Source organism: Capricornis sumatraensis, chromosome 10 (genome assembly GCF_032405125.1).
Source record: "Capricornis sumatraensis isolate serow.1 chromosome 10, serow.2, whole genome shotgun sequence".
Taxonomy (NCBI): domain Eukaryota; kingdom Metazoa; phylum Chordata; class Mammalia; order Artiodactyla; family Bovidae; genus Capricornis; species Capricornis sumatraensis.
This window is the reverse complement of record NC_091078.1, coordinates 71556767-71700945: the sequence shown is the minus strand read 5'-3', so window position 1 is coordinate 71700945 and position 144179 is coordinate 71556767. Positions and strand designations below refer to the sequence as shown.

General features: G+C 38.3%; 1 protein-coding gene across 3 annotated transcripts; it reads left to right on the top strand.

Annotated features, from left to right (window-relative positions):
- Window positions 1–25602: 25602 nt before the first annotated feature.
- On the top strand, window positions 25603–117405 carry CHL1 (cell adhesion molecule L1 like). Of its 3 annotated transcripts, XM_068982721.1 has the most exons (26): window positions 25603–25693; window positions 30533–30638; window positions 33681–33868; window positions 45388–45510; window positions 46537–46707; window positions 47672–47719; window positions 49807–49927; window positions 54945–55129; window positions 63737–63868; window positions 74259–74399; window positions 75070–75181; window positions 76986–77152; window positions 81476–81641; window positions 87649–87773; window positions 91911–92012; window positions 92186–92383; window positions 93721–93791; window positions 98716–98938; window positions 100720–100835; window positions 101073–101277; window positions 101482–101604; window positions 106652–106831; window positions 110026–110187; window positions 110805–110936; window positions 112742–112814; window positions 117189–117405. In XM_068982721.1, the coding sequence occupies exons 1-26, from the start codon at window positions 25603–25605 to the stop codon at window positions 117403–117405; spliced, it is 3678 nt and encodes a 1225-aa protein (XP_068838822.1). The 3 variants fall into 3 exon arrangements, with proteins under 3 accessions (XP_068838822.1, XP_068838823.1, XP_068838824.1); XM_068982722.1 differs by lacking the exon at window positions 47672–47719; XM_068982723.1 differs by lacking the exon at window positions 110026–110187.
- The last annotated feature ends 26774 nt before the right edge of the window (window positions 117406–144179 follow it).

Below are 144179 nucleotides of genomic sequence, written 5' to 3'. Positions count from 1 at the left end.
CATTTTTTTCTTTAAATTACTTTCTCCATAAATTTATTACCCTGATCACAGTTTTTGACCCATGCTTTAATAAATTCATAACCACAGAGGAAGAGAGGCTTTGGACATTCTCAGGCTATCGTTTTCATTACTCACACTTGGGTCACACATTCACATATCACAATGACCTGGAGAGGTTAGATGTTGGGGATGCCCCACCATAGACCATGAGCCCATACCTGGGACAAAATGGGTGGGAAGTAATTTAAAATAAAAAAGAAAGGTGGGATGCAGACACATGGTAGCTATTTATCATATCATGAACAAAAAAAACCCTGTAAGAGGGGCTTGTAGACTTTAGAGCAGAATAGTTACGCTAATGTACATAACATTTTGTAGGTTGAAATATACATGCATAATGACATCCCTAAAGTGCATGATGAAGTCAAGGGGGCAGGGTGAATGATAGGAAGCATGGGGAGGAGAAAATGTACATTGGGGAAGAACAGAAAGAGGTGTGGAGAGTCCTGAAGTTAATAAGTGAGGAGAGCACAGATGGGAGAGGTACCAACTGAAAGGACGAGGACAGAGAGCTAGCTAGAGGATGGAGAGATAAATATGAGGGAGAAAGACAAAGATAATGAGAGAAAAAGACTGAAGACTGACATAGGGGAAGAGAGAAGAGGTCCTAAGAGCATAATTTGTGGTTAAGAAAATTACTGATATCATCTTTGTATTTGTTCTTTTTTGCTGAGTAGAACATTTCCGCATTATTAGGCATAGTATACTTAGGGAATTGTGGGTAACATTGATTTCATATTTGTAAAATGCCTTTCAGTATAGTTTGAACCAATGTAATGACAGTTCTCAAATAGAGGTACTTTTAGTCAATGGGAGATAGAACACTATATTTTTAAATTGTACAATACTTCAGACACTCAAGAGAGAACAAAACTGTACCCAGTCATGCATGAATGGTGTATATTTTAGCAATACTCGTTCTAACAGAACATTTCAAATACATTTGGCTATTATTTCTCCCTGGGTTTGCTTTGTATCCCATGGAGATGATCTGAGCTTAAGCATTTGTTTGCTTCAAAGAGAGCTCCGTTCTTGCCTCATCTCTGCAGGATTGAAGAAACAGACCCTTGGTTAACAACAGGAAACCGCATTGATTTTAATATTGTGAATTTTTTACTCTGATGCAGGAAATGTTTCTGAACCATCACAGTGGGCTGGTGGTTATGGAGCTGAATGAGACTGAATTTCAAATTGGAGCTGAGTTTCAAAATATAAACCAACTCTGTAGGTCTTGTATAGTTGTAAGGTGCAGAGGCCGTGTATTAGCTGGCCCACTTGAAAATCATCTGTGATTATGTTAATGGGCTCCTGAGTGGGCTTATTTCCATCTAAGTGTATAAAACCAAACTTGACTGTTTTCTTTGCTTATAACTCCCCAGAATGGAATGTCAGCATATGTGTGTTGGTTGGGTAAATCCAGTAAGATCTCTCTCAGAATTTCAGTCCCATTATGCTCAATAGACGTAAAAATATGTTCTTTTAGGAGATAATCCTATTGGAGGTTGAGATAATCCTATTGGAGTTTGAGATAATACAGAGGGTGAAACAGATAATCACAGATCTCACCCAATATAGCTTGACTAATAATTTTTTAACATTTTTATATATTTGTTACTTCTTAGAAGAAAAAAAAAACAGCTTTCTGAAGATCTAATTCACATATCACACACTTTACTCTTTGAAGTGTACTTATTTAGTGGTTTTTAATATATTCAGAGTTGTGCAATAATCAGGAATCAGCTCTAACTCCAGAACATTTTCATCTCCACAAAAAGAAACTTTGTAGCTGTTAATAGTCACTTCCCATTCCTCCCTTACCTAGCCCCTGGCAATCAGGAATCTACTTTCTGTCTCTGAATTTAATATTTTGGACATATCATATAAGTGGGATTATACAATAATCATACAATATATAGTTTTTGTGTTTGACTGTTTTCATTTAGCATGACAATTTCAAGACTTATCCACGTTGTAGCATGTTTCAGGACTTCTTTCTTGTGACTAATAATTTTAAGGGTACAGATAATCCTAGGGCACAGGTGGAACCTTTTGTAAAACTGGACCCCTTGAATGCTCTGAGGCAGCAAGAAAGACTTGGGAACGTCACTGGAGGTCAAGGACTTCTTCCTGCACCTCCATGATTTCCTGAGGGAGATGTACTTGACCTCTGAAGTTCTAAAGTCTTTTCATGCTGCTTTGGAGTATGCATGGGGCCCAGTTTCATGTAGGGAGTCTCTAAGTGATGTGTGCTATTTTCATTACTACTACAAAGCAATATTTAGATCATAAAAATCTGCATTTTATGTTCATATAATATAGCTTTTTTCAATAGACTATGTCCCACCAATGTTAGATTCTGGGTTGTTTTACCATAGGCAGTGCTAAAGACAGTCACTTCATAGAAAAGGGCTGTCACTAGTCAATGCTATTAACTTACTTGCCAGGAAGTCTGTTACTACCATGTTTAACCAGAGATTTGACTGGATCGCTGTTTTTATTTCTAAGGGGTGGCCTCTTGGTGAAGGGAAAGAATTTGAATGGCAGATCTGCTGTTTAAGCATGTTGTTGTTCAGTTGCCCAGTCATATCTGACTTTTTGCAACCCCATGGACTGCCACATGCCAGGCCTCCCTGTCCCTCACCATTTCCTGAAGTTTGCCCAAGTTCATGTCCATTGCATTGGTGATGCCATTCAGTCATCTCATCCTCTGATGCCCTCTTCTCCTCCTGCCCACAACGTTTCCCAGCATCAGGGACTTTTCCAATGAGTCAGCTGTTTGCAAAATGACCAAAATACTGGCGCTTCAGCTTTAGCATCAGTCCTTCCAACGAGTATTTAGAGTTGTTTTTCCTTAAGATTCACAGATTTGATCTCCTTACTGTCTAGGGCACTTTTAGGAGTTTTATGCAGCACCACAGTTTGAAGGCATCAATTCTTGGTGTTATGCCTTTTTTATGGTCCAGGTGTCACAATCATATGTGACCACTGGGAAGACCATAGCCTTGACTGTATGAATCTTTGTCGGCAGAGTAATCTCTCTGCTTTTCGACACACTGTGTAGGTTTATCATAGCTTCCCTCTCAAGAAGCAACTGTCTTCTGATTTCATGGCTGCAGTCACCATCTGCAGTGATTTTAGAGCTGAAGAAGAGGAAATCTGTCACTACTTCCACCTTTTCTCCTTCTATTTGCTGTAAAGTAATGGGGCTGAATGCCATGATCTTAGTTTTTTTTAATAATATTTAGTTTTAAGCCAGCTGTTTCACTTTCCTTCACTTTCATCAAGAGGCTCTTTAGTTCCTCTTTGCTTTCTGCCATTAGAGCGGTGTCATCTGCATATCTGAGGTGGTTGATGTTTCTCCCGCTTGTCTTGTTTCCAGCTTGTAACTCATCCAGTTCATTATTTCTCATGATGTGCTCAGCAAATAGGGTGACAGCAGACAGCCCTGCCGTATTGCATTCTCATTCTTGAAGCAATTAGTTGTTCCATACAGGGTTTTATCTTTTGCTTCTTGATCTGCGTATAGATTTTTCAGGAGACAGGAAAGATGGTCTGGTGTCCCAATCTCTTTAAGAACTTTCCACAGTTTGTTATGATGCACACAGTCAAAGGCTTTAGCATAGCTGATGAAACAGAGGTAGATGTTTTTCTGGAATTCCCTTGCTTTTTCTCTGATCCAGCAAATGTTGGCAATTTGATCTCTGGTTCCTCAGCCTTTTCTAAACCCAGCTTGGATATCTGGAAGTTCTTGGTTCGCATAATGCTGAAGGCTATCGTGCGAGATTTTAAGCATGACCTTACTAGCATGAGAGATGAGTGCAGTTGTCCCATGGCCGGCACATTCTTTAGTAATACCATTTTGGGGAATTGGGATGAGGATTGACCTTTTCCAGTCCTGTGGCCACTGTTGGGTCTTCCAGATTTGCTGACATACTGAATGCAACACCTTGATGGCATCATCCTTTAGGGTTGTGAATAGCTCTACTGGAATTCCATCACATCCACTAGCTTTACTAGTGCTTCCGAAGGCTCAGTTGACTTCACACTCCAGAGTGTCTGGCTCTGGGTGGCTAACCACACCATCGTAGTAATCTGGTTCATTAAGATCTTTTTTTGTATAGTTCTTCCATATATCCTTTTCATCTCTGCTTGATCTCTTCAGCCTCTACTAGGTCTCTACTATTTCTGTCTTTTATTGTGGCCTTCTTTGGGTGAAATACTTAAGTATTTATTCTTCCTAATTTTTTCCCTCAGTGATGTGGATACAGAGATTATTGAAACAGCCCCTGATCATAAATATTTTTACAATATAACGAGAGGAGTTGGAGAAGGAAATGGCAACCCACTCCAGTAGTGATGCCTGGAGAATCCCATGGACAAAGGAGCCTGGCAGGCTGCAGTCCATGGGGTTGCAAACAGTCAGACACGACTGAAGCGACTTAGCAGCAGCAGCAGCCTGGTAAATAAATAACACGCTGTGGCATTACATAAAATAAGACAAAGACAAATGCTATTCTTACTTAAATGTGTATATTCTCACTTATCTGTGGAACCTAAAAAAGCTGAACTCACAGAAATGAAGAGTAGAAGAGGGGCCGAGGTGTGGGTGCAATGGGGAGATGCTGGTCAAAGGGCACAAACTTCCAGTGAAAGGTGAGTAAGCTCTGGGGATCTCATGTAAAGCATGGTGATTATAGTTACCAATACCATATAATACACTTGCAAGTTAAGAGATTAGATGTTAAATGTTCACATCCCACAAAAATTTGGTAATTATGTGAGGTGATGGGGGTGTTAAAAAGTACACATACATTATGATATGTGTGCTTTAGCTTTCAGGAAAGCAACAAAGTTAGTCTCTAGAAATGTAAAATCAATGTATAAGTTAAAATCTTGAGACATGAGTAAGTCATTACTGGCTAAAGTAGGAAGATGCAGCTTTTCAGGGGGAGAGAGTTAGATGGGCAGAGCACGAGGGAACACAGTGGGCCCAAGGAGTTGTAAATATTTGTAAATACCACTGGTTCCTTTTTGTGTAATGAGGGGAGAAAAAGGTGGTAGGATAGGAGGAAATTACAACCAAAAAACCCCACCATTGCTACCAATTTTAAGAACTTGTGATGTTCCAGGTACAATATTAGGTAGAAATGTTGCCTCACTGAATTCTCATACCATATTTGGAGGATGTAATATCTTGGCTTTATACATATCAATCTAGTTATTTATGAAATATATAGAACTGTTTTATGAAAACCCATTCTCCTTCCATGAGTTTGCACAAGGAGAAAAGATGAGTTTGTATATTATGTTCCGAGGTTTGCACATTATACTAACCTGATGGGGAAGCAATGAAACCACATCAGCACTTATGCGTGGCTTCAGGACAGTTAGTCCCCACCTATAGTTTGCGTCTGTGTGTCTTCAAACAGGGTAACACAGATACCTATGAAGAGTGAACTTCCTTGGAAATACCATATAAAAAACTCCACTTCCCTTTTCCTTCTATCCAGGTTGCAGATCCTGGCCCCACTTTAACACTAAGTATTTAAGCACTTCTACCTGATTTCAGTATGGGAAGAAAAAGATCATTACTGGGTTTCAGAAAGATACTGGTCAAGAAACTGGTCAAGAATTTGAAGAAAGAAATGAAAGCTTAGAGAAACGGTTAGAGAAAAGTTTTAGAAGCCTGCTGTAATATGACAGCAAGTGAAATCATGAGAGAATCTAGAGAGGCAATCATAGATTGCATGACAGCAACAAAAATGAGTAAGATTTGTTGAGGACACTGAGGGGACTCAAGCTTTTAGCTCTGATCATGGTGGGTTGTGTGTGTGTGTGGGGCGGGGGGGATTGATGGTGCTGAGATGGAAATTGCCATAAGAGGAAAATGAATGCACCTCTGGATTTTCTGTTTAAGGAATCTAAATGTTGAGGTTTGAGTCTTTCTGATAGAGATAGCTTATAGGTAGGCAGGAATATGATCTGAAGCAGAGTCAACAGGGCTTCCCTGATAGCTCAGCAGGTAAAGAATCATCCTGCGATGCAGGAGACCCTGGTTGATTCCTAGGTCAGGAAGATCCCCTGGAGAAGGGATAGGCTACTCACTACAGTGTTCATGGGCTTCCCTGGTGGCTCAGATGGTAAAGCATCTGCCTGCAATGCGGGAGACCCAGGTTCAGTCCCTGGGTTGGGAAGATCTCCTGGAGAAGGAAATGACAACCCACTCCAGTATTCTTACCTCGAAAATCCCACGGATGGAGGAGCCTGGTAGGCTACAGTACAGTCCATGGGGTCTCAAAGAGTTGGACATGACTGAGTAACTTTACTTTCTTTCTTTCTTTCAGGATATTCCAATTGTTGATTGAGAAAAAGTGCACAATATAAGGGTTAAGTTTTATTTGGAGCAAAATGAGGACAGTGGCCTGGGAGACAAGATATTAGTTCTGAGAAATTGCTCTGAAGAGTTCAAGGGGAAGTTCAGTATATGTATGTGATTTTGGTGACGATGGTACATGCAATCAAGTCCACATTTTTTGCAAAAGGTTATTGCTAGTCACGAAAAGCAGATGTCACCATTTATCATCTTAGTGCTTTTTTAGATATGAAGGGATGCAAAAATTGGGCTCATAAAATCTCCTGAAAGTATCTAACTATCTGAAGTCCTATTCTGCTAGTTTTTCCCAGAGCACAGAGTGCCTCATTTCTGATCTCTACGCTGAGGTGGCAAGCAGGGTGTGTTGGAGGTCAGTGGTCACAGCAGCTTGTGATTTAATCCTCGTAGAGGCAGAAGGCAAGTACCAATTTTAAGTTGGCACAATGCATATAGTATTGTCTTTGGAGTCACAAAACAATATAAAGAAAATTTCTATAGTAGAGAGAATGTTCTTTGTACTTGGAAATATCCAACAAATGAGTTGTTTTAATGAACTTAAAAACGTTTATAAAACTGGCAGCGACACAGGTCCTAAGTATAATTTTTAGCCAGAGAAGTTTAAAATCTTTCAATTTTTTTCCAATCATTTTTTCCTAAACAGAAATGAGCAGAAAGAAATATCTTGCCCAGGAAAAGCCTCATGGTCTTTCAGGTGTTAGTTCTATAAATAGGACTTTATAATTTTGTTGCCTTAAAGACACACAAGATAAGACTCTTGGGTATAAGTTTTATTCAGCAACCTTACTGAGGACTATAGCCCTTAGGCAGCCACTCACTTAGCTATGAGAAAACTACTCTGAAGAGGTAGAGAAGAAGCAATCTCTCTCTCTCTCTCTCTCTCTCTCTCTATATATATATATATATATATATATATATATACACACACATAAACACACACACATACACACACACACACACACATATATATATATATATATATATATATAATCTCGTGTGCACACAATTTCAGTTGTGTCTGACTCTTTGCAACTGCATGGACTGTAGCCTGCCAAGCTCTTCTGCCCACCGGATTTCTCAGGCAAGAATACCGGGATGGGTTACCATTTGCTTCTTCAGGGCATCTTCTTGACCCAGGGATTGAAACTGCGTCTCCTGTATTGGCAGGCGGATCTTTACCACTGTGCCACTTGGGACACCCGTGCATCTATCTAAGGGTCCGTCTATCCAAAACACAGAGTGCCTCATCCTGTTTTTCATCCTGAATTCCTTTTGGTTGCACAGAAGGTGGGCAAAGGCAGTGGGATATGACTTAAACCTTGTGGAAGTGTTTGGTAAACCCACATTCTTTGGTTCTTCTTTGTTCACAACTTGCCTTTTCACTCAACAGAATATCATAGATGCATGATAGCATTTGTGTAAAAATAGATAAGTTATACATTATTATATAATATGTTTCCATAGAAAAATATCTGGAAGTGGTCATACCTTAAGTGTTGACTGGGGTGAGGAACAAGAGACATGTGTAATCTTTTCATCTAATTATTATAATTACATATTAATTATTTTAATATGTATCATATTTAATAATTTTCTATAAAAATTTCATAAGGGTATATTTTTGTTATAAAAAAGGCAAAAAACAAAAACTTTAAAATGGTATATGATAATATCCACTGAATACAATTTAAAAAGTATTAATATTAGAATCAAATGGCATAAGATTATTTCACATTGTTAACGTATGTGTTACAGAAGCCATATAACTCTACCACAGAAAGTTGTATCTAACTAGTTATAGTACAGATAAACAAGGTAATCAGTTGTGAATGATGTATAAGGTGATGATGTTTTCTTGTTCTTATTTCTTGTTTATGAAAAACAACTACAAGATAAAAAGGGGTTAGAGATCTAGGTCACCAGCCCAGGACGCTGCATTAATTCTTCTCGTAGGAGTAGAAAGGATTATCAGTCAACTTTGTCAGCTCTAATGCCATCTAATGTTTATAGTGCCATAATAAGAGTAATTGATAAGCCAAAGGAAATTGCAAGCTTTTTATAAATTTCTCTTAAGTACCTTGGAATCATACTTTGAATTTTATGACTTGAAGAATAGGATTGCTTTTTAGAACTTGTTTAGTGACCAGCTTTAAATTTCTAACATAACTAGGCATTTGTACGTCTATTAGACTTTTGTAAAAAATACTTACACCTTTTTATAAACTTGATTACAGAAATCCCACTTTGGCAACCCCTAGACTGTGACAAGGCATAAATATTATATCCTTACTGTGTCCCAGAACTCCCTGATCATAGTTGATTTGCTTCATTATATTGCACCTGAAAGTTTTGAATTGACAAGAATACTTTATGAACTACAAATTTAAAGAGAAAATAAGTTGAAAGTTATAGTAGTACTATATGGTTTTTAGCATTTTTAACCAATAAATTGCCTTGGATGCTTTTGCCTCAGAGAATGGAAAAAGAAATGTGGGAGCAAAGCAGAAAAGATGCAAACAATTAACAAGCGCTTGCGAGATGGCTGGATGGCACCAACAACTCAATGGACATGAGTAAGCTCCAGGAGTTGGTGATGGACAGACAGGGAAGCCTGGTATACTGCAGTCCATGGGGTCGCAAAGAGTTGGGCACGACTGAGTGACTGAACTGGGCTGAACTGAACTGTGAAATAGTATAGAGAGAAAATAAGCAAGATACCCCAAATTGTGGTCTAGTCATCTTCATCATCCAGTCTGTCCTCCCTGAATGACTTAGTAATGACTTGTCCATGTGCTTGACAGTCATTATCAATTATTAACAGCGATGACCCTCCCAGTCAGTATCAGAACCTTAAGTGCTTTTTGAATATTAAAGGAAAAATAAGACCATACTCAAGTGCCAGTGGTTGGAATGTATTCTTTATACCTTTGAAAGAAGCCAAGGTTAAGGTTAATGGTATATAACTTCTTCGGATTTATGAGTATCTTTGTTGAAAGTGCCTCCACCTAGGAAGTTCATATCATATAATAATTTCTTGCTGTTTGCATCCTGACCCAATCCATTTTTTTTCATCATTTTTGTAGATACTGATAGTTTCCAGGACTTAAAAGAAGATGAGAGTTTTCATTCTGCTCTCTCTCAATGTGGTTATCAGGTGCTTTGGGACATGGACAGTTTTAGGCGGAAGTTTCCCAGGGAAATAAATATTTATTAAGCATCAAATGTACACATGTGCTCATATATGTGTGTGCTCACAAGCATGCACACCACATTCAGTTATACCCTCTACTCTGTCAGCTCAGTGGAGTCCTGGGCACTAAACTTTCAAGGCATTGTGTTAGAATTCTGCAGGAAGGGTCCATAGAGGTGTTGAGTTGCTGTTCTAGTTGCTGTATTCAGCTGCTCTTTAAATTGGAAAGAGGAAAAGACTGTCAATGCAGGAATGAGTAGGATTCTTAGCCAAGAGTACAGTGGACTTGTAGGCTGTAGGGCTTGCTTGATTTTTATATCCTATTTATGTAGGGGTGCTTGTTTCTGGACAAATATTTCAAGTGAGTCCTTCTATATCTTGAACACTATTTGTTTTACCATGGAACATTCTTGTAACATTTTTCCTGGTGATGAACAAGCCATCTGATACTTAAAAAAATAAAGATAGCTGAAGCACTTGTAATGGCCAATTCTACATTTGATTAGAAATTGAGAAGAGTTTTGATTAAAACCTTTCAAATATTACCTAAACTATGCATGCATGTGTGCTTAGTCGGTAAGTTGTGTCCCACTCTTTGCGACCCCTAGCCCACCAGGCTCCTCTGTCCCTGAAATTTGCCAGGCAAGAATATTGGAGGGGGTTGCCATTTTCTTCTCCAGGGGCTCTTCCTGACCCAGGGATTGAACCTGAACCTCTTGCATCATAGGCAGATTCTTTATCACTGAGCCATCTGGGAAGATTATGGGTTAGAGGTGGCACTATGGTAAAGAACCCAGCTGCCAGTGCAGGAGTCAGGAGAGACTCCAGTTCAATCCCTGGGTCAGGAAGATCCCTTGGAAGGAGGGCATGGCAACCCACTCCAGTCTTCTTGCCTGGAGCATCCCGTGGACAGAGGAACTTGGCAGGCTACAGCTTATGGGATTGCAAAGAGTCGGATACGACTGAAGCAAGTTAGCACACGCACATCATATCTATGCAACTCTAACGTAGTTCATATTGAAGTATTCTAAAGTAAATTTTAGAAAATGTAGTACTTCACTTCTGTTGACAATTGTCAGAACCACTAAAAGCTATGCAAATAGTTGGCCTCAAATAAACCCTGATAAAAATTAGTCATATTCATTGAAAGTTCTACTTCTGTTAGCAGTTGTTATTGAAACAAGCCTAGCAATGTTTACATCAATGTTTTACATATACAAATCCTTGCTTAGTTTAATGACTAATTAGGAAAATTTAATTTCTGAGTTGTCTTTGAACGAACAACAAAAAAGATGTATTTAGAGTTTTATCAACATTGTACATTTATCCAGAATACATTCTTTTGTGAATGAGTGTATGAAATTCATTCATTCATTTATTTATAAAGGTTTATTGAGTGTCTCCTATGGTTTTGACATGCAGAATAAGGATGGATAGGATCTGGCATGTACCCCGAGGTATATAAAATCTCTTACAATATGTGCATGAAGCAAGGGCAAAAATAACTTGAGAACCCTTATTTTAGTTTTATAAGTAGAGCATGCACATGAGAAACATTTCACTAATACAGAAAACTAAAAAAGGCATATTAAAACCATCTAAAACCTATGTATGTTTTTAATTTTCTTTTTTTAAATATAATATTTTTTATAATATTGTATATAATTTTTTGTTTAAAAATTATAATTATACATGTCCCCCACCCCACATAACCCAGATGCCACCCTCATTTGGATGCAGTAGGCTAGAGGAACACAAACTGGTTTGCTCTCTTGGGAACTGGTAATCTGGAGTACCTCTAGGAAGGAAGCTAATATAATGCTTTGTGTCACTAGAACTCCCGAAACGGTTTGAAAAGTGGTGACACAAATTTATACATGTGCAAAAATTCACTGAGCTGCACACCTAAGTTTTGTATACTTTAGAACATCTGTGTTATTCCTCAGTTTTTAAAAAGTTCACTAGGTGATTATCACTGTGTAAAAGCTTTATGAGAAATGGCTCAGTACATGCGTTACATGTTGGGGTATAAGATAGATCATTTTCTCCATCGTTGTAGTCAAGTGACCTTGAGATCTGGTTCTTTTTCTTTTTCTCCATTTTGAAAGGATTTGAATTAGATATTGTCTCAGAATACTGCTTGGTAAGAATTTGGAGTTTATAGGTAAATAAAGGGAAAACAGACAGAAGATGTTAGATTCAGTTCTACTCCTGTCAGTGTTCAAGCACAGTATTTTGCTCTTTAATCAAACAAATGGTATTATATTAATGATATTAGTTTATCCAACATAATTATTAATTAATGGTGACATTTTCCCAATAAAATCAATTCGCTCATAGTGAAAATCTACATTTCTTTCATCTCCTGCAGGGAGGGTGAATTATAACTCCAAACAATTCTTTTGTCATGTCAGTGACATGAAACAGTTTGAATGGATTTAGCTGTAATGTACAATATTTCCTTTGTTTTCAGAGCAAAAAGCCCATTAACAGTTATTTCAGGATTACCGTGTTTATGACACTTGTAAATTGATTTATGGTATTAGCCAAGCATGTGAGTGAACAAAAGCCTTTTCATTTTCTTTGTGTTTATCCTTTCCCAGTTTCAAGGTGTTGAGTGATTCAGATCACACTTTAGGCTTATGGAAATATGCTGGACTTCCTCCCTATAAGACCTAATTTTGGAATGAAGGGAATCGTTTAGCTTGACAAGCACATAAAATGGAGTTGCGTAAAGGGGCACTTGAGGTCCTAGGGAAGTGAGGGTGACATCCACCCCATCCTGAAAATGTCAGATTGCTTTATATAAGGCACTTTGTGTTACAAAGTGTCACTAATTCTCAAGCCCTTACTTTTGAAAAGAAAATGCAATTTACATAATTCTATGATATGACACCAAGCCAGACTATTACACAAATCTATTGAGTTATTTTTAAAGCCGTAATTTGGATACCAATGTCATAATATATCTCTTCCTGATGATTATTTCAAGCTTCTTAGTTGAAAAATGTTATTTAATGATTTAGCATGCATGAAGTTAATTCCGACCCCTAGAAATCATGATGGCAGCAGCAACTTCATGCTGTTTCTCAGTAAAGAGGAATGTCAACACAGCACTTTTGGGAGCTGATTACCTTCTATGCCTTCTTTAGAAATGGCAGATGGACAGCCGCCGACATGGCTGCTTTGTGTAGCTGCTGCAGTAGAAATAAGGCTTTTAGAAACAGTGATCACGAGAGTTTTTTTTTTTCTTTTGAAGCTGATTTATTATATTTTCTCTTTAGAAATTTGACCTGAGCATGTTTGTGAAAAATTATTAACAGAAAATAGCAAGAATGTGAAAAATACCACCAAGATAAATTTTAGTATCTTGAACTAGCTGCCTTCTAAGCTGTTTTTGATCCATTACCTCACTGGTCAGATTCTGGTTCATTTTAAAAGGAAGTAGGAATATCTGTATTTTGAGATGAAATTATATGAATTTGTGTTACATTATTTCCTTCAAGGAAGAAAGTGCTTATAATTCAGTAGGACCTCTGGAGAACAATAGTGTCAGAGGTTTTTGAGTAAACATGACACCATTACTGTTAAGTGTAAAAAACAAGTGGCTGTTAGGAATGATTATTATTCAGAATATATTAACAAAAGCAACAAGACATCTAATTTTAAAATACTTGCGTTTCTTTTCAGTTTAGAAACGTAGCATATAATAGTTCAGTGTAAAAATGTAATCTTGATTTATTCTATTCATTTTTGCCTTTCTTATACTTCATTAATGGAATTTAAAGCAGACTCCAATAGAAACAATGCAAAATCAGTGAGTTAAGACTCAAAGCATGAAAGAAATACCAGAAGGCATCAAGTATTCTATTAACAGCTACCCAGATTAAAATAAATACTATATTTTGGGTTTATATTTTCTTTAGTTGGACCATGACATTACAAACTCATAAAGCAATAAGAAACAAGCATTGTGTTATATTATATAATTGTTGTTTAGGATGTGTGGAATAGAGATACACTTACCCTCAAAGGGATTCCAAATTTTACGAATCTAGTTCAAACAGAAGAGGTCTGGATAGCATGGTAGCCTTAAAGGAACCTTTCTTCCTATTGTCTTTTGTTCTACAAGTAAGCTAGTGGAAGTTCTCAAGACTTTGTTTTGCCTTAAGGCATCTCCTTACTGCTATTGGAATACTTCAGGATAATCTCTGATTTCCATTGATTGAATAAACATTAAAAAGTCTTTATTGTGGAAATATTAAAATATACCTCAAAATAAAGTATTTCCATATACATCTATTGCATGGCTTCCACATTTATCAATACTTTATCGATTCTTTCATTCTTTCTGCACTATATCGGTTAGCCCTTTCTGCGTTGCAACCATGCTAAAACAGATTGATTTCATACAATAAACATTTGTTATTGTTGCTTAGTCTACCGTTTGTTCCAGTATATAGAGGATGAAATATAAATATATATTTTTCCTTTACTCTTTTACTCCTCTTGAGTGGGTCTCTGAAACAAAAGGCATATTAAATAAAGTTGCATGTTTCTGTTAATCTAAGTTTTATGTGATACAGGAGCCCTCAAAAAGAAATAAAGACCTGAACAAGTAGTTATACCTGAGTTTTTTTCATGCTACATTTCAGAAAGAGCAGAAAGTTGTAGAAATGTGTTAGGAAAAAAAGGCATCTGAGCTAAGTGCAGTGACCTGCAGGGAACTTGGCAAGGTCTGTTTATTTCGATTCTTGGCAGCATCCCTCCATCTTCAGAGATAAGGATGTTCCTTTTTCTCGTGGTAGAGGGAGGGCAGCTCTTACATGAAGGTTTTATGAATTTGCTTCAGGGGAAGGTCAAAGAGTCCTTCAGTCCTTCCCATTCCTAAAATTCCTTCAGCTTAAAATAGTCAATACGTCAAAGTGCATGTTTGGGGGGAGGGTGTCCTGAACCCCAGGCAAGACACAAGCAGTTCTGCTGATCTTAACCAGTCTTGGACGGATACTGATCAGGCTGGCTCTTAGACGTGTGTCCAACTGGCAGGTCATCTGGGGCTGGCTCATTTAGGGTCCTGTCCTTCCACACTGGTCCTGGCTGGCTGTTGGCCAGGATTATAGAGGGTGATGGCAGAGATGTCACTCATCTTCTGGTAGGCTAGTGCAGTCTATACTGAGCAGAGTTCCAAAAGAGAGAATAAAACATGCATGAGTTCTTGAAGCCTCAACTCAGAGCTCACACTGTTGGTCAAAAGCTGACCAGATTGAAGAAGTGAGGAAATACATGTAAAGTCATCTGCCAAAGCATGTGGATGCATGAGAATGGAAGACGTTTTGTTATCAATCTACCATGGTCCACCCACACCTAAAAACAAAAAAACAAAAAAACTCTCCTATTTAGTAGAGTGTTTAAAATCTATTAATATTGTTTCACCAGTAAATACAGTCAGCACAAACAAAGACCGGGGGCTGACTGTGGCTCAGATCATGAACTCCTTATTGACAAATTCAGACTTAAATTGAAGAAAGTAGGGAAAACCACGAGACCATTCAGGTATGACCTAAATCAAACCCCTTACAATTATACAGTGGAAGTAAAAAATGGATTCAAGGGATTAGATCTGATGGACAGAGTGCCTGAAGAACTATGTGCAGAGGTTCGTGACATTGTACAGGAGGAAGGGATCAAGACCATCACCAAGAAAAGAAATGCAAAAGAGCAAAATGGCTCTCTGAGGAGGCCTTACAAATAGCAGAGAAAAGACGAGAAGAGAAAGGCAAAGGAGAAAAGGAAAGATATACCCATTTGAATGCAGAGTTCCAAAGTATAGCAAGGAGAGATAAGAAAGCCTTTCTCAGTGATCAGAGCAAAGAAATAGAGGAAAACAATAGAATGGGAAAGATTAGAGATCTTTTCAAGAAAATCAGAGATACCAAGGGAGCATTTCATGCAAAGATGGGCACAATAAAGGACAGAAATGGTACGGACCTAACAGAAGCAGAAGATATTAAGAAAAGGTGGCAAAAATACACAGAACTGTACAAAAAAGATCTTCATGACCCAGATAACCACAATGGTGTGATCACTCACCTAGAGCCAGACATCCTGGAATGTGAAGTCAAGTGGGCCTTAGGAAGCATCACTATGAACAAAGCGAGTGGAGGTGATAGGTTCCAGTTGAGCTGTTTCAAATCCTAAAAGATGATGATGTGAAAGTGCTGCACTCAATATGCCAGCAAATGTGAACACTCAGCAGTGGCCACAGGACTGGAAAAGGTCAGTTTTCATTCCAATCCCTAAGAAAGGCAATGCCAAAGAATGCTCAAACTACTACACAATTACACTCATCTCACATGTTAGCAAAGTAATGCTGGAAATTCTCCAAGCCAGGCTTCAACAGTACGTGAACCCTGAACTTCCAGGTGTTCAAGCTGGTTTTAGAATAGGCAGAGAAACCAGAGATCAAGTTGCCAATATCCATTGGATCACTGAAAATGCAAAAGAGTTCCAGAAAAACATCTGCATTATTGACTATGCCAAAGCCTTTGACTGTGTGGATCACAGCAAACTGAAAAATTCTTAGAGAGGAATACCAGACCACCTGACCTGCCTCCTGAGAAATCTATATGCAGGTCAAGAAGCAACAGTTAGAACTGGACATGGAACAACAGACTGGAAAGGAGTATGTCAAGGCCGTATATTGTCACCCTGCTTATTTAACTTCTATTCAGAGTACATCATGCGAAATGCCAGGCTGGATGAAGCCCAAGCTGGGATCAAGGTTGCCGGGAGACCTATCAATAACCTCAGATATGCAGATGGTACCCCTCTTATGGCAGAAAATGAAGAAGAGCTAAAGAGCCTCTTGATGAAAGTGAAAGAGGAAAATGAAAAAGTTGGCTTAAAACTCAGCATTCAGAAAACTAAGATCATGGCATTTTGTCCGATCACTTCATGGCAAATGGATGGGGAAACAATGGAAACAGTGAGAGACTATTTTTTTGGGCTCCAAAATCACTGCAGATGGTGACTACAGCAATGAAATTAAAAGACACTTGCTCCTTGGATGGAAAGCCATGATCAGCATACTAAAAAGCAGAGATATTACTTGGCCTACAAATGTTGGTCTAGTCAAAGCTATGATTTTTCCAGTAGTCATGTATGGATGTAAAAGTTGGACTATAAGGAAAGCTGAGTGCCGATAAAGAATTGATCTGTGGTGTTGGAGAAGACTCTTGAGAGTCCCTTGGACTGCAAGGAGATCCAATCAGTCCATCCTCAAGGAGATCAATCCTGAGTATTCATTTGAAGGACTGATGCTGAAACTGAAACTCCAATACTTTGACCACCTGATTCATTTGAAAAGACCCTAATGCTAGGAAAGATTGAAGGTGGGAGGAGAAGGGAACGACAGAGGATGAGATTGTTGGATGGCATCACTGATTCAATGGACATGAGTTTGAGTAATCTCTCAAGATTGGGAGTTGGTGATGGACAAGGGAAGCCTGGGGTGCTGCAGAACATGGGGTCACTCAGAGTCGGACATGACTGAGCGACTGAATTAAATAGTGAAAAGTGTTTTAAGTCATTATGATTTTATTACTCTAATAGAAGCCCTACAGGTTATCTATACTCTGAATCAAAATGTTATTACCAGAGGCTATATCCTAGTTACCACTAACAACAAAGTTACCATCAGTGTCACTAATAGTAAATTGCATTTATTATCCTGTCATGTACGCTAGGGCTTCGCTCATAGCTCATTTGGTAAAGAATCTGCCAGCAATGCAGGAGGCCCCGGTTCGATTCCTGGATCCTCTGGAGAATGGATAGGCTACCCACTCCAGTGTTCTTGGGCTTCACTGGTGGTTCAGCTGGTAAAGACTCTGCCTGCAATGCGGCAGACCTGGGTTCGATCCCTGGGTTGGGAAGATCCCCTGGAGAAGGGAAAAGCTACCCACTCCAGTATTCTGGCCTTGAGAATTCATGGGCTATATAGTCCATGGGGTCACAAAGAGTCGGACATGACTGAGCAACTTTCACTCATGCACTCATGTATGCTAAACGTATATTACCTCACTTAACACTTGCTAAGGATGCTTACATGGCGGCAACTCTTATATTCGTTTATAGAGGTGAATGGTAAAGGTTAAGTGAAGTGCCCATGGCTACGTGATTAGTGAGTGATTGCTTTGAAGTCACGATAAACTGACTCCATTCTCCATATTCTTATTTACTACATATTGTTCTCTTTTGTGGCTGGTTAGCAGGCCGCAGTATCTTGACATTTACTTACGGAGGCCAGGTGGAATGAAAAGGCTAAGCCACCTCTCCTCCAGTTCCTAAAGCAGAAAATGAATTTAAGTTAAGGGAGCAAGTTGTTCACAGATTTACCACAGTGAAGCTGTGTTAAGAACATGAGACAGATCTATGGGTTCACTTTCTAATGTTGTTGATGCATGTATGTTAGAGGCTGCTGTTTTGGAGAAGCAAAGACCTTCATTTTCTTATTGCGGTATTAGAAGCGTCTCATGTATGCGTGCCTATCCATGTTTCTGATTCTGTTGAAACCAATGTGTTCTTAGTTGTCATGCTAGTCATTCTAGAAAAGCTAAGGAAGTCAGGAAGGGTCAATTTAATAACAGTGAGACATCCATTTCCTTTTGAGTGAGATGTCATGAATATTTTGTTTCTTTCTGAGCAGGATCTAGTATGGCAGGAAGATATAACCCAATTGGTCCAGAGTCCTGAAAATTCGTTGGTTCTTTTTTGGATCTGAGTTAATGTCATTTAATCAGCTTTATGTACCTATGCCTCAAGAATAGTTTAGTATATTTTTTTATTGTCTTAGTGTCAGCACCATCCTGAGTTGCAATAATGACTTTTATCTTGAGTTCTGATGTAAAGCGTTAAATTCATATTCTTTCAAAAATAATTTTTCTTTAAATTTATGGCTCTGCTGGGTTGTGGTTGCTGCATAGGCATTTCTCTAGATGCACAGAGCCAGGGCTGCTCTCCAGCTGCAGTGTGCAGGCTTCTCATTGCAGTGGCTTCTCCTGTGCAGGCCTCTCATTGTGGTGGCGCACAGGCTCTAGGGCATGCCGACTTCAGAAGCTGCAGTAGGTGGGCTCAGCAGTTGTGGCTCCTGGGCTCTCGAGCACAGCCACAATAATTGTGGTACCATGGCTTAGTTGCTCTGGGGCTTGTGGGATCTTCCCAGATCACAGATCAAACCTGCTGCTGCTGCTGCTGAGTTGCTTCAGTTGTGTCCGACTCTGTGCGACCCCATAGACATAGACGGCAGCCCACCAGGCTCCCCCGTCCCTGGGATTCTCCAGGCAAGAACACTGGAGTGGGTTGCCATTTCCTTCTCTAATGCATGAAAGTGAAAAGTGAAAGTGAAGTTGCTCAGTCGGGTCGGACTCTGTGTGACCCCATAGACAGCAGCCCACCAGACTCTGCCGTCCCTAGGATTCTCCAGGCAAGAACACTGGAGTAGGTTGCAATTTCCTTCTCCAGTGCATGAAAGTGAAAAGTGAAAGTGAAGTTGCTCAGTCATGTCCTACTCTTCGCGACCCCATGGACTGCAACCCACCAGGCTCCTCCGTCCATGGGATTTTCCAGGCAAGAGTACTGGAGTGGGGTGCCATTGCCTTCTCCAGTCAAACCTGTGTCGTCTTCATTGACAGGCGGATTCTTTACCATTGAGCCACCACAGATTCTCTAAATTTGTATTCTTTGAATAAAGGTAAATGAGAATGTGCTTTTATTGTTACTGTACTGTTGTAAAACCTAATTACTAAATAATATGCCCTTTTATGCCTTTTGACTGTGAGATTATGACTGACTTTCCCTTTTCAGTATGAAAGCTGTTGGTGCTGTCATCATCATCACATAATGGAGTGTTGCTTGCAGGGGTTCATATTTTAACTTCCAGTGACCTTTATGTAACACCCTCTTAACATATAAGTCTCAGGTAAATTGAAACTAGTCCCTGCAGGTGATAAGGTCAGATATAAAACTAACCATTACCCCTATTCTGGAAACTAAGGATGTCATCATTGTTTGTTATGGGGCTGAATTTATATGCTTATTTTAAGCTAGGGCTTCAGTGTGGCATGCTTTTATGGGAGAGAATTTCTTGTATCAAGACCATGAGGTTAAAATCATTAAAATTACAAAAGTCATACAATCACTGTAGAACAATTCATATCTATGAGATATTTTACTATGGCGATTAGAGACAGTTGAGCTCACTAACCTAAATCAGTAATTAATTGAAATTAAGCCTGTTCTCACTTATTTGGCTGTCTAGTATTTTTATTCTCTAATTTAGGGTAGGATGATAGATTAATCTGGAAATTTGGTCTCACAATAGCATTTGAAAGCCTCACCTTCTATAGATAGAGGACCGCTCAAATACATAAAATACATTTAAATCAGCATTGACTATTGATGGAACAGAATATTAAATAATAAATTGCAGGTAAATGTTTATATGTAACTATAAACAATGAATTTAGATTACCATTTTCACAGTACTTCAAGAGAAGGAAAAGGAAAATTCGAAGGTCAAGGAATTAACATTTTCATCTTACTTTTTTACCTTAGAAATAGCTAAATGATTCATTCTCTCTCCACAAATAATGTAGAACTGAGTTTTTGTCCTCAGGCAATGTTCTGCTTTTTATATAATGAAATCAATTTTTTTCACATTTTATTTTGTTGGCTGGGATAATTCATTTCACCAGGAAAATGGTATCATTGAACATAATAACCTTTTTGAAAATAACTTTTAATTACCAATGTAAGTTATTTTTCATTTTAGGAAATATTCTGAACCACGCAAGGGTAGTTTTTTTTTTTTTTTTCCAATTTCTATTATACAAATGGGTCAAATGAGATCAGACAAAGTAAAACTGGCATTACTCTAAGAACAAAGATTCATGACATTTTGTGGGGAGGTTGGGAGTATTTTCCTTCATGATCAATATAACTTTAGTCAAAATATAAATGTATTGTTGTCATTTTAGACTTTCTGTTTTATAACAGTAACACAGTAGCATTAGTTACTACTTTGGATTTTACCTACTTGCATAAATGTATAGAGAGCTCTAGTGCATAATATCTTGAGGTACAACTTGACGGGAATTTTTAAAAGTCAAGATATTTGAAGTTAAATATAAATTAAATTGCTTATCTGACTCTACTTACATTAATTTTTCTACTAGTTGTAATGAATAAATAAGTAAATTATTTTTACAGAAAAAAATTAAGTACCTGGGAAAACTAATTATCACGTTTTAAAGCAAATTCATTTTTAGGGATACATTATATCATTTGCAGGTTTCCTCTCCCATTTAATAGATTGCCTTTTCATTGTAGCAGTGGTTTCCTTTGCTGTGTAAAAGCTTTTAAATTTAATTAGGTCCCACTTGTTTAATTTTGCTTTTGTTTCCTTTCTTTTAAGAGACAGATCCAAAAAATTATTTTAACAATTTATGTCAGAGAATGTTCTGCTGATGTTTCCTTTTAGGAATTGCATAGTATCTGGTCTTACATTTAAATCTTTAATCCATTTGAGTTTATTTTTATATATGAAAAAAATATTATAAGTTCATTGTTTTACATATAGCTGTCCAGTTTTGCCAGGACCACGTATTGAGTATTCTTGCCTGCTTATCATATATTTTTTCCTTCTTCGTTGTAGATTAATTGACCTTAAGTGACTGGGTTTATTCTGGGCTTTCTATTTTGTTTCAGTGATCAGTGTGTTTGTTCCAGTACCGTACTGGAATCTTCTTTCTCAAGATTGCTTTGGCTACTTGGGGTGTTTGTGTTTCCATACAAATTTTAAAATTATCCGTTCTAGTTCTGCAAAAATGCACTTGGTATTTTGATAGAGATTGCATTGAATCTGTATATTGCCTTGGGTACTGTGGTTATTTTAACAATATTAATTCTCCTGATTCAAGAACACAATATATCTTTCCATTGGTTTGTTTCATTTTTAATTTCTTTCATCAATGTCTTAGTTTTCTGAGTAAGATCTTTAACCTCCTGTTGTTGTTCAGTCTCTCAGTCATGTCCAACTGCTTCCCCATGGACTGTAGCCTGCAAGGCTCCTCTGTCCATGGAATTCTCCAGGCAAGAATACTAGAGTGGGTAGTCATCCCTTCCCCAGGTGATCTTCCCAGCTTAGGGATTGAACCAGGATCTCCTGCATTGCAGACAGATTCTTTACCATCTGGGCCACCACAGAAGACCATGTGATGGTCATATATGGCCTTTATTATGTCAGAATGTCTATCACCAAAAAAGAACACAAATAACATATATTGATGAGGATGTGGAAAAAGGGGAACCCTCATATACTGTTGGTAGGGATATAAATTGGTGCAAGCACTGTGGAAAACAGTATGAAGATTTCTCAAAGAGATAAAAATAGAACTAGCATATGACCCAGCTTTGTGCTCCTGGGTATATATCTTTGCAAACCCCAAAAGACTAATTTGAAAAGACACATGCACTCCCAGCTTTCATTGCAGCACTGTATACAGTTGCCAGGGTATGGAAGCAACCTAAGTATCCATCAACAAATGAATGGATAAAGATGTGGTACACACACATACGCATACATACATCCATACATACACACAGTGGACTACTCAGTCATTAAAAGAATGACATTTTGCCATTTGCAGTAACATTGATGGACTTGAAAGACGTTAAAGTGACAAATACTGTATGATACCACTGGTATGTGGAATCTAAAAAAACTACAACTTGTCAATAAAACAAAAGCAAGAAGCAAACACAGATATAGAGAACGAACTTATGGTTATCAGTGGATAGAGGAAAGTGGGGGAAATGGCAATCTAGGGGTAGGAGGATAAAAGGGTTATTAAGGGATTACATGAAATTATATGTGAAAAACTTAAAAATTGGGAATCACTGTAGAAGTTAAAGAATCATTCATTCAATAAAACAATTCAGGTCAGTTCAGTTGCTCAGTCACATCCAACTATTTGTAACCCCATGGACTACAGCACTTCAGGCTTCCTTGTCCATCACCAACTCCCGGAGCATATTCAAACTCATGTTCATTGAGTCGGTGATGCTATCCAACCATCTCATCCTCTGTTGTCCCCTTCTCCTCCCACCTTCAATCTTTCACAGCATCAGAGTCTTTTCCAGTGAGTCAGTTCTTTGCATTGGGTGGCCAAAGTATTGGAGTTTCAGCTTCAACATCAGTCCTTCCAACGAACACCCATGACTGATCCCCTTTAGGATGGACTGGTTGGATCTCCCTGCAGTCCAAGGGACTCACAAGAGTCTTCTCCAACACCACAGTTCAAAAGCATCAGTTCTTCGATGCTCAGCTTTCTTTATAGTCCAACTCTCACATCCATACATAACTACTGGAAAAACCATAGCCTTAACTAGATGGACCTTTATTGGACCTTTAATATCTCAGCCTTTTAAAATGCTGTCTAGGTTGGTCATAACTTTTCTTCCAAGGAGCAAGCATCTTTTAATTTCATGGCTGCAGTGACCATCTGCAGTGATTTTGTAGCCCAGGAAAATAAAGTCTGTTGTGGTTTCCATTGTTTCCCCATTTGTTTGCCATGAAATGATGGGACTAGATGCCATGATCTTAATTTTTTGAATGTTGTATTTTAAGCCTGCTCTTTCACTTTTATCAAGAAGCTCTTCAGTTCCTCTTAGCTTTCTGCCATTAGGGTGATATAATCTGCATATCCGAGGTTATTGATATTTCTTCTGGCAATCTTGATTCCAGCTTGTGTTTCATCCAGCCCAGAAGTTTGCATGATGTGCTCTGCATATAAGTTAAATAAACAGGTTGACAGTATACAGCCTTGACATACTCCTTTCAGAATTTGGAACCAGCCCATTGTTCCATGTCTGATTCTAGCTGTTGCTTCTTGACCTGCATACATATTTCTCAGGAGACAGGTCAGGTGGTCTGGTATTCCCATCTCTTTCAGAATTTTGCACAGGTTGTTGTGATCCACACAGTCAAAGGCTTTGGTATAATCAATAAAGCAAAAGTAGATGTTTTTCTGGAACTCTCTTGCCTTTTCAGTGATGCAACAGATGTTGGCGATTTGATCTCTGGTTCCTCTGCGTTTTCTAACTCCAGAGTGAACATCTGGAAGTTCAGGGTTCACGTACTGTTGAAGCCTGGCTTGGAGAATTTTGAGCATTACTTTGCTAGTGTGTGAGATGAGTGCAGTTGTGCGGTAGGTTGAACATTATTTGGCATTGCCTTTCTTAGGAATTGGAATGAAAACTGACCTTTTCCAGTCCTGTGGCCACTGCTGAGTGTTCACATTTGCTGACATATCAAGTGCAGCACTTTCACAGCATTATCTTTTAGGATTTGAAATAGCTCAACTGGAATTCCATCACTAGCTTTGTTCATAGTGATGCTTCCTAGGACCCACTTGTCTTCACATTCTAGGATGTCTGGCTCTAGGTGAGTGATCACACCATTGTGGTTATCTGGGTCATGAAGATCTTTTTTGCACAGTTCTTCTGTGTATTCTTGCCACCTTTTTTTTTTTTTGCCACCTTTTCTTAATGTCTTCTGCTTCTGTTAGGTCCATACTGTTTCTGTTCTTTGTTGTGTCCATCTTTGCATGAAGTGTTCCCTTGACCTCTCTAGTTTTCTTAAAGAGATCTCTAGTCTTTCACATTTTATTTTTTTCCTCTATTTCTTTGCATTGATCCCTGAGGAAGGCTTTCTTATCTCTCCTTGCTGTTCTTTGGAACTCTGCATTCAAATGCTTATATCTTTCCTTTCCTCTTCTGCCTTTCACTTCTCCTCTTTTCTCTGCTATTTGTAAGGCCTCCTCAGACAACCATTTTGCCTTTTTGCATTCCTCTTTCTTGGGGATGGCTTTGTCACTGCCTCCTGTACAGTGTCAAGAACCTCCATCCATAGTTCTTCAGGTAGTCTGTCTACCAAATCTTATCCCTTGAATCTATTTGTCCCTTCCACTGTATAATCATAAGGGATTTTATTTAGGTCATCCCTGAATGGTCTAGTGGTATCATAAAACAGTACATTATTATAAACTATTAAATAATATATATAATATAAACATTATACAATAAAATTAATATAGAACAGTAAAGTATAATAAAACAGTACATGATAAATAATGTTTGAATATGTATTATCATGTTTCAGAATAAAAACAAAATCAAGAAAGTAAGGAGAAATTTATATTTTAACCCTTAATATATTTCTGTCAACATGGAATGAATAAACTTTCTGCTGAAGTGGAAATTAACTGATGCACTTATGTTTTCTTGAGGCAAGTCTAGATTCATGAATTTTAGTTGTAGTGGCTGGTCCTTATCCATTCATTCTTCCTTATTCCTTTCCCTGTATCCTGCTATTTACTTTCTATTAGTGTGATAATTCTGAACATGAAAAGTTATTTTGCCAGGGAAATAAAATATTAAATTTCTGACAGTGAACAACTCAAATGAGGTTAAAAGCTTAAAATAAAGATTGAAAAAGAGTCACCTTTTGAAAGAAATTACCTAACTGAAGTTACTCTCAAAGCCACTGACATTCATTAGAGTGTACTAGAGTACATTCCAAGTAAAATTTCCTCTGATCAAAAAAAAAAATTATGGGAGTAGTTTATGGTTTACCATATCAACTGTCCTTTATTTTAAATACAAAGAGGAAAAACTTACATTTGTATGCAGTTATTTGAGAACAGGTTGATAAAGAGGAAATTATTGCCAACAGAAAAATATATTCAACTTCTGTTGACCATTTACAGTACATGAGCTCAGACTATGTGTTACTGTTTTGTTTGTTTGTTTCCAGGTTTGTTTGTTTGTAACCAGTTTCCGATCAAAAGTAAGAAAAGACATTACAATTTTCATTCTTTCTGGGCTGCCTCCTTCCTGAAGAGCAATGGAGGTATTGTTAAGTGGAAGAGGATTAATCACATCTCTAATTTTCTTCCTGTTAAAATTCTCAACAGCTGTTGATATACCACTTTCAGGTAAAGTGACAATATTCAATATTTACTTTGGAAGTCCATATTTGCATTTTGATTTTCAAGTTGAATAATTATATATTGAACATGTGATTTTTCTGCCATATTTCTACCAGTCTTATAGCAATTTACATGGAATTCATGTTCTCCTTTTAAATTTTTCAGAAGGCTTATACTTGGCTGCTTGCTATAATTAATTATTTTGCAGCTCAGGCTTTTATACTTGAAGGCAAACTTGGCACATAGCAAGAAATATAACCTATAGATCAGGTGGTAGTTTACCATGTAAGGTAATCTGCAATATTAGCAACAGTTATTTCTTTTAAGTGTTTGATTAGTTTATTTTAGAGAGAGTTGTGACTCAGAAGTTAATGGAATTCAACCAATCAGGACAAAAGAGGAACTGAATGAACTTTGTGTTGTTTCTGACAATAATTATCTATTCAGGAATGAAAATAATTAGAAAAATATTGAAAATGCATTTTCATAGTACACAACTAAAAGTGTAATATGATAATACCTCTGGAAATTTAAAGCTTTCTATGGAGTGAATTCATATCAAAATGTTAGTCATTTTGGGGGTATATGTCTTAGCATATGTTGGTATCAATAAAAATGGATGTAAATCTTTAACCATTATAAATCAACTTGAACAAGTTATAGTAACTAGAAGCTGAGAAATAGTGTACCTGAAAAAACAATTTATGTAATAATGTATCAAGTATTTAAAGTACAGTTTAGGAGAATTTCTTTTGTTTATAAGCACTTGGGATTATTTACGTATTTTTATGCATACAGTTCAAGTATTGATCCCTACTGTCTTCTTTTATATCTAATTTGGAGAGTCATAAAATAAGATATATTGATCATTATAATCTTAGCGTGGGAAATATTCTTTGCAGATCATGTAAACTTCAAAGGATTAGTCTTGACCTCAGACCTGTTGTACAGATGTACAAATTTAAAGCTCTGTTTTATTCAAAGTGAAAATCTGTTAGCCTACACATCATATATATTGGCCTATATGTACAAATACTGGTTAAAAACCTGAAATGACACATCTTTAGTTGATTCTTTGGGTTTGAATATGCAGTGCCAAATTAAGAGCAAGGTTCTTAGCGATCCTTATGGAAAAGAGGTTAATAATTACATTTTATTCGCAGTAGTGCCAAAGATGTACTGGGATTCCTGATTCAGATTTCTGAGCAGAGACTATACATTTTCCTTCCATCTTTTCTCATTTAGTTCATAGGTGATAGGAAATGTTGTATTAGTACATAAGACACATTTTTTTAAATTTCTGGTTGTCTCAGTTACTTATGCATTTTCATGCTGTAATGTCCTTAGACAACAATTGTTATAAAATATTAATGACATGTTTTCAGAACATCTGAAAATTACCCATTTATTTCAGTACTCTAGAGCTCTCATTGGCAAATGAAGTAAGGCAGGTATTCAGTTTGAATGTCAACGAGTCTGGTGTCTCTGTAATTGGCCTAATTATGGAGGAAAAGATTTATAATGTAGAATATATATTCTTATAAACACCCAAAGGTTATTAGCTTCATTCCCTGAATAATTAGTTATGGCTGAGACTTTACAACCTTAGCAAATTTAACAAAGAATAATGTTCTAATAAACAAGTTGTTCACAAGTTACTAGCTGATATCTTAGGGACCGTTGCTATTGTGCATCACTCCTCATCAGTTATAACTGTAATAACATTTAAATAATAGGAATTTGCAATATGCTCAAGACCTGCTCTACACAGAAAGAGGTGGTAGTCCGAACCAAGTAAATGTCAGTGAAGATTTGAATGTTTTCCACGTGTTATTAAAGTGTTTATAAATGTCCAGTTGGATAATCCTGAGCTTGGGCTAATGCCACTAAACTGGTAAAATTCAATTATCAGATTCATTAGGCAAAAGTAAAGAATTTTAGAATTGGAAATGGCTGAGTTGTTATACTAGGCTGGCCATTGGTGTTCAAAATGTGATTCATGGACCACTCAGAGTCACAGAGATTTGTTCAGGCAGTCCATTGATCAAATGTTGCATAATAATACCAAGCAAGATGTCACTTTTTACTTTTCCACCATGTTGATGTTCCACTATGCACTGATGTTGCAAAAGCAATGGTGCTAAACAGGCACTTGCCTAGCATAGATCAAGGCATTGGCACCAAACTTATGGAATTCCCAGGACCATATACTTACACTAAAATAACAACAACGAAAAATCTTAAAAACCACCAAAAAGTAAAGTTTTGCTTAAGACTGTCCTCGTTGAAACAGTTAAGTGTTATTGATTTTGTTAAATCTTCATCCTTGAGTACATTCTTCTTAATATTCTGTAGGATGAATTTGGAAATAAATATAAAATAATTCTGCTATGTAACGAAGTACTATGACAGTCTGTCTTCCTTGATTGTGTCATTATGTGAGTGCCAAGCCAGATATCATTTTTACTGATAGAAAAAATGGATTACTTTGATGGATATTTTCCCCAAAATGAACCATGGGAGCTTGTCACTTCAACAGAAATAACTGATAAAATATATATTGTCAATGATAAAATATGAGTGTTTAGGCACATATTAGAATTGTGGAAAGCTTGTATCCTCTACTGTGAGACTGACAGCGTCTCCACATTTAAGGCATTTCTAAGATCAGCGATATTAACAAATGTGAAATTTTAATATTGTGTAATGACATGTGTCAGTATTTGGAAGATTTATATAACTCAGTTAACTGATAGTTTTTCCAGATGAATATTACATGTCACAAAAACATGCATGATTTAAAAAGCACCCATGGATAAAAGATTTTAATGTGACAGAATATGAAAATATATTCACAGGGTTTCTGATTTCATATTGCAAGAAACCTTTAAGAAATTATGCTTGGTGAGTTTTGGGGTACTATCCAAAAACAGTGCCCACAGAAATCAGAAACTGAAAGTCGCTCAGTCATGTCTGACTCTGAGGTCCTATGGAATGTAGTCCGTGGAATTCTCCAGGCCAGAATACTGGAGTGGGTAACCTTTCCCTTCTCTATGGGATCTTCCCAACTCAGGGATTGAACCCCAGTTTCCTGCATTGCAGGCGGATTCTTTACCAGCCGAGCCACAAGGGAAGCCCACAAAAATCAGAAAGAACTATAAAATATCTCAGCCTTTTTTTTAGGTACACATCTATGTAAGGTTGGCTCTTCTTCATTTATTGCAACTAAACAACATATGGAATACAGAGGTAGATAGAATCCAGCCGTTGTCCCTTAAGATATTAGAGATTTGTAATAATGTAAAACAATGCCACTTTTCTAACTACATTCGGTATTTTTGATAAAATGTTGTTTAATGAATAATAGGATTGTTTTAAGTGAATAAATATTTAGAAGATTTTTCACTTTTAATTCTAATATGGTAAATATTGTTAAATACAACCTACCATTACAAAACCACTTGAAGATATAATATTTAAGAATGCAAAGGGATCCAATGACCAAAAAGTCTGTTTACTTGGCTTGAGTCTCTAATTTTACAAATGGAAAAAGTAGAGTGTGGCTCTGGGCCTGGCTTAGGGTCACAGGGTTTTGGACCTCTTTGTATCCACTGTGGAATACCACCTGTGTGTGTCACACAGAAAATGCTTTCTCAGAGCCTATTTGCCAAAGTCAAATTTCAGCTACTGAACCATTTATACTTTCTTAGGAATTCAATCCTGTTTTCTTACAGAGCTTGTTACAAATGTACTAAAATTGTAGTTTCTTCCTTTGAAAGCTATTGAATGCTCTATGACAGATTTTTAATGTATATCATGACTGGTGTCCTGTTTTAAAACTTAATCCAAGCTTGAAACTTCAGCATTAGGATGTTTATTTTATGGTCATAATTCTCAGAAATGCCATCCCTCTGCCTGAATTGGTGAGATACAAAGCTATCCTCTACTTTTTAAATTTGTCTGGAAGGTATTTAACATGTCAAAATGAAAAAAAAATCATCACATGAGGAAGGAATATCTGAATTTGAGGAATCCTCTATAAATAAACTATTATATATTAGCTATCATTTTCATCCTAACAATCATTAGTGTTAAATTCTATAAGGAGGAAAATACCCTCAAGTTCCCAAGATGGCAAAATATATTTAAAAATTTATAAATTGGAAGTGACAAATGAAAATCAAGCTCAGGGGAAATATAACAAAATCAATAAGTGGAAATAAAACTAAAGTGGAGGGGGTTATTTTTTGGTAATAATTAGCAAAATGTTTCATCATTTTAAAACGCTGTTATTCATTCATGGCATGACTGTGGGAAACCGCTATACTCATAGGTTGTTTGTGGTATATATCCTCTTAGACATGTTTATATTTATCCAGGGTCATTACCATTAGTATCCATGCCTAGAAATTTATCACAGGTAACTATTTCAATAAAGGAAAAATCTATATACTTAAGGAATGAAGAAATAGTCTAATTTCCAAAAATGAAATTATTAGGTACGTTATCAAATATGGTTAGTGACCAAACATTGTCAATTGTCAATGACCAAACCAAGTAAAAATGCATAAACACATCAACATAGATGAAATGCCAATATAAGTTGGATGTTTTAAAATTACATTGTTACATGATTGTGGGTTTTTAAAAAATATGACAACATAAATGGATGCAGTGAAGTATATTCCCTGGAGCTAACTACATTTTGCAAAGAGGAAGTCAGATTTGTTCTCTGGTTGTACTTACTAATATAGAAAGTGTGTTGAAATTATTTTTGTTGTAGCTAAACTAACTTCAACCAGTTTTTGGAGAGCACATTATTTAAATACTTATTTTAATATTTAGTTCAACAGGTTCCAACAATCGTGAAGCAGTCAACGGTGCAAGTTGCCTTTCCTTTTGATGAGTATTTTCAAATTGAATGTGTAGCTAAAGGAAATCCAGAACCAAAGTGAGTATTTTTTTCAAACTAAGTAGTTGTTTAAAATTATACAATCCTTTATACTGAATTTTATTCTAATCTTTATAAGCTTGCTAAACTGCTAAGTCACTTAAATCTACACATTATTGAAAGTAAAAATATCCAAGTGAATGATAGCTATGTCTATAAAAACAAAGCTTGGTTATTTTATGCATGTTCTTTTGCCAGCTAAAATTATTTTTATCATAAATCATCTTATGTTAAATATTTAGCATAGGCTTTGGCATTGTGGAAACATGCACCGATTATTTATGAGTGAACCAGCTAGATAGATAACAGAAAATACTTTATTCTATTTATTGAAAGGTGGCATTTATTAAACGAAAGTTAATATATTCATAAATGTTATTCTATGCATATTATTGCATGTCTTAATTGTGACACATATATTCAGTGAATAGGTTGTTACTTGATATTTTTAACTTTGTTATAAAGGTGTTAACTCAGATGGCAAAATAAAAATGACATGGCATATTTTATCTAGTATTTTATTATTAATGAAAAATTGTTGCTATAGGTAATTATAATCTCTAAAAGTTTTTTCTAAGTACCTACTAGTTTGGAGAGAAAGAACTGTGTGAGTACTGAAATTAAAGAGGAAAAGATATGAAGAGAATTCAAGATTTTAAAGTTCTAAATGATTCTAGAATGATAAGCAAACCTACAGACTTTCATTGACTTACCTGATCATTTTACATCCATTAAAGATGAAAGAATGGAAATTAATTATTTTAAATTGTTTTGTGAATAACATTTTTATTGCCTGATAATTTGATATTTTAAAAATTATTAGTGAATCATTAGCATTCTTAATTGTCATTTTTCTGTCTTTTACCAATTATAATATAATTCAAATATGTGAATATGGATAAATTATAATGGAATAAAGGAGAATGTATTAATCACTGCAAATATGGATCAATCAATATTATTATATATAAATATTGGTTAACTTGATTATATCAAGAGATATACCATATAATCATGGGAGATGATTAATGATGAGTTATATTTATCATGTCAATATCCAGTATCAAGTTTAATTATGAACTACTAATTCAGAATCATGAATAGAGTACCTGCTATTAGCAATATTTATTCTTCTCAAGTAATATCTAATATAGTTATGTAAGAATTTTTTAATGACTCTAGATATGGAAAGAATATTTAATACTACATTATTATTATCTTTATTAGATAATTGATATTCTATCTGAAAACTCAATAAAATTCAATGGACAAAAATAAAATTTTATACATATGAAATAAGTAGTCAATTTCTCTTTTTTTAAAGGTATAGTTAAATACCTTATTATATAAAACAGAAAATAATTAGAAAACAAGAAAGGAAAAAAATCCCATCATGATAGTAAAAGGAACAAATCCAGAAATTCCATTTGTTAGTAACAGCAATATCACTGAAAGTGATAGCAAAAACTACGTAGCATCAATTATGTAGCATGTATACTGGGTAGCAGGTTTAGAGAAACCTTGAATGAATGAAAAGATGCAGCATGGCACAAATTGGAAGTGTTTCATTTTGAATATATAGAGTTATCCTAGACAAGGTATTAGAATTTTAAAGAAAAGATTCTATATGTTATTTGCACCTAAAACCAAAAAGATGTGAAAGATGCAGAGAGAAAAGAAGTAAGAGAAGTTGTCAGGAGACAGGCATGCTCCTAAGAAAATTGTGTCTCCATTTGCTATTCTTTTTGAACAAGCGTCAGACTGTGTTCCTGGAGCGTATTCAAATTGGTGTGCATTATTAATATATAAAATAAAATCTAATTGGAAAGTCACTATATATCTATTAGGTTTTTAAAGATTAAAAAAAAAAAAAACTTTTTATAACCATGTCTTAGAATGGATACTGTTACATATGGGAGTGGGAATTGTCTATGTTTTTTCTGGAATATAATTCTTCAGTGCTTATCAAAAATGATGAAATTTTTTATATTATGGGTTTATCAATCTGACTTTTAAGGAATTACCATAATAAAATATTTGTAAAATTACCACCCAAAATAAATATGTAGAGTTTTTGTAACAATATTGTTCATAAAAGTGAAAATGGTTAGATAAATTAATTAGGAGCCATAAGACAGAAGATAATGTAGTCATAAAATTATCTTTAGAGAATTGCAATAATTGGAAAAACTTAATGGAAAAATTATATATTTACTGTGGTCTCAATTATGTTAACAAATATGTCTAAAAATATTGATAGACTATATAACCCAATTTGATAATAATTGCTTTGTGTGTTTTTGAATTTTGAGTGAGCTCTTCTCAAATATACACACACACACACATACATGGACATATTGTATATTTATATTTTTTAGTCTCCAAATACTGTAATGTCTGAAATATTAGTAAAGATCCTACATTATCTTTTTAACTGGATAAGTTTTAAAATATATCTTTAATTTTAAAAGAACAAAATGAAACCTATCTTTTTTTCCCCTTCCAATTGTCACAGCTTTTTCATGGCTTGTGTCTCAGTCAGTTCTGGCTGCTACAGTAAAAATGCCATGGACTGAATGGCTTAAACAACAGACACATATTTGTCACAGCTCTGGTGGTGAGAAGACCAAGACCAAGTCACTGACAGATTTAGTATCACCGGCAGCTTTGGTGTCTGGTGATGACCTGCTTGCTGTTCACAGCCAGTCATCTTCTTGTAACCTCACATGGCAGAAGGGAGAAAGCATGGGCATGACATAATCACCTCTCCAAGGCCCTACCCTCAAATACTATTACAATACATTGGGAAATAGACTTCAACATAGGAATTTTAGGGAGACATAAACAATTAAGTCTATAGCAGTTTATAAGATTTCTCAGATTATTTTAGATACCTTTTTGTATTGTTATATTCAGTTAAATAGATGTATATATATATATACTTTTTATTTTAAAATGCCTCGGTTTTCTTATTTCTGTATATTTATTTGTAAATAAGTTATGATTTCTTTCAGGGTTGCTAACTTTAGTTTTGTCTTACAGATTCTTGTGGAATAAGGATGACAAGCCTTTTAATCTCTCTGACCCTCGGATAATTGTATCTAACAATGGGGGGACTTTCAGGATACCAAATGATGGGCACATATCTCACTTTCAAGGAAAATACCGCTGCTTTGCTTCTAATAAGCTGGGGATTGCCATGTCAGACGAAATCGAGTTTATAGTTCCTAGTAAGTATTTCAGTGCTTCCCAGGTGGTTCAGTGGTAAAGAATCTGCTTGCCAATGCAGGAGACGTGGGTTCAATCCGTGGTTGGGGAAGATCCCCTAGAGAAGGAAATGGCAACCCACTCCAGTATTCTTGCCTGGAGAATTCCATGGAGAGAGGAATCTGGCTGGGCTACAGTCCATGGGGTTGCAAAAGAGTCATACACAACTTAGCATCTAAACAGCAGCAGCAACAGTAAGTATTACAGAGGAGATTTCATTTAATATTTTAGTGAAGTTTAGTAAGGAGTTCTACTAGGCTGCAATGAAATAAAAGTATTTAATCAGCTTATAATTGCTTTATATTTTATTTATAAGGGAAATTATCTTCCAGGTTTTGATATTTAGAAGTTGATGACCTTGAAAGCGACATACTTTCGCTGTGTTTCACTAATAATACATGTAACATGAGGAAAAATAGTATTTGTTTTGCTTCATCCAATGAAGTTAAATAGTTAGATTTGGCTGTGTTATGCTGCAGTCACAAGTAATCCCCAAGCCCTTGTGTTAATACAGGGTTGTTCCTTGATGAGGCAGTTTGCTGTAGTTCTGGCAGCTCTTCAGAGCAACTGTTCTCTATGTAGATTTTCAGAGATCCTAACTGATGGATATACCATCATCCTATCTCTGCACCATGTGAAACTTGTACCATCTGGGTCAGAGAGTGGGGGTATAGAACACTGCTTCCCAGAAGAAGTTATACAGGCAGCTTCGTTAGGTGGGGCAAAACAAATGGCATAGCCCCACCTAACCTCAGTATGAGTGCCCAGTGATATTAGTATATGTTAGTAATATCTTCCATAGATCATAACCATGGGAAACTACAAGTTCCCTTACCATTAAAGCTGTTATTTATCAATAATTATCCCCAAGAGTAAGCAACTTCTTTATTACCAGATCTGATCTCTGTGGCATGGGATCTCTGATGACTGACTTTCACATTTGGTCATTTATTTTCCTGAATTTTAAGGTATCCAACATTACTTGATTCTAACCAAAGGCTTTAAAGGAAAAATTCTTGGATATAAACCTGCCGAGAGGTTCTATTTTGCAATTACTTCTTGCAGAGTTCTAGACCTTTCAGGATATGGACACCTTATGCTGGGGGAGTAGAATGTACACAAACCTGGGAAGAACAAATAATGAAAAACATGTGTGTCATCCTTGAAGCTGGAACAGGAAACTGGGTTTAAATTTGTTTAAGTTTTCTGTATTGTTCTAGAGGAGAGACTATAACTCAAATTCAAAATCTTAACAAGTATATGTCTTAAAATGTATAGAATAGTTACAGGATACATATAGAACAAAATAGGAGTGATTATGAAACTCTGGTATCAAGAAGAAAAAGAAAAAGGCAAGAAAGGAGAGGAAAAAAACTATAGAAATAAATCTAAACATATCATTAATTAAAGATGAAAGTAAACTAAAAGCTCCAAAATTTAAAAAGTTATAAGCTATTTACCACATTACACATCTAAAGCATGAGCAGATAGAACTGTTGAAACTAAAAGGGGGAAAAGATGTTCCATCTTTTAAATAGATAAATAGATATCTTAAATAAATGCTGTTCAAAAGAAAAGTACATATGGCTCTATTAATATCAATCAGAATAGACTATTTTATAAAGGCTCCCTGGAGATGAATGTACCAGGCATATGTAATATGAAGGTGTATGGAGAAGAAATAGAAGTACAAGGAGAAATAGACAAATCTACCATAGTGATGAAAGATGTTCACATGTGTGTTTCATTATTTGGGAGCTCAAGCAGAGGAAACATTAGAAAAGCACATGAAGGATTTAAAGAACCCAATCACAAACTCTAGCTAATCAGCATGTTTAGAACATTATACCTGAAACTGCAGAGTGTTTTTCAGTATTTGATGATACGTAAGCTATAAAGTAAATATGTCCAAAATACAGTTGAGAAATGGGTATTTAAAAAATAATCCAGCAAAAGCATTACCAATGAATATAACTGAAGATGATATTAATGTATTTATAAATAATTTTACAGATCTCTAAGTTGGAGAAAAGACCCTGATGCTGGGAAAGATTGAGGGCAGGAGGAGAAGGGGATGACAGAGGATGAGTTGGATGGCATCACCAACTCAATGGACATGGGTTTGGGTGGACTCTGGGAGTTGGTGATGGACAGGGAGGCCTGGCGTGCTACAGTTCATGGGATTGCAAAGACTCAGACACAACTGAGCGACTGAACTGAAATTGGAGAAGGAAATGGCAACCCAGTCCAGTAGTCTTGTCTGGAGAATCCCATGGACAGAGAAGCCTGGCAGGCTATCATCCATGGGGTCGCAAAGAGTCAGACACAACTTAGCGACTAAACCACCACCACCAAGTAAAGAGCAAAAAAGGAAGTGGCAAAAGATTTAAACTTGCACCTCAGACTGCAATGGCCAATACAAATATAAAAATGTGCTTAATATAATTAGTAATCAGAAATAGATCTATGGTAACGTAAATAATACAAGCATTTGATTCCTGCAAAATTGGGAAATACAGCAGAGTCTGAAAGTAGCAGTTTTAGGTGGGACTTTGCGGCCGGCATAACAGGTATTCACTGTGGAGAGTCCAGTTTACTGCTTGGCCTGTGGAGGATATTGGTTGCTGCCTACTTAGTTAAAGATACTCTCTCCAGTGACCCAGAAATTCCTCTTTGCTCATGTGCACGTGCCCCTTACCTGTGAGCGCCAGGAATAGCTGTGGCAGCATTGTTTCTGTTTTAGAAATATACTGAACAAAAACACAAGTTCATTTGCAATATAATGAAATAATTGTGGCATATTCATACAAAAATTACTTAGCAGTGAAGACTGATGAACCTTAGAGATGTGTTGAACAATGAAAGCAAATCTCTAAAAGAAACATAAATGTGACTTCATTTATGTAAGGTCAGTATATGTTAAAATGAATACAATATTGTTTAGGATTATAATTTCATATGGTAAAATCATAATGCAGAACATTAAAGAGAATGATGAAAACAAACTTTAGGACAGTAGTTACCTCTAACGGGATGTGGAACAGCTAGGATCTACACCAAATAGAAAGGTGACGGTGCTTTTATGTTTCTCTTATGATGGGTGATGGGTCAAGAGTGTTGCATTTCTTTCTTTTTATTCTTTACATTTATTTTATGCGGTCTTTATATATACGAAGTTAATTAGTATGTAGCATACTGATTTGTCTTAGACATACTGAATTATTGAGTTGATGTTAGAGCATAGTAGTGGGCACAGCAGTGACGTACAGACTTGAAAATTTGCCTCTGGAGTTTGGGTTTAAAATGACGGGAGGGAATGTTCTTGAATTCTGGGTCAGAAAATTGTAATTGAGAATCATAAAATCATACAGATATAACTAACTATACAGCTATAGTTATTGTTCTATATTATAGATTATATTATTATAAACTATAATATAGTGTATAATATAAATAAGTAAGTATATAATAAGTATAATAAGTATATAATATAATTAGCAAATAAGATGAGGAAGTAGGAGACAGAGGGAGAGGAAAGGAAGATATAAAAAAATCTGTTATACAAGACAAGGCATTAGGGTGATCCCTAACCTGAATTCTAGTGGTTGCTATGGAGACACAAAGGAACAGGCATTTGCTAGACCTATAGCAGAGAAATGGCACATTTTAGTATAAGGTTCTGCAATTAAAGGATTTTGAAAAGAAAATGTTCTCTGTCATTATCAAAGCAGACCAAGTGAAGGCATGAAAAATGTAAGGGTAATTCTGGCCAGAATTGGCTAGTCTTGTAATTAAGAGATGAGAGTTGAATCTGAGCTGTGTAGTGGATAATTGTGCCATTTTTTCTGCTGCTGTAGAAAAGAGGAAGGTAAATTAGATTTCTCATGCATCATTTCCAGCTCCTCCTAAAATTACTTCATCATCTAACACCTTTCTGCAATTATTTATATGTTGAATAGGACCATCAGCCCAATTCTTAGGAGTTTATAAATCAGAGACCATTAAAGGCTTCCTACAAGTTTTATCAATTGATTCTTCTCTTAAGGTGAAGAGAATTGATTCTTCATTTATATTACACTCTGATATGATATGAGAGTGATATGAGTTTTAAAGTTTGTAAAACTTTAAAGTTTTAACTCTCATTTCTTAAACTTTTCTTTAAAACAAACCTAAAGGCTAGATTCTAAGTTTGAATATAGGTACAGTAGCTGAAAATCTGGTCATTACCCCTTACAGACAGAAAAATCTATACACTGTGTTTATTTATCTACCCTGATGGCTCAGTGGGTAAAGCGCCTGCCTGCAATGCAGGAGACCTGGGTTCGATCCCTGGGTCAGGAAGTTCCCCTGGAGAAGGAAATGGCAACCCATTCTAGTATTTTTGCCTGGAGAATCCCATGGATGGAAGAGCCTGGTGGGCGACAGTCCATGGGGTCACAAAGAGTCGGACACGACCGAGCAAGCTCACTTAACAAAATTGCAATTGACTTTGCCAGGAAAAGCGAGTAAAAGAAAAAACAACCAAATACAATGTACTGTTTTCAAATATGGAGGAAATCATTCAGCTGAATGGATTTTCCAAGATATGACATGGTAAGATAGGCCGTGAATTATTCAACAGATCTTCATTAAACTCCCTTCATGTGTCAGACACTTTTCTAGTAATTTGAGATACAACAGTGAACAAAACAAAGACTGTACGCAAGAAACCTAAATCCTGTGGGTGTGGTCACTGAGTCTGGAGAGAAGGTAAGCTATTTTCTTGCCTTCATTATGACAGATATCAGTGAAATTAGAATGATGCTGTAAATAATTCCGTTTTGGCTGTTCAGTTTTATTTATCCTGAGAGCACAGATCAGCCTTCTCCACTTAACATTCTTAGTCTATCTTCAGTTCAGTTCAGTCGCTCAGTCGTGTCTGACTCTTTGTGACCCCATGAATCGCAGCATGCCAGGCCTCCTTGTCCATCCAACTCCCAGAGTTCACTCAAACGCATGTCCATTGAGTTGATGATGCCATCCAGCCATCTCATCCTTGGTCATCCCTTTCTCCTCCTGCCCCCAATCCCTCCCAGCATCAGGGTCTTTTCCATGAGTCAACTCTTCCCATGAGGTGGCCAAAGTATTGGCGTTTCAGCTTCAGCATCAGTCCTTCCAATGAATATTCAGGACAGATTTTATTTAGGATAGACTGGTTGGATCTCCTTGCAGTCCAAGGGACTCTCAAGAGTCTTCTCCAATGCCACAGTTCAAAACCATCAATTCTTCAGCACTCAGCTTTCTTCACAGTCCAACTCCCACATCCATATATGAACACTGGAAAAACCATAGCTTTGACTGGATGGACTTTGGTTGGCAAAGTAATGTCTCTGCTTTTTAATATCCTATCTAGGTTGGTCATAACGTTAGCCTATACTAATTTTTCTTATAGATTCTGTGTATTATTTACACATCATAAATTTTACCAGCTTATGTACACAGTGGTTTCTTTTATCATAAAAATTTTCAGTTCAGCTATCATTAGAAGCCAGTATTAAAGCATTTCCCTCATCCCTGAAAGATTAGGCGCTCTCTGTCCCCACGCCCAGGCGGTTGCCAGTCTGACGCTTGCCTCTAGAAATGTTTTTTTCTGAATATTTCATGAAAATGAAATCATACAATATGTGATCTTGTCCATCTAGCTTCTTTCCACTTAGCCTGATTTTTGTGATTCAGTCATGTTCTAGGATAAATCAGTAGTTTGTTCATTTTTATTGCTGAATAATATTCATATAATATACCACATTTTGTTTATCCATTCACCAGTTGATGCCTTTTGGATTGTTTCTAACTTTGAGTATTATTAAAAAAAATTAGTAATAATCACTAATGCTAGGAATATCCATGTGTAATTTCTGTGAAATTTTAAAAGCATTTTTTGTTGTTTGGAAGAGACTTTGACAGTCAAATATATTAATCAGGATATTAAAGGCGAGAATGATATCATCCTGTCCTATTCTTCATTCTCTATATTGTCTTATAAATGCTGTGTGAATTCTTATCATCAGTGATTGATTTACTGGCTAAAGATGAAAAGAATGAATAAAGGTAAAAATGCAGTATACATTACTCATAAAGTAATGCAAGGAATAGCAGGTTTAGGGGTGAAATCATCTGTATGTTGGTTTCATAGAAACTACCTAGAATTTCTAGTGTGCTGGGTTTCTACATTTGTATGAATTCCTCAGGTCAGTTTCCTTAAGACATATCTTGGCTATTTACTGCTCTAATTTGGGAAGGGTAGAATAGCAAAAGTAGGGGTCCAGTGGTATACGCTAATTTCTTCTACTAATATATGCAGACTGACCTTAGGAGGATCAATTTGTTCAAGAGAGAGTGCAACTTAAGAGTTTTAAAGGTTTAATTAAAGCCGAGGATTTTGCTCTCATGCGTCCCAGTATGTGAATGACTAGAATGAAATGGAATGCATTGGTTGTCCTTCCTTATTGTGAATTCATTACCAGTTCATAGACTGAAAGGCAGTGCTATTTCTCTGTACTTCTAAGTGGGTTAATAGGGTACTCTACAGGAAATGGGAATCAATTAAATCTCTTTGCAGACAGAAACTGGAGTTCAGGGTGATACAGCATGTGAGCTCAGTGGCTTGCATTCGTGATAATGATGCCAGACTGTCAGCAATTTGCTGAGCACATTCAAGGGAAATGGAAGGCACTCAAAAGCTCCCCAGGCCAGTCCTGTAAACAAAGTGAGAAGTCAAAATAGATAAAGCTCTTTGGCATAGGAAAGGGGACAGAATAATTCATTAAACAAACCATAGATTCTCTGTAAGATACAGTCTTTCATCCCTCAGGCACCCTCCCTACTTTCTTTGATAAAGTTAATTCCAAATAGTTGAGTGAAATGTAGAAGTTGTTGTGATATAGGCTACATAAAGATCAAAAACAATAGCAAAGGAAAGCCCTTTATCCCTTTGCCCATCTCTATACAATGTGGCTGGGTTTACCATGTAAAGTGAAAATATTTGAATAAGAGCCACCATATTGAGTGATTTTTAAGTGCCCGACACTATGTTAATTGATTTATATGAAATAGTTTATTTAAACTTTGCCACAAATCAATGAATTAGGTGTCATGTCGAATTCCATTTTATGAATGAAGAAACTGAAACACATTAAGTAATAGGTTCAGGTCACATAGTAAGGGATGAAGCCAGGATTCAGCCCTAAGCAGCTGGCTCCAGAATACATGTTTATATCCGATGCTACACAGTGTTGCCTATGCTTTGATTATTCTATTAACACATCCTCTGGATGAGCTAAAAAGCATTATCCTTCTTTGTTGAAAATAACCTTGGCGATAGGTTATCAGACTCAGAGAGAGAGAGAGAATATAGGGAGACTTGATTTTATTCTTTGGGTATCAGAGAAAAGATACTCTGTAGGTAACATAAAGATAATATGTAGGTAATGTAACTTGGTAATGGTTAAGTCACTAGTACCTTTTCATTGACGTGGTTAGTCAGAATTACTTGTATTTCATTAAATTTCTCTGAGGACATTTCATTACCAGTTCTTTACTGTTGGTTTCCATGTGGGACTGTGCAACTTGTCCTTAAGAAAAGCCTCTGAGGGAGGCTTTTGAGGAGACCAGAGAGATGAAGTCCATGGGATCGTGAAGAGTCGGGCACGACTAAGTGATTTAACTTTCACTTTTCACTTTCATGCATTGGAGAAAGAAATGGCAACCCACTCCAGTGTTCTTGCCTGGAGAATCCCAGGGATGGGGGAGCCTGGTGGGCTGCCGTCTATGGGGTCGCACAGAGTCGGACATGACTGAAGCGACTTAGCAGCAGTGGCAGAGAGATGAATTGAAAGGATTCTAAGATACCAGAGAAAAGTAAAAAGGGGGCACAGAAAGTAAGGATAGTGGTCTGAAGCAAAATAGCCAGTTAGTTTTAGTGTCCAGGCCAGAGCCATTTATAGGCTAGTCTGTAGATAAAAAAATTGTTTTTCACAAGTCTGCTATATTTCAAATATAAAGATGTTATTTTTTTTGGATATTAGTTGGAAGAGTTAAGATGATGAGTTTCAAAATTAATTGTCAGTACCTCAAGTATAGAGCCCCTAGAGATTTTGTATTTGCAGGTTTGCTGTGTGTTGATAGCTTCAATAAGAAGACTGCTGCTGATAAGTCGCTTCAGTCATGTCTGACTCTGTGCAACCCCATAGACAGCAGCCCACCAGGCTCCCTCGTCCCTGGGATTCTCCAGGCAAGAACACTGGAGTGGGTTGCCATTTCCTTCTCCAAATGAAAAGTGAAAGTGAAGTCGCTCACTCGTGTCTGACTCTTCGCTATCCCATGGACAGCAGCCTACCAGGCTCCTCCACCCATGGGATTTTCCAGGCAAGAGTACTGGAGTGGGGTGCCATTGCTAGCATGTAGCTAATTTGTCTTTCCGAAAGGCTTTCCATGCTAGGTGGGTTTTTAAGGAATTGGGCCCTTCAAGTTGTTACTAGAAGTTTGTCTGCTACACTGAATAATGAATGTGGAAGCCTATTGAAAAGTAGTAAAGGGATGGGTGCTATGCTTTGCTTGATTTTCTGATGAGGTCGACTGATAGGGACTAAATGTTTATGGCTTCATCTAGACTTGATATTATGGGATTCCAAACATTCTTCAAATCCTAGTTAGGCAGATGCTAATGTAGACGTGGATGCTGATCCCTTTGCAAAGACACCATTCCATGATCAAGTCCAGTCACAATTAAGTGATACACAATCAAGTGATTTTGCTTTTGGTATTAATAGAGCACTCATCTGAAGTGTGTTGGTGAGCTCCAGCAGTGTAGTTGCCTCATACAAAAGAAAAATGACTGTTTACAATTCATGTTTTTAAAGTATTGCATCTGTCCAAACTCAACAATGCTAATGTTTATCACCAGAGAAATACAGTTAGCAAAAGTCATTGGTTGGAGTTAAATAGTCATTTTTTAAATTGAATTGAGGTAGATGTCATGCTTGCAGTTGTTATAATAATTAAATTTCACATTTATCTGTGGATGTTAAAATATTCACTTTTTTGCTTTGCATCAAATTTACAATATAGTTTGAAAGTCAAAGAGTAAGATCTAAAAAAACCCTGACAATTTTATATCCTTTACAGTGTTTATTCTCGGGCATTAAATTATTAAATATATAAATATTCTTCCCGGTTTCCAGGTATTAATTTCACTCTTTGGTTACAGCTGTTCCAGATTTATGGTATGTGATAAAGGCTTTGGTAGACTTCTAAATCTTATTTTATCTTTTTTATTATGAATGCCTTGGAAGCCAGTTGAGTAACATAGTTACACTTTTGTAATTAGAATTTTATAATCTAGATTTAATTAATGCAAGGATGATAGTGCTTCACTGGCGATACTATCTGTTTGAATTATTAAATTTTTTCTAAAGAGACAGCTCTCCAATTAGGGCTTTATACAACTTAATTAGTGACTTTACATTAGATACCGCCCAGGGAACTGTGTATTCATATTTGGCACTGTAAAGTTTGCTAGTTACAAAACAGGATTACATGCGTCTTTCATTTCCTAATCTGTTTCCCTTCCTCTTTTGCTTCTATTATCTGAGTATAAGGAAATCTATAAATAGATTCAATAACTACCAAACAACACTGCTAACTTCAATAACAATAAATACTGAGCTTTAGTTAGAGCGAGTTTCACTAAACAAGTGATTTGAATTTGGAGCTTAGGGTACATACTAGTTCTGTAAGTTACTGCACTTTACTTGCATAAGGTATATTTCTGCAAAATGACTTGTTTAACATTTGCTGTCAGTCAAAGCTAAGGCTTTACCAAATAGGTGGTATTGATAATTTATCAACAAGGTACATGTAGGGGATATATTCAGATGTTCTTCTGTCTTTTGTTGGAAGTTTCATTCTACCTAGAGCAAAAGCATGATTCTAAGATGGTTCAGTTCAGTTCAGTCACTCAGTCGTGTCCGACTCTTTGCAACGCCATGGACTGCAGTGCGCCAGGCTTCCCTGTCCAACACCAACTCCCGGAGCTTGCTCAAACTCAAATCTGTCAAGCCCTAGCTTTGACTGACACCAAATGTTATACAAATCATTTTGCAGAAAATATACCAAATTCGTGTCCAAGATGGTTCCTATCTCAAATTTTATTTCCAGACTTGCCAGGAGAAATTTTAGAATGAGTAGACTGCGAGGGAATCCACTGAGGACTGTCACGTGCCAGCACCTGTCTTTTGAACTGGCAAAGGCAGTGTAATAAAGACACTGCCCCCTGCGATGTTAAGCTGGGAAAGGTCCTTGAATTTAGACAAAAAGCAATTCACTGTAGCTAGTGCATCGATAAGAAATGTCAGCGAGTTCCCTCAATCACTGAGGAGTTACAGTAGGGGGTGGGGGTGAGGGGCAAGGGAAGGGCACAAAGCTTCTCAAGAGGAAAATTGACAGTAAATGAACCTATTTTTAGACTCTCAGGAATAATAGTAATCTTTTGTGAGCCATATTTTAAGAATGAAATATAGAGATGGATAACTGCTAATAAATTCCACCAGGTCAGGAAGGCTATAAATACCTCATATAAGACTTTTCTCATCTATCAAACCCTAAGTAATTCTATAGTGCAGATGTACAAGGAATGTTGAGGTGGAATATATTTTGAATATTCTTAAAACTTTTATAAATAACTTCATAAAATATCAAACTTCAGTGTTCTATTTCAAATTCTGCACTGTTGTGACTTACATTCTCAGTAATTGCATTGACCTTTTTAGGAAATTGATTCCAGCATGGGAAAGAAACAATATTTTCAAATACTGCCAAGTCTCCTGTCCTACATCCATTTCATTTCACTTAAAATTTTGTTTACTGGGAGTGATTCCAATGTGGATGGCTCTCTTTGCAACTTCTAGTGGTCATGTTTGGCTTTTCATTGTATTCATACCATTTTTTCCTCATGTGGGCTTTGAATTGTGTATTTTGTTTGATTATGATCTGAATGGAATATTTGCCAGTCACATTCAAGGGCTTCAGAATAAAGCAAAAGACAGAAAATAAATACTTGCCTAAAAATAAATCACAAGGTTTAGAGAAAAATGACACCAAATCTATGAAAACTTAAAACAAGCAACTCCTATGACTCAGAGCTTATACCTCTTCACTGAGAAATGTGCACAAGCATATTGTTGCCTTATTGATGTCAAAGCAAAATTATCTGTTATCTCCAGTTACAGAATGCAGAAATATTTTTAAAGTTGTATAATGATGCAGCACAGATTGTTAACAGTATTTTCCTCTGCAGGTCATAGACAAGAAGATTCAGGGTGTTGAATTTACTAAAAATGTTCCAATTTCTACAAGAAGAATGCTTTAAGATAATACTTGTAACATTAAGCATTACTTGTAAGATTAAAATTTTTAAACAGTGTCTTTAAATGATTTTTTATATCAGATACTCCAAAATTTCCCAAAGAAAAAATTGACCCTCTTGAAGTGGAGGAAGGTGATCCAATTGTCCTTCCATGCAACCCTCCCAAAGGCCTGCCACCTTTACACATTTATTGGATGAATATTGGTAAGTAATGTTCTGTTCTATCAATAAGGGGACATTTTAATTTCATGCATTGTGTCAAATGACATACTGAAATGAAGGATACAAAATTAATATGAACCTATGAATGTGAAATCAAGTATAGTTTAAAAACTATTTCCATCTATAGTCTGCTCTAAGTTGTGAATATACATGAAAGCACTAGAAAACCACTGAATACATGTTGATTTTGTCATATCTGGAAAGAGTAGAGTCTGTTAATACGATACAGTATGTCAAGTTGAGAAAGGCTTGTATCTGTGTTGCTAGCTTTATATTTCTCTTTTAATATGTTGCACCTACTTAATACAGTGATGCACAAATTATTAGTAGTATTAGAAGTCAGTATTAACTTCTGTGTTTAATTTTCCAAAAGCTATTATCAGCTCTTGCACTGGGATTCCAGCTTCTTGTAAACCCTACCTCTGGCATGTGCCTTAGCAGGTCTATCTACATCTTTTCTCATTATGACCCACAGAGAAAAGTAATAATCGTACAGTATTTGGAAGAAAGCAAAAGAAGCTACTCTTGGTTGTAGCCAGAGTTCCAGATTCCATCCATCCTAGAACCTAACTAGGCTGTATCATGGCAGAGGGATTAATATCTCAAACACAATTTTGTGAAAATCTGTTTTTAACAAATATGATCCTAATATAATAAAAGTAATAATTAGGCCATTATCTGTTTTAACTAGTTTTCAAATAAGTCAATGCAGACCCATAGAGCAGAAATAGAATCCGAAATGGTCAGGATAGGTCAAATGCCCAGACTAATTGTCCATCAGGGTACTTCAGTTAATGCTGATAAGTGCTCTCTCAGTGATTTTCTTGTTGTTTTTTGGGTTTTACTTCTTACTCACTAATCACTTCTATAGTAAGACCAGACTTGGGAGGAATAAGAAGAGCCTACATGAAAAACAAAATAATATGAAAGAAAGGATAATGAAAAAAAGGTGATGAGGCATAATAAAGGACAATTGCCCCTTTTAATGAAAAGATATTTCTCTTCCAGAACTAGAACACATTAAGCAAGATGAGAGAGTATACATGAGCCAAAAGGGAGATCTGTACTTCGCAAATGTGGAGGAACAGGACAGTCGGAACGATTACTGTTGCTTTGCTGCGTTCCCGAGACTGAGGACTATTGTGCAGAAAATGCCAATGAAGCTAACAGTTAACAGTTGTAAGTTGAAATAATTTACTGTGCCAGCATGAATGTGGAAGACAAATGTGTCTGTAATTTTATTCTGGTTGAAGCCAGTTAAAGCTGGGTTGATATTTTCCAGCATTGTTTAGTTGAACTCTGGAGACTCCTTCCAGATGAAAGAAACATCTGCAGCTGCGCATCGACAGTAGCTCTGTCTCCTGCAGCCAGAAAATCAAATCTCAATTCACAGGACAAGTGTATTTCACTTGAGGACTAGAGAGTCGAGTCACTTTCCTTGTGTGAAATACAGAACAAAATTCCAGGGTTTTCTCAGCAAGTCTCAGGCTCAGAATCTCTGTGATTTTGGATAAACTGGCAAGGCTGAAAATGTGGGAGAAAAGAACAGAGTCAAAAGCAACAAGAAGTAATATGATCATTTTTATCACATCGAATTTTTCTGTATTTCCCAAATTGGCAAAGTTATTTGAATTGCTTCTCTTTCCTACTTGATTATGCAGATGGCATTCTGGGTTCTTAAATTTGAAAACTGTCATTATTAGTCAAAGAAATAACCAAGATTCAAAGGGCAGAGATAATCTCCAGAAATTCATTCACTGAATAACTGGCTCTGGTAGAGTCAAAAGTTGGCATGACCATTCCATTGTCTAACGTGGTTCATAATTTTTTAATAATTTGGTTCATCAATTTGTTGTGTGTTGATTCTCTATGTCAGGGCTTCACTATAGCATCCTTCAGTAACCTCAGTTCTCTTTAATGGAGCTCTAATTTGTGTCCTTCCACCTGGATTTCATCTATGGTAGCTCAAGATTAAGCTCTCTATAAATATTTTTCAACTATGTTCCCAAAGGTGCTGTTCTAGTGAAGTATGCTTATACCTCATTTTGTAATTTTTGTAGGAGAAAACTATGGCTTTTCATTGTTTTGATGTCAGCATCTACCATTATGTTTGTGAGTTTTTTCTTCCATTTTTTTATTTCAGTAAAGCATGTTAATGACTCGAGTTCATCCACAGAAAATATTTCCAAGGGTAAGTTGATGACATGTAGAATGTTGACATTTATTTTCACCTGTGGTCTCTCATTGTCATTTCAGAATTTGAACTTTAATACCTTCTGAGTTTATTAATATATTGATACTCTTAGTAAGGAAACGGTTAACATAGAGGGTTCTATTTTCTATGTAAAATGGGGTAATATTTATGAATGCATAACTATATAAATACACCTACATACTTATTGATGATATAATTACCATAAGTAAATACATATACATATATAACATTATGTTTTTCATGGAGTAATTATTATGGATCTGCCAAAATGCCCCTTATGGTTAATCAGCAGTTTGGCAGAGAGCTGCTACATGAAGAAAGGAAAAAGCAATGGTTGAGTGTAACAGAAGTAGCGAAGGCATTGAGTATAAGAAAGTCAAATGGTTATTTTCCTTTCTAGACCTCTTGAAGTACTTACTACACAACTGTCCATTGTGATTCAGTGAGAAAGAATATAAGTTGCAGCATTTTCCAAGCTCACTTGTCTATGAAATGGTTTTTATTATTTAAAAAAATTTTTTTCCCATAGAACATTTAACCAAATTATATAGTAAGTAGTTTTTCTACAGAGAAAAGAATCATTTGTCTGAATGCAACAAATATTTCTTTTATAATTGGCACCAGCAATGAACCCTCCATGATAACTTTGGTAATCTAATATACTGATAACATCACCAGGGCTGGATGAGGGCTCTCCTTGCTGTACCCTCAGTTTGAAATTGGACTGATTAGGTGTATATAGGCAACATCTTCTCCTTTGATGTCAATAACACAAACATATATTGTTGTATCTTTTCAGCACTCAATAAAATCATTACACATGGATGGGAGAGGAGTTTGGGGGAGAATGGACACACGTTTATGTATGGCTGAGTCCCTTTGCTGTCTGTCTGAACCTATCACACAATTGTTAATAGGCTGTGCTCCAATATAAAAGTGTAAAAAAAAAATCACACCATATAATACATGTTCATATTTTTCAAAACACGAACACTTGTAAGGAAGCTATGGCAAGGTACACACTGCTGTCAGTACCTTCCTTCCTCTACTCTGATAGCAGCCCTCACCTCTACACTTCGCATATCACATCAAATCACATTGACATTGGATGTGAAACAAAATTTGTGTGAACACTTGGAACGGAAATCAGAATCTGCATTGAAAATGGAAGCTTCCTCATTTTCCATTGTATTTGAAAGGCTTCTTAGGAAAAGGGGGCTTCTCCGGTGGCTCAGACAGTAAAGAATCTGCCTGCAATGCAGGAGACCTGGGTTTGATCCTTGGATTGGGAAGATCCCCTGGAGAAGGGAACAGCTATCCACGCCAGTATTCTGGCCTGGGGAATTCCATGGACTGTATAGTCAGTCCATGGGGTCGCAAAGAGTCAGACAGGACTGAGTGACTTTCACTTTATGAAAATAAGAAATGGAACATTTCCCTACCAGTTACTGAGATGGCTTGTGAATCTTTTTGTACAACAGTGTCTTTGAGGATACAAGACTGAAAGTAGAATCACCTCACTGATAAATTCACAGATGCCTGGTGTGTACCACGGGCTTCTTGAATCAGAGTTTCTGGGTGTAGGGACCAGGAAACTGTATTATAAGAGGAATCCTGTCAGATACTTAGGCACATTCAATTCAAGAAAAATACACACGGCCATCAAACATGACCAAGTATGATTAAAATGTGGAATATAAAGCTATTGACTGTCAATGAACTTAAGGCTTTCATCAAGAAACTAATTATCTTGAACACTGAACTTCTGAATTTGAAGATGTGGTTTGAATCATAACCTTTATAAAACTTGATGCACCACTTAGTTAATGTATCTGAAGGGCAACCCATGCTTCCTGGTAAGAGTGAAATCTATTTAAATAGGAATATATTAAAATGTGTGAAATATATGTGAAATAAATGTGTGAAAATAAATAAAAATCTGTATGTAAATATACATACATACACACAGGTCCATATGGTTAAATATGTTTTAGGAAGGATTGAGTGCCAAAGGAGTTTCTTAGTTTGAACAAAATCTGAGTCTTTTCTGTTCTGTTCTGTAGCAAATTCAATCAAGCAGAGAAAACCCAGACTATTGTTGCCTCCTCCTGAAAGTGGCAGTGAGTCTTCTATCACCGTCCTCAAAGGGGACACCCTGCTGCTCGAGTGTTTTGCTGAAGGCCTGTGAGTAACTTGACCCTGTTCACGGCTCTTTCCATTCTGTTCTGTAAAGAATCAGGTAGCAGTGAAGAGTGTGCCTGCGTGCATCTTTAAGAAATGATTTCTTTAGAAGAGAAAATCCTGTTACTACATTTCTGGGGAAAGTAATTTGCACTTCTCTCTGCAGATATCAGGCTGTGACCGAGATTGATTTATAATTAGATAGCTCTGTCAGTTGGTGAAAGTGTGAATGGAGGTGGCAGGGACAGTGCCCTCCTTACCTCGGTCAACGGGGGATGCATCCTGAGAGCATGAGGTTGTGAAGAGTCAGCCTGTCACTACTGGTGCCACGTTTATGTCTTTCTGCTGTTATTATTTGTTCTGCTTCTGCTTGTTATGTTTCCCCAGGTTCTGTGGATCTCTCTTATTTTACCCACATGTCCTTTGCACACAAACAGATCTAGATCATGCAATTTAAATGGATTTTTTGTCTGCACTGGGTCTTTGTTGCTGTGCATAAGCTTTCTCTAGTTGCCGTGTGTAGGCAGTGGCTTCTCCTGCAGCAGAACATGGGCTCTAGGCACGCAGGCTTCAGTAGTGACACACGTGGGCTCAGTAGTTGTGGTTCCCGCGCTCTCGAGCACAGGCTCAATAGTTGTGACACATGAGGTGTAATTGTCCTGTGGCATTGTGAAATATTCCTGGACCAGGGATCAAACCCATGTCTCCTCCATTGGCAGGTGGGTTCTGAACCACTGGATCACCAAAGAAGTCCCAGATCATGCGATTTAAGAGAGTTTCACATCAGAACCAATGAACCAAAGTTGTTTTCACACCTAAAGTACAGTTTTGCGAATCCTCCAAGAAAAGACTTCACTTGGTCACCTCTTGAAATTGTGATGCTTGTTAAGTAGCTATCATAAGTCTAGGTAAACAAGGATCATCTTATTTAATACCTGCTCATACAAGATTGTCTCTTTGCTATCATCACCCTTCTTTACCACCACATACCCATCCCTGCCATTGGGAATACCACGGGAAAATATATCCCACCTTCCTAGCACCTGAGTTTATATACTCAGTTTGTAAACTAAGGGCTTTTTATAGCTGGTCATCTGGTTCATGGACTAGAATTTGAAATTCATACTCATTCATTGTTCAGTGTATATTCTGAATGAGTGGTTTTAAATTGGACTGTGAACGAAAGGAGCAGATTTTAATGGTTTTATAACCCCTAAGCTTTGTAAATTTCTCTTTCCATGCTGCAAAATATTCAGGTTGTTTATCTGTCTTAAACTGCCCAAGTATGTTGCCATAGAGTAATTAGATGTGCAGTGACATGGCCTCTGTTCAGATAATTTATCTCTGTATTATGTGAAGAGATGAAAGCGTCAGGTTCGTTTGGATCATGTTGGTAACTGCCTGCATTTTTACTCGTATTCATACGTGTTTATAGTGGTAGAAATTACATTCTTCCATGGCTCATCACTGTTCTTGGTTGACTCTGGGCAGGGAGAACGTGTCAGTCACTCCTTTCTCCTGTTGCCCACAAATGCCATAACTTACCTCTTGAGTGGGCTGCCAACTGCATGGATGGTCTTCAATAAAATACACTCTGTAGGCTTTTCAGAAAATGCAGCGTCATGAGCCAGTAGAGAAAAAGTGAGCACTGGCATGTGTTGTCTTCGGGACTTGAGGATTCCTAAGGCCTTGTCAGAGAAGTTCATCTGAAGGGTTTTCTTTGTAGTCATCATGGATTTGGACTGAGAATCCTATCTGGTCTAATTCTCTTCCAGGTGAATGTGATACATTGTAAAATTTTTAGAGTACTTGAAAAAAAAATGTATTCTAAGAAGTTTTATTTTAAAATTTAATTTATTTACTTATTTCTTTTTGACAGTGCTGGGTCTTCATTGCTACATGGACTTTTTCTCTAGTTGTGGCGAGTAAGGGCTGCTCTCTAGTTGCAGTGTGCAGGCTTCTCATTGCAGTGACCTCTCTTGCTGTGGAGCACAGGCTTCAGTAGTACTTCCTGGGCTCTAGAACACCAGTTCAATAGTTGTGGTGCTCAGGCTTAGTTGCTCTATGGTATGTGGGATCTTCCCAGACCAGGGATTGAACCCATGTCTTCTGCATTGGCAGGCAAATTCTTTACCACTGAACTGCCAGGGAGGCCCTCTAAGAAGGTTTAAACACGAACCTTCTACTGTAATAAGTATAATGAAGATATTGTCCTCTTTATTATGTGTCCGGCACTGTGTCTTGCCCTTCACATACATTAGCTCATTTTATCCTTGCCACACGCATCTCATGACTCATTCCTATTGTTGGTTAGGCAAGTGCAGGCCGGAGAGTGGACTTCACCTCTCTAGACTTAGTACGCAGTGGAGGCTGGGATTCCATCCTGTCTGTCTCCAGAACCCTATACTACCTCTAAATTTGACTTCTTCAGCATATTTCAACCAAATGAACTGTCCTGTTCAGTTAAAGGCAGGGTGGACAGAGGATGGCACTGTGCCTGAGTCTAAAGGAGTGGGGTATAGTAGGTGTTTCAGAAAATGGCTGGTAATAATGAAAATGTGGATACTATTAAGTAAAACGGGAAAGCTTTCAGAGGGAAAGGTTGAGGGGTTCAGATTCTGTAAGGTAGAAACTAAGAATAGCTAAAAAACAACATTGTGAATTTTATTCAGAAAAGTGTTCACTCCCCAAAAGGAGTGCAGACGGTGAGTCCCTTGGTGGAAAGAGCACATTCATGGACCAGTTCACACTCACTCACATCCTGTGAAAGCTTCGTTAGGCTTAAAAGCAAATTCCCTCTGCTGACTGTTGGGCTCAATTTTTCTGTCTTTTCTCTGTTTTGTGAATTCATGGGTTGAAGCTAGATACAATTCTCTTGCAAACAAAGGAAATTTAAGAATTAAAGTTGGCTGGGCAAGGATTTAAAGAAAACGTTGAGATGATGGTATGGTGTGGATTTATGTATAAAAATGGATTAAGCAGCATATTTTCCTTCGAAAATTTATTGTTCAAGTGCTGTTAGTAAATGTTTACTAAACTTCTGAAAAAGGAAAGAAAAACATTAGCAAGACAATAGCTGGATGTTCTTGCAGTGGTACAGATGTGTCCCCAGATGAATTTGTCTTATAGTCATATGATACTTATTAGATAATCATTTTATCCTATTCTTTCAAAGAATAGGTATTAGAAGATTAGGCTGGTTTCCAAGGACTGGCAAAAAGAAAAAAAAAGATTTTACAGCAGGTGAGATGCTTGTACCATTAAAGTATGAGCTTACAAAAATCCCCTGATTTGGAGGAACTAAGGTCCAGAGCAGCCTGCACTTTGGCAAATTGCCGTTTTGACAGATGGAGTGCAAAGCAAGCAGTTAGGAGATATGGGTTATGCATCCTATTGGGTGATGTGCTCAGGAAGCCAACAGCTAATACACTGTCATAGCCACCTATCTGAGCATCCTTACTGTTCCCTACAGAAGTCAGTAGTATATCCTATATTTTAAGTCTGGTGAAATGAACGGTGGTGGTGGTTCCAGACAAGTACTTATGCAGTGAGGGAAGAGACTAGATGCGTGTAAAAATCATCATTTTTACCTCTATTTTTTTTTGCATAATAACTGAATTATTTTAACCATTGCCTAACAATACAATTTAAGAAAATTGATGCAAACAGTATGAATTGTTCACTTATTAACTAGTAACTAATTAATTTGCCTATAAGCATATATTCTCAGAATTCATGGTTCGGAAGGGGAAAAAAAAGAATGGGGAAAGCACAAATAAAATAGAAGACTGATCAAAAGAACAAGTTTAGTCAGACAATTTCAAGTTCTAATGTGTCATTTATTACCCCAGTGACTTTAAACAAATTAACTTCTTGAACTTTAGAATCCTCACTGGTTAAAATGATGATAATGATGCTCCCATTTAGAACATACTCAATAACTTTTAGGTATTAATGATAAAAAGAAATGTAGTGAGAAGAAAATAGTCATCAGTAAAAACGGCAAAAATACTTCTTCCACTCAGTCATACAGCTCAAGTGAAGAGGAGAAAAAAAAATCATCCATTAGTTAAAATCAGGCATCACTGTTCTTCATATCATTTTTAAATCACAAAAGTCATAGAGCGTCCCAGTTCTCCACTTGTCTGGTTTGCATTCAAAAATTTTCATTTCAAAAATCCCAACAGATGGGATTTTTCTGTTTTAAACCTAGCTGGCTTGATTCCTCATTCCTGTTTTCCACCCAGATAAGGTGGAAAATGTCACTGGGTTGATGTATGACAAGTTATCAACTTGGGATTTGTTTTGTTCTTACTTTTACCATTTGTTGTTTATACTGGGCAATCTGATTTTTCTCATCAAGAGAGATTTGGTTCATTCCTTGGTTCCTGTGTTCCCTACTAGGCTGACAGTCTGCCTGGGTGACCCAGTCTATGCCTCAGAGCCCACCTTGGCCTAAAATGAGCTATTCCCCGGTCTAGCCAGTACGCTGGGCACCCACATTTGAGTCTTATTCTGCAATAGCAGCCTCATAAGGATTAAGAGGGGTGTCACAGCTACCCGCTGCTATCATAAACCTTGAGTCTTAGTTTATGGTGTTTTTCAAACTCATATGGGGAAGACGGCTGTTATTTCTGGCCCCTTCAAAACCACCCACAGGGAGATAGCACACTTGAAAAAAAATCTTGTACATTTCTATGGGTCCAGTCATCCATCCTTCATCTAACCATCCGTATTCAGCACTTCCATGGAGCTAGCCCTCTTAGTAGAGGAAACAGAAGATTTCTGAAGAGGTAGCCTATTAAAGGAGTTTGCAATGAGGGAGACGTGATCCAACCCTGATCTTCACTACAGATGGTGGATGGTGGTGTGCAAGTCTGTGCACTGGGAAGGCTGATGTTTTCAGTGGAACCCTTGAGTGCAGGCCTGAAATTAGCACAGTGAGGGAAGTACCCTGTGGATTTCTTTATATTTTATTTTTCACTTAAAAAATGTTTACCATTTATGTATTGTTTCACAGACCAACTCCAAAAGTTGCTTGGAACAAAATGGGAGGTGATTTACCAAAGGGAGGAGAATCAAAAAATAATTCTGTCGACACTTTGAAGATAGAGAATGTCTCCTATGAGGACAAAGGAAACTATCGCTGCACAGCCAACAATTTCTTGGGATCAGCCACTCATGAATTTCGCGTTACAGTAGAAGGTACATTTCCCGTGTTGATTTATTTTTCTATTAAAAAAAAAAGTGAATTCATATGTATAGTCCACCTCAAATGCATATATATATATATATAAATGAGTAAGCTGTTTCAGCATTTAATTGTAGAGTGAGCAATGGAATATATTAGACTTCAATTAATCAGGTTTGTCATTTACCACATGAAACCACATAGAAGGGACAGATGACAAGAAAAGATCTCGGGTTAGGGATTGAACACAGATGCCTTAGACTGTTTGGTCACTAAACCTGATCTCTCGTATCATCTTATTATAAGAAAACATTTAGTGTAATATGTGTGTAACACTGCATAATATGAAATCTTAAAAGAAGAAAGCATTACCATCATAGAAAGTATTACGATAGGCCTGAGAGAAGCTTGGAGTTTCCCAGTCCTGGCATTAACTTCCTGGGTCCTTGCCCAATTTACTTCATCTTTCTGTATCTCTATTTCTTACCAATGAAATGAGGGAGTCAGACAGATTACTGTCTTAACTGTTTCCTATTTGGGGGAACACATCTCTTGGATTCAGATGATATTTAGTATGTTGCTGATGGGAAAGAAAAATAGTATGATGTATGCATTATTTCTCTGCCAAAAGGTGCAAAAACCACATTATATTCATGTCCTCTTTCTGTAAACTCAAGCTTTTTGATCAACAGAGCCTGGTATATTGTTTGTTGTATTCACAGAAATAAGTAGGCAGTGATGTCACCATTGAAAAAGAAGATAAGCCACAGTATTTGTTATCAGGGCTCTGGCTTCTGGGCACATGTAAAGGTTACCTAGTCATCCTGTGAATTTGACTGATGCAGACCTATTTCCGTGGTCCTGATAACACTGCAGTTTTTATGTATGATTTGGTTGACTGTATGGATCAAATTAATGGGATGATTACTGCATTTGTGCTTTTTTAGTGCTGCGCAGGCTTAACTATTGAAAGAAATGATCTCTTTCAGGTTTCTATTTAGTGAACTGGTGCTGTAAGTCTTTCATTTATATTCCAATGAAGTTCCCCTCTTAAAGCTTCATTCTGCACAAGGAATACCTAAGTAAAGGCCCACTGTTTTAATTAATGGAAAAAAGAAAGGCTCAGATGGAAGTTATATTAACAAGTAAATGTTAAGATAACTTTTAATCATGTTGCTATTTGGAATAGTGTCATATTTCCAAAACCCATCTCTCAGTGTGGGCTTCCCAAGTGACACTAGTGATAAAGAATTTGCCTGCCAATGCAGGAGATGCAAGAGACGCCAGTTCAATCCCTGGGTTGGGAAGATCCCCTGGAGAAGGAAATGCAACCCACTCCAATATTCTTGCCTGGAGAATCCCATGGACAGAGGAGCCTGGCAGGCTATAGTCCATGGGGTCGCAAAGAGTTGGGCAGGACTGAAGCAACTTAGCACATCTCACAATAGGAAGAATGGAAAACCAAAGATGAGAGTATCATTTCCCTTAGTTCAACAAAAGCAAAACCTGTTATAAGAGGAAGCCTGTTGTTATGCATAAATATCAACAGTTGCCAATAGTGACATATTCCTCTGACAGTATTCACCAAGGAATTCAGAGAGGAAGAGTTTGAGAGAGATTTTCCATAATTTTAGTCAGTGTTTGGTGCCTCTGCATAATAGAGCTAGACCATACAACAGGGATGTTTTTCTGTAACCCTCTGCCCCCCCAACCCTCATCGCAGCACCAACACATACCCACGAATCCGACAGGTCTAATTGTTAGCTGCTCTTACTCCAAGTTGCTGACTATTAGAAATCCTTCCAGATGGCTGGAACACCGCTACGGTAGCTGAATATTTTAACAATCTGGCCACGGGTTTTCTTGACTGTGAGACTGAAGCTTTCAGAAGAACTGCAAAGGTTGCAAAAAGAAAAAAATAAATCAAGGATGTAAAATTAATTATGCAATTTAAAATGTTGACTATAGGGCTCCAAAGGAATATAGGTTTCCTGAACAAATTGTCCTTGCTATTCATAAAACAGCTATTAGCAGTATTGAGATGTAAATAATGTTTTTATGGGGGACATTTAATCCTTTATCCTTAATGAGAAACTACTAAACGTGCCCTCAGTTGTATGTTTTAGGAGTTTCTCTTCACACATGCAAGTGAAAAGCAAGCCCAGCTGAAGAAGTCTCTTTTCTTTAAAGTGTGAAGGGAGTGAATACATCCTTCATTAATCATATGGATGGATAAGTTCACTTTCACTCAATTTTATTCCGCCTTCCTGCACTTTCTTCTTTCCCTTACTTTGTCTCTTGCTTGGAAACTAATTAAATAACAGGATTAGTCATATGAGAAAAGAGCAATGTTAGTATAAACTTTGACAATGTAGCCCATTCTGAAAACATCCAATGTGCTTAAGCAAAAGCATGCATTTTACTCTATTCTCTGTATCTGTGATATTTATTTATTAATATAATAAACAACTAAAATCTGTCATCACTAGCTGGGGAACTAAAATCTCACAAGCCCACCACACTCCTCTGTCCATGGAATTTTCCAGGCAAGAATACTGGAGTGGGTCCCAGTGGGTTACTGACCCAGGAGTCCAACTGGCATCTCTTTCCTCTCCTGCATTGGCAGGCAAATTCTTTACTGTGCCACCTAGGAAACCAAAATGGCCTCTAAAATTTTCTAAATAGAAAACATTAAAGTATGATCACAGATATGTTTCAACTGCATCCAACTAACAGTGTTTGTGTTGTAAACTTTTGCATCATGTAGGGCTTTTGAAATTTAGTAAATGTAATAGGCAAGTATTTATGCATAATTTTATAACCATAATTGTGGTGCATCTTAAAAAGATGTCATGAATTCAAGCACAATTCAGTAATCGACCTATTTGAGAAAGTCTCATTTTCAAGTAACAAATCTACTTCTAAAAAGTTGCAGTGAAATCCAAGTTTGCTGAACCTAATAATTTTTGATCTGTTAGAATATAGATATTTAATAGAAATTTGTTACTAAGAAAATAACCCCTGTGTTGTATATTTCATAGGTACCAAGTTTTCTGTTTTGTTTTCCTTCTAGTGATAAACATCTCTAATTAGCTTGCTTATTACATTGTAAACATTCAGACATTTGCATCTCAGTTTTGATCATCGTGAGAGAAATTTATCATCTTATTTTTTTGTTTACAATTATAACTAAATGAGTAAAATTTCAACATAAGTAATTTTCATCAGTTACCAGAGATTTATGGATAATAGATGAAAGACTGGGATTCAGTGATGATGCTTTCTCTCAGAAATTTCCATTTTAATCATTCTTTCTTCTCTCTTAAGCCTTCCCCCCCGCCCCATCCTTTCAAATAGGTCTTACCTGTCAGGAATACAGTTGCATGTTCCAACCTTTGAAAAATCTGTTCTGGTGTTCCTGCATGCCCATAGCCTCATTGCAACCACCAGATATTTCCTGTCCCCTAGCCAATGTCCTCAGGCTCACTGTGGTACCCACTAAGTCATTTCAGTTCAACTTAAAATTATACCACACACATCTGTTCTCCTTTGTGCCAGTATCAGGGAGGAAGAAATTTTCCTTTTTCTCCTGGCTCATCTATAAATTAAATTGGCATGAAACAGATTAACAGGAGAAAAACAAAAGGGCAGTAACATGTATACATGGGAGCAAGCCAGGAGAACTGAGTAACTGACCAAAAGGGCCAGAGCTTAAACACCATCTTCAGCTAAAGACTAAACAGGGTATTTAGGGCTTCAGAGGAGAGGACAGCATCTCCAAGAAAGACTGGAGATGGAAGAGCCAACGTTGGATTTGTCTGTGTTTGCAGGGCTGGGCAGACAGTGGGACACAGAGTGGACTCTAATGTCTAGGCCCTGCAGTTTCCCCCACCAAACCTAGCCCATGGAATTGTCCAGGCAAGAATACTGGAGACAGTGGCCATTCCCTTCACCAGGGGATCTTCCCGACCCAGGGATCGAACCTGGGTCTCCCACATTGCAGGCAGATTCTTCACCATCTGATCCACTATGCTAGCTATTCTTGGCACATATTTCTGCAAGAGCTGTATTCCAGAAACAGGCCTTCTAACTAAACTATTTTATGCAGTTAGTGGCTAGATCAGAGATTCTTCCTGAATCTTTTGGGCCTTGATTATTTTCAGCTCAAAACAATCTGCATGCCAAAGAGATGTTTGGGGGTGGCAAACTTTTGCTCCCCTATACTAAGCAGAGGAGACATCAGAAAAAGAGGATTTCTGTCCTGGCTTTTCACAGATCACTAACCTAAGAGATATAGTCTAGGTGCTCTCACTGCAGATGCCAGGTGTGAAAATCTCAGCCTGGGCAGGTATTGAGAGCAGTGTCACAACAGACCCAGGAAGAATATGCTTCTAAGAAGAACAGTGGTCATGTATGTATGTGAGAGTTGGACTGTGAAGAAAGCTGGCCACCGAAGAATTGATGCTTTTGAACTGTGGTGTTGGAGAAGACTCTTGCGAGTTCCTTGGACTGCAAGGAGATCAAACCAGTCCATCCTAAAGGAGATCAGTGCTGGGTGTTCATGGGAAGGACTGATGCTAAAGCTGAAACTCCAGTATTTTGGCCACCTCATGAGAAGAGTTGACTTATTGGAAAAGACTCTGATGCTGGGAGGGATTGGGGGCAGGAGGAGAAGGGGATGACCGAGGATGAGATGGCTGGATGGCATCACTGACTCGATGGACATGAGTCTCGTGAACTCTGGGAGTTGGTGATGGACAGGGAGGCCTGGTGTGCTGTGATTCATGGGATCGCAAAGAGTAGGACACGACTGAGCGACTGAACTGAACTGAAGAACAAGCCTGAAGTCCCTTTCAAATCACATGACCAAACATACCTTTGCTCAGGACTAGCTTACTTCTCTGGAGAAGGCAATGGCACCCCACTCCAGTACTCTTGCCTGGAAAATCCCATGGGCAGAGGAGCCTGGTAGGCTGCAGTCCATGGGGTCGCAAAGAGTCGGATACGACTGAGCGACTTCACTTTCACTTTTCACTTTCATGTATTGGAGAAGGAAATGGCAACCCACTCCAGTGTTCTTGCCTGGAGAATCCCAAGGACAGGGAGTCTGGTGGGCTACCGTCTATGGGGTTGCACAGAGTCGGACACGACTGAAGCGACTTAGCAGCAGCAGCTTACTTCCTCAGGAGAAACAGGGATGAGAAGCATAAAAACAAATGTCTAAGCATTTATAAAGAAAGCTTATCAGAAAGGGTTCAGGTGAAGTTTAGTGGGGGCTTCCCAGGTAGATCAGCCATAAAGAATCTGCCTGCCTGTGCAGGAGATGTGGCTTCAATCCCCGAGTTGGGAAGATTCCTGGAGAAGGAAAGTGGCCACTGACTCCAGTATTCTTGCCTGGAGAATTCCATGGACAGAAAAGTCTGGTGGGCTACAGTCCAGGGGGTCGCAAAAGAGTCAGATACGACTGAGCAACTAAACAACAACCAAGTTGATTGATGATGTGAGTGTGCACAGATGATAAATGTTGGAGAGCTTGGATCTGGAAGTACAAAATGAAAGTTGGTACAGTTGTTTGGCCTTTGTTCCTGTGATCCAAATTAATGAAATAGTAATGAGTTAGAAATAACACCACACTCACTTAGGGGTCTCAGTGCTTCTCACTCAGTAGGTCTGCTGGTCCATGGAATGGCAAGAACAGAAAGTGAGGCTTCTTTGACTGGTGACCCTGGGCAAGTTGAATGACTTCTCCAGAGCTTAGTTCTCCATCTGTAAGGTTAAAGGGTTGATTAAGATGGTCATGTAAGTATCCTTTACCTAAGATGTGACAGTGTGTGTGTGAGTGCAGGCTGTCACTGGGTACTGTCTGATTCTTGCGACCCCATAGACTGTAGCCTGCTAGGCTCTTCTGTCCATGGGATTTCCCAGGCAAGATTACTGGAGTGGGTTGCCGTTTCCTTCCCCAGGGGATCTTCTGACCCAGGGACTGAACCTGCTTCTCCTGCATTGGCAGGCGGTTTCTTTACCACCGCATCAGCTGGGAAGCAATATCTAACAGTAGTATATCTTAATGCTGGTACCAAAGGATTAATGAAATTTGTAGGATGAGAATAGAAATAGAAATCTTGATTTTATTACTCAGAAAGATTTAGAGAAGGGTCATCATTGCATGACATCCTTTATTATTTTTATTGAGATATAATTGACATATTACATCATTAGTTTCAGTTATCCAATATAATGATTCAATATTGGTATGTATTGTAAAGCAGTCACCACAAGTAGTATAGTGTACATCCATCAGTACATAGTTACAATTTTTTTCTGATGAGAACTTTTCAGATATATTCTTAGCAACTTGCAAATAGGTAATACAGTATTATTCACAAATTATAGCCATCATGTTGTATAGTGCATGGCCATGATTTCTTTTACATGTTCTAAAAGCAGTAGTCTTAGTTTTCTACTGTAAATATGAAATCTTTCATGGTTTTTCTGTAGCTCAAGTGTTTTATTTTACAGTGGTTGTATGAAAAGATCAGAAGTAAGTAACCATGACGTAAAAATGTAGACATACACACAGAAGTAAAACTCTTCACTTTAAAAGGTCATATACAGTTTAGAATTTGGACGGCTACACTTTAAACTATATGAATAAATATTTACACCATGTAGATTATGAACACACACATTTAACTTGGAATTTAACAAGTCTGTATCCTGTCGAATAATTACAAAGGCATGTCTCTTGCTCAGACTTGAACTTGCCAGGGATATTTTTAGTTCTTTGTTCTTCCTGGTGAGTTTATGGACATTTATCCCCACATAATCCCCCTTTTCCTCCTTTGTTTTGTAACACATTCTTCAAATGACACTTTTGTTTTATACGTGTATGTATCTTAAAGAGTTTCCTTTTTGACTAAAAATGTAAATCCAAAACTGTCTTGGGAGAAATAACCAAGCAACACTTGATGGGAATTACTACCTGTAGGTATTGTGCAATTTTCTCTGAAATCAAATTATCCAAACCATCCATACTTTAATATTAATCTTTTATTCGCTCCTGACATAGTAATATACTTAAGGTGACAAAACATGACAGTGACGTTTGCACTTAAAGAAAAATGTCTCCTTCTATACTGAAATACCACTTAGCATTATAATATTGGCGTATTACGACATGGAAAGATGCAAGTAATTTGAGTATATCTTTTCCTCCATTGTTCTGAGGGCAGAATGGTAAATGTTGCTTTTAGGATTCCTTCTTCTACCCCCTTGCAAAAAGAATTTATCTAGGAAATAATGTTTTCCAAATTCCTAAGATGGACTTTGGGATATGGAGATATAAAATGCTATAAAGTCATTAACTAAGAAATATTTAAAATAGTGGCCGAATGTTTTAATTTCATTAAAAAATTTTCAAAATATGTTACTTGAAAATCAGCCATTTTAGATGCCTTGCTTCAGCCTGAAATAAGCTGTGGTCAGCACTCAGTAAACTTCACCCTTCCTGCATTTTTCTGTAACGAGATAGATAGTGTAGCTAGATAAAATTGAATGTAGATAACTGTTTTTAGTGTGTCGATTTCACTATGCATGCTAAGATTCCAAATTACAACACACACACTCATAAAAACGCATGCCCACACACAAACCCCATTCCAGGCAAATAACAATGGCTGTCTTACCTTAGAGAAGACTTAATGTGAAACACTTTGTTGTGTCTGCCATCTGCTGGTGTATAGTGGAAATGCAATCCCTAACATTTCTCAGTTCAGTTCAGTCGCTTAGTCCTGTCTGACTCTTTGCGACCCCATGAATCACAGCACGCCAGGCCTCCCTGTCCATCACCAACGCCCAGAGTTCACCCAAACTCAGGTCCATCGAGTCGGTGATGCCATCCAGCCATCTCATCCTCGGTCGTCCCTTTCTTCTCCTGCCCCCAATACCTCCCAGCATCAGAGTCTTTTCCAATGAGTCAGCTCTTCACATGGGGTGGCCAAAGTACTGGAGTTTCAGCTTTACCATCAGTCCCTCCAAAGAACACCCAGGGCTGATCTCCTTTAGAATGGACTGGTTGAATCTCCTTGCAGTCCAAGGGACTCTCAAGAGTCTTCTCCAACACCACAGTTCAAAAGCATTAATTCTTTGGCGCTCAGCTTTCTTCACAGTCCAACTCTCACATCCATACATGACCACAGGAAAAACCATAGCCTTGTCTAGATGAACCTTTGTTGGCAAAGGAATATCTCTGCTTTTGAGTATGCTATCGAGGTTGTTCATAACTTTCCTTCCAAGGAGTAAGCATCTTTTAATTTCATGGCTCCAATCACCATCTGCAGTGATTTTGGAGCCCAAAAAATAGTCTGACACTGTTTCCACTGTTTCCCCATCTATTTCCCATGAAATGATAGGACCAGATGCCATGATCTTCGTTTTCTGAATGTTGAGCTTTAAGCCAACTTTTTCACTCTCCTCTTTGACTTTCATCAAGAGGCTTTTTAGTTCCTCTTCACTTTCTGCCATAAGGGTGGTGTCATCTGCATATCTGAGGTTATTGATATAGCATTTCTGGACCTTCTGAAATAGATAAAACACTGATGAGCTCTTCCCTTTATTTCCAGAGCCCCCTCGCTGGACCAAGAAACCTCAAAGTGGTGTATATAGCACTGGCAGCAGTGGCATCCTGTTGTGTGAGGCTGAAGGACGGCCTGAACCCACGATCAAGTGGAGAGTCAATGGCTTACCAATTGAGAGTAAGTGAAAACCGCAGTTATGAGGCAATGCTGAAGGCAGTGTTTGGCTGGGACTCTTAATGATTAGACACCCTTGTTATGGCTAAAGTGGAGTTGGTAAGTGGTCCTTACTGTCAGATAGATCTAACCAGAGAATCCAGAATTGCATCTTTCAAAGTAATTCTATTTGTGCTTGCATTTATGGAAAAGCCATAAATACTATCTGTTTGGCCGTTATATTACTTTAAATAAGACAATTGAATGACATAGAGGATGCATCCAAGGAGGAAAGTTTCTCTGCCTGAGAAGGAACAGGCACAGGGACCCAGTGGTTGAGGGTGCAGCTGAAATTCAGGACTTGCCTTGGATCCAGGCAACAGTGACTCCTCACTGGGTTCTGCTCTTTATGAGGACCCGTTCTGTCACACCTGTCTCCATAATCTGAGAAATCCACAGGGCCAGAGAGACATGCAAAGCCAGAACCTGGCTCACTTCAGGTTCTCAACCAAGCTTGAGTCCCCAAGACCAGAAGAATCCCCTGTGCAGTCAGCTCTGAGCCCTTCCCAGGTGGCCTTGGTGTGGAAAAGCAGAGATGGACCTAATCTGCCCACTCCACCATGTTCTAGCCTAAGGCTCCAAGAAGCCCCAAATCCTCAATTTGAACCTAGAGCTCTAGTCATTTTGAATGTCTTTGTAAAGGTTGGATAATAGAACAAGTCTTGTTTGTCAGTTGATTAGCTTAATTTAGAGCATTTACAATATTGAGGCATAATGTGTGATGCTTCTGTTAGTTCCTTTTGCCTTGGACCCACTTATATCAGGGTGGGCATCCTAGTGACGTGTGTCTCTGGGGTCCCAACCAGGCTGTGCACTCAAGCTTGGGGAGATTGATCAGGCAACTCCAATACAGTTGGGAATCTCCTGAAACTTAAGTGTTTAATTACAAAATGGTGCTAATGGTAGTTGATTGTAATTGCATGAGATCAACATAGTCTACCACCTAGGATAATGCTTATCTGTAGAATACTGTGACAGTTGATACACTGTGGATCCAGAGGGTCTGTGTCTGCATTCAGGCTCTAGCATTTACTGTGATTTGGTGTCTTATTGTGCTCCATAGCCGCTTCCCACCAGCTATCCATTTCACACATGGTAGTGTGTATCTCAGTGTATTCTCTCAATTCATCCCACTCTTACTGACCCTCTTTAAACTTGTTTCATCGTCAGTAAAATGAAGATGAAAACAGCACTGACCACTGGGGTTGTTATGGAGATTAAAGGAGGCACACATAGAGAACGCTTCACAGGGGCTACCACACAAAGAATACTCCCAAAATATGTTTAGTATTGTTTTCACATAGCAAATACTCAGGAAACTCTAGTGCTTATTACTCTTATTTTTTGAGAAGCGCATCTGTTTTCTTTTTCTCTGTATGATCATAAGTACAGTGTCAGTGACAAGCAGATAAACTGACTGAACACATTTGATGATGAGATTGAAAATTACAATAATTATTTAAAAATACCTATTACATAGGCTTGACTGTTAATCTAGAATTGTGCAAAAAAACAGTATGGCCATATCTACTCTTTCAGAAAGTAACTAAACAAAATTGCTTTCAATTTTGAAATTGTTATAGCTTTCAATGTGCCTACTTATTTAAAATACAAATACTTTGACAAAACACTGAACAGTTCTGAAAGTTATTTTTTCTTTCCTTTTCATATTAAGGTATGCTTTATATTAAATTGAGGTGTATAGCATCATAGTTTGATATTTATATACATTGCATAATGATCACCACAGTAAATCTAGTTAACATCTGTTACCTTACAGAGATTTTCTTACAGAATTTTCTTACAGAATTTTTCTTCTTGTGATGAGAACTTTCAAGATCTATTCTCTTAGCATCCTTTTTAAAAATTTTGGCCATGCTATGCGGCTTGTGAGATTTAATTCCCCAACCAGGGATCAAACTTGGTTGGACCCTTGGCAGTGAGAGATTGGAGACGTAACCACCAGACTTCTAGGAAATTCCCTATTAGCAACTATCTACTGGACCACTAGGAAATTCCACCTTCAGTTCAGTTCAGTTGCTCACTCGTGTTAGACTCTTTGTGACTCCATGGACTTCAGCATGTCTGGCTTCCTCGTCCATCACCAACTCTCAGAGTTTACTCAAAGTAATGTCCATCGAGCCAGTGATGCCATCCAACCATCTCATCCTCTGTCTCCCCTTCTTCTCCCGCCTTCAATCTTTCCAGGATCAGGGTTTTTTCCAATGAGTTGGTTCTTTGCATCAGGTGGCCAAAGTATTGGAATTTCAGCTTTAGCATCAGTCCTTCCAATGAATATTCAGGACTGATTCCCTTTAGGATGGACGTTTTGGATCTGCTTGCAGTCCAAGGGACTCTCAAGAGTCTTCTCCAACACCACAGTTCAAAAGCATCAATTCTTTGGTGCTCTGCTATCTTTAGAGTCCAAATCTCTCATCCATACATGACTACTTAAAAACCATAGCTTTGACTAGACGGACCTCTTTTGGCAAAGTAATGTCTCTGCTTTTGAATACACTGTCTAGACTGGTCATAACTTTTAATCCAAGGAGGAAGCATCTTTAATTTCATGGATGCATTTAATTGCAGTGATTTTGAAGCCCAGAAGATAGTCTGTCATGGTTTCCATTGTTTCCCCATCTATTTGCCATGAAGCGATGGGATGCCATCATCTTAGTTTTCTGAATGTTGAGCTGTAAGCCAGCTTTTTCACTCTCTTCTTTCACTTTCATCAAGAGGCTCTTTAATTCTTCTTCGCTTCCTGCCAGAAGAGTGGTGTCATCTGCGTATCTGAGGTTATTGATATTTCTCCCGGAAATCTTGATTCAAGATTGGGCTTTACCAGCCTGGCATTTTGCATGATGTACTCTGCATATAAGTTAAATAAGGGTGATAATATATAGCCTTGACATACTCCTTTCCCGATTTGGAACCAGTCTGTTGTTCAATGTCCAGTTCTAACTCTTGCTTCCTGACCTGCATACAGATTTCTCAGGAGGCAGGTCAGGTGGTCTGGTATTCCCATCTCTTTCAGAATTTTCCACAGTTTGTTGTGATTCACGCAGTCAAAAGCTTTGGAGTAGTCAATAAAGCAGTAGTATATGTTTTTCTGGAACTCTCTTGCTTTTTCGATGATCCAACAGATGTTGGCAATTTGATCTCTGGTTCTTCTGCCTTTTCTAAACCCAGCTTGAACATCTGGAAGTTCACGGTTCACACTGTTGAAGCCTGGCTTGGAGAATTTTAAGCATTACTTTGCTAGTGTGTGAGATGAGTGCAGTTGCATGGTAGTTTGAACATTCTTCGACATTGCCTTTCTTTGAGATTGGAATGAAAACTAACCTTTTCCAGTCCTGTGGCCCCTGCTGAGTTTTCCAAATTTGCTGGCATGTTGAGTGCAGCACTTTCACAGCATCATCTTTCAGGATTTGAAATAGCTCAACTGGAATTCCATCACCTCCACTAGCTTTGTTCATAGTGATGGTTCCTAAAGCCTGCTTGACTTCACATTCCAGGATGTCTGACTCTAGGTTAGTGATCACACCATCATGCTTATCTCGGTCATGAAGATCTTTGTACAGTTCTTCTGTGTATTCTTGCCACCTCTTCTTAATATCTTCTGTTTCTGTTGGGTCCATGCCATTTCTGTCCTTTATTGTGCCCGTCTTTGCATGAAATGTTCCCTTGATCTCTAGTTTTCTTGAAGAGATCTCTAGTTTTTCCCATTCTGTTGTGTTCCTCTATTTCTTTGCATTGATCACTGAGGAAGGCTCTCATCTCTTCTTGCTATTCTTTGGAACTCTGCATTCAGATGGGTATATCTTTCCTTTTCTCCTTTGCCTTTAGCTTCTCTTCTAATTTCTCAGCTATTTGTAAGGGCTCCTCAGACAACCATTTTGCCTTTTTGCATTTCTTTTTCTTGGGGAAGGTCTTCATCCCTGCCTCCCGTACAGTGTCATGAAACTCCTTCCATAGTTCTTCAGGCACTCTATCAGATCTAATATCTTGAATCTATGTGTCACTTCCACTGTATAATTGTAAGGGATTTTATTTAGGTCATACCTGAATGGTCTAGTGGTTTTCCCTACTTTCTTCAATTTAAGTCTGAATTTGGCAATGAGAAGTTCATGATCTGAGCCACAGTCAGCTCCCGGTCTTGTTTTTGCTTTCTGTATAGAGCTTCTCCATCTTTGGCTGCAAAGAATATGATCAATCTGATTTTGATATTGACCATCTGATGATGTCCATGTGTAGAGTCTTCTCTTGTACTATTGGAAGACACTGTTTGCCATGACCAGTGCGTTCTCTTGGCAAAACTCTGTTAGCCTTTGACCTCCTTTGTTTTGTACTCCAAGGCCAAATTTGCCTGTTACTCCAGGTATCTCATGACTTTTGCATTCCAGTCCCCTATAATAAAAAGAAAATCTTTTTTTGAGTGTTAGTTCTAGAATGTCTTGTTGGTCTTCATAAATTGTTCTGCTTCTTCAGCATTACTGGTCAGATTACTTGGCTTACTGTGATGTTGAATGGTTTGCCTTGGAAATGAACAGAGATCTGTCTGTCCTTTTTGACATTGCATCCAAGTACTGCATTTCGGAGTCTTTTTGTTGACAATGAGGGCTACTCCATTTCTTCTAAGGGATTCTTGCCCACAGTAGTAGATACATGGTCATCTGAGTTAAATTCACTTATTGCAGTCCATTTTAGTTCAGTGATTCCTAAAATGTCACTGTTCACTCTGACCATCTCCCGTTTGACCACTTCCAATTTGCCTTGATTCATGAACCTAACATTCCAGGTTCCTATGCAGTATTGCTCTTTACAGCATCAGACTTTACTTCGATCACCAGTCACATCCACAGCTGGGTGTTGTTTTTGCTTTTGCTCCGTCTCTTCATTCTTTCTGGAGTTAGTTCTCCACTCATCTCCAGTAGCACATTGGGCACCTACCGACCTGGGGAGTTCATCTTTCAGTGTCCTATATTTTTGCCCTTTCATACTGTTCATGGGGTTCTCAAAGCAAGAATACTGAAGTGGTTTGCCATTGCCAAAATATTTGACCACGTTTTATCAAATATATACTACAGTATTATTAACTGTTATTGCTATGCAGTGCATTATATCTCCATGACTTACTCATTTTATAATTGGAAGTTTATGCCTTTTTTTACCTACCTCACCCATTTGGCCCATCCTCCTGTCCTCCAGTCTCTGGCAACCATGAACTGTTCCCTGTATCTATGATCTTGTTTTGTTTTCTATATTTCACATATAAGTGTGATCGTATAGTATTTGTCTTTTTCTGACTTATGTCATTTAGCATAATGCCCTCAGGGTCCGTCCATGCTGTCATGAGTGACCTGATTTTCTCATTTTTGTAGCTGAATAATATTCCATGGGGGCTTCCCTGGTAACTCAGCTGGTAAAGGATCCGCATGCAATGCAGGAGACCCTGGTTTGATTCCTGGATCAGGAAGATCCCCTGGAGAAGGGATAGGCTATCCACTCCAGTATTCTTGGGCTTACCTGGTAGCTCAGATGGTAAAGAATCTGCCTGACATGTGGGAAACCTGGTTCAAATCTGGGTTGGGAAGATCCCCTGAAGAAGAGAAAGGCTACCCACTCCAGTATTCTGGCCTGAAGAATTCCATGGACAGAGGAGCCTGGTAGGCTACAGTCCATGGAGTCGCAAAGAGTCATACATGACTGAGTGACTTTCACTTTGTAATATTCCATTATATACATAATGGAATATATGTATACACATATATACACACACACATATATCACATTTTCTTTATTCATGTGTTGATGACACTTTTGGCCTCATTATTAATACCCTCAATTTGAGACTTTTTCCTCATCTTTTTAGAGAACAGAATAGGAAATGAAAAATAGGATTTCTGGTATATCTGAGGGAAGTGAAAACAGTTTTTTTTATAAAGAATGTTAAGGACACTAAAAGAATGCAGAACCTCTGGAACATAAAATCATAAAATTTTATATTTGAATGGCACCTGGCTATATATGAAGAATATTCACATACTACTTTGTCCCCAAATGAGCTTTTAAAGGAAGTACAATTATTCATATTTAACAGATCATATTTCATTCAGTAATATTATTGAATGGTGCTGCTAAGTCGCTTCAGTCATGTCCAACTCTGCACGACCCCATAGACAGTAGCCCACCAGGCTCCCCCATCCCTGGGATTCTCCAGGCAAGAATACTGGAGTGGGTTGCCATGTCCTTCTCCAATGCATGAAAGTGAAAAGTGAAAGTGAAGTCGCTCAGTCGTGTCTGACTCTTAGCGACCCCATGGACTGCAGCCCACCAGGCTCCTCCATCCATGGGATTTTCCAGGCAAGAGTACTGGAGTGGGATGCCATTGCCTTCTCCGAATATTATTGAATACCTTCATCTTAAGAGCCAAGCATTCACCTTGTTGCTTGGGACATAGCAGTGAATAAAATGAACGATTCCTTTTCTCCACACCAATAGATATGCAATAAATAATCACATATATGCAGTAGATAATCACATAGATGTGGCAAAGTGAGAACTAGCTGGGGAAGGGGATGGATGTAAGGGAAGTTCAGAACCTAGAGTTGCTATCAGATTTTAGGACAATACCAATAAGACCATTGTGGTTATTTACCTTTGAGTAGAGATTTGAAAGAGGTAAGTGATGTTGACATGCCAGTACCAGTGAAAGAGCTTCCAGGGTGGAGAAGTCAGTACGTGTAGAGACCCGAGATGTGTTTGGAGTGTTGAGGAAAAGCAGGGACCGCACTGTAGCTAAGCTGAGTGAGTGAGAAGGCCATGCTGAGAGAGTCTAATTTGGAGGTGCTGGGGTCATGTCGCATGGAAAGGGGAAGGTCCCAAAGGGACTCGGAATATTATTGGGAATCAGATACGCAGCTCTTGAAGTATTTACAGCAGAATAGTGACTGGCTCTAATTTATTAAGAAAGACTTCTGGACTCTGAATGGAGAAGCAGTTGTAGGACTCCACGTAAGAGCTGCCTTAAAGATACTGGGCCCTTGGGCTAGGTTATGGATTTATATCCACAGTTCGGCTAACAGGTTTGTTGGTGGATGACCACATGATCGCTGAAAATAAACTAACAATGAGAGAGCCTGGCTGAGAAAGGGCAGAGCTGGAACCAAAGGCTCATCCTCATCCTTGGAGCCCATGCTCCCTGTTCCTTACACAGCTTTCCTTGTTCCCCTGCCAACTGGTCATAACCATTTTTAACTGGGATATCTGATGACTGTGGGATTACTGAAGGGTTTGGAATCTCTGTAAGCATCTATTTTTAGCAATTACTTATCCTTTATATGTAATGTTTTTAAATCAAAACGATTACTATTATTGATTGCAAGCCTAACTTTCTTCAAACGCTTTGCATCCAATATTTCTGGCCCTGAAAGACTTTTTTTTTTTATTCTCCAGTTTGTACATATGTCAAACGAGACCCAGAGAGACTGCATTACGTACTTGAGGACACACCCCAAGTGAATTTAGAGCCATAAATGGAACTGAAATGAAAAAGTCCGGAGCTGAAGCTTCTCCCCTTATATTGCATTTTTGCCCTTTGAACTGATCAAACAACCTGAGTCAGAAAGAGTGGTTTTTGGTTGATAAATAACTTGAGTTTTTAGAATTCTGGGAGCTCCCGGTAGCCTGTTTGCGACAAGTACTCCACAGTTTCCATACCTATCCCAGAAGGCAGCTTTGAGCAGTGTTTGTCACTCAACTGTGATGCCAGAGTTTCATTTCTTCTTTTTGTAGCGCAGTGTAGACTCAGAATTTACCATGGGGCAGATGGTATAAGGAGTACCGAATAGGCTGAAGCTTTTAAAACTTGATGTAGAGTGTGAGACTGCAGAATGAGATCAGAGACTTGATTCTGTGTAGCCTTGAAAACTTAGAAGCGCTACTCATCCTGATGATTCTTGACAGATACACTGTCCTACAGGACTCTATCAAGTTTCTATTGTTGCTATAACAAATGACCACAAATTTAGTGGCTTAAAATAGTATACTTTTTAAAAAGCTGTATTTATTTTAACTGGAGGATAATTTACAATGTTGAGATGGCCTCTGCCAGACAGCAACATGAGTTGGCCACAGGCATATATGTTTCCCCTCCCTCCTGAACCCTCCTTCCACCTCCCTCCCCACCCATCCTCCAGGTTGTCACAGAACACTGGATTTGGGTTCCCCATGTCATACATCAAAAAGCAGTAGACATTTATTACTTCACAATCCTGTTTGTTGGAAGCCCAATGCAAGTCTCCCTCAGCTAAAACCAATGTGTGCTCAGTGCTGCGGTTCTTTCTGCGAGCACGGGGAAACTCTTTTCTTGTCTTTTCCAGCTCCTAGATGGTAGCCACTTCCCTTCAGTCACAGTTCCCTTCCTCCAAACTTCAAATCAGCAATGCTACATCTCCCCGATCATTTTTTCATAGTCACTTCTCCCTTTGGTTGGTCACAGCTGGCAAGGTTCTCTGATTATAAACAGCCATGTCATTCCATTGGGCCACCTTGGAGAATCCAGGATAACTGTCCAATCTTGAGTGCTTGACCTTAGGCACATGTGCAAAGTTCCTTTTGCCACAAAAAGGAAACTTCACAAGTTGTAGAGATCAGTCTGTGGCCATCTTTCACGGGGCTTCTTATTCTGCCTACCCCAGGGACCTTCCAGGGATAAAATGCCGTACAACAAAACTGTTTTTCAGTCTTCCCAAAAAATGTTCACTGTCTCCTCCACTGTGGCTACTTTCCAGGCACCAGGGACATAGTGATTGCAACTCTAGGGCACACAAGATCTTGCTCCCACAGAGCTCACAGTCAAGTGTAAAAATATATTCCTTTCTCACTCCCAGAGGGACAAATGATGCCTAACAAAAAGCCTCTATTTTATTATTCAGTGTTTTCTATAACCCCATACTTAGTATAGTGAGACTATTTTCTATAATGGAGACACCATGAGAAAAAAAAAAAAAGTACTGGAATATAACTGCTTGACAATGCTGTGTTGATTTCTGCTGTACAATGAAGGGAGTCAGCCGTATGCATACGTATATCTCATCCTTCTTGGACCTCTCCCAGCCATCTCACCCCTCTAGGTCATCACAGAGCACTGAGCTGAGCTTCCTCTGCTTTATGGCAGCTTCCCGCTAGCTATCTATTTTACACATGGCAGTGTATATATGTCAGTCCCAATCTGCCAGTCTGGCCCACCCTCCTCATCCCTCCCTGTGTCCCCATGTATTACTTATCTACAGCTACATCTGTATTCCCGTCTTAGAAATAAGTTCATCTGTACCATTTTTCTAGATTCCACATATATGCATTAGTATATGGTACTAGCTTTAAAAATTAGATATATTACTAACTTTGAAATGACGTTGAAATGAGAAAAATTTTACCGTGTGTGCTCCTCATTCAACATTCCTAGCTAGTATATATATATTTTGTTCCCAGTGCTGCTTTCAAGTGTCCGAGTAAGACATGATTTGGCACATGGCCAGTTGCTGTGGGACGTGGTATTTTCTGAAATACAGTCCCCCTGGCCTGCTCAGCAGCCATGTTGGTGCTGATCTAGCAGGTTCTGAGCAGAGTTAATGAGATAGCACATGTGGCGTATCCAGCAGAGTTCCTTGGCCCTTAATTAAAGTAGCATAAATGTTAGATTTTCTCATTTCCAAAAGATATTTCCAGAATTATACTTGGATAACCAATGGGATAGGGATTTATTGCCAAGAAAGGAGAAAAAAGCTGGCCTGTGCTCTCAAGAAGAATTTAGTCTTCCTGGGAAAGTGAAATACATGAGCTATTTATCTGAAGTGGTAAAATAGCAAATGAAGGCAATTGAAACGAATGGTTTAGATCGGGAAACTGCAGAAGGGCAGGAAAGTGAAACAGGAACAACATGTCAAGAGGAAAACAGCAGCCAATACTGGTGGACTGGGGGATCCAGCTGTGTTGATCATCTGGTTATGCTGGGCAGTAGCCGGACCTCAATTTATAAGAGTATGTGAGATTCAGTTCCCAGTGGGATTTCAGTGCTAAACAGAAAATCTGGAATCTTGGGAGAGACTTTGGGCTAGAGATCAACGGATATGTTGGCCGTAAATACTTATTTGGAGGAAGACTGAAACTGCAGAAGGGATTGAAAGAAAACTCCATGGTTCAAGTTAAGAAATTCTAAAGAATTGGCTTTGATGAACTATTCACCCTAAACTGGTCTTAAAATATAAATACTGTGTGACACGTTTAATGAATGGCATATAAATATTTCAGATTCTATTTTTTATCAAGCTGACATTTTTTTCATCTCTTGTAGGAAATCCATTTTCTGGTGATGTCATCTCTCCTGGAGAAATCAGTTTTACCAACGTACAACCGAATCACACCGCTGTGTACCAGTGTGAAGCTTCAAATGTCCATGGCACTATCCTTGCCAATGCCAACATCGATGTTGTAGGTAAGCATGTGTGTGTCCTCAGTCACTTGAGTCATGTCCTACCCTTTGTGACCCTATGGACTGTAGGCAAGCATACACAGGAGCAAGCTATCTATCCACTCTTATCTTCAGGAAAATGATCAAGGTCAGACTCACAAATCGACTGAATTCTCAGTACATGGAAACATCGTGGAGGGAGTTCCCTGGTGGTCTGGTGTTGGGACTCAGCACCTTCACTGCCATGACCCCCAGTTCAATTCTTCGTCAAGGAACCAAGACCCTACAAACCATACAGCATAGCCAAAAAAAGAAAAAAACGGTGGTGGGGGCAGGGGGAGGGTGGAGGGGATCGAAGTCCCTTTTGCCTTACATTTGAGTATTAGGCCCCATACCAAACTTCCAGAAAGGTACTGCATTGGGATACTTCCTAATTCAGGAATGTATGCTGTGATTGGAGAAGGAAGTGGCAACCCACTCCAGTATTCTTGCCTGGAAAATACCATAGACAGAGGAGCCCGACGGGCTACAGTCCATGGGGTCGCAAAGAATCAGACACAATAGTGACTAAACAACAATGGTGTGATACCCAGCTGTTTTCTATTTTTATTAATATGACTAGGATATTGAAAAAAATTAACTTTCTTGAATTATTTCTTACACAAAAGTTTAAAATTGTATTATTTTCACATAGATGTCCGTCCATTGATACAAACGGCAGATGAAGAAAATTATGCTACAGTGGTTGGATACAGTGCTTTCTTACATTGTGAGTTCTTTGCTTCACCGGAGGCAATAGTGTCCTGGTAAGCTGTTACGCAGTTTTCTTAAGAGAACATCGGTTGTAAATTTCCCATGTTCCTCCAGCCACCATTTGACAGGCTGCATTGTGTCTGTGTTATTACATGTAGCGAGTGCCTCTGAGAAATAAAGTAGCAAACTTACTTTCCTGCCTCTCCTGGAACTTTTGACTAGATCTGGATTCTCCCACATGGGGAAATAGCGAGAGCCATCTTTGCTTACAAAAGAAAGCGAAGCCTTGAAGCAATGATGAAGACAATTTTACAAGTAGATTTAGGTTTTTATTATGAGTGTATCTAAGTCCTGCATTGTTGTTTTGTTTTGGATATTATCTACATTATTATTAAGCCTGCATTCCATTACAAATGCCTGTGTTTAAAACATTTTCAATGTGTATTTTGAATTTTAGTTTCAGTTTATAGGTTGGGAGAGTAACTCCAGACACATCGTTCTGTTGATCTACCACATTTGTTCCTTCTCTAGGAAAGCTTGCTTAAATGGATCTTAAATGATTTTCCCCACTGCTCTGCGGGGCTGAGATTAGAGTGAGGTGAGCAGGGCAATGTCATATAATTTATAGGACCAGATTCTGTCTTTATTTAAAAGGTAGTTATTTTGTTCATTGTAGATTTTTTTTTGCATTATTTTTGATTTGTGCAAATATCACATTAAAATATTACATACCTTGGGAATTCCATGGTGGTCCAGTGGTTTTTCCAAAGACAGGAGTTCCAAAGACAGGGAATCCCTGTCCCAAGACAGGGTGCAGATTTGATCCGTGGTCGGGGAAACAAAATCCCACATGCCCTGCAGCCAAAAACCCAAAACATTAAACAGAAGCGATATTGTAACAAATGCAATTAAGACTTTAGAAATTGTCCACATCAGAAACAAAAGAAAAAATACTTTGGAAAAAAGTATTTATCTGGATTACGGAGATTTGGGGCGGGGGTGGGGGCAACCCTTAAGTTTTTTCTCTTAGGCAAGTGCCTCCCTTGCCTTACCCTAGTCCCAACCCTCTAACATCTTGTGTGAGCAGCAGCCAGAATTTGTCCTTTGGCTGTTTTCTCTCCAGCAGCCTCTTATTGTGAAATGTAGAAGGTGAATCAAGTTGTGGCAGAAATAAGCTTGGAAAATGGATGAATGTTGGAGAAAATGACTTTGGGCTGATAAGGGTAAATGTAATCCATGTTCACAGGACAGGGATGTCTTCCTGGCCTATAATATTTCTGAATGACCAATGTTCGCTCTGGACAGCCGGAGGTTCAGAAGGTTCATTATCTCTTTCAATTACTAGCTTTCCCATTTAGTACCCCGCAGCAATGATTAACTAAAGAGTTCACTATCAATAAGGCAGAAACAATTTATTAAACTCTGAGGACAGATGCAAAGTGGTACTGAGAGCTATTATAAACAGAGCAGAGGCACAGAGCTCAGACTCAAATTTCCTCCAGTTACAGTCTATTCGGGCAGGTAAGATATACACTTACCACCTATTACCAGAAAAAAAAAAAAAAATTGTAAGGATTTCCCTGGTGGTCCAGTGGCTGAGATCTGTGCTCCCAATGCAGAGGGCCCAGGTTCAATGCCTGGTCAGGGAACTAGATCCCACATGCCACAACTAAGACCCAGCAACCCAGTACAACCAAATGCATAATATTTTAAAGAATTGTTAAGTATAATGGAAAATCTTGTAAGGTTTGCTAAGTTTGTGAAGAAGGGATAAGATTGAATGACACCAGTGGCCAGTTTGAAAAAAAATACGATTCAATCATAGCCCGAATTAATTCATGCTTTCTATGTCCATAGGCAGAAAGTGGACGAAGCAAAACCTCTCGACGGCAGAAGGTATCATGTCCATGAGAATGGCACATTACAGATCACCGAGACCACCGAAGAAGATGCTGGTTCCTACTCTTGTTGGGTAGAAAATGCAAAAGGAAAAACAGCAGTCACAGCCAGTCTGGATATCAGAAGTAATTTTATTTTGATTTTACTTTGCATAAACGGTCACACGGCTTCAGTTTTCCATTTTCTGTAGATCAGATTTCATCTAAAAGACCATCACAAGAATTAGAGGCTATGTCAGTGATGTGTCCATAGCTTTATACCATTATAAGAGAGAGCTGGGTGTTCTTGGTGACGGATGACCAGCAACACTTTAAAATCCCCTATTTTGGTATATTTCTGTAACTGTTTTTTTCAGTAACCAACTCAATGAAATGTCATCAGTATTCAACTCTTAGAACTAAAAATTTCACAAATAAATTCATAAGGGATCTGTTTTGTAAAGACTAGGGCATGACAGAATGGCAAAGGTTTTCATCCTGTTTTCAAATCATAAACAGCTTTGTGTTTTTTCTCTTGTCCAAGCAACGTATTTTATTTCTAAGTGCTCACAAAGGTTAAGTATGTGCCAAAATATATCAGTGTCCCAAAGAGGAGCATCTCTGCACCTAGACTCAGGCTAACTGGAACCCAGACCCAAAGACATCATCAATATTTTGATTTTAAAATTGCTCAGAGAACCCTTTTCAGGAAAACACAGAGAAAGGTGGTTCAATGGTAAAGAATCTGCCTGCCAGTGGAGGAGACTGCCTGGAGAATTCCACAGACAGAGAAACCTGGCAGGCTACAATACACGGGGTCACAAAGAGTCAGACATGACTGAGCTCACACATATGTGTGTATAGTAAATGTAGGGAGGACTTGTGTTTCTTGTGGCAGGTCACTGACATGACCAGCTACTACCTCTTCTTAGGTGACTGGGTGCATATTTGTGTAATCATCTGTGTTAAGTGTTACCTTAGCATTTCTCTCTCTCTCTCACACACTCCTTTCCTCCTCTTATTCTGTCATTGCTTCTTTGCTGTCTTGTATTTTCTTACCTTTTCACTTTGTATTTTGTTTTCTATTTATTATAGCCGATTAACAAACAATGTTGTTATAATTTCAGATGAATAGTGGAGGGAGTAAGCCATACATACACATGTATCCATTCTGCTCCAAATTCCCTCCCATCCAGACTGCCATATACCATTGAGCAGAGTTCCCTGTGCTAGACAGTCGGTCCTTGTTGATTACCTGTTTTAAATACAGCAGTGTGTACATGTCCACCCTAAACTCCATAACTACCCTCCCATCCTTCCCGCCGGCAACCATAGACTCATTCTCTAAGTCTGTGAGTCTGTTTCTGTTTTGTAAGTAAGTTCACTTGTTTTTAGAGTCCACATATAAGGGGTGTCACACGATACTTCTTCTTCTCTGTCTGACTGGTTTCACTTAGTATGACACTCTCTAGGTCCATCTGTATCTTATATTCTTTTATTCTTTTCTTGTATTTTTTTTTTCTGTACCCAAAGTTATCCAACCTGCCAACCCCATGGACTATATTTTTAAGGAACATTAATATTCTGTGATGTCAACTTATATTGGGTGTCTCTCTGCATTTTCAAATGATACATATAATTTTTAAAATACTCTGATAATGTCAATGAAGATGATTCTTTTTACACTTTATGTGTTGTTGTTGTTTAGTCACTAAGTTGTGTCCAATTCTTTTGGAATCCCATGAACTGTAGCCTGCCCGGGTCCTCTGTCCATGGGATTTCCCAAGCAAGGATACGGGAGTGGGTAACCATTTCCTCCTCCAGGAGATCTTCCCAACTGACGGATCAACCCTGCATCTCCTGCATTGCCAGCAGATTCTTTACCACTGAACCTGGGGAGCCCTTTATACATTATAAAACCTGAATCAAAGTTGAGCAGCTCTGCCAGGTGAAAGGCAATGGGAGCGAAGTCTGGAATCCAAATAAACCTTGACTTCCCTACTGTCCAACACAGTGCTTGGCCCAAAGTGGACCTCGAAACTGCTAGTGGCCAGAGAGAAGGCCAAGCTCATAAACTTTTGGTCTGCTCTAATGTCCACTGTATATGTAAGGGGTATATAGGAACCATATCCATGAGAGTTAAGGGCATATTTTTTTTAACCCAACAACAATTTAAAAGCATCATCATAAAGTGGGCTTTATCCCAGGGACACACGATTCTTCAATATAAGCAAGTTAGTCAGTGCAATACACCACATTAAGGGGGTAATTGTTACAAATGAAAAAAGAATGTCAAGAATGGAGTTGATTAAGAGGCTATACAGCAGAGTGATTAAAAGCATGAGGTTTTTTTCTTTTCCTATTGTCTCAGTTCATCCCACCTTCATCTTCTCCCACATAATCCAAAAGTCTGTTCTTCACATCTATGTCTCTTTTGATGCCTTGCATGTGGGATGGTCATTACCATCTTTCTAAATTCCATATATATGCATTACTATCCTGTATTGTTTCTCTTTCTGACTTACTTCACTCTGTATAATAGACTTCAGTTTCATCCACCTCGTTATAAGATTCCATTGTGTATATGTACAGCTTCCTTATCCATTCATCTGCCGATGGACATCTAGGTTGTTTCCATGTCCTAGCTATTGTAAGTGGTGCTGCAATGAACATTGGGATACATGTGTCTCTTTCAATTCTGGTTTCCTTGGTGTGTATGCCCAGCAGTGGATTGCTGGGTCATATGTCAGTTCAATTTCCCTTTTTTTAAGGAATCTCCACACTGTTCTCCATAGTGGCTGTACCAGTTTGCATTTTCATCTATAGTGTGAGAGGGTTCCCTTTTTCTCCACACCTCCCGAGCAGTTTGTAGACTTTTTGATGGTGGCCATCCCGACTGGCATGAGATGATACCTCATTGTGATTTTGAATTGCATTTCTCTAATAATGAATGATGTTGAGCATCTTTTCATGTGTTTATTAGCCATGAAAGCATGAGTTTTGGTCTCTTCCAGTCTTGAGTTCAAATTACAGTTCAGTCCCTTACTAATTAGAAAATATTAGTATCATTACTTAATTTCATTTTAGCCTTTAAGTTATCTTCTCTGTAAGGCAGAGATATTTTCAAAGAATTGTTATAATTATAAAATGTCACAATGAATATGAACTTTAGAGTCTTGTTAAACAAGTGCTTATCATACAGTATTGGTTATCATTCAGTAGATTTATGACTTTCAAATTAGGAATAGGATGTTTAGTAATTTACTTGGAATTAATTCAGTTTGATAATCTCTTCAAATTTTGTGCTTGGGATATCAATTAATATTACTAACACTTTCACATGTTAATCAGCTTTTTGAGTAACATATAGATAGCAAATACTAGGGCATGATTGTGAAATTGGAAGTCAGCCTTATTATGGTCCCTAGGAGTAAGGATTATATGTTTGGAACAATTATAATAAAACATTTTTCAACATAGCCATGGTACCAATGTTTGAGCTTTATCGTATTGATATTACTACTTTAGTTTCAAAATGTGACTCACTGTAACTCATTCAACAAATACGTATTGAGTACCTACTATATACAGGCTCCCTTCTGGGTTCTGTGAACACTTGACTGTAGTAACAGATACAGCCTCTGCCTTCATGGGGCTTGTGTTCACGTTCCACACCTTCGTGTAGTTAGTTCGTCTCTGCATAGGCTGCACCATTTAACCTCAGGTTTGAGCGAATAATAAGCATGATCATAGGAAATCATTTTATTTTCTTCTTTTCTTTATGGTATTTTTATCACATATCCAGAGCACTAGAAGGAGAATTTATATTATTTTCAACATCTGGATGCATTTGCTTCCTTGCTTTCTTCTGATTCCCTTTGTCTAGGAAGTAGAAAGGGATAGTGCTGTTAATTAATACTTCCACTGAGGTGCCCTGGCCGGGATGGAACAAAATTAGTAATGATATGTGATGTTAAGAAATGACAGTGTGATAAATAGTGCATGAAGATTTGACAATAACTGTTGACCATTTTGATTGATTAAAAGACAGGCACTTGACAATAATCCCACCGCTACCAACTTGTTGATAACTTAAGTGTTCACTGAGAGTTCAGTTGGTAAAGAATCCCCCTGTAATACAGGAAACCCTGGTTCAATTCCTGGGTCGGGAAGATCCCTGGAGAAGGGATAGGCTACCCACTCTAGTTTTCTTGGGCTTCCCCTGTGGCTCACCTGGTGAAGAGTCTGCCTGCAATGCAGGAGACCTGGGTTCGATCCCTGGGTTGGGAAGCTCCCCTGGAGAAGGGAAGGCTACCCACTCCAGTATTCTGGCCTGGAGAATTCCATGGACTGTATAGTCCATGGGGTCGCAAGGAGTCAGACACGACTGTGAGTGACTTTTACTTTCACTTTGACAATAAAATAAGCTGTTCTGTACTTCTGACTGGTATCTTTGTTTTATAAAAACAGATGCTACAAACCTTAGAGTTTCTCCCAAGAATCCTCGGGTTCCCAAATCACATACACTGGAATTACACTGTGAGAGCAAATGTGACTCACATCTGAAATACAGTTTGAAGTTGTCCTGGAGTAAAGATGGAGAAGCCTTTGAGATTAACGGCACCGAGGATGGCAGGTAAGTACACCATTACCATATCTCATGATATTGGCTTGGGATTAAACCTTGCATTTGAAAGAAAAATAGTGGTAAAAGTATTTACACTGCATTAGGATATAAAAACTGATTATTACATTTCAGTCTTTAAGGCAATATTTAAAAGGTCATATAATGTACTTCTTTCACTTTGCCCTCAAACATTGGTCTTTTCATTTTTACTAGCTGTTTTTCATATAAGAGATTCCTTGGTGGCTCAGATAGTAAAGCATCTGTCTACAATGCGGGAGACCCATGTTCAGTCCCTGGGTTTGGAAGATCTCCTGGAGAAGGAAATGACAACCCAGTCCAGTGTTCTTGCCTAGAAAATCCCATGGATGGAGGAGCCTGATAGGCTACAGTCCATGGGGTCGCAAAGAATCGGACACAACTGAGCGACTTCACTTTCATATAATGTGTACCATTCTGTAAGGACAGGAAATGTCCTGTTATTAAACTTGTGCACGGGCTTGGGTGCTCACCAAGCCATGGCAAGACTGGAGGAGTTAGGCTAAGGGCGCTGCTTCCTGAGTTTTTGGGTTCTCAGTGGTGTGGTCCTGCAGCTGCAGTTCACATGGCTGATATTGCTGCTGCCTTCACTGCCCCCTCAGCCCATTGGTGCTCCTGGTGACCCCAACACTGACAGTTGTGACTTGTGCCAGAGTCTCTGTCTGCTCACAGGGCCCTGGTAACTCAGACAGCAAAGAATCTGCCTGCGATGCAGGAGACCTGGGTTTGATCCCTGGGTCAGGAAGATTCCCTTGGAGAAGGGAATGGAAACTCCAGTATTCTTGCCTGGAGAATCCCATGGACAGAGGAGTCTGATGGACTGCAATCCATGGGCTCGCAAAGAGTCGGACACAACTGAGTGACTCACACAGCCCCAGAGGAGGAGCTGGTGTCCTGTCCCTTCTCCCTCCCAGTCTCACCAGAGTCTATCTCATGGGCAGAACCTAAATCATATCTTGAACCCTTCCCATAAATTAAGTGTGGACAAGTACATTTTTGAGCCTTCCACTTTCATTGTAGATAATATATAAAAATAGAGAAGAGAATATAGAATAATGTATGAATAGATGCTGACTAGTTCTAAACAGTATTAAGTACATCTAAGAAAATATTATTTACTGAATACATATGCTATCTTTTGAAAGCAGAGGACAGTTCTCATTTCTTTTGCATTGTTGCTGAGTTAGGTATTAAACAGTGACCATGTTTGATCCAAGTCTCACCTGCAGGCTTATTTTGTTATCCATCATTCTGAATGTCTAACTCTAAAGATCCTTAGACAGGACTTGCTTTTCTGCACGAGGTGGTGGCAATGTCATTATTAAGAGCATGGGCTCTGGAGCCCAGAGGCCTGGGTTGGAATCCCAGCATTGTCACTTACTGGGTTTATGACCTTAGACAAGGTGCCTAACTTTTTCTGTATTTTTCAAATTTTTATTAAAGTAAAATTTTTACAGTGTTGTGTTATTTTTGGCTATACAGCAAAGTGAATCAGCCATCCATATACATATATCCCATTTGTATTTTGTCCTTCGTCCCCATTAGGTCACCACAGAGCAGTCAGTAGAGTTGCCTGTACTGCACAGTAGGTTCTCATTAGTTATCTGTTTTACACACAGTACTGCATACACATTGGCCCCAATTTCCCAGTTCATCCCACCACAATGCCACCTTTGTATCCACACATTTGTTCTCTACATCTGTCTCTATTTCTGTTTGGCAAATAGGTTCATCTGTACCAGTTTTTTCTACATTCCAATACATGTGTGAGTATTTCTGACTTACTTCACTCTGTATGAGAGTCTCTAGGTTCATCCACATCTCTGCAAATGGCACCGCTGCATTCCTATTTATGGCTGAGTTTATTCCATACGTGGCACATCTTCTGCATCCATTTCTGTCTCGGTGAACGTGAAGCTTGCTTCCACGTCCGAGCTGTTGTAAATAGTGCTGCAATGAACACTGGGGTTCATGGAATATCTTTTGGAATTACGCTTTTCTCTGGGTTGCCTAACTTTTTTGTGCCTTAGTTTTATATTCTATAACATAGTTTAGTTCAGAAAAGTTTTTCAGGGTAAGTTCATCATAGGATTATTGTGCATTAACACCAAGTACTAAAATATACTCACTACACAGTCCAGTTTAGTTGTGATGATCCATTCTACTCATTTCTCCAGTACTCTTGTCTCTTTTCTGTTACCTGGTTGGCCTCCTTTGGTATTTGTGAGTGTGTGTGCTACCTCTCTCTAAAGGCATTGATTGGTCTTAGCCTAGGTACTTAATTTATTCTATCGCATCTCTTCTGTAAATGTAATGTTTGTGGAAAGACAGCATACGTACTGCAACCAGTTGTCAGGGGCATAAAAGAAGAATAGCGTTGATACCTAATAGGCTACACACTGCAGCAGAGATCTTCAGCCTTTGGTTAGGTGTCAGTCGATTCATCAGCTGCTCAGATATCCCCAAATTCTCCCTCTGTTTTCACTACTGTCTACTTATCTGGAATCCTCCATATAATCTCTGGGTTATAGCTGAGAAGGAAATCAGCCCCACGGCTTGTTGGTGATGTTACCCGCATATTTAGGCCCTGAATCCAGACATTCGAAACAGCCTCTTTCTGTGACTCAGTTTTCCAGCTTCTGCAGGATGCTGGCTCTGGCTATCTGGTCACCTAAGTAATGGAGATATTCTTCTAGTTTTCTTTAAATACGGGTAGGGGGAAGGACAATAACCTTAACATAGAAGGGATATCTGGGGTGGGAAGGGCTGGGAGTGACTGTTGCTGGCTAGTCTTGACTGGAGACAGGAGCAGGTGTGAAATTTTAGCAGGAAGTTGAGATCACAGGTGTCCACTAAATTTCTGTAGAACCATTAGTAGGCTCCTCTCTCCCACCTTCTGCTGGGGTGCCTTTTCGTCACTAGGCTGGGAGTCAGAGCTTTTTACCTAGAAAGTGGTTAAATTTCTGATCCAAAGACACATAGAGGGGGGAAAAAGAAGTGAAAATACCGCTATCTTTCTTCCTGCCTCCTGCCACATACAGGGGTGTGATGAGTGTTGAAAACTGCCACCCTGGGCCTTTATACCTGCCGGGTGCCTCATGTTATTTTAGTGCCTCTCATCCTTGCTTTCTCTTGATTATCCTCACAGCAAACCTTTTAGGAAGGCTGGAATGATCTCAAGGGATTTTCTGTGGATTTCTATCCTGCAGGAGGCTCTAGACAATACATGTTGTTAACATAGGAAAATGAAATGGAAAATGGATGTGACATCAAACCATTTGTAAAATTTCAACTGTGCTTAACAAATGTAATGCAGACTATCATGATGACAGAGTGAAGGACTGCCCTGCAAGGGAGATCACAGTGGGGTTTGGGATGTGTCTATATGTCTGTGAATAGGAGGATGAGAGGGAAAAGGTGTCAAGAGCACAAGTGGGAAGGCTTTACCTTGGCATCATGGAAGGGGTACTTTTTCCCCTTGAAAATTGCAGCAAATGAATGGGGTAGAACTTATGGCTGGAAGATAAGAATTCAGACCTATAAGGCATTAGATTAGGCAGAGATTATAAGGATAGAAGGGTCCCTTCCTAAGAAATGAAGAACTAAGGTAGTTTGTTCAAGCAGAAAGGCAGAAGGAATGGGGAGTTGGGGACATTAAGAAATGGGATGAGTTATGAGCCAACAATGAATTAAATCAATTTGATTAATATTAGTAACACTCTCTGAGCACGTACTAAGCCAGGCTCTGTACACCAATCATTTTGTATGTTTTTCCCTCATTTACTTCTGCTGAAGAGAAAGAAAATACTTTTATACCCATTTCTTAGATAACATGAATTAGGCTCCAAGTTTTGTTCAGGATTACACAGTCATAGTTGGAGCCTCAAACATAGGTCCTCAAAGAGAGAACCATGTTGTCATGTTGTCTGGAGTGAAGTTTGGCTGTTTACACAGACAGACTGGAGCAAGAAAACAGTGGAGGTTAACATGGGTTGGGGACTAGCAAGCTAGATGTTTCAGATGAGGGAGGTGAGACATTGCAGGTGATGGCAAGGTTCTCAAGGAAGATAATTAAACAGGCAAAAACAGGAGGAAAGACTAGGAGGGACAGTGATGAAGATGAAACCAGAGAGCAGGTTCTATAAGTAGAGTAGAATCCATTTTTAAAATGTATAATATGCTTAACAAATGTAATGAAAGGACTTCTTCAAGCAGAATACAGTTGACCTCTGATGGAAACATAATATAAGAGAGACCTAAAGTGTTGTGTTCTTATGCACTGAGAAATTGGAGCTATTTCTTATTTCTGCACAGCAGAGTGCATCCTTGCTAACACAAATAGTCAAATTTTGATGTGAGGGAGAATTCCCTAGTTATCTTGTTCAAATGCAGAGGCCCTTGCCCTGTTCCTAGAAGTTCTGAATCAGAACCTGGACTGAGGCCAATGCATGGAATTTTAATAACCTCCCTTGGTACATCATAGCTACCACATTTCAAGAACCAGTGGGTCATTCTACCTTGATTAAAAATAGGCACATTTCTGAGTTCTTAAAACACAGAGCATTACAGAAAAGTTGCCCTTTCTTTCTGGCCTGAAGCAGCCGTGCACTAAGGGATAAATCTTGGCCAAAAGATTGTATATTTCAGGCTATATTTCAGCTTCTCTGGGCCCTCGTGGATGTGCAGGCCTCAAACGGCCCTCCTGAAGAGGTTATTAAATCATATTTCTTCATCTAAGCAGGTAAACTTTTCAAGGTTGTAAGTTTGTGTAATATTCTGATATTTGTACCAAATGGACACATAGCTAACATGAACTGAGAAACTGATTTATATCAAAGCTTCTTCATTAGAATTATAGTGAGTTTCTTGACTAGCAATAACAGGTAGTATCAATTGGCAAATTGTTCAGTTATTGGCATAAAGCTAAGGGGCTGACGTTGTCTGTCATCAAAGGGAAGAACCATATTTAACTTTACTACATTTTTAAGTGGCTTCTTTTAACTCAGAATTTTAAACAGTTTATATGAGTTTTATATTTTTAAAAAATTATGTAAGATGTTCTCTCCTTCTCCACAAGGAAGACATTGTTTATTTCAACCAAATAACAAACTGCTGTGAACATATCTCAAATTTAATGGAACTTTATTTTTTAAAAAATGACTTGAATAACTAGACTAATAATACATAGGCATAGAATAAAAGATATAATTTATTTTAAAAAATCATGTAAACTCAATTAAAAATTGGCAAATGGCACCCCACCCCAGTACTCTTGCCTGGAGAATCCCAGGGACGGGGGAGCCTGTTGGGCTGCCATCTATGGGGTCGCACAGAGTCAGACACGACTGAAGCGACGCAGCAGCAGCAACAGCAAAGCATCAAATAATTTCCAAAAAGAAGTCCTACTCTGCCATCTAGTGTTCAAATGAATCACAGTTTAATTTGTATCAGGTCTTAGTGTGCATTCTATGTGGGAGGTTGGAAGGATGGAGAAAAGGGAAAGTTGTCAAAGATAGATTGCCACACTTGAACTGAGATATCCTGGCTCTGTAGAGCTGAGGTGTGACTCAGGAATCCATCTTTGTAAGAAGCACCCTAGTTGATCCTGTGTAGGTGGTTTCCCAAACGTGCATTACGAATTATTCAAATGTATCCTAATTATTGTACAGTCTTTAGACATACCAGGCAAGACAGTTTCATCACTGACCCGTGAATCACAGTTGGTTGGAGTTCATAAATTAAAAACAAACCAACCTGATCCCTTTCATGCCTTGTAGACATTTTTGTGCGTTTTAATAATGTTTTATCCCCAGTTTTCAACTACTGAATTCTCCAATAAAATGCATTATGTGACAGGCTTTTTTAAAAAAAATTCTTCCTTGAAAAATTTTCCATGGGGAATATTTATTTTCAACAGGATTACATTTCTTTTGTTTCTATTATTTTCATCCTCATCACAGACTCACTTTTTTCCTGGTAGGATAATTATTGATGGAGCTAATCTGACGATATCTAATGTCACCATGGAAGATGAAGGTATATACTCATGTTCAGCTCACACGGCTCTGGATAGCATTGCTGATATGACGCAAGTAACTGTCCTTGGTAAGTGTACTAACTAATAGAGAAATCTTGGTTCATTTTTTTCTCTATTACTGATTAAATTCACTGTTCTTGGCAATTAAGCCAATGATTATTAAGCCTGTGCATGTTTGTTAGTTTGAATTTTTCAATTAGTTACCCTACTTTCAAATGGTTTTACCTCTACTTATTCTAAAGAAGTTAAGTAATGCTTAATTTCTTTTTTCTGCTTGGGTACTGTTGCCAGAAGCAGTGGGAGCTAGGTGATGCTATCAGCAGAAAGAAAACTGAAGTATGCTTGAGTTCCCAGGACCCTTGAGCTGTATGCAGAGAAATGTGGCTGAGGGATAGAGGTGGGCTAGTGTGGAGAGCTCAGGGTGGGGTCCAGTGGTGATTAAACAGTGGTCCTGATCTAAACCAGAGGCCGGACCGAGCTCAATTCCCAGGGTCCCATTTGGAAGGAGAGGGAGGGACTTGGAGGGTTCCTATGCAGAGAAAGGCTTCTGATTTTTAAAAAAATAATAATTCTAATTAGAAAGCAATGTGCATGCCCCTTTGGCATAATCAGTGCAATTATGCTTGCAGTCATCCATGTTTACAGCTTGTAGACTCCTGGATAGCTCTCCTAGTTTCCCTTCTGGATTCGGTCTCACCTGCTCTCTGAATCTGGAAAACGGTGGCCATCAATAAACCGCTTACCCTCAAGCTTTCATTTGCTTTGGCCAGTGGGGAGCCATGGCAGGAGAGGTGGTGGGTGGAGGGTGTGTCCTCTGGATACTGCCTCCCTGCAGGCTGGCTGTGTGCCTCTGCCATAGTCATCTGTGCTCTGAGAGGCTTTGTCCACACAGCTCTCCCTGGTGGAATTCTAGTAACTGCCCGCGCCCTACCCACCACCCCTCACCCAAGATATTCTGCTCATATCTTTTGAGTCTTTATTACAAACTCATTGAATCACCTTAAGTTGTGTGAACTGTTTACTTTTTGCTGGGAGCCTGACAAAGACATTTTTCAGTTCAGTTCAGTTCAGTCACTCAGTCGTGTATGACTCTTTGCGACCCCATGAATCGCAGCATGCCAGGCCTCCCTGTCCATCACCAACTCCCGGAGTTCACTCAGACTCACATCCATCGAGTCCATGATGCCATCCAGCCATCTCATCCTCTGTCGTCCCCTTCTCCTCCTGTCCCCAATCCCTCCCAGCATCAGAGTTTTTTCCAATGAGTCAACTCTTCACATGAGGTGGCCAAAGTACTGGAGTTTCAGCTTTAGCATCATTCCTTCCAAAGAAATCCCAGGGCTGATCTCCTTCAGAATGGACTGGTTGGATCTCCTTGCAGTCCAAGGGACTCTCAAGAGTCTTCTCCAACACCACAGTTCAAAAGCATCAATTCTTCGGCACTCAGCCTTCTTCACAGTCCAACTCTCACATCCATACATGACGACTGGAAAAACCATAGCCTCGACTAGACGGACCTTTGTTGGCAAAGTAATGTCTCTGCTTTTCAACATGCTGTCTAGGTTGGTCATAACTTTCCTTCCAAGGAATGAGCGTCTTTTAATTTTCTCTTATTACTGTATTTCATTGGCTAGCACTTAGTTTTTGCTTTAGCTTGCTGACAGTCCTTAAAAGTGGTTTGGTGAGAGAAAGTGTTAATCACTCAATCATGTCCAATTCTTTGCGACCCCATAGACTGTTGCCCACCAGGATTCTCTGTCCATGGAATTCTCCAGGCAAGAATACTGGAGTGGGTTGCCATTCCCTTCTCCAGGGGATCTTCCCGACCCAGGGATCAAACGCACATCTCCTGCATTGCAGGCAGGTTTTTTAGTGTCTTAAGCCACCACGGAAGTATCTTAAAAGCCTTGACCATGTGTCTAGATAAATCCTTACTATTAACAGGCATTTGTATCCTTAGCACTCTGGTCACTGGGATTCACAGGGAGGTTGCCTCCCCTGGGTACAGAACGAGAGGAAAGAATTCAGTCCCTCTTGAGGTAGGCTGGTGGAAAATGAGTTAAAGAGGCTGGATCTTTACTAGTGAAGCCAATGACCACTTTATTTCAAGTGAGATAAATGACCATCATGTTTCAAGTGAAACAAATGACCACCTAAAAATCTCCCACAATGTTCAGTTTTTACCTATCAGATGATAGGTGGTATGGACTTGGTTCAAAAGAAACCTTTTTAGGAGATGTATTTCAGCTACTTCAGGGAACTAAAAGCAGAAAGGTTCAATCCTTAGTAATCATTCCAGTAAGTGATTCACCAGATAAAATGGTTAAAATTCAGGTAGACTGGAGTTTGTCCCAGGTACAATTTTAAATGTCAATGTCAGGATCCATGGGCTTTGCCCTCAAGTATTTTGAGCAATGGCAAAGAGACTGGTGTCCCTACCACCTGATATGTGCCACGTAAATTTTCTTGTGGAATTTGATATGTCAGTCTTGTAATTAGGCTGCCATCTTCTTTAACTATTAAAGTTTGATAATTTTAAATAGTGACTATGAGTATATGTACTATTTATTGATGAAGCAATTGCCAGATGTTTTTAGAATGAAAATAAAATAATGAATATTTAATGAGATAGGGGGCATCCTCTTACCACTTCTTGGACTTTTTACCCTCTTTTTTCAGGTCAGTCTCTGATTTTAAGAAGCATATCCCCATAACTGACAGTAACAAATGTCAAATCCATGTATAGTTTCTAAAAGACTTTTTTTGCTGGAAAGTCGTTTTTTAAAGCATATGGTTGACCCTTTTCTTTTTTCTTTTTTTTTAAATTTTTTTTTAAATTTTAAAATCTTTAATTCTTACATGTGTTCCCAAACATGAACCCCCCTCCCACCTCCCTCCCCATAACATCTCTGTGGGTCATCCCCATGCACCATCCCCAAGCAAGCTGTATCCTGCTTCAGACATAGACTGGCGATTCAAGTTACTTTCAAAAGCCCTGCCAGAAGCATCCTTTAAGAGCAACATTTTTTTTAGGTCTCAATTGCAGTCCATCTATCGTAGTTCTATGTGATTCTCAGAAAGAGCAGATTTTAATATCAGACAAAACAGGCTGCATTGGTTGTTTCAAGAAATTTGAGAAATAGTAGACTTAGTAAGTGCTGAAGACAAGCTTAAATTCTCTGAGTTCAGATATCCTCAAGCCTGTGGAGGAAATAAATTCTTATTTAGGGCTCTACAGTAAATTATCATTTAGGATTCTACAGTGTGAACATAGTCACTGACCACATTTTAAAAATAAACATGCTATCTCCTGAAGTGAAAAAAACAATGTTTGTCAGTATAAATTCCCAACAGTTGTTAAATACAGGGATAATGGATGTTTTTTCCCACTTGGAGAAGAAAGCTCGCCTAAGAAGGTGTCATTAGATATGACTTTGATTGTCTCCTCTGAAAAAAAATCTGTTCTTTAATTTACGAGAGAAGTCAAACCAAATTTTAGACGTCAGGATCATTAGTGATACATTTTTTTTTTTTTTTACTGTTCCTTTTATGTTTAAAGTACCAGAAATTTCCGTGTCTTTAACACACTTAAAATTTGTCATTGCCTACTCAGGTTTCTAGTCTGTCACAACACTTATCAGCTCAATATCTTCTTCCAATATAAATCCCTTTCCTATTCTTCTTTAGAACTCCAGGTATGATATACTGATTATTCATTGTTATAAATGAAAAATCCAAATCATGTTGAAAAGAAAGCCTAAATTCATGTTCTTATTTTCCTGTACTTATAGGACCTAAGTTTATGATGCTTATATGATAATTACATGCATGATTTAAGTGATAATACACTGTTTACTTAGTCACAAAACATTTATGTGCAAGGCACTGGGGATGTAAAGATGAATAAAGTATGGTACTACTCTGGAAGATGTGTTTCGTCCCATACAAGAGATGAAGCACGCATATAAGTAAGCGTACGAGCTGTATTAGTCATAGTAAAGGGAGGTAATGGTTACAGTCGGGAACAGATGTGGATGAACCTGCATTTGAAAGAGAGCCAGCAGGTCAGGTGAGATTTGGCGGGTCGGAGTGGCGGCAGGGGCGTGGAGGGAAAGCAGAGGACTGCAGTGTGCCTGAGCGAGGAAGTGGGGTTGACAAGGCACTGATCTGCCTTTTCCTTACCTTTATTTTTCATTATTAATCAGATGTTCCGGATCCACCAGAAAACCTTCACTTGTCAGAAAGACAGAACAGAAGTGTTCGACTGACGTGGGAGGCTGGAGATGACCACAATAGCAATATCAGCGGTAGGGAAGACTTGGGGTAGCTGTGCTCGCCAGAGTTAATATTAAAGCCATTGGTGCATGAGTGGATTATCCACAGAACATCCTTTAAAACATTTAATATTGTATATAAACCTTAGTATAACTCAAACATTCTCAGTCTTTTCTAATGTGTGTTTCTGTGTTCCCACTGCCAGAGTATATTGTAGAATTTGAAGGAAACAAAGAGGAGCCTGGAAGGTGGGAAGAACTGACTCGAGTCCAAGGAAAGGAAACAACAGTCGTGCTGTCTTTGGCTCCATACGTGAGATACCAGTTCAGGGTCATAGCCATGAATGAAGTTGGGAGAAGCCAGCCTAGCCACCCATCAGGCCATCATGAAACACCCCCAGCAGGTATGGACGCTCACACCTCAAGTTTCTAACAAAATATTTTAGTTTGCCGCATCCTTGAATATCTTTTTAAAAACAGGATTGATGGCATGGTGTAGGATTTTAGATTTCCTCCAGTAGAGAACAACACAGAAAATAGTCAAAGGACATCAATCTTGTAAGTTGTATATAAATGTTTGAGGAACATGAACAAGCATTATTCTGAACAATTTCTGATAGCTGAGTATTATGTTAAAATCAGATACTATAAATAAGTTGTAAACTAAAGTTCAGTGTATATTAAAGTCAACTTTCTCTTTATTTTTCTCCTCATTTCAACTTTCTGAAGTAAAACTCTTGACATGTTATAGATAGTGCATTCAATTTTTACTGCATGTAATGCCATTTTATGCATTTAGTGTATTTTTTATGTCTCAATAGTGAAATAGAGATCTAATATCTAACTAAAATCTCAAGAACCAACATGCTGTAGAATATACAGAATTCAAAATATAATATTGTAAATGTGAGCCTTATATAATGTTATAAATCAATAAAGCAAAATATTGATAGTGCTAAAATTTGTATTACTGAATTGGAAATGATTAACAATGTGGTCATAGCATGGTATTTTTTCCCTCTCTGTCTGAAATAAAAATGCTAGGATATAATTCCCTTTGGGGATTGAGGAAATATAAGCAGAGATAATAATCAGGTACTTGTATGATTTTAGTATAAGTTCATCTTGGCACTAAACTGCATACTTAACCCTTCTTATAAAATAGATTCATCCAAATATATTTCACGGGGGCATTACCTGCTGTTTCCCATTTGATGCCCCTAAAACTCAGCTGTTGATATTAATATATGACCTTTAATTTTATTCATGTAGAGGCAAACATTCATATCACATTTCTAACAATAATTCGAAAAGAAAAAGTAAAGCAGATTTAAAACTAAAATGTGTATTTAAATAGTGTGTTTAGAATTTTAAGAGCAGGTTTAAAATGAAGATGGGTAAAGTAAACCTTCTATTCTCCAATGACTAATAATTATATCAATCCATGAACATGATTTTACTCCTTATATATATATATATATATATAAAATATGCTTTATGTGAGGTAAGATGTGTTAACTATTGTGGTGATCATTTCATAATATGTATAAATACAATATGTGAAATATATACATTCTAAAATCATTATATAAAAGTGCTGTGAATCTTTTTACAAACTGGGCCAGATATAAATACATATAATCAAAGTTATGTAAAAATATGTTTTTTATGGGCAGAGGGATGATATATCTATAGATCATACACAATGGGGAAAGTAATTTTCATATTTATAATTTTTCAGCTCCAGACAAGAATCCACAAAACATTAGAGTTCAAGCTTCTCAACCCAAGGAAATGATTATCAAATGGGAGGTGAGGATTCTTTATGTTTTACTTATTACCTTTGCATTCTTTTTACTTTTTTTAGGTCCACATCCTAAGTATAATGACAGAACAATATCTTTTAAGAACAGATGAAAACTATTTATATATTTTATAAGTATATTTTAAAAAGTCATTGTGATTAGAGTGTTGTAAAATAGAGTTTAACTGTGGTAGATAAGAAAGATTTTACAGGCTGATTTCATTATAATCGATCCCCCAAAGTTTATGATTCCTATTATTTTTATTAGCAATATTCTTAATCCTCTCCCATTCAAAAAAACAAACAAACCTACTGATAATCTTTCACTGTCTTTGGTGCATGGCCAATAAAGATTAAGCATATCAAAAGTAGACCCCCTAAGGAACAGTCACCGCTTACTAAGCACTATTAGGCATTCTGTGTACTCATAACAAATTCTGAGACCAATGTTGTCAAGAGAGCATCATTAATACTGTATCCTAGATACAGAAACGGGTCCACGGATAGACTGGCCCGTCACTATACAATTAGAAATCAACAAAACTAGGATTTCCACATGAATATCTTTGAACTTACTCATTTTCTCATATATATATATATGTATATAATATTGAAAGTTACTAAAATAGACTTTCCTCTTTGAATTTTGCACAAAAGTTTGTATCTGCTCAGATGACTTTAATTTGTTTTAATGCCATTTCTAAATTTCTTCTGTAACAGTGGAAGATGTTACACTCCTCTATTTTGACATGTTTCATGAACAAGTATTTTAACTTACTTGAAAGTAGGTTACCATTTAGCAATTCTAATTAATAACAGATTTCTGATACTGAAGTCACTGAATTTTACAAGCATTTTTTAATGTATGCTGGAATATATTAACTTATTTCCACAACTTATTCCACATGTGATTTTTGGAAGAATTTCAGAAGGTACAAAGTTTGATTTCCTTTTTTCTTCATCATTGATTGGTCTTGTATGATAACATTGACCATACCTACAAAATATGTAGTCAATATTTTTATGTAAAACTAACCCTTTATTCCCATTTCAATGAGAGTAAGCTTTGCAAACTTAAAATTGGCAATATACAGAAGTTAAATATAGTCAAAAATAGTATTATTTTCTTGAACATATGGCCACAAATAGCTGCTACCACATTTAAAATTATGTTAGTATCTTATCCTTTTAGAGTATCTATTGTCTTTTAAATTCCATACAAATTTCTATTAGATAGATGATATAACTGGATTAGATGACAATAATAGTGTATAATTATCAGGTCACTTCCTCAGAGAAGTGCACCATTTTCCACTAACGTTAGTTCATGAATTGTCACGACTCCTCTGGGAGGTCTATAGTAGCTCCATGCTGTCAGCATTACATTCAGAGAAGCTGGGGCTACAGCTCTGTGATCTTACCCAGATGATGCCCTGACTCAGTAATGAAAAGAGAGCTGGGCTCTGCAGTCCTTCCTGCTGATCATCCTGTTCATAAATCACTCTGTCCCCACCCCCAAAGACACACCAGACTAATTACTAGTGCTCGCTTCTTGGAAGACTGGGATTAAACTATGGAAGTGTTTACAGTTTGTCTTTGAAAAGTAAATGACATGTAATTTAGTAATTAACTGACCAGAGGAAGGAAATAGAGATTTGGAACTAAGCTGACAATTACCTTCATAATATATTCCATTGTGTTTCATGTCATTTTGAAATGTCAGAGGGCTAATAACTATAAGCATAACCAGTGAAGTTTAAGAACATTTACTCATCAGTTATTCTTTTGCATGAATTATCTTATAAACTGGAGTTAAATGCCAGCTATTTCCCCAAGTTGACAAGCACACAGTATAAATTGATTACCAGATCCCCTCCGAAGACTGACTTACAAAATGATTCCTATTTACAAGATAATGATCAGAGAGGAGCAATTTGTCTTAAAAAAAAAAAGGAAGAAAACATTGATCTTTCACAAAAGGATTAAATAGGAACAGACTGGTTGTCCCTAATTCTCTTTTGGTTTATGTTTTCTTTTTAGCATTAACTATGAATAAAAGTATTATGAGGTCCTTGGTTTATATATGGCAGTCAAAAATAGTCTTTGTTTTCCTGAATGTATAATCTAGTTCGAGGGACAGACAATAGGCAAATACAGGAGAAATAAAATAATATCATTATGAAACAGTCAATGGAGAAAAATAATATACAAACTCTTACTTGTAACTTATTAGTGAATGTGCATTTACTCATTGATAAGTGAACCTTATTTTGCAGTCAAAATGGATTTCAGTTATCTTATTTAACTCATGTTCTATTGTATATACATTATGTTTATAAATTTGGCACAGTAAATATTAAGGACTCACTTTTTTTAAAAGTGACATTAAATTTTAACTTAATGTTAACTAAAAAGAGTAGTTTTATCATTATCTTCTAAGATAATGATGAGTTTATACTTTATTCTTAAGTATAAATGTATTTATGTTGCATTTGAACTTCAATAAAATAGCAAATATCTAATCTCACAGATTCCAGAAAATGACCAAAACAAACAAAAACCCATTTCATTAATGTTTGGGAAATAGCAACTTCTCCAGTTACCTGGTTATATGATCACAGCCAAGTGGTTTAAGCCCTCTAAAGGATGTAGGACTTATTGTTTCTACTACAATTGTAATCAGAAAAACACCAGCCTTAAAATGAACTTAGGCAGTACAAAAAAATCTATCCAGTTTCTAGTCAGTATAACTTGCTTTGTTCGTAGATCTCTTTGAAAATACAACAGAAGTACAGTTTTGTTCTACAAAATTATACATAGAAAGTGTTACTAGCAGTTCCATGGGTTTTCAGATCCTTTGAAGGGCATCCACAGACCCCATCTAGAGATGCCTAGACATCAAATTAAGAACCTCTTATAGAGATGCCTTTCTTATGAGCAGCTTCATGAGGGGAAGGAATGCTGGTGATCTTCCCCCACTCCCCTCCCCACATCCCTGGTTACTATGGTTTGTTATCTTTGTTTGGGATCTATTTGTGAATTTGTTGAGGTTTTGTTGTCCACTGTCTGAAAGCCAAATATGAAGTATTCCTGCAGTTTCTTTGGGAGTCTAGGCACCAAGGAGGCTGGCAATTTAGGTAAGATTTTTTTCTTAACAGTGTTACCAGGGTGGCACAGTTTAAAATTTTTCAGAGAGCTTTATCAAATGTAACTATTTTTCTTGAAGCAAAACATGCATAAACTGAATAATAGTATTTGTACATATTTATTGTCAGTTGGGACTGAAGGTAATTGTAATTCCAGATTGTAGAACTGGAACTAAAGGCTTGTGGCCTGACTTATCTGGGCAATGTGACAGCCTCTGGTAAGTTTATCTATATGAGAGTAGGAAACATCTTGGAGCAAGTTTGAAAGCAAAATATAAACAGTGACTGTGAAAATCTCAGAAAGCTTTTGATTTCACATTTTTTCCTTTTAGAGAATTTAACTATTAACCCTAGAATAAGCACCAGACTTGAAATTATTGTGCTGATATACTACTGTTCTTTTAACTTTATTCCATCCAATCCCTCTATTAAGTACTTATAAATTAATCTGAGTCAAGAAGTATTGCAAATTCTATAAAAACATTATATATGGTTATTGAATCACTTGCATATACAGACAAAATTATTAGTTATATAAGTGACTTATAAATCTATGGCTAAAATCAAATTTTTATGTGTTGTATATAGTTGATTCATTTAAATGCATATTCCCATTTTTGTAATATTAAACAGATGGTTTAAATCACATTAATGTTTTTTAATTAAAGTATTTAATTAAAAGCTAGAGTGGAAAGAACCAATCTCCTATTCAAGAAATTCCTCCAGTAAATATTTCTATACAGCAAAATAAACTGGAGGATGGGGAGCACTTTCTCGATGCAAGACAGAAAAAAAGACACAGCTGTGTATAACGGACTTTTGGACTCAGAGGGAGAGGGAGAGGGTGGGATGATTTGGGAGAATGGCATTCTATCATGTATACTATCATGTAAGAATTGAATCACCAGTCTATGTCTGACGCAGGATACAGCATGCTTGGGGCTGGTGCATGGGGATGACCCACAGAGATGTTATGGGGAGGGAGGTGGGAGGGGGGTTCATGTTTGGGAACACATGTAAGAATTAAAGATTTTAAAATTATAAAAATAAAAAAAAATTAAAAAATTAAAAAAAAAAGAAACAGAATGGGCAAGGAGCTGGGACCTATTGTATTATAAAGAGGAGCTACATCTTCTGGGTACTGGTGCACACAAATACATATTATCCAAAAATATTTACTTGCTCTCTCTCTTCTCTTGGAAGGAAGATGGGGGATAATGGATGGAGTCATATGGAAAGAGTTTTGACTGAAAAGCCATGAAAAAAATCCCATTTATATTTAGGGATCCTGGAGTAGGAAGTGGCAGCCCACTCGAGTATTCTTGCCTGGAGAACTCCATGGACAGAGGAGCCTGGCAGGCTACAGTCCCTGGGGTTGCAAACAGCGACTAACTCTAAGGGAACTCATAGCCATGTCCTTTTCATTTCTGCAGTTCTTTAGGAATGAAAAAATTAGAATATAGAAGAAAGTGTGAAGAAAAGCTAAAACTTTCTATGGAAATTCTTAGTAAGTTCTTTCGTATATGAACAGTTTGGATTATGCCCTTGTGGTTAATTCTGACATCGAAATTGTGGGATTCTTTCTACTTGGGGAAGGGAAGGAGCAACTCTCAAGCTTAAATGAACAGAATGACAAAACTTTTCACAAGCATTTCCAAACCAAAGAGGGGGATTAAAGATCTCACCAAAAATGATCCCTTTTTTGCCACATTTCTTGTACCACTTAGGGTGGCTTCTCTGTCCCCTAACTCAGCATATCTGTGACCATGCCAACCTTCTGTTTTAGCCTTTGAAAGCCATGGAGCAGAATGGACCCGGACTGGAGTACAGAGTGACCTGGAAGCCACAGGGAGCTCCGGTGGAGTGGGAGGAAGAGACAGTCACCAACCACACCCTGCGGGTGATGACACCTGCTGTCTATGCGCCATACGATGTCCAGGTCCAAGCCATCAATCACCTGGGCTCTGGCCCTGAGCCACAGTCAGTGATTCTCTATTCTGGAGAAGACTGTAAGTGATGTACCAGACAGCCACCACTTCTAGAATAGCTTCTCTCAAGTAGATTGCACCCCTGTCGAGGAGCATTTTTGAGCAAGTACTGCATGCAAAGAGGCTATACTTACAGGGGGAGATAAAAAGAAATTGAACACATGGTTTCTACTTTAGAGCTGACTGTGGGAGAGCTGTCAGAGGGATGGTGAGGAAGAACATTGAAAGGTTTAATTTTATTCAGTTTCCCCAAAAAAACTACTTCCATAATGAACATCAAAGACCTGGAGCCATCAGTGCACACAGTTCAGCAGCATGACTCTTAGAAGGTGTCCAGTCATATGTGTCCTTACTTGTCAAGGACCTCCTAACAGCTGCCTGCTGCCACAGCCTGGCCTCAGGGCTGGAGCCTTTCTAAGGAAGGTGAGGTGCAGAACCAGATTTCCATATAGCAGCACTCACCCGCAGAATTTTGAGGTACTAATGACATGATTTTATTATTAGATATTTATACCATAAGAACTGCTGCAAATTTTTGGAAAAAGGAAAGGCACTGCATTGCAAATAACTAGATGCTGCTGCTGCTAAGTCGCTTCGGTCGTGTCTGACTCTGTGCGACCCCAGAGACGGCAGCCCACCAGGCTCCCCTGTCCCTGGGATTCTCCAGGCAAGAACACTGGAGTGGGTTGCCATTTCCTTCTCCAATGCATGAAAGTGAAGAGTGAAAGTGAAGTTGCTCAGTCGTGTCTGATACTCCTAGCAACCCCATGGACTGCAGCCCACCAGGCTCCTCCGTCCATGGGATTTTCCAGGCAAGAGTACCGGAGTGGGGTGCCATTGCCTTCTCCGAAATAACTAGATAGTAGGCATTATTCTCATTGTTCTTACAGTATCTAAAGTAATATTTTGATCTAAGAAAAGAAGAAGGGCAGGAATGTGAAACGACTAGCTCCTCCTTTCCCTGCTACCTGTGTTCTCACCGGGACTTCCTTGGTGGCTCAGACGGTAAAGCGTCTGCCTACAATGCGGGAGACCCGGCTTCAATCCCTGGGTCGGGAAGATCCTCTGGAGAAGGAAATGGCAACCCACTCCAGTACTCTTGCCTGGAGAATCCTATGGACAGAGGAGCATAGTAGGCTCCTATAGCCCATGGGGTCGCAAAGAGTTGGACACGACTGAGCGACTTCACTCTCACTCTCTCTCTCTGTTTTCACTACTCAGATCTCCTCACTGGGAACTAACACATTAGTCTTGGCTGCAGTGAGTTTGGTTTACTTCTCTGTAGTTAGCTCCCCTGTAGAATGGGGATAATAATGATATCATTTTATGGGACTGTTCTAAGGATTATGTGAGCCAGTCCAGGATAGGCTCTCAGAACAGTGTCTGACACACAGCGTATGCTCAATTAATGTGGACACTAACATGCTCAATTAATGTTATTCATCACACTCCCAAGTCATTTGAGTTATCATATTAGTCTAGTTCACATTTCCAAGGCAAGATGCCCATGGAGAATTTCATTGTCCACTGTTTTCAGTTACCTTGCTCATACTATATCTATCTGGACAGGGGCTTTTCTCAGTGTGGTACAGGCCCTCCTTTTCTCTAGAAACATATTAATATTGGGGCCCTGAAACTCTTCTGTAAGGAGAAATCCTCTTCATTCCATTTGAAACTGACTTGAGAAAAGTGCTTTCCTCAGATTTAAAAAAAAAAAAAAAATGAAGGATCACCTTTAGAAAGGGATCCTAATAATTGTGTTTGGATTATTTGAAAGCTAATCCTTCTTTTGTGCCCAATAGATCCTGATACAGCTCCAGTGATCCAAGGGGTGGATGTTATAAACAGCACATTAGTTAAAGTTACCTGGTCAACAATTCCAAAGGAAAGAGTACACGGACATCTGAAAGGATATCAGGTTTTTATCATAGCTTTTCTTCTTCTCATTGTTAAATTAATATATTTCCTGTAAGTAAGACTGATTTCAGAAGCTCAAAGAGAAATCTTCTATCACTGGTGATACGTTGTTGTTCGGTCCCTAAGTCGTCTCCAACTCTTTGCTGCCCCATGGACTATAGCACGCCAGCCTTCTCTGTCCTTCACATTCATGTCCATTGAGTTGGTGATATGTTAAGGAGTCCTATTCTCATTGCAGGTAAACTGGTGGAAGACAAAAAGCCTGTTGGATGGAAGGACACATCCCAAAGAAGTAAACATTCTGAGATTTTCAGGACAAAGAAACTATGGAATGGTTCCTTCTCTGGATGCCTTTAGTGAATTTCACTTAACAGTCTTAGCCTATAATTCCAAAGGAGCTGGTCCAGAGAGTGAGCCTTTTATATTTCAAACACCAGAAGGAGGTGAGACAGTTTAGGATTAATATCTAGTTTATAAATAACAATTTAAAATAACAAATATCCCAATGGTCAAAACATTTCCTCCCTTATTAGTAGTTAGGTTGTACATATGCCATATGAGTTGGCTCCTCAATTTAATAAAAAGAAAAAAACTATAATTTTATAAAGAACTTTACTGGAGTGTCTATTGTTGGTTTTGTTTTCCAGTACCTGAACAGCCAACTTTTCTCAAAGTCATCAAAGTTGATAAAGACACTGCCACTTTGTCCTGGGGGCTACCCAAGAAATTGAATGGAAACTTAACTGGCTATCTATTGCAGTACCAGATAAGTGAGTACATATTTGAATTAGATTCGCCTATTAATGTTTCATTTTTTTTTTTTTTTGGTTGAGTATTTGGTTTTCCATCCTGAGAATCTAATTCATGGTTGGTAGGCTGGCATACTTACTTATAGCACAGGGCTTTGTAAACTGGCTTAGAGATCAAATCGAGCCTCCTGCCTGTTCTTACAAGGTAATTGCAACATGGCCATGTCCACTAACTTATATTTGTCTATAGCGGCTTTCTTACTACAGTGGCAGAGCTGAGTAGTTACAGCAGGGATCACATAGCCCATGAAGGCTAAAATATTTACAGTCTAGTCTTTAACAAAAAGGTTTGCCAATTCTTGTTTTGAGGGGAGAAAAGCAGTGTTAATAGATACCAGAAAATATGCATTTTAATGTGTATATAGGTATTCCCAGGTGGATCAGTGATAATGCAGGAGATGTAGGAGACACAGGTTTGATCCCTGGGTTCGGTAGATATCCTGGAGAAGGAAATGGCAACCTACTCCAGTACTGTTGCCTGGAGAATCCTATGGACAGAGGAGCATGGCGGGCTTTAGTCCACAGGATCACAAAGTGTCAGACATGATTGAGCACGCACACATTCATATATATATATATATATATATATATATATATATATATATATATAAGATACCTTGAGAATTAGGAAATATGCAAAGAAAAAAATTAGTAAATGATGTAGTGGATAGAGAATAGATTGGTGGTGGTGGTGGTAGCCCCAGACTTGGAAGTTGGGGAGGGGTAGGAGAAATGGGTGAATAGCTTGTTTCTATTTTTAGTTTACAATTTTAAAATTTAATTTACTTAGAAAAAGCAGTGAAGTAGTGAAGATTCAGAGCACACTGACTTGCAGCCTACCCTGCCTCTTCTGTCTCTGAGGCATGTTTCCAGTCTCAACTCTGCATATAGTTGTATTCGTAGAATCCTGCTTCTGTAGCCCACTGCTCCAGTCATGTCACACTGAGAGAATTAGAGTTGTCTTTGGACCCCCACACCGGCTCTCCCCATATGCTGTTGTGCCATTAAGTTAAAAACAACATGTTTAGATGAAAGCATGTTGTTTAGATTAGATTATTTTAATCATAGCACCATCCATCTGTTACAGTCTTCAAATCTAAGTATCAGCTCAACATGGAGATTAGGGGACTGAGCTTATAGGAAAATGTTAGAAGGCATGAATTCCTAAACAGCAGACCCATCAAGTCTATGGAAGCCCAGTCTACACTGCTTGCATAGGTCAACTGGGTCATAACCCTGAACTGCCATCAATCCCTTGAAGGCCTGCAGCAGTTCAGGTCAGGTATCAGCTTTAGCTTCTGTTCTGCTTTGAGTACCTATGATTAAACAGGTACAGGCATAACCCTAATAGAGGCAGCGGTTTAGCATTTTTGAGTATTGGCTAGTTAGCAGGATCAGTAAAAATTGAGTACTCTCCCTTCATTTTTCATGAAAACAGGAAGTCTATGAGGTATGTACCATCACTACTTTATGGATGAGAAGTATACAGAGTTCACTTACAAAGAGTCATGCGGTAAAACAAGTGTTACGAAAACTCTGAAACCCAGCTCAGTCATTCTAGATGCTGAGCTCTTGAAAGTGAAAGTTGCTCAGTGATGTCTTAATAGTCCATGGAATTCTCCAGGTCAGAATACTGGAGTGAGTAGCTATTTCCTTCACCATGGGATCTTCCAGGGGTCAAACCCCGGTCTCCCATATTGCAGGCAGATTCTTTATCAGCAGGGAAGACTTTAAGTCTCTTAATTCCATAAACTGGATTTCAAACATGTAGGAAGCACTGAAGAAATACTTGAGAACTTTTCAATGTCAACTTTATTTGGTAAAGATATATCTTATCTTTATTCTAATAATAGAACTGAATATTAAATAAGTTCCTACCTTCATGTTGATCTGTATATAATATCTAAACTTATTTTTAAAACAAGTGTTTAGAATATATAGAGAAAAAGCTGAAATATTAAAATCGCTGTGGTTACTGTACTACTTGATATGTGGACTTTCAGTAAGATAACGACTTTATATTTATTTCAGTTCAGTTCAGTCGCTCAGTCCAGGCCAACTCTTTACGACCTGATGTACTGCAGCACGCCAGGCCTCCCTGTCCATCACCAACTCCCAGAGTTTACTCAAACCCATGTCCATTGAGTCGGTGATGCCATCCAACCATCTCATCCTCTGTCGTCCCTTCTCCTCCCGCGTTCAATCTTTCCTAGCATCTGGGTTTTTCCAGTGAGTCAGTTCTTTGGATCAGGTTGCCAGAGTATTGGAGTTTCAGCTTCAGCATCAGTCCTTCCAGTGAATATTCAGGACTGATTTCTTTTAGGATGGACTGGTTGGATCTTCTTGCAGTCCAAGGGAATCTTAGGAGTCTTCTCCAACACGAGTTTAAAAGCATCAATTCTTTGGTACTCATCTTTGTAGTCCAAATCTCACATCCATACATGACTACTGGCAAAACTATAGCTTTGACTAGACGGACCTTTGTTGGCAAAGTAATGTCTCTGCTTTTTAATGTGCTGTCTAGGTTGGTCATAGCTTTTTTTCCAAGGAGCAGGCATCTTTTAATTTCATGGCTGTGGACACCATCTGCAGTGATTTTGGAGCCCAAGAAAATAAAGTCTGTCGCTGTTTTCACTGTTTCCCCATCTATTTCCCATGAAGTGATGGGACCAGATGCCATGATCTTAGTTTTCTGAATGTTGAGCTTTAAGCCAACATTTCCCTCTACTCTCTTATTTTCATTAAGAGGCTCTTTAGTTTTTCACCCTCTGCTATAATGGTGGTGTCATCTGCATATCTGAGGTGATTGATATTTCTCCTGGCAATCTTGATTCCAGCTTGTGCTTCATCCAGCCCAGAGTTTCTCATGATGTACTCTGCGAATAAATAAGCAGGGTAACAATTTATAGCCTTGACGTCCTCCTTTCCTGATTTGGAATTAGTTTGTTGTTCCATGTCCATCTCTAACTATTGCTTCCTGACCTGCATACAGATTTCTCAAGAGGCAGGTCAGGTGGTCTGGTATTCCCATCTCTTTCAGAATTTTCCACAGTTTGCTGTGGTCCATAAAGTCAAAGGCTTTGGCATAGTCAGTAAAGCAGAAGTAGATATTTTTCTGGAACTCTCTTGCTTTTTCAATGATCCAATGGATGTTGGGAATTTGATCTCTGGGTCGTCTACCTCTTCTAAACCCAGCTTGAACATCCGGAAGTTCACAGTTCACTGTTGAAGCTACTGTTGAAGCCTGGCTTGGAATTTTGAGCATTATGTTACTAGCATATGAGATGAGTGCAATTGTGTGGTAGTTTGAGCATTCTTTGGTATTCATTTGGATTGGAATGAAAACTGACCTTTTCCAGTCCTGTGGCCACTGCTGAGTTTTCCAAATTTGCTGGCATATTGAGTTCATCACTTTCACAGCATCATCTTTTAGAATTTGAAATAGCTCAACTGGAATTCCATCACCTCCACTAGCTTTGTGATGCTTCCTAAGGCCCACCTGACTTGGCATTCCAGGATGTCTGGCTCTAGGTGAGTGAGCACACCATTGTGATTATCTGGGTTGTGAAGATCTTTTTTTGTACAGTTCTTCTGTGTTTTCTTGCCACCTCTTCTTAATATCTTTTGCTTCTGTTAGATCCATACCATTTCTGTCCTTTATTGTGCCCACCTTGGCATGAAATGTTCCCTTGGTATCTCTAATTTTCCTGAAGAGATCTCTAGTCTTATATCTATACTTATTTAGCTATCTATTAAGTGATTGAAATATTCTTAGATGGCTTATCTATTTCTGTGGCTATATGTTCTAAATAGTTGTTGAGTGTGTATATGAGAGCTTTCTATGTACTTTGCTGAAATCTTACATTGATTGTGGTAGTTTTTCAATTGACTTGGTGGTATTTACAGGAGTGCTCTCAAGTAATCTACCAAGAGTGATTATTTTACTTCTTTCCTATGTTTGGATTAGTAATTTTTCATTTACATTTATCTCACTGCATTGTATCTACAATGAAGGCATTTGTAAGTTAAAGAGTAAATATATTTTTATGGTCTCTTGGACCAAGTGTTTATTCTAGCCCTTTTCTTACCACTAATGGTTGCACAATCTTGAACATACCATTTCATCTCGGATTATTCTCTTGGTAGTCTTATAGCACTTCGTACTTTTGCACAAATATCAAGATCTTTCTAGGCTGCAGGTTCTTTGAAAGGCACTATCTAAATCATATTTTTCCATAGAGCACTTTACATAGTGCTAAGTATACAGTAGACATTTTAAAATACATTGTTATCAGTTTCTTGAGTCTTTATATCTGAATACTTGTTCAGTGCTACATATTAAACCAGAAACTACAGAAGACTCTGGTAAATCACTGTTCAAATTTTTACAATAAAAGATTAAAAAGTACTTAGCTCAGATGGTAGCGAATCTGCCTGCAATGCAAGAGATCCGGGTTTGATCACTGCGTTGGGAAGATCCTCTGAAGAAGGAAATGGCAACTCACTCCATGGGTTCTTGCCTGGGACATCCCATGGACAGAGGAGTCTGGCGGCCAAAACTCCATGGGGTCACAGTCAGTCAGACATGACTAAGTGACTAATATATAGACACGTGCACACACACACGTCAAGGATACAATGAAAATATATCAATGGGGGAAGCTCATCATTGTTAACAGGTATGGTAAAGCTGAAGTGGTTGTCCAGTGTAGCACAGTGATTAAGAGCATGGGCTTTGGAGTTAAAAGTCTGTGGTTTAGATTCAAATCCTAGTTTGCCAGTTAGTGGCCCTAGATCTAGGCAGTGTGTTTATTCTTGCCAGATCTTAAATTACCCATGGATAATATGTCATAATAATTGTACCTACCTCATAGAATTGAGTTGATAACTATGAATAATTAAGATGGCAGGCCACAAGCATAAATAGAAGCAGAAATAAGGCATAACATAACTTGAATGGTTAAGACTACAAAATCCGAGGTGTTGATGTCCATGTTTCTTTCTTCAGTAAATGACACTGATGAAATTGGAGAGCTACATGATATCAACATTACAACTCCATCAAAGCCCAGCTGGCGTCTCTTGAACCTCAATGCAACTACCAAGTACAAATTCTACTTGAGGGCTTGCACTTCAAAGGGCTGTGGAAAACCAATCACTGAGGAGAGTGCTACATTAGGAGAAGGGAGTAAGTACCGGAGGTACCGGAGGTTTATGCATGCTCCGTTTTAAACTGCTCTGAAAGGAAGGCACCATGGTAGTCACTATAAATCAGAAATGATTGTGCTCTCAGTCTGTCTGACCTTCTGTTTTCCACTGATGTACAGAATTTATTTTTCTTGTTTCTAATGTTCACATTGACTCAATTTATGGATTTCTGCACAACAGTAATCAAACTGTAGCCTCAGTGTATATAAGGTCAGAAACTATAATTTTAATTAAAATAGGGGGCTATAAGGTCACAAAGTTAGTCATAAGGTTAGTAGAGTGGGTATTTTTCTTTTGGAAATGTTTCCTCCCAGAAAAATGTTTGCCTCTTGCACTGGTAGACATTTTGCAACACTGATCTAACACATTTCACCCTCATGTCATGACTCATCTATACAGTGATTCATATACCAATTTTATTTTACTGTCTACTGGATGATGCCAAGTAGTTAGCTTGAAAATGGCTCATAACTGTATCATTTCATTTGTATAGTTCGCCTAATTCAATTTTACTTTTCTATTTTTTTTTCCAACTCGGGCCATTTCCCTTCAAAAATTATTTCTCCAATTATGATTTTAGAAGTATTTTTACTAAGCTTTCTATGTTATCAACAGGACATTAGGAGATAAAATAAGGTAAAACAAGAAAGGGAAGTGGATTGGGGGAAAGGATAAGCACACTTTTAAAGCTTAAAAAAGAGGGCCTTGCATTGAATTCAAGTTGATGGGACCTAGAGGGTTACCGGAGGCAGGCAAAAGGAAATGGGAGAGAGCAGGAAGGGAAATATAAACAAGTCATTTATGTATCATGTACTATGCATCCACTGTCCTGGATGCTTTCCCAAATTTTAGATTAAATGAAAGGTAGAATCCATGGAAAAAAGAGAAAATAGTAATGAAGAAACTTGAACTATCATTTATATAAGATATATATTGCAATGTACTTAAGTTCATGACTCACTATGAAATGAATGTGTAAGTGTTTATACTGTGACTGCGGTCAGTTTGTTTCTTCCTCTCATTTTGTTCCTATTCAATGTAAATACTGAAGAGCTTATGTTTTCCTAAGAGTTCCTATATATTCAAAACTTTCTTTTATGGGGGAATGTGTATATATACATATGTATATACACACACACACATATATATCCAAAATAGTTTCTCTCAAAAACTCAAATTGTTCCCCAGGATGAACTGGACACCAAGTGAATTGAAGAACTTATTTATCTACTTTTAATGGTGACTGAAAACACTCAGTAACTAAAAGGTTCTTATTCCTCTAGAGTTCAAATGGATGGTTAACAAGTGTCTGACACCAAGAAAATAAGTCAGAATAGTGGTAATCTAAATATGCAACTGTAGTATTTTCTAAAACAGAGTTTAAGGGTGGGGGAGGGTTGCTTTTATTTAAGGACCAACACTATAATATATATCAGAAATGCTAGTCCTATTCGTGGCAATTAGCAGCATGTAAGAAAAATCACAAAATTGTCTTGTAATAGTCATGCATTCTCATATATATGGAAATATTGGCAAATGTGGGCTTGGTTGCATTGACAAGTTGTTTTCAGAGGGTGGAAAATGCTGTTTATGTGGCTATACAAGGGATGCTACTCTCTTCTGCAAATGCAAAATAAATATATCTAATGTGCTTGAGTGTCTTATAGCATATTTCTTCACTGTCATGTGTCATGATTTGAACGTGTTTCTTACTAGTATGTTTGTGCTCTTTTTCAGGATTCTGCAATGTCAGCTACTGTCCCCTTCCCCTGTTGACACTGAATTTTCTTCTATAGGCCTATATGGCCATATTTACAGAAAAAACTAGTCTTTTCCGTAGTTTTCAGCATGATCTTTGGGGAAAAATGAAAAAAATATATATTTCTATTGAGAATATCCATCTTGCTATTACTAAATACTCTAAAACTATTAACTTTTGTGCAAATTGGAATCTGTTTCTGTGTATCTTTCTTTTCTTTGCTCTGCCTGGATGGTGCATTTTAAGGACATCTGGGATTAAATCAGAGAATGGGATTTGATACACAAGCATTTTTTCCATCATTTTCTGGTTGTCACTGATTTTCAGGTGGCTTGCATTCCATAATCTAAAAGGGGGAAAAATTGAGTTAATCAGAAATATTCTTTTTTGTGTTATTACTGGTTGCAATAAAATACTTGCTTTGCTCTGTTTTTCAAAAGCTTGTGCTATTTAATGGAACACTAAATTTATGTTTTTTTAAAGGCAAAATTGTGTTTTGTTTCAATAGTGTTCAATCTTGAAGGTTTTCTTCAACTAATGTAACGTCTTATTTATCTCACAGTGCCATTTTTAATGATGTCTTTGTGTTATCAGTAACTATATATAATCAATTTGTACTGTGTTGAAAAGTTATACCTAAATTTTAACATGTGACACATTCTCATTTAAAGCCTTTAAACATTGTTAAACCATTTTATTAATTCTTAGCAACATTATGGATCAGCAGCAAAATTATTTTAGATATTTTGTTATAAGGTCAGAAATTAAATGTATATTTTAATTATACTTGTCATATTTTTATCTACTATGATATTCTACAATTAATATATTGACATACATTTATTTTGAAGTGTAAAGTTCTCAAACACTTCAAAAATTTCATTTCATTTAAAAGAAGTACCTATAAACCTGCACTTTTATGTAGCCTAAGTTTCTAGAAATTTCAAGCATTTAATATATTATGCTGTTCTATCAATACTTATGAAAATGACCAAGGCAAAGGAAGTAATGTAAAGATTTTAATGCCATATACTTTCAATTATAAGCCAGAATCACCAAATCTGGTTCCTACGAGGTTTGTGAAAGTCCAAATTGCACAAAGTGACATTGTATAATTTTCTGAAGTCTGTGTTTGGTTTTAAACCATTCATATGACCACGCAAATTTATAGCATCACTTCATCAACCAGTGTATCATTTTTAAAGAACATGAATTAAGTTCATTACTCCATTTCAGCACATTAAAAAAGAAAATCTTGAAATGTTCATTTTCTTCATCTTCTGATAATTCAGAACGGAGGAAAAAATGCTACAAATGGCTCTCTTATTCATCTCAAATAACAGTACTTTTTTGCTTTTCATGTCCTACTTTTCAGTGATTACAATTCATATGAATTAACTGTGTACATTTCTTAGGTAAAAGTGTCGGGAAGATATCAGAAGGAGTAAATCTTACTCAAAAGATTCACCCAGTAGAGTCATTTGAGCCGGGAGCTGAACATGTAGTTCGCCTTTTGACTAAGAATTGGGTTGATAACAATAGCATTTTTGAAGATGTAATTGAGACAAGAGGGAGAGGTGAGAAATGAGATTCTGTTTGGAGCCATCTTAGACAATACATCTATGTTCTGTAGATTATTTACTTTTACATACTTCCTATGTTGAAAATGTGAAGTACGGTAGTTGTAAAATCCATAGTGTCAATTTGTTTTGGCATAGCGTTTTAAAAGTATCAAAATGAAAAATGTCTCACCAATGTACAGACTTACCTCTCAATTGTTTTTATCAGAGTAGCTGCCTAAAAATGTCTGTGGTTAATTAACATGTGTTAATAACAAAAACTAAAAACAAAACCCCAGAATCTCCTTGGCAATCTGCATGTAACCAAGGCAGCTTGTGCTTTTGCTTGCTTGCTGCTGCTGCTTTGTTTATCTTGATCTGTCTCTACTGTTTCTCTTTGGTTTTCATCCTCAAAGTCAAATGCAGTTTGAGAGGGCCCTTTCTGAACAATGAATTAACGATTTATCAGGATTCTCCTGATGAACTGTACTTCAAATCACATACCCTCTAGGGGCACTCCAAGGACAAAAGTGATGCTATTCCGTATGTTTAAAAATGATGTTTAATGTTCCCAAAAGGGGCTTAATTTCAAAGACTGTTTCCAGTACTCAGTGTGCCTTCTCTTTGTACAACAGAATACGCTGGTCTGTACGATGACATCTCCACTCAAGGCTGGTTTATTGGACTGATGTGTGCAATTGCTCTACTCACACTAATATTGTTAACTGTTTGCTTTGTGAAGAGGAACAAAGGTGGAAAGTACTCGGGTAAAGTTGTTTCTTACGATGACTTTAAATTTTACTAAGTAAACTTACCTGTTTAGGACATCCCAGGTAGCTCAGACAGTAAAGAATCTGCCTGGAATGCAGGAGACCTGGATTTGATTCCAGGGTCGGGAAGATCCCCTGGAGGAGGAAATGGCAACCCACTCCAGTGTTCTTGCCTGGAGAATCCCATGGACCGAGGAGCCTGGCAGGTTACAGTCCATGGGGTCGCAAAGAATCAGACACGACTGAGTGATTAACACTTTCACACTTTACATTTAATTTCTAGGAGAGCTTTGTAAGAGACATCTTCAATTGTTTTAATTACACATTAAAGTCTATTTATATTAGTACATTAATTATATACTGTACTGAGAGGAAAAGAAAATTCCTAACTAACCAAAAAGTGTATGTATGATCAAGAAAATATTTCTAGATACTTGTTTTATGAACAAAAGTATTCCATCTTTTTTAAAATGAAATATTCATTTCTAGTATATAAAATAGGCTTTAGAGAGGCATATAATACTTCCATGCTTCTATTTTCTATCTGTAAAATATCACAGATGTTAGGGAGACTTGTTACTAAGTCACACACATATTTTAATAGTATGCCTCTCTACAGATTCATGACCCAGAGATATTTTGATCTAGTACATTCTAACAGTACTGGGTTCACTAGTCAGCTGTGTTAACCACTGCTGGGAATGCATCCCTTATTCCTCTGATATATATCAGGTATAATACCTCTTGAATTAATGGTACATAAAATATAAATAAAAATCATCCTAGTTAATAGCTGGCTTTAACTTCAATTTTCAAATGTTTTAGATATATATATATATTGTTGTTGTTACTATTATTTTTGCTCAGTATTCATGATGCTTTTATAGAGAGGGAAAGATTTTCATCCCATTGCTATTTGTTTGTTGTTGATCAGATCAGTATGAAATTCTTTACTGGCTTCTGATTCATCCAGTATATGTTTTGGGGAGCCCATTAGGTATATTGAACAATCAAACCAGAGAATAATTTCTAAATTTTTGTAACATTCCATAGAATGCTTATGCAGTTATACCCCTTTTCTTGTGAATACGGAATTCTTATGAATCAGAGTTTCAGTAACTAATGGATGTTCTAGGTAAGTAACTGAAAACTGTAAAGAGAATATGCACCAAATTGTCCTTTGTGAAGTGTTACCTTATCCAGATTCTGAAGGAGTTTCTTCAAGTTGTGCTCTTCAACACAAGTCAGCATTTCACACTGTAGGAAAACCAAGAGAAATTCTCATCTCTCTGCAAGTAAATAGTAAAAGCTGCCACGACGGGATTTTAGTTTGAGTTTTCTGAGCACAATGACGCAACATCTTTGTGTTCTATATCCCACTGTTTAGAATAAATCTCATTTAACCTATGGTGTTATAGACTTTAATATTCTGATTATTGAGGCAGTTTGGAGTAAGAAGAGAACAGCCAAATGATAGACTTTTTAGTCCTTTGGTGTAACAACATAGATCTGATATCAGCCAATGTCATTTTCAGGAAGTTTAGCATTGTAAAATGTACACACAGTAATTCGGTCTTCACTGAGAGACTGTAACTAGGTTTGACTCTTTCATTAAGACATGTTGCCCACATAATACTAGATTCATGTATAACTGCACGAGGCTGTAACTCTGGTAACAAAGAGGTGAAAGATGAGTGAATAGGTACAGACACAAAACACTTGACGCATTAACAGTGCTTTGAAGAAATATGTCTTTTAAAATGACTCGTGTTACTCCTCTACCTGTGTGTGTGTTTTTCTAGTGAAAGAAAAGGAGGATCTTCATCCAGACCCTGAAGTTCAGTCAGCGAAAGATGAAACCTTTGGAGAATACAGGTAACCATTACACTCCATTTAAAAATGCATCAAAGCATATATCCAGCAGGTTAAATAAACTTTGAAATATTAAAAAAAGCATTTCTACTTAAAGCTTACAGGACTACATTTTTAAACCCTTATAAAGAATAGTAATACAAGTGATTGATAGCAACCAAATGTCTGTGTGAGGAGGTGTGAGGTGTGACTGCTATCTAGGTAGACTCTGTGTGCTTGGACAGTTTCTTTGAAAGGTGTTATTCACAGGACAGTATTGTTATTTAGAGACTATCTATATAAAATAGGTAAAATATCTGGTAGTCACTCCTCACCGTAGCCATTGTGAACTCAGGTTGTATTCAGTGTATACCCATAAACATGTACCTTGTGTACCTGCGGTGTGCACCTACAAAGGTGATTAAGTCACAAAACAGGTCCTCAAGATGAACCTAGTCTGTGTGTGTGTGTGTGTCGGGGGGGAATTCTCTATGCAAATAATTGTAGTTAATTAGAATAAGAGCAAAAAAGGGAGCAGCTATTGCTGTCTAAGATGAGCTCTGGTAAAAGTTCATCCAAGGAAGGTTAAGACAGCCTTTAAAGGATGAAAAAGATTGTGTCCCTCTTAACCCCTGGACCAAACTTACACAAGTGTGCCAAAATGGGAGAAACTGCAAGAAACCTGGTAGGAGGTAAGTAAGTACCTCTTGAGGGTGTGTTACCCGTCTCACCCTCGTGTTGTCACGGCGCATCTTCACCTTTCCATCACCCTCTTCTTTACTTACCTGTTCCTGCTGAGGACTCTGTTGCTTTCAGCCAGGTGCTCTGTATACTGCAGCCAAGGGAGCTGTTGCAGTTTCCAAGCATATATGACCATTAGCACACAAGACCAGGAGCCATATTATGGAGCAGACTCAGTTGGCTCTGACTGGCCCCTGCCCTGGATCCATCATTATACACAGAGTTGTGGAATATTCTCATTAGCTCTCCTGCATTAACTTATGCGGGCTTCCCAGGTTGCCCAGATGGTAAAGAATCTGCCTGCCGATGCAGGAGATGTGGGTTCAGTCCCTGCGTCGGGAGGATCCCTGGAGAAGGAAATGACTACCCATTCCAGTATTCTTGCCTGGAAAATTCCATGAACAGAGGAGCCCAGCAAGCTATAGTCCACGGGGTTGCAAAAGAATCAGACACGACTGAGAGACTAAGCAAACAGGCGCACACACGCACACACACGCGCGCACACACACACACCGATGTACATCTGAACCTCATAGTAAGCTCTCCTCGCCTCTATACTTATTTTTCTTTCCTCCATTTAGTTAATATTCTTTATACTGTGATATTTCCTGGTAAATGACTTCAGATACTATCTAGGAAAAGGAGCATTAAAGGGTGAAAGGAGGGAGAAAGAAAGAAGGTGAAGTCGCTCAGTCGTGTCCGACTCTTTGCGACCCTGTGGACTGTAACCTACTAGGCTTCTCTGTCCATGGGATTCTCCAGGCAAGAATACTGGAGTGGGTTGCCATTTCCTTCTCCAGGGGATCTTCCCAACCCAGGGATCGAAACCAGGTCTCCCGCATTGGAGGCAGATGCTTTAACCTCTGAGCCACCAGGGAAGCACAAACTAGAAAACTGTGCCTCAAATCCCACAAGGCAAGGGTCATTGACGATCTATGGCAACTGTTTAAAATGCTTTTGAAAGACATATTACTTGATCAATTTTATAAGGAAAAAAACTAAAGACATGCCTTACTCAAAACTCATTGCCTCATGTTTTGTGGCTGCTCTAAAAAGCCAGGTAAAACCACCCCCTGCGCTATTTCAGCTGGCATCTTGTTTAGAGTAGTTAATAGTTCTCATCACCTTTCCTCAAAACTATGTGTTTTCAGGAAGATTATTCCAGGGGACAGTAACATAACGTGAATTCTCATCTTTCCAGCTTCTGGTAATAGTTTCTTTGCTATCCCTTTGCCTGATCTGTAAGGTAATGCCACATTTGGTCTTTTAGTTTTCTTCATATTTGTTTTTGTAACTGTAGCATCCTGGTTCTGGAAACAATTATTTTAAGAGTCAGGACAGTCTGAGTTATCAGTTCAGTTCAGTCGCTCAGTCGTGTCCAACTCTTTGCAACCCCATGAATTGCAGCACGCCAGGCCTCCCTGTCCATCACCAACTCCCAGAGTTCACTCAAACTCATGTCCATCGAGTCGGTGATGCCATCCAGCCCTCTCATCCTCTGTCGTCCCCTTCTGCTCCTGCCCCCAATCCCTCCCAGCATCAGTCTTTTCCAATGAGTCAACTTTTCGCATGAGGTGGCCAAAGTACTGGAGTTTGAGCTTCAGCATCATTCCTTCCAATGAACACCCAGGACTGATCTTGCAGTCTAAGGGACTCTCAAGAGTCTTCTCCAACACCACAGTTCAAAACATCAATTCTTTGGCGCTCAGCTTTCTTCACAGTCCAACTCTCGCATCCATACATGACCACTGGAAAAACCATAGCCTTGACTAGACGGACCTTTGTTGGCAAAGTAATGTCTCTGCTTTTCAATATGCTATCTAGGTTGGCCATAACTTTTCTTCCAAGGAGTAAGCACCTTCTGATTTCATGGCTGCAGTCACCACATGCAGTGATTTTGGAGCCCCAAAAAATAAAGTCTGACACTGTTTTCCCATCTATTTCCCAAGAAGTGATGGGACCAGATTCCATGATCTTCGTTTTCTGAATGTTGAGCTTTAAGCCAACTTTTTCACTCTCCTCTTTCACTTTCATCAAGAGGCTTTTTAGTTCCTCTTCGTTTTCTGCCATAAGGGTGGTAGTGTCATCTGCATATCTGAGGTTATTGATATTTCTCCCAGCAATCTTGATTCCAGCTTGTGCTTTTTCCAGCCCAGCGTTTCTCATGATGTACTCTGCATATAAGTTAAATAAACAGGGTGACAATAGACAGCCTTGACATACTCCTTTTCCTGTTTGGAACCAGTCGGTTGTTACATGTCCAGTTTTAACTGTTGCTTCCTGACCTACATATAGGTTTCTCAAGAGGCAGGTCAGGTGGTCTGATATTCCCATCTCTTTCAGAATTTTCCACAGTTTATTGTGATCACAGAGTCAAGGGCTTTGGCATAGTAAATAATGCAGAAGTAATGTTTTTCTGGAACTCTCTTGCTTTTTCGATGATCCAGCGGATGTTGGCAATTTGATCTCTGGTTCCTCTGCCTTTTCTAAAACCAGCTTGAACATCAGGGAGTTCACGTACTGCTGAAGCCTGGCTTGGAGAATTTTGAGCATGACTTTACTAGTGTGTGAGATGAGTGCAGTTGTGCGGTAGTTACACTGCTAGTGAAAACAACTTGATATTTTTCTCTCTCAAGTTCTGTGTCCACGTGCCTGTGTCCACCATGGATGGCTCTGGCCATCTTGGTGCTTAGGAGAGCTGGCTGAGTATGCAGGTTACCACAGCAGTGAACCAGAATATGGCACGTGGAACAGCAGCTCTAAAGCGACATTGTCATTCCTGCTCACCGTTCTTTGGCCAAAGCCAATCATACGGCACTCGCTAACACAGAGGGCAGTGAAGTACCATCCTGCCCTGCTTCTAGAAAAACTGAGCTAATGAAACAACTTTATGGACACCACCAGCTACTACCCCATTCTATAAAGTGCTCATCATGCGCTAATTACCTTTTCCCCCAATTTTTCCTTTTTAGAATTTTATAAAATCTTCTCATTTGGTATACAGCTTTATAGTGTGAAAGAAGTTGGTATTTAAAAATAAATCCTCAGGTAGAAATTAAGAAAACTGTGTCATTTGAAAGACATTTTACTAACTCAGAGTTGGATTTGTTAAAGAATAAAACTCAGAGCATAAATACAGGATACTTGTAGCATTCCTATTCTAAAAATCCAGCTATTCTTTTTCTAATTTAACAACTCTAAATTTATAAACTATATTGAAGTTCTTTGGTTACAAGCAACAGAATTTGATTGATTAACCCATTCAAGAGAGACATTTTTGGAAGGATCTGGAAAAATACGGAGGATCAAAGGTGAAGGCAGAAGATCAAGCTTTGATGACCAGGAGTTCTAAAAGTTCCTGAAAGTGAAGGAAATAACTTTTGTTCTCTATGTACATAACCAGATTGAATATCTGCATGTCTCAATTTTAAAGGGAGGAAGCAGGAGTGTTGTGAATAGCAGAAAAGTTTCTCAGTTACTCAGCATAACACAAATTGGTAATGACTTTCTAAACATTTCTTTATGAAAGGGTCATTTAGTGTCTTCAGTGCTAATATGATTATCTGGAAATTTTTAAAACCTATTAGCACTTTGGCATGAGTCTTGCTTTCCATGAATATTTCAGATTTTGTCAAACTATTCTTTTTGATTTTCTAGTGACAGTGACGAAAAACCCCTCAAAGGAAGCCTTCGGTCCCTTAACAGGGATATGCAGGCCACAGAGAGTGCCGACAGCTTAGTGGAGTACGGAGAAGGTGACCACGGTCTCTTCAACGAGGATGGCTCTTTTATTGGTGCCTATGCTGGGTCTAAGGAGAAAGGATCTGTGGAAAGCAATGGAAGTTCCACAGCAACGTTTCCACTCCGGGCATAAACAGAGCACGTAGCAATAAACCAGTGGTTCACACCAACCTTCCAGATTTAACTGTTCAAGGGAGCAAGAACTTTCATATAGAATAGAAACATTCTGGCAGAAGCTTTCACCCAGAATTCAAACATCCTGCAACTCTGTTAAGAAAAAAAGCACTGCCTTGAAAAAGTGAAAATACTTAGCACTATAGGCCTGGAGTTTTGTTTTGTTTTTTTTTTCTTTCAGGTGCTCAAAATGCAAACCACAAAAACAAATCCTGTATTTAGGTTCACCGCAACTAAATCCAAAGTCTCTATCCAGTGAAATGCATACCTGCCTGGTCCCACTCTTCACTGTGTTTGCATAGATGTTGCTGCCTTGCGGGTTTTCTGCATATGCACATGTGTACTCACTCTCGGAGAACTGGCTCAGTGACTTCACTTCATGACAGGTTAAAAGATGGTAAGCCACCTGGTTATTTAAGCTGTAAAGAGGAATATGAATGTCTTATTAAATAACACTTCATTGAATATATATAGTCTGAATTTATTATTTAAAATGTTACTAGCAGAAGTCTTAGGTGAACAATCAACTAGTATTTATTGAGCTCCTAACTCTTTTCCCAGAGACGGTCTTGCTTAAACAGAATTCTTTCAGTTTCAACATGAACTTAGTTTCTATCAGTTATACACCTAAAAACATTTTTGTTTATGGTTTGTTTTTTTTTTTCTGGACTCAATTCAGCTGCAAAAGAAGCAGTGGTCAGAAGATTATCTTACAAAAGAACAGGCAAGAGAGGTGTCTGTGCTGGGGTCTGATAGCTGTATCTATTTGATAGCTCCATTTCTAAATTGACTGCTTTTACCTTTTTTATATGTTTGTATAATGGTATGTTCCATATATTTCGTGAATGCATTGTACATATTATGTTAATATTTACACAATTTAAAATAGAGATTGTTTTATTTTGAAGTGAGAAAGAACATTAACAGGCATGTCTGTACAGCTAGAGTATATAGTAATATACCATTTTTCATCAATCCACAGCTGTGACCAATAACATGAGGTTCCCAAACGGAAGACTTTGTACAAAGCATTTGGATTTTGTTCTTATATGCTTTTCCAACAATCTCAAAATAAAATATCATATAAATATTGAGGGGAATGTTTTCATATTTTTCAAAGTAGATTTTTGTTTTTGAGTGTACTCCTACCCCAGCCCGCCAAAAAGAAAAACTGTTTACAGCATAAATTAAAATTCCTATACATACGTTTGCCTATATCACATTTTAAGAATCTTCAGGGTGGGATATTTTTCTGTGTTCTCCTTCTATCAAAGCTAGTACAAATTCAGAGAATTTATTTCCTGGCATGTGAGCTACTAGTCCTTCTAAAATTGTACATGAGAGAGGTTTAGAAATACTATGAAGGGCTGTGCATGTGTGTCAGTAAAATTCAGTGTTAAGCTCATTTTATGGAAATATTTCTTAACCTTACCATTAAATCCTTAAGTATATTTCTGAATTATGTCTATGTGAAACCAACTCACAATTTTTCCTTTCATTTTTGAACTCTACCCATGGGTATATATTGTTCAAGCCTGGACTTTTATTCATATAGCCCACTCTCTTTCTTATGGACCAAAATGAGGAATTGTGTATAATAGTCAAGCACTAATCCACACTGAATAGCTAATTATCATTTTAAACCTGTGTGTCCTCCGAAATGGATAGGCAGCAGAAAAGAATGTCTTACTTACAACAAAACTTGGTGGGCTGAGGACTTGACCACACTTCTGATGGAAGGATTACCAAAGTGGGAAGGCACTGTGGTCCTCAAGCTGGGAATGAGGAGCCACACACCCCTCCAGCACTTGAGCTTGATCCCTATCTCATTTTAAGGCAGAGCTTTTCTCAAGGAAGAGTCATCATGTTCTGACTTACCTGGGGGGAATTTCTGGTACTCAGCTATCAATGAGGCCAAGGTTAGGACTTCTGAGTTGAGTTCCTCTAGTATCCCGGTTCCTCATCTTTGTCATCAGCTGAAAAGGTTTCTGCAGGTTGGACATAGTCTCAAAAATGCATTAGGATTAATATAAATGTAATCACCTTTCAATTAGAAGTTAACACAAATAATGTTTTATTTTCCTGGATCACAGAGTTCTTTTACTTGTGAGCAATAAGCATGTTCTTGCTCATATTTTCTGAATGTCCCAAACATATGGATTTGAAAAACGAGATTGCTTCAAGATTGCCTTTAGCTATGACTCTTCATTACCCGGTTTCAATAGCATTTGGTTTCTACTGGGAATCTGCACAGAAGGAATAGGTCTATGACTAACTTTCTCTAGCCTACAGCCAATATTATTTCAATGTAATAGATTGTATATAATCTCCAGGATTGATGGTGGGGATCAGTTCCTAGGGAGCTGTTCAAGGGTTAGGAAAACGCAAGTTCTCTTCCTGGTTCCAGCACTGATGTTGTACGTAAACCTTAGGCAAGTGGCTTGACCCCTTTGCTTCAAACTGTCTCAACTTCAAAGTGCTAACGATGATCTCAGTTACCTTATCTCTGTCACAGGGTGTTCTTTTGTATGAAGAAAAATTTGAAAATGATAAAAGCTAAGATGCCTTCTAACTTCATAAACAAACCTATAATCTAACGATACGTCAAAAAGTCACTCCACACATACCAACTTTTTTCCTGTGAACACATAAATATATTTTTATAGAAAACCAAATCTACAGGAAATAAATCTACTGTTCAATGAGCAGTATGGTTTGCACATGCCATCCAAAATTATTAATCAGAAGGAAATTAAGCAGGGTCTTTGCTATACAAAAGTGTTTTTCACTAATTTTGCATGTGTTTATAAGAAAATGTGAATTTGGTGGATTTATTCTGTTGGTAAAAAGGCATCTGATATTTTAGATGTATCCATATTTATAAAAGTGTAAAGCACAATGGAATTATGCTGGAAGTCTCAAATAATATTTTTCCTACTTTATATTCATGGAAGAGATGAGCTAAAGAGAGAACAATAATGAGAAATGGTGGTGTGTTTTTCTAAGCATTTAAGACATAATTGCCAATTGAAACCCTAAAAATGTTTACATGTCATTAAGGTTTGCTTCTTGTAACAATTTTAAATTGATTATGAAGGGATTGGGTTTGTAATCTGTGGTAGTATGTATCCTAGTACCCATAGTGAAATAAGTAGGGTTGTGCCAAAGCTTACTTTGTTTATATCTTAAATTGTTGGATTACATCATCAAGGCAGATAAAAGATACGCAGAACTGGTTTACCTGATTTTCTTTTGGCTAGAATTAATATTCATAGAATAGAAAACCTTATTAAAATGTGTTTGTATTGTAGGTGGTGTTTGTATTATGCCTATGAATATGTATGGTTTAAAAATATTTTCAGTATACAAGAAATTCAACTTTCCCAATAAATGTTCAACTTCACGTACTCTAAAAATGTTTCCTTTTTTTTTCTATCCACATAAGGAGAGTCAGAATTTACATATGAACCTTACCTTCAGTTGCCTCTGATCCTGGGATATCTGTAAATGAAGTATAAATTAGTAGAGCATAAAGCTGAATGGTAATTTTTACAAATAGACCATTTAATATCATCCACATCTACAAACTGTAATACGCCAATAAACTATAGTTATGATAAATGTAAAATTAAAGTGAATGTATATTCATCTGATTGGTTTTAGAACAATGTGGAAGTGTCCCTTTGCAAGAAAACATCCAATAGGCTGTACTTTCCACCAAGGCTAGTGGGTAATTGGAACACCTGATCTGGCTCAGCAGAAAATCTACTGAACATTGTGATTTCTAAAAAGCAATTTCTGTGTACTAAGCAGTTTACATACAGTATATACTTTTTTTATTCTCTCACTCCTCTTAGAAATGCTTTAGAAAGGTGGGCTTGAGTTTAAAGCTGACTTATTCATGGTTAGAAACTTCTTGGTTTTAATATAGTATGGTCAGAACACATACTAGGGGAAAACAAACAAAACTGTGTCTATAAAACAGTTCAGTGTATACAACCTAAAAAGCGTCATTGAAAAGTTGAGAAATCTGCTACAATGCAATTCTCCAGGAAGAAAATATGGTATACAAGCTTACTGGATCCTGAAGTTCCTGGCAGACTCAATCCTAAGTCTCTTTCTCACTCTACCATCTCCCTGAAGCATCTCACACCTCCAAGACTTTGATTGTCACATCCGGACTGCCAACTTTGAAGTATTTTCTATTCCAAAATCCTTACACCTGAAGTTTTCCATAGATGACTTCTTACTTGATGTCTGCCCTCTGATGACAGGAGGAAAAATGTTTCGAAAGTGGATGCATAATTTTCCCCTGCTAAAGCTGTTCAACTCCCACCCCCTACCACAACTGGACAGCTCAGTGATTTTAAGCAACAGTAAGTACTCAAGCCATTAACCATCATCCTTCATATTCAGTCTTCTCCTGCTCCCCACGCTCAACCTGTCACTAAATTCTGTTGATGTTATTGCTTGCGTATGTCCTGGATTGGCCCAGGAGCACTTCAGCTAAACCAACTTCATCCCTACTCTGCTCCCTCAAATGACTTTCCATTGTTCTTAAGAGAGAGCAGAAAGTCTTTAATTGCTCCTCATTATCCAGCACGGTCAGATTCCTCCTCAGGTCCTGAATCCCATTGTTTACCATCGTTCCCTTCCTCCTTTCCTTCCTATTACAGTGGTTGTATCAAATGCTTCGGATTCTTGAGGTGCTGTCAGTCTTGTACCAACCGCAGTTGGAGTGAGTGGCTCTCCATGAATGACAGACGAAATCCAGGTGGAAATGAAGGGGAGTGCTCATGATGAAACTCTTCCAGAAAGCTCTTCCCTTGCCACTATGGCATGAGATGCCATGGAACCCTGCCTGGTCCCTATTCCTGCTCATGGAGGAGTTAAGACCCCACAGAGTAAGGGTTTTACAGTGATACAGGGAAACTGGTAGGTAAATTCCAACCTTCTTTCTTGTCTCATGTCCCTTCCCACATCCCTTATACAGGATCGTCCCATGGATTAGATCAATCATTTGCATTCAACAGGGGCCAATTGAATAGAATCTATTAATTTTTTTTTTTCCTGCCTCAGTCTCCGTTTCCCTTGTGCCTAATACTAGTTTATGGGGACTGCACTCCCTCATAAATTAGTAGTCCATATACTGACTGCTGCAGGCTCTTTTAAGGAATTCAGGCTAAGACTCAGCTTTTATCAGCTCTGAGTATTTGGTCAATTTCTTCCTGTTGTGAGCCTTTTAAACTTACTTCTTCACAAAATCACTGATCTGTTTCAAAGTTTAATGTCATTTCCTTAGAGAAACCTCCCCAAATTTCCATAACTCGGTCAAATCACACTTTTTTAGTGTATCGGATTATTACTTACCTCTCAATATTTGCACCAGTCACTGTTGCAGTTTTATAGTAATTACCATGTCTATTACTTTGATTAGTCCAGAAATTCTATAAGGGCATCTTCTTTTTTATGAAGCATCAACTGTCTAGCATAATCTCTGGCATCCGAGAGACATTTTTTAAATATTTGTTAAATAGTCACAGGAGATATTCCAAATAACTAATGCGTTTGAGAAAATGCTAGTCCAAATACATGAAACAACCTCCACTAACACCTCTAAACTGTTCTTTCTCTGGGTTCTCTGTCTTAATAAATGACCCTATTATCACTATGTCACTCAAACCAAAAGCCTGAAAGGCATTCCTGGCCCCACTGTTTCTCACTGTTTCACATCATCTATCAATTGTAACTCTAAAATACTCTTTAGAGTTTACCACTAACGCTACCACTCTAAACCAAGACATCTATTTCCTAGGGCTGGTCGTCTTGCTTCATTTTTGTGGTCCTCTGAAATTTGTTAAACAATCCCAGGAAGCCTTACAAAGTATACATCAGATTATAGTAATGGTTTCTCAGTGAATTCAGCCAAGATTCTAAAAACTCCTAACCACATGACCATATGTGAGGTACTTTACCGACCTGCCTAGTGTTTTTCTGTCTGAAATGTCCCCCCGAATCTTCTATAAACTGGCTTATAGTCTATTTAAAGGTCACTTATTTGGAGATGTTTCTGATTATTAACTCTGAAGTAGTCAGGGCTGTTACATTACTCCTTATTTCTTCAAAGCAGTCATTACTGATTTATATCCTTATTTAATTTTTGTCTTCTCTGCACCTACTACAATGTGAGTTCCATGAGAAAAGCAACTTTGCCGATCTTGTTCCCTGCTCTGACACCCAGAATTGGCCCCAGCATGAAACAGTTCTCAAAAAAAGTTAAGTGAATGAGCTTAAGCACCACATGGGAAATAACAAATAAAAGTAAGCAAAAAACCAATTAGTCTGCTCATTAAAACTTACTGATCTGGGAGAGATTGGACAAGACAGAGGAGTAGAAAGACCCTGGGCTCACCTTCTCACAAGGTCACATCAAAATCACAAACATTTGCAGAAATGTCAACAGTGAAAGACTGGAACCTACAAGAAAAAAAAAACTCTTCTACAACTGAAGATGGAGTACACACCTCAAGGAGACAGGTAGGAAGGGTGGACTGGTGATACAGTCAAGTCCATATCCTGAGTGTGACCCACAGATTAGAGAGTAATTACATTGCAACAACAAAAAAAAAACACACATTTTTTTTTGTCATTTGCAGCAACATGGATGGACTTGGAGGGCATTGTGCTAAGTGAAATAAGTCAGAGAAAGGCAAACATTGTATGGTATCGCTTACATGTAGAATCTATAAACCAAATGAGTAAATATACCAGAAAAGAAAAAAATTCAGATATTAAAAAATGTACTAGTGGTTACCTTGGAGAGAAGCAACCTAGGAATAGGATACTCAGAGTTACAAATTAGCATGCACAAAATAAAGACGCGTTGAGGATATATTATACAATCCAGGGAAGGCGGCCGATAGTTTATAATAGCCATAGATGGCATTTAACATTTAAAAACTGTGGATATCAGTGTTGTACACCTGTAACTTACCTAGTATTATATGTCAGTTCAGTTCAGTCACTCAGTCGTGTCTGACTCTTTGTGACCCCATGAACGGCAGCATGCCAGGCCTCCCTGTCCATCACCAACTCTCGGAGTTTACTCAAACTCATGTCCATTGAGTTGGGGATGCCATCCAACCATCTCATCCTCTGTGGTCCCCTTCTCCTGCCCTCAATCTTTCCCAGCATCAGGGTCTTTGCAAATGAGTCAGTCCTTTGCATCAGGTGGCCAAAATATTGGCGTTTCAGCTTCAGCATCAGTCCTTCCAATGAACACCCAGGACTGATCTCCTTTAGGCTAGACTGGTTGGATCTCCTTGCAGTCCAAGGGACTCTCAAGAGTCTTCTCCAGCACCACAGTTCAAAGGCATTATATGTCAGCTATACTTCAAAATAAACCTGTTTACATTTTGTAAACATGCCTACATTTAGAATATGTTCAGCTTATATTGGTGATAATTTCAATATACATATAAAGCTAAGTCAGATGTTTTATATACGAAAATAATGTCATGTCAATTGTATCTCAATTTAAAAAAATAATATACAGTTACCTCAATAAAAATACAGACCTGCACACAGCAGGCCTGATCGTGGGGAAACCAATCTTTTCCAAAGCTGCTACCAGGTCATCCTCCCTTCCGCTTTCAGGAAAGGAAATTGTTTTGTATGTGGCTAAGTAATCATTAACTCAGTAATTCCAGTTATAAGAGACAAGACAGATTTGGGCGGGGGGGAGGTAAATTTCAGCAAGTTACATACAAAGAACTGCACTACAATCTATATTAGAATGATTTTCATGGTGAAGATATTTATAATTTCATGCAGCAAATATTTATAATTTTTACATTCTATTTTGAAATGTATTATCTTAAATTTAATTTATAAAATACCAACACATACTTCTTTGATTTAAACAGTGGAAGCATATAATTGTGCTAGTTTAATAAAAGATGTAATTAAAAGAGTCAACCACTAGATGGGAGTGTTTTACAAGGATATAAACTTATGTACAAAGCCCATGCTGTATACACACAAGGTATCTTTTTTTCCTTGAAGGCAGTTTTTGAGATTGAAACATGTATATGTATTACTTAGATTTTACTCTTTCATTTCTTTTACTTCTTTACTCTTCTAAATCATAGTCATTACTGAACTTCATTAATTCAAGCTTTGTCAATTACATAGGTCTTTCCTAAGGGATTGGTATTTTTCAAATCTTAATTTATGATAAAATTACAATAAATACTTAAGACATGGGGAAAATAGCTTATTTTCATTTTTTCCTTTTTGGTAGAAAGATAAGTGACTTCTGAATTGTTTGTATTATTATCAATTTATAAACAAATTGATATTTTGTTTGCTGGGCTTCCCTGGTGGCTCAGTTGGTAAAGAATCTGCCTGCAGTACAGGAGACTGGGGTTCTATCTCTGTGTCTGGAAGATCCCCCGGAGAAAGAAATGACAGCCTACTCCAGTATTCTTGCCTGGGAAATCCCAAGGACAGAGGAGCCTGGCGGGCTGCAGTCCATGGGGTCACAAGAGTAGGACACAACTTAGCAACTAAACCATCACCAGACAAATTGATAGTTCTTCCTTTCTTCTGTAATTAGAAATACCCCCAGTATAAGGATAAAATATTTTAAAGTGAACATCTGCATAGCTAAATTAATAATACCTCTATCATCAGTCTGTTGTGAAGATAAACATGACTTCCAGTGTGTAAATAGCCAATATGCAAAGTACAAATCACACTACAACATTATTAAACACTTTTTAAAAAGTGTTAACTGAAAAGATGTACTTATGATCATGTTGATAATTCTGCAGTAAAAGGTAAGGTGTTGTTTGAAACAAATTATTTTGTTAAGAAAGATGACAAGGTGAGACCTGCGTTGACATCTAATACAAAGAAAACAATTTCAAACTCAGGTTAAACTTTACCTTCAGTACACAACAGTTAAATACCTTAATGGAATTCGCCACCTCTCATATTATTAGTGCCAACCTGGGGCACTACTGAAGGGCTTTGTCAGCACATGGGTCCTGGATTCCATCGTTGGAGTTTTGTGTTCTGCAGATCTGGGGCTGGACCTAAGAATTTGCATTTTTAGAAGTTCCCAGATGCTGCCACTTCACCTGCTGGTCAGGTGATGCCACCTGAAGAATAACTGACCTACAACACTGCTGAAAATTGGGGAAAATTCAGAAATAATAAAATCATATCAGTAATTTCTCTGAATATGCTTTTCATAGTACCAAATTGATTTTCAGAATGATAAGAATAGCATACCCCCTTGATGATTTATGGACTCAAATCCACAACACAGTAATATAAATTTTCAATGTTTTATAATATCTGACAGTTGTTTTCTTTTTTTATACCAAGAAATGCCAATCTAGGAAAAATAGCTCTACTTTCTATTTTAAATATAGATATATATATATATTTTTTTAATTAAGCAAATGAAACTGCTAATCTTCACGGCCTCCGAGAAGTTCTAAAATGGTTGGAAAATTGCTTCAGCATCTATTCTGGTTCTTTGCTCTCTCCAAGTCTAAACAGAAAGTCTCTTTGCACTGGAATACACAACATGAGCCTTTCGTAAATCCTTCAAAATCCTTAATCCATTTCTAACCCAAGCTATATGCCATTTCTTTATCTTCCCAGCAACCACAGAAGAGTATGTGTACAGCCGATTACTATGGACCATTTCTAAACTCTCCTACTTCTCAGGATCCTCCAAGCCTCTTGTTTCACAGATCTTTAGGAAGATTTTTAGTTAATGGGGACATCTAATGTACATGCAGATTGTACCAACATGGAACTTTGTTAGAGTTACACAAGAGAGAGTTACTTCCAGAGAGAAAGCATCTACATTCCTACTTTTTCCTGAAACTGTAACTTTTCAGAGGGGTAATATTCTTCATTCTCAGCTTTCGCCATGATGTTAGAAGTATTTACAACTGAGGGTGTAGCTTTGGTAAATTCAAATCTTTGACTGGCGAACAGTGTGCAATAATAGTAAAATTAAAATGCAGTGGAACAGCACAATTAATCTCCATAGAACTGATAAAGATGAAAAATGATCATCATATTTACAATTGGCAAGGGGGATGGTGAACTGTTCATAACTCCTGCTAACACTAACTGGTAAAACATTTTAAAAGCAATTTGGCAGTATGTGTCAAAATGTATAAAAGGTCCCAAAATATCCTCTAGACATATTAATTAAGAATACTATATTTCCTATAATTTATATTAAACTGTAAAGTAAAAAGATAGAAATATAAACTGTAATTTTTTAAATGGTCATTTTCAAATAAACCCATTTTGAAGATAGCACTTTATAGTGATAGAATGTCAAACCTTTGGATTTCATATTCCAGGAGTTAAGATTCTGACCTATATAAAAGCCTAGCATCTGTTCGCATAGGTTTATTTTGGGGGGAAATCTGCAATAGCTTTAATCAAATTCTCAAAGCAGCTCATATACACAATTTTGCATTTAAACAGGGGTTTGGAGAATTTGCTGAAACCCAGTTTATTCACCATTCTTAGGAACTTCTGATCTGGTCACCTCACATTTAATTCAAGAAGAAACTGAAATCTAAGAAAAAAAGTTCCACAAAGTAACCATGCTAGTTACAGCATATGGTCAAATTATATAGATACAGCATAGTTTCCTATCTATATTTAATCCATATATCTATATACATATGTACTTAACATATGTATATATGCAACTGTGGATATAACGTATGTGTGTAATCTCATTAATGTGGTTGGTTTGTGCCCTTACATTTGTCACTGTTCAGGATTAGAATCTCTTCGTAAAAAAAAAAAAAAGTATCTAGTTTAAAAATCATTATTTTATATAATAGATTCAGAGAAAGGTACTTGCCCAAGATCACATCGCTTACCTATAGTGGTGAAGGCAAAAGGTAGCCTCCAACACTGTAAGCAGGCAGGTACCTGGTCTTTCAGATTTCAAAACCTGGCTCTCCCACTTTACAGTTGTATGATCTATGTGTCCCTTGAAATTCAGTTTTCTCATCTGGAATGATACCTAACTTTTAGGTGTGTGGAAGGAATGAATAAGAAAATTTAAACTAAAATAACAAGGAACAAAACAGGTTCTTGACAAATGGTTGCTGGACATGTAAAACCACATGTAAGTGTTTGTAAGATATAATGATTATCATGTGTGGAAGCAAGTAAGATCATGGCTAGGACTGTCAGCATAGAAATAACCCTAACTGCTGACAATAAATATAAATCCCTTATGATTTATGTTGGCGGCTGTGCAGCGCTGGAGCGGTGACGGACAGGCAGTTGGTGATGGACAGGGAGGCCTGGTGTGCTGCAGTCCATGGGATCACAAAGAGTCGGACATGACTGAGCGGCTGAACTGAACTGATGATTTATGTTATGGAAAATATCTCAAGGTCTTAACTACTATCTGTACCACGAGTTATAGGAAAACAGCTTTTGAGTGGAACTATTGAGCTTTTCATCTCACCAGAGGTCTCACATCTTTCCACCCTGCTGGACACAAAGTTTCCCTAATGGCTGTCACGACTTCCTCCATCCTCCCACTGAAGTCATCGTGTCAAAAATGATAATTGTGTGCAGCCTTTCTCACAAAAACGTCTGGGACTCATTATAAGTGAAACAAGTGGCGGAGAATTCTGCTCACTCGCCTCTAATTGCAGTCCACTGCTGAGCTTCACTTGAGTGGATAGTTCTCCATCTTTTATAGTTTAAGGATTTTGAGGAAACTAATGAAACACAGAAGACCTGAACCTCCTTCTAAAGATGTCAGGACACTTACACTTTCTTAGGGTCTATGGGCAAATGACCATAGCATTCAGGACCCCACCCAGGAGAAGTACGTATCTGTGTTTATCCTTTTTCCTCATAAAATTTTTCCTTTCTCTGCCAGTCTTGGTGAAATCAAAGGACAAAGAGACAGCAACTAATTGCTTGCACAACTCCCAACTGTATAGTTAAGTTCACTGGAACACACATTATACTGGAACCCTGCAGATGGTTGGACACATGGTATGTAAAGTGTTGTTTATACTTTGGAACTGTAACAATGAGTCACTTGCCCAAATAATTAAAAATGCATATAACATACAAAACAAATTCTGTGATCATCACTGTGGCAATATGCATTTAGTGAACAATCCTTCACTTCTTTTCTGACCTGTCACCAGCTAAAATACATATATATGCATCCCTATGTGATATTAATAGTGACACAGTAATAATAATTGATGATGAAATACATTAGCTATTTTTTCTCCTCAAAGTGTATCTCAGCGGCTTAGAGTATGAATGTTGAAGTCAGTACAGTTGGTGGAAGAATGGCAACGCACACTGCACACCAACTCCAATTATATGCTAATAGCTGTGTGGGAAAGGTAAGACCAACGAGGCGGTCCTAAAAGAGTGCCGGAATAGATTAACAACGCCTGCAGTGGATGCAGGAATAGGGACTGGCAGCCGTACACAGGGTATTTGTCTTTCTTGGGTTTGCGGTTATGAACTCTAGAATCAGAACAAATTCTTTGATTTTGTTTCTGGCATCACCACTCACCAGTTAAGTAACTAAATGGCCTTATGGGAGTTCTTTAATCTCTCAGAGTCTGTATCAGTTTAATCAACTGTAATTGAGGAAACTAATATTTTCTCCTTCTCTCCCTCCCTCTCTCCCCACCTCACTCTGTCTTGATGGTTATGATTTTTAAATGCATACAAGGTGGCACCAGGCATATAGCCACATATTCAATAAAACTAGGTAGTACTATCACTGCTTTTACTAATAATATTTTAAAGAAAGAATTTTTCACAGGTTCATCACACACTGAAGAAGTAACCAGACCACAGACATACTAAGAATTCACAGGAATCCCTTATCTGTCCTCCTATTTCTCCAAAGTCCTGCCTTTCAAGCAGTAACGAAAGTAAATGCCTGGAAGCATAAACTTTTCAGGAGATGCCGTGCACCATGGAGGGTGAGGTGACTTTTGAAACATCACTGCTTCAAGGGGGACCCAGGCTCTGCCATTTTTGCCAGTGCTTTGGGGCCAATCACATGGCTGGGCTTCAAATACTCACCCCATCTTCCTCACCAGCTTCTCTCTCATAAGATTAAACTGTGATACTGCAATCAAAGGCAATTGCTAAATTTAAAAATACTATGCATATGTAAAATCATGGACTTTTAATGTCATTTAAAATTCAGAGAAAAACAAGGAATAGTTTGCCACCCATTTACCCAACATCTGAGATTATCAATGTTAACATCACTTACTTGAGACTATATTGTACTTATTTAAACAGAACTACTTAATTCCTTTGGTTGGAATCTCTCAATATTCAGGGCTGAAGCACTGATGCTCAGAAGAAATCCCAGGAATTACTTCTACACAGAATTAACAAGAGCTTTGAAAGCTAATGATTTCAGGGTTTGTTCAAACAGTAGGGTTATCCAAGAAGATGGGGGATGGCCCAGTGACTTCAGAGGTAGCTTATCAGGGTCACAGCAAAAGGTTGTTCACTCTCTGAGCTATCAGCATGAATCTGAGACAGATGACAATTTTGTTGGGCTCAGCCATGTGAAAAGAGGGTCTAGAAATAAAGGCTTGGAACGCAGTAAAGTCAGTTTCTGTGGAAGACCTCCATTACACTGTTCACCAAAGCAGCATGAAGAACTAACTTCTACCAGAAGAGCTCACTCCTAATCCTCTAATGCAAAATGAGATTGGTATCACTGCTTTAGCACTGTGCGACGTAAAATAATGGATAAATTAGAAAGCCCCCTGACAGTCCCCTTGCTAACATCTGCGCTTCGCTGGTTCTTCCTGAAAGAAGCTGCATATGGTAACCCCAGTGCCCTCCTCCTGTTAATGCTCCGTTTGCAGATGGCAGAAGGAAGCTGATCTGTGGGGTACGGTCTGTGCATATCATTATGGTGAGTTATTTCAGCTGAGAAATCAGTATCTAAAAAAGACCGTGGCTTTTGGTGCCAAAAATAAGCATTTGTCACTTAAAACTTTCAAAGAGAAGCCTGAGCCTTGCCATCCGTCTCAGGGCACGCACATCAGATGGCAGGTTTGAACGTGCGGCCTCATTATGCAGCGTCCCTACCAGTGACACATCTGACTTGAGCACACTCCCTCTCACCAGAAAACCATGTTGACTTTGTGTCTTAGGAGAAAAGACCTCTGCAATTCTGACTCAATCTCCCTTCCAATAGTCACAATGAACGAAGCTTGATTAGAGCAATGGCTTCCTTCCTGTGGTCACAAAGACCACCATTTCTCAAAGGAGCATCCCTGGAGCCCTGATGCTTGGTGATACCTGCTCCTTCTGAGGGGCGGGTGAATGGAGGGAAAAGAAGGCTTCTATGATCAAAAGAGTGTGAAACGAGACTGTGTCCCCTGCTTGGAGAGCTGAGCCACGTGCTAAAGGCTGAGTGACTGCAGCATAGCTGCTGCTGGTCAGCCTCTCAGTCGTGTCTGACTCTTTGCAGCCTCTTGGACTGCAGCAAACCAGGCTTCACTGTCCTTCACCGTCTCCCAGTGTTTTATCTAGTGTCTCACAAATGCTTGTTCTTAAAACATTATCACAGACCCGCATGAACATCATGTGGGACCTTGTGAAAAGCAGAATTTAGGAATGATGATCTCAATTATTTTCTCTCCAGCTCCTAAATGTGTTGCCTTCTCTCTCTCCCCCTCTCTCTCCCTCTCTCTTTTTCCATCCCCCCTCCTCTCTTCCTTCCTCCTCTCTCCCAGTTGTTCTTTCTGTAAACTTAGATGTTTATTACATAATTTGTACCCCTTTATGGAGAAGGCAATGGCAACCCACTCCAGTACTCTTGCCTAGAAAATCCCATGGATGGAGGAGCCTGGTAGGCTGCAGTCCATGGGGTCGCTAAGAGTTGGACATGACTGAGTGACTTCATTTTCACTTTTTACTTTCATGCATTGGAGAAGGAAATGGCAACCCACTCCAGTGTTCTTGCCTGGAGAAATCCCAGGGATTCTCCATCGCAGGGATGGAGCCTGGTGGGCTGCCATCTATGGGGTCGCACAGAGTCAGACACGACTGAAGCAACTTCGCAGTACCCCTCTAGCTAATGTTAGGCTGTCTGATTCTTCCCGAAGAAGAGATAAGAAGTTATTTTCTGCTGTTTATGTTTACAAAATGTACCTTTTGAATCTATTACCAAATTATTGATTTTGACTGTGTCCTTGGTGGACCAGCTGAAAAACTTCATATTGTTCTCTAAATGGATGACATGGCATGATACTTCTCCAGACAAACATAAGGAAAACTACTGAATAAACTCTTGGAACATGGTTTCCTCCTCACACTGAGCCTGCTGAGGTCATAATTGATACAGGAGACCTTCGACAAATTTCCTGCAAAACCTGGGAAAGGGTTTCAGAAAACATCAACCCGTGCAGTGTTTAAGAGCTCAGGCTATGGATCCAGAAAGAGCTGATATGAACTTTCTGCCTCTAAGTTAGTCAGTCATGTGGTCCTGGACACATTATTACATTTCTCTGACATTATGAATGATGTTGCAGATTAAAGGAGATAAAGAATATAAAAGTGTGTGGCACAATGTCTGCTAAGAACGCCTATTCAACTAGTGGCTACTGTTTGTATTCTATCAGTGACAATATGAGTTTAGAAGGAAGCTGAAGCTTTCACTAAAGCTGGTCCTGCCTGCTTCACTAACACCCATGATGCTGATACTCGCCTGGAATTTGAACTGGGTGTTAAAACTCACCCTTTTATTTTCCTTTCCCTTAATTTATTTCCCCCGCCCCTGAGCCTTTTGGAAATTTCTTACATCACCAGACTCATTTCAGGTGCTGAGCTCATGTTTTTAATAATTACATGTGTATTTATTTTTACTGAGCTGAATAGACTTAATAAATAATGGAGGAGGGCATTAAAATGGGCTCAAATCTGTGGGTTGTCAGATGCCAGATATCTAAGAATGCAGTAAAAAAAAAAAAAACTTTCCTGGTGGAAGTTGCAAGCTTTGTGGCCGAGAACCAGCTTTATGTCTTTGAATGGCTCACCAGCATTGAGGGAAAGCCTAAAAGTGTCTCTCCCTTGGTTCTAGAGGAAATAACTTCAACAGAATCACACAGACCTTGAAATGGGTCACCTGAGGCGTAAAGGACACAGGAGGCTAGTGTCTGACTTCTATCTGATATCTGAAGAGCAAACGATTTAGGGCATGGAGGCTGGAAAAGAGAAAACTGCTTTGAATGACTTGCATTACAAGTGTCTGTAAGGGTCAAGGATGGGCAGGTCTTTCTGTGGTTCTTGTAGGGGTCATAAGGTCGTGAGAGCCAACGCGGAGTGGAGGGTCAGGGGTTACTGGTCAAATTTTGTCTAAGAAGACTCTCTTGGAGGAGAAACAACGTCAGAGACAAGCCGGCCACGGACTTCCAGTTTCTAAAGGAATTGCTCCAGAAGGAAATGCCCGGCAGAAATGGAAATCCAGCTACAGTTCACGGAGCTGGAGGAGAAAGTTCCCCAACAGCAGGCCAGGGTTCTTGGGTCTGACTTTTTGCGACTCCATGGACTGTAGCCCACCAGGCTTCTCTATCGATGGAATTCTCCACGTGAGAATACTAGAGTGAGTTGCCATTACCTTCTCCAGGGGATCTTCCTAACCCAGGGATTAAACCCAGGTCCCCCACAGTGCAGGCAGATTCTTTCCTGTTTGAGCTACCTAGGAAGCCACTGGTGCCCAAAGAACCAACAAAATCTTCCAGGACAGGAAGAATTTCCAACAAACACCTGCCAGGCTTAGAGATGAAGAAAAAGAAACACAAATCAGATATTGCATATATCCTTTACCCAGATCCCATATGCTGGCCTCCTGTATAATCAAGGTTTCCTGGATCTAGACAGCCTGGTTTCCAAACAGAGGATGTGTTTTGTAACCTAAACTAATAAAGGACTTTGAAAATATTAAAGTGGACCAGGAGAGTCATAGAACTTCCAGACTTTCCATCCAGAGACAAGAAGAGACCTTCTTCCATTGAGCAAAGCGGCAGAGGAAGACTGGAAGAAAGTACCTTATCGGGACTTTCCGGGTGGTCAAGTAGTTCTACGCTTGGAAGGTTCCATGCTTCTAATGAGGGTTGTGGGTTTGATCCCTGGTTGGGGAACTAAAATCCCTCATGTCATGGGGTGTGGCTAACAATTTCAAAAGCACATTGAGAGAGAAAAGACTGAAAATCCTAAAGAAACATAAAAACATAAATAGACAAAAGGTTTTTTTTTAAGTACCTTATTATTATAATAGTATTTCTTTCTTTAACCAGTCCCAGTCACTTTGCTAAGTACTTTGCCCACATTCAATGATACCAACAACCAAGTGAGATATGTGGGTGGTTTTTTTTTTTTTTTTTTTTTTTATGATTTTCAAGTGAAACAGTTGAGATCCTAAATCCATTAGTTTGCTGCTACAAAACAGCAAACTGAAATCAGGACCTAAACCTATATGATTCTAAACCAGAGTTCTAACCAGAATATCACAAACTCAAACCCAATTTACTTCTAAGTAGAAAATATCACTCTATAGAGAACCCGATCATTTTAATATGCAAACCATATCCATCGATTTTTAGAGTGAAGGTGGTTTACATTTTCTAATGTATCTCATAAAAATCCCCTGAGTCAGATTTGTTACAACAGTTCAGTTTTCAGGCCTATAGAAGAAGTTGAACAGCAAAGAACTTTATTAAAATACTTAGAATTGAATTAGGTAGAAAATACTCTAGAGGAAATCTTCCTAAAAGGAAGGTAAAACTCCCCAGTTTGATCGTGAATTATTTCACCCATCAATGTTCAGTTATAGGAGCAGAAATCAAAACCACAGCTGTCACTGGGAAAGGATAGAGAATAGTGTGAGAAGCTAGTTCATCTAAGACTCCCAGAGCCTTCTGACAAAATTTGCTTTAATTCAGGCTTTCTTCATCAAATCAAAAATACATCTGGACATAAAGCGAAAAGTGGTGAATGGGATTACTGTGGGGGGTGGGGGAAAGGTGCTGGGATCAGAAGAGCAACCAGGGTCTCCGAGGTCAGGCAAGGCAGCTTTCCTGAGGAGGAGTGAGCAAGGCTAGGAAGTGCTAGTGGAAGATCATGGGGTGAGGGTCCCCAGAGAATGAGAATCAGGCGTGGCTTTCTTAACATGAGAGAAGCCATTTTGGGCTCAAGTCATTTTGATCTAGCCCTCGCACAAGTCTCAATAATAAGGATCTTAAGAAAACAAACCAGATCAACTGGAGTCCAAGAGATGACGATGCTGATGTTGACATTTTCTGACCTTCAAGATTTCAATCAACTAAAGCTTGGACTTTGCCTACCTGCTGAGCCGCTTCATGAATATGCATGTCCCCTTATCTTAAAACTTCCCCAATGTTGTTGTAGGTGAGACACTGCTTCCCCAGTGGTCTCCTCATTTTCTGCAAGTAATAAATCCTTTCCCATCTTTGGCTTCGTTGTGCCTTGTGGCTCAACACCAAGAGGTGAAGCCAGTTTTCAGGCAGCACCTGGTGTGGGAAAGTGGGATGAGCAAGGAGAATATTTGTCCTAATTGCAGACTTCTACCTATTCCCAGGAAACCACGATGTATGATCACTCACCTAGAGCCAGACATCCTGGAGTACGAAGTCAAATGAGCCTTAGGAAGCATCACTATGAACATAGCTAGTGGAGGTGATGGAATTCAAGCTGAGCTATTTCAAATCCTGAAAGATGATGCTGTAAAAGTGCTGCACTCAATATGCCAGCAAATTTGGAAACCTCTGCAGTGGTCCCACGACTGCAAAAGGTCAGTTTTCATTCCAATCCTAAAGAAGGGCAATGCCAAAGAATGTTCAATCTATACTACCACACAATTGCACCCATTTACATGCTAGCAAGGTCGTGCTCAAAATCTTCCAAGCTAGGCTTCAACAGTATGTGAACTGTGAACTTCCAGATGTTCAAGTTGGATTTAGAAAAGGCAGAGGAACCAGAGATCAAACTGCCAACATCTGCTGGATCATAGAAAAAGCAAGAGAATTCCAGAAAAACATCTGCTTCATTGACTATGCTTAAAGCCTTTGTGTGGAAAATGCCTAGATAGGTGGGAATACCAGACCACCTTACCTGTCTCCTGAGAAACCTGTATGCAGGACAAGAAGCAACAGTTAGAACTTACATGTAATAATGGATTGGTTAAAAATTGGGAAAGGAGTTCATTAAAGCTATATGTTGTCCATCTAGTCAAAGCTATAGTTTTTCCAATAGTCATGTATGGATGTGAGAGTTGGACTATAAAGAAAACTGAGCGCCAAAGAATTGATGCTTTTAAACTGATGTTGAAGAAGACTCTTGAGAGTCCCTTGGACTGCAAGGAGATTCAACAAGGCCATCCTAAAGGAAATCAGTCCTGAATATTCATTGGAAGGAATGATGCTGAAGGTGAAGATCCAATACTTTGGCCATCTGATGTGAAGAACTGACTCATTTGAAAAGACCCTGATCCTGGGAAAGATGGAAGGTGGGAGGAGAAGGGGATGACAGAGGATGAGATGGTTGGATGGCATCACCGACTCAATGCACATGAGCTTGAATAAGCTCCGGGAGTTGGTAATGGACAGGAAAGCCTGGGGTGCTACAGTACATGGGGTCACAAGAGTCAGACACGACTGAGTGGTTGAACAGAACTGATTGTCACCCTGCTTATTTAACAAATTCAGAGTACATCATATGAAATGCCAAGCTGGATGAAGCACAGGCTGGAATCCAGACTGCCAGGAGAAATATCAATAACCTCAGATATGTAGATCATACCGCCCCTATGGCAGAAAGAGGAACTAAAGAGCCTCTTGATGAATGTGAAAGAGAAGAGTGAAAAACCTGGCCTAAAACTGAACATTCAAAAAAACAAAGATTATGGCATCTGGTCCCATGACATCATGGCAAATAGATGGGGAAACAATGGAAACAGTGACCAACTTAATTTTCCTGCAATTCAAAATCACTGCAGATGGTGACTGCAGCCATGAAAAAAAGGCACTTGCTCGTTGGAAGAAAAGCTATGACAAACCTACACAGCACATTAAAAAGCAGAGACGTCACTTTGCCAACAATGGTCCGTAGAGTCAAAGCTATGTTTTTTTCCCAGTAGTCTTGTATAGATGTGAGAGTTGGACCATAAAGAAGGCTGAGCACCAAAGAATTGATGCTTTCGAACTGTGGTGTTGGAGAAGACTCTTGAGAGTCCCTTGGACTGCAAGGAAATCAAATCAGTCAATCCTAAAGGAAATCAGTCCTGAATATTCATTGGAAGGACTGATGATGAAGCTGAAGTTCCAATATTTTGGCCACTTGATGCAAAAAGCCAACTCATTGGAAAAGCCCCTGATGCTGGGAAAGACAGAAGGAGGAGAAGGGGACAACAGAGGTCCAGATGGTTGGATGGTATCACCGACTCCATGGACATGAGATTGAGCAAGCTTTGGGAGATGGTGAAGGAAGGGAAGCCTGGTGTGCTGCAGTCCATGGGGTCTCAAAGAGCTGGACATTACTGAGTGACTAAACAATAACATATTCCTGTAAGGGCCATTACAGAGGGGCTGTATGCTGGCTCTGGCTGAGGATGGGTCAAAATTCAGAGTCCAGGCAGAAGGAAAGAAGACTAGCCAAGGTTTGTTCAAACAAGGATCAAATCTTGTTCAAATCTTGGTCGGCGGGAACATAACAATTCAGATTTTCATTTAAGAGGCAAAGAATGGGAATTCGGAGTATCTATCTCCAGCCTAGTTGTGTGTAAGCTGAGGGAGGTGCCTTGATTCTAATCTAAGTCATTGGGGGAAAGGTTGCGTGTGTGTGTGTGGTGCGTGTGTGCCATTTTCCGGAACGCAAAAGGCTGGGAGGATTTCTCAGTCCTGGCTATTTTCCAGAAGCATGGGACTCAGTAAAATTCAACATTGTGACCTTAAATATCTATTTGTAGGGAAGCACCAATCTATGTTACAGAGTCAGAAGCAAATGTACTTTAGAAAAGGTCTACAACTAATTTCCAAATATCATCAACCTATCAGTTTTGTTTAATGCCACAGCTCAACACGATTAACGTGGGGCCTTACCCACATTAATCGGTTGACTTCTTCCTCTGAACATTAATAGACACAATGCTAATAATACTTCCCACGTGTCAGGGGTGACTTGGGTGGCTCTAACAAAATACAACAAGACAGAGTCACTTAAACAACAGAAAGTTATTTCTCACAGTTCAGGAGGCTGGAAAGTCCAAAAACAGGGTGCTGGCTTAGTCAATTTGTGGTAAGAACACTCTTTCTGGCTTGTAGGTGGCAGCCTTCCCTGTGTCCTCACGTGGCAGGAGAGAGAGAGCAAGATAGCTCTTTTTTAAATAAAAACAGTGATTCTATAGGATGAAGGCCCCAGCCTTAGGACTTCATTTAAATTACAGTTGCATGGGGGGTTGGGGTTTCAACATGAGGAATTCTCACAGGACATACATATTTGAAATAGAATTCAAACCTTATGGCAAGATAAGAAAAACTGAAACATCAAAAATTGTCTCTGCCCCTTTCCCTCCTCTCTCCCCTGACTTACGTGTATTATGCATCAACCAAACTGCCTCCGTCAGCAGAAATACCTGCTCAACCGTAAAAGCATGTTCTCCCAGCATCACCAAGATAAGTCCTTAAAAAGTAACATTCCTCCTTGATCTTGTATGGGGCCACGATGATCTGGATTGTGTAGACTGTCAATAATATGTAATTTCATGTACAGCCCTCTGTCTCAAAACCCTTACATAACTGTGTCTTGACTTCAAACAGGTAAAACAGTTCTCAGAGATTTCTGAGATGCTCAAATTTGGCTCAAACAAAATTTTCCATTTCTTTCTAAGATCGACTGATTTAGTTTTCATCAATACACATTTAGTCCCTAACAGCATATAAAGTGTGGAGACTAAAAGACCAATAACTTTAAACTATTAAAAAAATTTTCTTCAAAGGGACTTTCCTAGTGGTCCACTGGTTGTTAAGACTGCCCTTCTACTCCAGGCAGAGCAGGTTCGATCCCTAGTTGGGGAAGTGAGATCCCCTCATGTGGTTCCATATGGCCAAAAAGTTTTTAAGAAATTAAAAATAAATTTTTAAAAAGGCTAATAACTATTAGTTTAACTTTCCTTAGAATAACTGGAAAGGTTATATGATGGTAACTTCAGTGTACTAAATTTCAGACATTACATACAGAGAGTTTCTTTGAATAAAAGCCTGAGCCAGAACCCACTGTGAGTCATTTTCACATTTCACTTCCTAACATTCACCCTGTTAGCTTATACATATCCAGCTGTCTGACTTCACATCTGACACAGTTCCAATATCACGTATCTGTGGATTTTACCAATAATTCCACTTTATATACCTTTCTAGAAAAGAAAGTTTCACTCACATTTGATGAATATTGTGTTTGGGGGCTAATACCTAGTGGCCTATGTAATAGATATTTTGGGCTTTCTTTAATTTTTTCTATTTTCTCCATATGATTTAAGACACATTGTTTGGGTATGGGTCTCCACATCAAAGCTAAATAGCAAGACTCCAACTGCAGGAAAAAAACTCATTAAAAAAAAAGTGCCTTGATAGTCATTTGTTGTACATTATTTTGCTAAGGGGGGGGATATCTGCCTCAAGAAAGAAACAAATGGAGAAAGAAATAATTGGTCAAATAAATTCCAAATCATAAGGGTAGAAAAGGGGATTTCAAAGCTGAGCAATTTACAAACACTGTGAGGTAAATAGGCAGGTAAAAGTGAAATGAGAGAGATGAAATTAAACTTTATTCTGAATAAGCATGACATAAATTGGAGTTGGCTTTAAAATTCTTGATTTTAGTGGATTGGCTGAGAGTCATTATATCTATCTTTTCTCCACCCACATTCTCTTTTTACATTCTGGACAGTTTGGCAAGAGTATAGTAATTTCTTTTGTTCATTTATCAGGATAATAACCAGTAAAATTATCTGGTAGATTTCTCTGCAATGGAAAATACAGATTAATTTTTGACATAATTATTGAGTCTTTATTGTCAGAAGTGCCCACAATTATCCTCTATCCACTGTCAAGTACGTTTCAGTGAGAGCACAGTCCTGGAACTACAGACACAAATGTTGGTTATTGGTTCAATTAGTGAGAAAGCAGACTTTCCTTCCTTACGTGATATTTTCATTTTCCCAGATAGTTAGGGAAGATACTACAAGATTGCTCATTGCTGTAAAGCCTGTGTTCATCATTGTTCCAGTCCCTTTTGAGCTTTTATATAGCTAATAGTTTTTTCAGATCTCTTGAGATATTTAACCTATCTTTAGTATCTCACATTCTGAAACCCTAGCTCATATATTCTGACTTTCAGGGCACTCCAATTCATGTCAGAGTATGTTCCTAATACCCTAATGTGACTCCAAACTTGTATAAGTCAAAACTCTTCTTGATAAAATGGCTTTCTTATTTATCAGCTAAATAAGGTAGTACTGGTTGAAAAAAAGCATACACTGTTTATAATTTACACAACTAGCTAACTAGCTATGAAATCAAATTAATTTTTGAACATAGAAGGGTGTTGCACAAATTAAGAATTTTTATGGTTTACATCACCATATTTCAAACGTAGATATATAACATTTTCATGAAACATGAACACATTAACTGTCTATTAGATAAAGAGGTTGGCAGTAAGCCACAAAAGACATAGATACATGAACAAGGTTAACTGAAAGACCCAAAATTACACAAAACTTGTTGAACACTTGGGATTATTCAGAGAATAAGACAAATGACCTCTATGCAACACTGAAGAAGGACCTTTGTTCCAAAAAGAGGTCAACAAGCCTCAGTAGGAAAAGCAGAAAGTCTCCTGGGTCCACCATTCTCCAGAAGCTTCCGTTCACCACAGTGGATGCTGGGTGCACCTCCTTTTCCCCTTCTCATCTACTCGTTCCCTTTCGCTTACCTTTCTCTTCTCCTTCCTCTGCTACAATTTGATGCTCAAGACATCAATGCCTTTTTAAACTCCTGCCACTTCCTGAGACCCCGAAATCTAGTGCTACTGGAAGTTACATTCGTAAATGCGCTGACGGTCTAGTTCTCAACCTGAAACGCTACTAGTTCACTAAGTCTGGGACCAAAGTTGCTGCTTCTCAAAAAAACCTCACATACCACTGAGCGACACTGCAACCAACACCTGCCTCAGACCTGAACTGCAGTAAACAATGCAGTCATCTAGGACTGCAAAGGTGATAAGATTTCAGCTGTAAAAATTTAGATTGGCCTGTAGAGTCCATGAGGGTGTTCTTTTCAAGACTCAGAGAGTGCTGGTGTCAAGGTGTCCATGATTGGTGAGTAATGTTGGTCATGATGTGGGCAGGAAATTCCAGGCACATACATCATTCTAATCAATGGTTCATGTCACCTACAGAGCATCCCGTTAATCAGGCAGATAACGCTAATGCATAAGGACTGGGATATCCACTGAAGTCCTGGGTAACAGCCCAACACATACTTGGAGGTTAACCTCCAGCTGTTAACTACCAAAGACATGGAATTCTGCTGCTGAGACACAGGCCAGAAGGACTTCCCAGATGGTCCAGTGGCTGAGACTCCACCCTTCCAATACAGGGGACTCAGGTTTGATCCTTGATACGGGAACTAGATCCCACATGTTGCAACTAAGTGTTTGCATGCCGCCGCTCAAGATCCCTCATGCCACAACTAAGACTTGGAACAGTCAAATATATACATAACTAAAAATTAAACAGAGAGGAAGGAAAAAATAAAACCAAAAAACAACTCAGGCCACCAGCTCAGAACTCTGTACCACTCAGCACTGTGTCTAAAATGTCTGCTCAACACTGATATTATCTAAAGACTAGCCTCTCTCAGTTCCCCAAATCTGGATGCTTTTCTTGGAAAGTCTGCTAAAAACCTACAGGATCACTCAGCCTCTAGGACCTACAGGAATTTGTTTCTACCAAGAAGAGCTTTGGGTAGAAACAGCTGTACAGCATCAGGACATCGGGGCTCCAGTCCCAGCTTTGCTACTATGTAGGTTTCAGAATGGTGGACCAGTTATTCAACCTTTACTAGCACTGTATTTTCACATACAAAATGTTCCTGATAACTGCAGTCTGTTCTGTGATGCTGCATGAGGAAGTCAGGGAAGGAAGCTGGTTACCTTGAGGAGTGACTAGGAAGTCAAGGCAGCCCTAAAATTTATGATTTTGACTCACTGCTGTCATTAGGTTTTGGGATTCCATGATTGTTTCAGCACGCATCACAGCATTATTTCCTAGTTAAAACATGCAATTATGAATGTCTCCGTCTTTGCCATCAATCATCCACTATTTGCTAAAAATAAGGCAAATTAGTAATTTAAAATTACAAAAAGTATGCAAACACGATAGCAGTTGACATCTCATACATATTAGGATACATTTATTACTCTATTTAAACTGTTTTAAAATTGCACAGACATAGACGTATGTTACAATTTCTCAGGCATTAAAGAGCTAGAGTTTCCCACCAGAGGTCGGCAAATTACTACTCCTGGGCCAAGTCAGGTTCCTCCTCTTTCTGCAAAGGTGTACTGAAACACAGCTATGCTCGTTTACAAGTTGTCTTGGACTATTTTCATACAAATGCAGAGCTGAATAGTGTTGACAGAGGACATGGTCCACAAAGCCTAAAATATTTACTGTCTGGCCCCTTACAGAAAAAGTTGGCTGACCTCAGGTCAATATAATCAAGCTCAGTAAAACAGCATTCTCTTTTTGTAGTTCTGAAATACTAAAATGACCCTGAGAGGAAATAAAAATTAGTCTACAGTGCAAGAAAAATGGTCATAATATTAAACAATTAACACAGTGATGGCAATTTAAAAGAAACAATTGCAGGGCACATTGTAAATAGGTAAGAAGTCAAATTTTTTGAAAAGCCCAAATAATTTCTCTTGCCTATGGCCACTGGAGGTGTAATCCTTAATGTACATAAAGGTTCCTATTTTCAAGCACTCAGATAGTTGGCTGCTGAGATGATGAGAAAGAAATACTTTTTTTTGGTCTATTTCCATAAATGAAAGGAATAGCAATTAGCCCCTAACCTAAAACAAATGATCTACATTAAAATAATTATTTTAACGGGTTCTTAAAAGTGGAGGATTTTTTTTGCCTGGGAATAAAATTACACAATCAAATTTTGAGTCTACATGACCCAGTGAATGTGTTAACATTTTCTTGACTTAAGTTAGGGAAGGTCTGGCTTACTGTTGTGCCTTTTTAAATTCAGTTTCTCTTATTTGTGACATGGGTCAGAAGGTTAGAGGTGGTTTTCAAAATGAGGGGGTATATCTGCTAAGACATCGTGTACAGTCTAATGGCCCCTGGGGTTAGGTAACTTCAGTCACAGCCCTCAGCAGGGAGCTGTGATTGGGATACGATGTTTGATTTCTGCTTGCAGCTCCTATGAGGACAGAATCACAGAGCCCTCCTTGTCAGATACGAAAGGAGGAAGAATGGGGGTCATTTCCTCTTGGCTCCTGATCCTTCACTGTGACGAGTCTCCACCTCGAGCTCGCCACTGGGTCTGTGCTTCTGGGAGGGAG

Coding starts and splice junctions, on each gene's coding strand:
- CHL1 (XM_068982721.1), top strand. CDS start 25,603: ATGGAGGTATTGTTAAGTGGAAGAGGATTAATCACATCTCTAATTTTC. Junction 101,278..101,481: donor ATTTCAAACACCAGAAGGAG/GTGAGACAGTTT, acceptor TTTGTTTTCCAG/TACCTGAACAGCCAACTTTT. Junction 110,188..110,804: donor AATTGAGACAAGAGGGAGAG/GTGAGAAATGAG, acceptor TTTGTACAACAG/AATACGCTGGTCTGTACGAT.